The sequence below is a fragment of the Pseudophryne corroboree genome, chromosome 1 (assembly GCF_028390025.1).
Source record: "Pseudophryne corroboree isolate aPseCor3 chromosome 1, aPseCor3.hap2, whole genome shotgun sequence".
Taxonomy (NCBI): domain Eukaryota; kingdom Metazoa; phylum Chordata; class Amphibia; order Anura; family Myobatrachidae; genus Pseudophryne; species Pseudophryne corroboree.
In genome coordinates this window covers 563,128,461-563,272,639 of record NC_086444.1, presented here as the reverse complement: position 1 = coordinate 563,272,639, position 144,179 = coordinate 563,128,461, and positions in this window count along the sequence as shown.

Genomic DNA, 144,179 nt, shown 5'->3' with positions numbered 1-144,179 from the left:
GTAAATCCCTTCCTCTTGTAACCAAGCTCACGCAAACCACCCCACCAACTCCCTCAGTGTCAATTTCCTCCTTACCCAGGAATGCCAATAGTCCTGCAGGCCATGTCACTGGCAATTCTGACGAGTCCTCTCCTGCCTGGGATTCCTCCGATGCATCCTTGAGTGTAATGCCTACTGCTGCTGGCGCTGCTGTTGTTGCTGCTGGGAGTCGATCGTCATCCCAGAGGGGAAGTCGGAAGACCACTTGTACTACTTCCAGTAAGCAATTGACTGTCCAACAGTCCTTTGCGAGGAAGATGAAATATCACAGCAGTCATCCTGCTGCAAAGCGGATAACTGAGGCCTTGACAACTATGTTGGTGTTAGACGTGCGTCCGGTATCCGCCGTTAGTTCACAGGGAACTAGACAATTTATTGAGGCAGTGTGCCCCCGTTACCAAATACCATCTAGGTTCCACTTCTCTAGGCAGGCGATACCGAGAATGTACACGGACGTCAGAAAAAGACTCACCAGTGTCCTAAAAAATGCAGTTGTACCCAATGTCCACTTAACCACGGACATGTGGACAAGTGGAGCAGGGCAGGGTCAGGACTATATGACTGTGACAGCCCACTGGGTAGATGTATGGACTCCCGCCGCAAGAACAGCAGCGGCGGCACCAGTAGCAGCATCTCGCAAACGCCAACTCTTTCCTAGGCAGGCTACGCTTTGTATCACCGCTTTCCAGAATACGCACACAGCTGAAAACCTCTTACGGCAACTGAGGAAGATCATCGCGGAATGGCTTACCCCAATTGGACTCTCCTGTGGATTTGTGGCATCGGACAACACCAGCAATATTGTGTGTGCATTAAATATGGGCAAATTCCAGCACGTCCCATGTTTTGCACATACCTTGAATTTGGTGGTGCAGAATTTTTTAAAAAACGACAGGGGTGTGCAAGAGATGCTGTCGGTGGCCAGAAGAATTGCGGGACACTTTCGGCGTACAGGCACCACGTACAGAAGACTGGAGCACCACCAAAAACAACTGAACCTGCCCTGCCATCATCTGAAGCAAGAAGTGGTAACGAGGTGGAATTCAACCCTCTATATGCTTCAGAGGTTGGAGGAGCAGCAAAAGGCCATTCAAGCCTATACAATTCAGCACGATATAGGAGGTGGAATGCACCTGTCTCAAGCGCAGTGGAGAATGATTTCAACGTTGTGCAAGGTTCTGATGCCCTTTGAACTTGCCACACGTGAAGTCAGTTCAGACACTGCCAGCCTGAGTCAGGTCATTCCCCTCATCAGGCTTTTGCAGAAGAAGCTGGAGACATTGAAGGAGGAGCTAACACAGAGCGATTCCGCTAGGCATGTGGGACTTGTGAATGGAGCCCTTAATTCGCTTAACAAGGATTCACGGGTGGTCAATCTGTTGAAATCAGAGCACTACATTTTGGCCACCATGCTCGATCCTAGATTTAAAGCCTACCTTGGATCTCTCTTTCCGGCAGACACAAGTCTGCTGGGGTTCAAAGACCTGCTGGTGAGAAAATTGTCAAGTCAAGCGGAACGCGACCTGTCAACATCTCCTCCTTCACATTCTCCCGCAACTGGGGGTGCGAGGAAAAGGCTCAGAATTCCGAGCCCACCCGCTGGCGGTGATGCAGGGCAGTCTGGAGCGACTGCTGATGCTGACATCTGGTCCGGACTGAAGGACCTGACAACGATTACGGACATGTCGTCTACTGTCACTGCATATGATTCTCTCACCATTGAAAGAATGGTGGAGGATTATATGAGTGACCGCATCCAAGTAGGCACGTCACACAGTCCGTACTTATACTGGCAGGAAAAAGAGGCAATTTGGAGGCCCTTGCACAAACTGGCTTTATTCTACCTAAGTTGCCCTCCCACAAGTGTGTACTCCGAAAGAGTGTTTAGTGCCGCCGCTCACCTTGTCAGCAATCGGCGTACGAGGTTACATCCAGAAAATGTGGAGAAGATGATGTTCATTAAAATGAATTATAATCAATTCCTCCGTGGAGACATTGACCAGCAGCAATTGCCTCCACAAAGTACACAGGGAGCTGAGATGGTGGATTCCAGTGGGGACGAATTGATAATCTGTGAGGAGGGGGATGTACACGGTGATATATCGGAGGATGATGATGAGGTGGACATCTTGCCTCTGTAGAGCCAGTTTGTGCAAGGAGAGATTAATTGCTTCTTTTTAGGTTGGGGTCCAAACCAACCCGTCATTTCAGTCACAGTCGTGTGGCAGACCCTGTCACTGAAATGATGGGTTGGTTAAAGTGTGCATGTCCTGTTTATACAACATAAGGGTGGGTGGGAGGGCCCAAGGACAATTCCATCTTGCACCTCTTTTTTCTTTCATTTTTATTTGCGTCATGTGCTGTTTGGGGAGTGTTTTTTGGAAGGGCCATCCTGCGTGACACTGCAGTGCCACTCCTAGATGGGCCCGGTGTTTGTGTCGGCCACTAGGGTCGCTAAGCTTAGTCACACAGCTACCTCATTGCGCCTCTTTTTTTCTTTGCGTCATGTGCTGTTTGGGGAGGGTTTTTTGGAAGGGACATCCTGCGTGAGACACTGCAGTGCCACTCCTAGATGGGCCCGGTGTTTGTGTCGGCCACTAGGGTCGCTAAGCTTAGTCACACAGCTACCTCATTGCGCCTCTTTTTTTCTTTGCGTCATGTGCTGTTTGGGGAGGGTTTTTTGGAAGGGACATCCTGCGTGACACTGCAGTGCCACTCCTAGATGGGCCAGGTGTTTGTGTCGGCCACTAGGGTCGCTTATCTTACTCACACAGCTACCTCATTGCGCCTCTTTTTTTCTTTGCGTCATGTGCTGTTTGGGGAGGGTTTTTTGGAAGGGACATCCTGCGTGACACTGCAGTGCCACTCCTAGATGGGCCAGGTGTTTGTGTCGGCCACTAGGGTCGCTTAGCTTACTCACACAGCTACCTCATTGCGCCTCTTTTTTTCTTCTTTGCGTCATGTGCTGTTTGGGGAGGGTTTTTTGGAAGGGACATCCTGCGTGACACTGCAGTGCCACTCCTAGATGGGCCCGGTGTTTGTGTCGGCCACTAGGGTCGCTTATCTTACTCACAGCTACCTCATTGCGCCTCTTTTTTTCTTTGCGTCATGTGCTGTTTGGGGAGTGTTTTTTGGAAGGGACATCCTGCGTGACACTGCAGTGCCACTCCTAGATGGGCCAGGTGTTTGTGTTGGCCACTAGGGTCGCTTAGCTTAGTCATCCAGCGACCTCGGTGCAAATTTTAGGACTAAAAATAATATTGTGAGGTGTGAGGTATTCAGAATAGACTGAAAATGAGTGGAAATTATGGTTTTTGAGGTTAATAATACTTTGGGATCAAAATGACCCCCAAATTCTATGATTTAAGCTGTTTTTTAGTGTTTTTTGAAAAAAACACCCGAATCCAAAACACACCCGAATCCGACAAAAAAAATTCGGTGAGGTTTTGCCAAAACGCGGTCGAACCCAAAACACGGCCGCGGAACCGAACCCAAAACCAAAACACAAAACCCGAAAAATTTCAAGTGCACATCTCTAGTTTTTATACAGAGCCTAAGCTCTAAGAGTTCTAAGCTAGAACACAAGCAGTGGGACTGGGTGAGTGGGATCCCGTAGCACGCGCTGGCCGGAACTGGGTAACTTAGTTACGCGGCTGAGGAGAAACCTCAGTCGCGTGGGTTGCAGCGAGCAGGGCAGCCCTTCTCTTCTCTGGCAGGTGCCGCTGTGGGACTGGATGAGAATGGTTCCGCAGCGTGCGCGCAAGTTTTATCAACGCCGCTGTGGGACTGGATGTGACGGGTTTATGTACATTGGGGCTGATATTGCTTATATTAACAGGAGATATCTGAAGATTGCTACCGCATTGGACCCTAGATTCAAGGACCTCAAGTGTATACCCAGAGCTGAGAGGGGTGAGGTGTGGGCCTTAGTCACCAACTTACTAAAGGAACAGAGGTTTGTTGCAGAGAAACCTGTGGAAGCAACAACATCAGAGCCACCAAATAAAAAGTTAGCCCTATTGGCTGCTTCATCAGAGTCTGATTCTGAACAGGAGGAAGATTCAGTTGAGAACAGTGTGCGTCGATTCAGAGCGGAGCCCACCATCAGTACAGAGTCCTGTCCATTAGAGTGGTGGTCCAAACATGCAGGCTCACACAGCAGGCTGGCCTCCATTGCACAGAAGTACTTGGCCACACCTGCAACATCAGTACCCTGTGAAAGGTTGTTTTCTCTTGCTGGTCATATTGTACAGAAGAAGAGAGTTTCTTTATCATCTGAAAATGTAAATAACCTTGTGTGTCTTAGCAACTGGCTTGGTGCAGAGCAGTAAATAGGTTACACACCTAAAATATATATGTCCAATCTGGTGGGAAGAAAAATCTGGGTAAGAAAACAGATTTAGATTCTCAGAAAACATATTTTATTTTTTAATTTTAATTTTTAAAGTTTTTTAAATGCTACTGTGTTAAGGGAAAACTGCAAACCAAATGTTTTTGCTGTATAGTTCACATAGAACTACTAAAAGTGCGCAATACACTACTTTTGAATTCATTATTGTCTTTAGTCGGCTAACAATACGATTAATCGCTATTAATCGCATGAAATCCTGCGATTAATTGCGATTAAAAATTTTAATCGTTGCCCAGCACTAATATATATATATATATATATACAGTCACAGAAAGGACGCTCTGGGATGTCCAATATATGGGCCGGGGTGCCTTCCTAGAAAATAATAGACCAGTGCAGGTGTCCTTAAGAGCAAGGAACAGGCGGCACTCTTCCGGACTTTGTACAAAAGAAAGCTGGTGCTTTATTCAAACAACGTTTCAAGGCCCACTGGTCTTTTCATCAGGTGCAAAAGGCCAGTGGGCCTTGAAACGTCGTTTCAATAAAGCACCAGCTTTCTTTTGTACAAAGTCCGGAGGAGTGCCGCCTGTTCCTTGCTCTTAGGGACACCTGCATTGGTATATAAATATATATATATATATATATATATAGGAAGGTGAAGATTATAAGATTACCCTAGTTCAGTTTTAAAATAGACTGCTAGAATCGAGAGTGGTTGTGACAGTAGGGAAAAAGCAATGGTAATTCAGACAGGATTTACAGGAATATGTTAAAGCACAATGACATCGGTGCAGGTGCAAATGTTTTTGGTAAGCTAAAAAGATAAATTTCAGTAGTTGCAGATGAAGTGGAAAGGTCTTGCAGCGTTCCTAACACAAGTTTAGGTTATAACTGTCCAGGTTACTCAGACTGGAGTAGTTTGATGTGTTGAGTAAGTGGACTCACATTTGTTTGAAAGCAGTCCTTCAGTGTTCCAGATTGTTGGTAGATTGTTCTCCTTCTGTTTTCCTTCGGTTTAACATTGATGTAACGTTGTAATTATGCTTAAAATTGTAGCTATCCTTTGAATTAATGTATTTCGAATGAATGGACATCACAAGCCTCTATATCGGCACAACCCTACTTAATGTTCTTTAAATTATGAACCAAACAAGTGAATTCAATGATTACACCCAAACTCCAATGAACCCTCTCCCAGCAATGGCTAGCTATAAAACAGCTAACATACCAACCAACTAACGTTTAATAGAGTCATGCCCTCATGCCTATACTCAGTAGATAACATTCCAATTTATCAATAGCAACACATCATGTGCATAAGCAATATATAACAAAGCCGATGCCTTATGCCTATGGCAATGCTATAATTCTTATCACCCAATTAGCTAACTAGAATTTTTGGGTTTGATTTTGATACTACACTCCTGCGCCAAATGAATAAGCAGCCTGGATCTAGTGGTAAATAGTGCCACCCACACTAAAAAGTATATAGAAAAGAATAGGTTACCACACCAATACACGGGCGCTTCACAGAGTTTTTGATCTGATACTCTCACACAGAATCTAGTGTCGTGTCTACCTAGACAGAAAATACATGCATAGTGTATTATTGTTATAAATATACAACAGAGATTTTCTGGCGTGAACTCGTACCGAATGGATTGGTCACCGGTGAACGGTATCCTGGGTACACGTGGAGGACTCCCTTGCTGGCATCTTGACTTTCTGGGGACGCCTGTATGTTTTGAATGCTCATTTGTCTACTTGTTAGACCAACAAAATTGGTGAGAGTCCACCTGTACCATTTTTATTCTTCTGTATTAAATTGTTTTTATGGTATTGCACCATTGGATCCTCTTTTATTTTCATATGAAATTATCCTGAGTCCATGTGGAGGGAGACCTTATCTGATGTTGATTGGAGAGGGAGGATCTCTGGTTATGATCTGACGTCTGGACTTTGACACAGTGATTTTGTCTACTATATGTAGACCAATCCATTCGGTACGAGTTCACGCCAGAAAATCTCTGTTGTATATTTATAACAATAATACACTATGCATGTATTTTCTGTCTAGGTAGACACGACACTAGATTCTGTGTGAGAGTATCAGATCAAAAACTCTGTGAAGCGCCCGTGTATTGGTGTGGTAACCTATTCTTTTCAATTAGCTAACTAGTAGAGATGTGCACCGGACACTTTTTTCAGGTTTTGTGTTTTGGTTTTGGTTCTGGATCTCCGTCCATGTTTTGGATCTGAATTGGTTTTGCTTAAACCACCCTTTCGGGTTTTGATTTTGCATCTGGATTTAAAAAAACAAACAAAAAACCCCCCCAGCTAAAATCACAGAATTTGGGGGTTTGTTTGTTCCTACAGTATTATTAACCTCAATAACATTCATTTCCACTCATTTCCAGTCTATTCTGAACAACTCACAATATTGTTTTTAGGCCAAAAGGTTGCACCGAGGTAGCTTGATGACTAAGCTAAGTGACACAAGTGGTCGGCACAAACACGTGGCCCATCTATGAGTGGCACTGCCGTGGCAGACAGAATGGCAATTTAAAAACTAGGCCCCAAAGAGCACATAATGCAAAGAAAAAAAAGAGGTGCAAGATGAAATTGTCCTTGCCCCCCCACCAACCCTTATGTTGTATAAACACAGGGCTGTTTCTAGCCAATTTGGCTCCCAGTGCGAGATTTCAAAATGTGCCCCCCCACCCACCCATTGACATAAAATAAAAAATGCGCCCCCCCCCATAGATATAAATAGAAAACGCATTGCACTCCCGGCAAGGGGGCGGGGCTTCATTAAAATGGGCGTGTCCTCATCTGAAAATATTACCTTACACCCAAGTTTTTGACCTTGCACCAACAGATCACGGCCACTACAGGGAAAAATAAAATAAAATAAAAATATATATATATATATATATATTATGCCATACACCGCAATGCCCTTGATACATGAAATCCCCATTTTACACATTATGCAGGCAAGTGTCCCAATTTTACACATTAAAACAGGCAAGTGTCCCCATTTTACACATTACGGCAAGCAAGTCTCCCCATTTTACTCATTACGGCAGGCAAGTGTACCCATTTTACACATTGCGGCAGGCAAGAGTCCCCATTTTACACATTGCAGCAGGCAAAAGTCCCCATTTTACACATTGCGGCAGGCAAGAGTCCCCATTTTACACAGTACAGCAGGCAAGTGTCCCCATTTTAAACAGTATGACAGGCAAGAGTCCCCATTTTACACAGTACGGCAGGCAAGTGTCCCCATTTTAAACAGTATTGCAGGCAAGAGTCCCCATTTTACACATCGCGGCAGGCAAGAGTCCCAATTTTACACATCATGACAGGCAAGAGTCCCCATTTTACACAGTGCGGCAGGCAAGAGTCCCCATTTTACACGGTGTGGCAGGCAAGAGTCCCCATTTTACACAGTACGGCAGGCAAGTGTCCCCATTTTACACAGTATGGCAGGCAAGAATCCCCATTTTACACATTATGGCAGGCAAGAGTCCCCATTTTACCCAGTACGGCAGGCAAGAGTCCCCATTTTACACAGTACGGCAAGAAAGTGTCCCAATTTTACACATTACGCAGGCAAGAGTCCCCATTTTACACATTACAGCAGGCACGTGTCCCCATTTTACACATTAGGCAGACAAGTGTCAAGTGGGGGGGAGGAAGGGAGGGTGGGGAGAGAGAGAGAGAGACTACTTACATTTGAAGAGGTTCTTCCCGCTCTTTGGGCTGCCTCTCAATCCTCACGCCGGCCTCCTCCTCCTTCTAATAGCTTGGCTCCCCCTCCTCTTGTCACCAGTACTCCGCTCGGGGGGCAGAGTTTTGCGGATTGACGTGATTGCGTTGTGACGTCACGACGCAACCGCGTCATTCCACCGCAAAACTCCCCCCCCCCAAGCAGGAGTACTCGGGAAGTGGGAGAAGGGGGAAACAAGGACCCGCAAAGTGCCGCGGTGGGCGCCCCATGCGGTTGCACGGCTTGCCCGCCGCAAGAAATGGCACTGTATAAACAGGACATGCACACTTTAACAAACCAATCATTTCAGCAACAGGGTCTACCACACGACTGTGGCTGAAATGATTGGCTTGTATGGGCCCCCACCAAAAAAGAAGCAATTAATCTCTCCTTGCACAAACTGGCTCTACAGAGGCAAGATGTCGACCTCAACCTCCGACTCCTCACCCCTTTCAGTGTGTACATCCTTATCCTCACAGAGTATTAATTCCTGGTGTATGTCTACAATGACATCCTCAATCTCAATATCAGCAACCGGACTGGCGGTGCTCTTCCCAGAACTTGCAGAGGGCATGCATATGGTGGTAGGAGCCTCCTCTTCCCATACAGTCTTGGGAAGGTCAAACCTAGACATCGCAGCCGTGGACACACTTGGACTCTGCTTGGGGATTTGTGATATCTCTGAGTCTGAACGCACAGTTGTTTTTTCCTGTGCTTTAACAAACTTAATTTTTTTATTTTTTCGAGAGGGAGGAAGGCTTCCATCTTCATTAGAAGCTGAATCACTCCGTGTCGTGAATGGCATATTGGCAATTTTACGTTTCTCATCAGATAAAAAAATTTTTTTGTTATTTATTTTTGCTTCTTGTATTTTACATGCCCTTTATGGCATTGGGCATTGGCCTTAGCAGACGATGTTGATGGAATTGCTTCATCAATGTCATGACTGATGGCAGCAGCAGCTTCAGCAATAGTACTAGGAACTGGAAGTTGTTCCTGATCTTTCACATTTTTTTCCTTCAAATGTTTGTTCTCCATTTCACAGGACAGTGTCCCTTTATTATTACAGCACACAGAACAGTGCCCCTTTATTTTTACAGCACCCCTGTATGTTTACAGCATACAGGACAGGGCCAGTGTTCCATTATTTTAACAACATCCCTGTATTTTTACAACATATAGGACAGGGCCAGTGTACTTTTATTTTAACAACACCCCTGTATTTTTACAGCATACAAGAGAGGGACACAGCACCCCTTTATTTTCACAGCACCCCTGTATTTTAACAACACCCCTGTATTTTTACAGCATACAGGACAGGGCCAGTGTGCGTTTATTTTAGCAACACCCCTGTATTTTTACAGCACACAGGACAGGGCCAGTGTACCTTTATTTTAACAACACCCTTGTGTTTTTACAGCATACAGGGCTAGTGTACCTTTATTTTAACAACACCCCTGTATTTTTGCAGCATGCAAGACAGGGACACAGCACCCTTGTATTTTCACAGCACCCCTGTATTTTAACAACACCCTTGTATTTTTACAGCATACAGGACAGGGCCAGCACCCCTGTGTTTTAACAACACCCCTGTATATTTACAGTTTACAAGACAGGGACACAGGGGTGTAGTATGTTAGGCCGGCGGTCGTAATCCCAACGCCCAGCATACTGGTGCCGGGATCCTGACCGCTGGCAAGCCGGCAGCTGGGTGAGCGCAAATGAGCCCCTTGCGGGCTCGCTGCACTCGGCACTCTGAGCGCAAGGTGGCGCGCTACGCGTGTCATGCTATTTATTCTCCCTCCGTGTGGGTCGTCTACCCCCAAGAGATAGAATAGTTGTCGGTATGCCGGGTGTCGGGTTTCTGGTGCCGGTATACTGAGCGCTGGAAACCCAACAGCCAGCATACTGAATACCATCCGGACACAGCACGCCTGTACTTTCAGAGCACTTCTGTATTTTAACAACACCCCTGTATTTTTAAAGCATACAGGACAGGCCAGTGTAACTTTATTTTAACAACACCTCTGTATTTTTACAGTATACAGTACTGGGCCAGCATCCCTGTATTTTAACAACACCCCTGCATTTTTACAGCATACAAGACATACAAGTGTACCTTTATTTTTATTTCACCCCTGTATTTTTACAGCATACAGGACAGTGCCCCTGTACAGCACAGGACAGCATCACCCATGTACAGCACCCCTAGCAGCACAGAACACCACAAGACAGTACCCCTAACAGCACAGAGGACAGCACCCCTAAAGAGCACACACTGACCCCACCTGACGCCACCATCCACAGAGAGAGACAGAGGGTCTGTCTCCCTCACTCTCCAAGTCTGGAGTGAAAATGGAGGCGACGCGCTGCTCCTCATATGGAATCCAAAACCTGCGAGAATCCGACAGCGGGATGATGAGGTTTGCCTCGTTCTTGGATCCGAGTCTGGCAGGAAGACCCGAGACAGACTCGGTTCCCGGCACGGATCGCGAAGTTTGGGGGGGTTTGGATCTCTGAGATCCAAACCCGCTCATTTCCACTAACTAGTATTTCAGTGCAATCAGTAGTGATAATCTGCAGTACTCATTTTCAGTATACCTAAATTTATATATTTTCACAAAGCTGTCATTTGGTTGAAATGCTCTGCAGAAGAATAGTAGATAAATTTACCTAAACATATATGCAGATGGAGCCTTGCTGATCTAGCCTTCTCTGTTGAGCCTAGGTGCACCAAGTTTTATTAGCATAAGCCTTTAATTTATTGTTCTCAGCTGCAATACAATACAGAGAGAACAATACAGTAGGGGATTAAGTCTGACAGCACTGGCTCAATTAATCATATTAAAGGGATAGATGAGCAGGGCTCCATCTGTATTTTCACAAAGCAGTCATTCAGTAGGGTATGTGATGTGGATGTTCAATAAGGTCACATAATTTTGATAAGTGGTCAGATTGTTCTGCAATAACGCGTCACAGTTTTGATTTTTTTCCCCATAGAAAAATAATTGACTGGGGGGAGGGAGGGGGGAGGGGGGGGTTGCAGGCATTTTTCCTTTGGGCCGTAAATTGCAGCGAATCCCTTGCTAATTTTTTTCTGCCATAAATTCAGGTTATATAACGAATTCTTCCTAACACTTTCAGAATACAGTTACATTTCGAGATACAGTTAAATTTCAGGATACAGTAAAGATGGGATACAGTAAACTGTTGGGATCCAGTAGACTTTAGATGAATGCATCGTAGAACACACAATAAAACATTTTTTGCTTGATTTCGAGCAACATGGTTGACTAGTACACAAATAAATTCCAAACACACATAACCTCAAAGACAAAAAAGTATTAAAGGTAGTGATGAGCGGGTTCGGTTCCTCGGGATCCGAACCCCCTCCGAACTTCACCCATTTTACACGGTTCCGAGGCAGACTCAAATTTTCCCGCCTTGCTCGGTTAACCAGAGCGCGCCCGAACGTCATCATCCCGCTGTCGGATTCTCTGGAGATTCGTATTCTATATAAGGAGCCACGCATCACCGCCATTTTCACTCGTGCTTTGGAGATGATAGCGAGAGGACGTGGCTGCGTTCTCTCAGTTTCTGTGTTCAGTGTGCTGCAAATATCTGTGCTCAGTGTGCTGCAAATATCTGTGCTCAGTGTGCTTGCAAATATCTGTGCTCAGTGTGCTGAAAATATCTACGTTCTCTGCCTGAAAAACGCTCCATATCTGTGCTGCATTGTAGTATATAGTAGGAGGACAGTGCAGAATTTTGCTGTGACCACCAGTATATATATAGCAGTACGGTACAGTAGTCCATTGCTCTACCTCTGTGTCGTCAAGTATACTATGCATCCATACCTGTGCTGCATTTTAGTTGTGCGCAGTATATAGTAGGAGGACAGTGCAGAATTTTGCTGACCACCAGTATATATATAGCAGTACGGTACAGTAGTCCACTGCTCTACCTCTGTGTCGTCAAGTATACTATGCATCCATACCTGTGCTGCATTTTAGTTGTGCGCAGTATATAGTAGGAGGACAGTGCAGAATTTTGCTGACCACCAGTATATATATATAGCAGTACGGTACAGTAATCCACTGCTCTACCTCTCTGTCATCTAGTATACTACAAAAGTTCAGTAAAATGACCCAAAAATCAAAATTAAAAGCGTCTGATGAGAAGCGTAAACTTGCCAATATGCCATTTACGACACGGAGTGGCAAGGAACGACTGAGGCCCTGGCCTATGTTCATGGCTAGTGGTTCAGATTCACATGAGGATGGAAGCACTCATCCTTTTGCTAGAAAACTGCAGTGCCACTCCTAGATGGGCCAGGTGTTTGTGTCGGCCACTTGGGTCGCTTAGCTTATTCACACAGCTACCTCATTGCACTTCTTTTTTTTCTTTGCATCATGTGCTGTTTGTGGACTATTTTTTAAATCTGCCATTCTGTCTGACACTGCAGTGCCACTCCTAGATGGGCCAGGTGTTTGTGTCGGCCACTTGGGTCGCTTAGCTTAGCCATCCAGTGACCTTGGTGCACCTCTTTTTTTCTTTGCATTATGTGCTGTTTGGGGACTATTTTTTAAATCTGCCATCCTGTCTGACACTGCAGTGCCACTCCTAGATGGGCCAGGTGTTTGTGTCGGCCACTTGGGTCGCTTAGCTTAGCCATCCAGCGACCTCGGTGCAAATTTTAGGACTAAAAATAATATTGTGAGGTGTGAGTTGTTCAGAATAGACTGGAAATGAGTGGAAATTATGGTTATTGAGGTTAATAATTCTATGATGTAAGCTGTTTTTGAGGGTTTTTTGTAAAAAAAAACCCACCCGAATCCAAAACACACCCGAATCCGACAAAAAATTTTCAGGGAGGTTTTGCCAAAACGCGTCCGAATCCAAAACACGGCCGCGGAACCGAATCCAAAACCAAAACACAAAACCTGAAAAATTTCCGGTGCACATCACTAATTAAAGGAATATATCTTTATTTCCTAATTCCTAATTTTGAACTTTGTCCTTGTATAAGCTATGAACTCCTGACACACTTTCACACAAAATACAGGGACACTCAAACATTGCACAACAATAACTTCAAACTTTCATTAGCTTGCAACAATACTGTATATACAGTATATTTTCAAAAGCAATAATTCTCACTGTCTTCACTGCTTCTTGGATTGCAGCATAATCAAAATAAATCTCTGTCATGTTGCAAATTTTTTACACTATACAATGCATTTTGAAATAAACATTGTCTATATTTCGTAAAAGCTAAATCAGTAATATGATTTGAATTGCTTCTGCACACAGTAGCTCACCATTAATATAAAAAAACCATCAATTGTTTAATGTAAAAGGATAGACAATAGCAAAGCTGGCCGAGTTGGTGTTCTGATGTTCTGAGTGATGTTCACAGTGCTGAAGCTCAGTGAAAAATAGCCTTGGTTACAACCTAAATGATAACAATGACTTCAAACATGTATGATACTGTGATCGAAGATAAAAGAACTAGAATATGGGGTCGGATGTAGTGCAGCGTGAGACGGCCAGAGCTCTAAGATTCCGGCAGAACTCGTATGTTTTTTTTAAAGCAGCAAACATTTACAAGGCAAAATCAACCTGTTTTTTCCTTGTAAATGTTTTCTACTTTAAAAAAATGTACTAGTTAGGCCACACATACGCAGACCCACCGGTAGCCATCACAGCACAACATAGAGACAAACTCCTTTCGGAGCCACTGTCTTTATCTATGCCGCATGATACATCTGCACGATTCTATCGCATACTGCAATGCGATCCTGGGCAGTAAGATCAATGTGCTCCTAATTTAGCCACTTCTGCATTACAAGCACTCATACTGTGGCATACCTCCCAACTTTCGTAATCACTAATGCGAGACATGCCGCGCCAAAGGTGTGGCTGTGGCTGGAAAGGGGACGGGACCTCATGAGAGGGGGTGGGGTCTCGAGTGATGGGGCAGGGGCATCACGCTACGATCCCCGGGTTTTGCTGTTTTGGGGGCCTGTCCAACTGCTCAGGGGGTTAACCCTTACTCTCCTCCCTGCACTGTTCAGATGCCATGTGCATGCGTACGCCATCTAATCAGTGCTCACCGCCTGCTTTGCAAAGCAGAGCAGCAGTGTTCACTGGTTCCCCCAACTGCCCCCCACCCCACCTGCGGGACACTACGACCCGTGGGAGGGACAGCGGGACAGTGTCCGAATAGTGGGACTGTCCCGCTGAAATCAAGACAGTTGGGAGGTATGCTGTGGGCAGGATGCATTATCGCGAAAAATGCAGCCGAATGCAGTTTTCAGAGGTTTGGCCACTTACTGCATCTGCATCAAGCTTGGGAATGAGATACATTCCGGTGCTTAGAAGCAGTCAGCAATCTTTATGTAGCGTTACCCTTTAGAAGCCTCTATCGCATTGCCCCCTAAAAGGGATTTAATCAGATCCTTCCCGACACTCCCCATGGTATGTGCGGCACTCGATGCATGCGCATACGGACTCCTGGGGCCTAAATCCAGAAGTCCCCACACCGCAAACACAGCTCTCATCAGGAGACTTGGCCAGGGGTATGAAATTCTCTGCATGGTTTCCTTACATATGTGAAGTATTATTTTCTATTTTCCTTTGAATAGCTCATCTGCAGTTAAACTGTTTCATTATATGCCTGGATTTAAATTATTGGCCTTGCTAGGTTTTCTTTTGCAGGGTTCTTTCATGTGATTTGTTTTCCTCCTCCCCACTTTACTTCCTATTACCTTGTCTCAATTCTCATGGCTGCTCTCTGTCGGCTTCTTTGGGCCATCACATTAGTGCTCATCAGCAGGAGCTACTGTATGGCTCACATAAGATGCACAATATTCTCTCTGCTGTTACTGCTGTCTAAGGCTGCTGGGGCATGCTTGGCGCAAGTTTGTTATTCCACTCAGAACTAGAGAGAGCGGCAGCATCAGAACATGTAACTGAGTTACATGTCACCCTCGTGGAGAAACCAGGGGTCACCTAATGTTTGATCAGACACTGAAAATATTTGTTGGTCAGAGGGACGGCTGGGGCCCAGTAAAGGCAGTAAGAACATGAACACATCTCTAAATAGAAAAGCTTACAAATTTCAATGATGTAAATTTGACACTGAACACCTTGTTGATTGAAAAAAAAATCAAGATATGAGAAAGGGTTAATTAGTCTATTCTATTGACAAATATAATTCTTGTAAATTATGTGAAATAAATTGTATATAAATTAGTGATGAGCGGATTCGGTTTTACTCGGTTTTTACTCGGTTCTCAAAACCGAATCTTATTGGCTATACAAAACACGTGACATCAGTGAGCCAATAAGATTCGGTTTTGAGAACCGAGTAAAACCGAATCCGCTCATCACTAATATAAATTATAATTTTCCATTTATTGTTCACACAGTCCTTTAGATAAAGGCAAGGCTAAGTGATACACACAAACTGGCCTATTCTTTTTCTGTGATTTATTATTAATAATTTGAAAAAGCAATCTCTGATCCCTTTTGATGCCACATCTTTAGCTTTACTCACATCCTAAATGTTTTTCTTTTTTTTTCCTTTCAGAAAAAGAAAGAATGGGTTTTCTCCTTTTTAGCAAATCAGATAATCCAGGAACTAATCTAGAGTGCATTTTAGTTCAAATGTGTAATGTGATATATTTTCTTATGTTTGTGTACCGTTTTCTTTTTTTTAAATTCATCTGTATTTTCATATGCAAATGTATATTAATATGCTGCTCAAGGTCAAATGCTAATTGAAGTGGGTCATTGTATACGGTATATTTTCACACCAATGCAGTTTACTTAAATAATCCGTATAAATGTATTTTACTGCCTAAGGTAAATGTATGGAATTCACTTTTGATGGCAGATAATTACTGAGCACACTTTGCAAAATATTACTTTGAGCAAAGGTGTATGCGTTGCCTATGTAGAGTGTACTTGCCTGCTTCTCCTAATTTACTAGGGGGCAGATACTGTAGGAAGGTAATTCAGCAAAAGAGGAGGTGCGTGTGGCTGAACTATGTGATTCCAGTCATCAAGTGAACAGGGCAACCATGTAATAAAGACCCTTACACCTTAGTAAACTGTGTAGGGGTGCATACTTGCCGACCTTCCAGCTGCCAGGTCGGTATTGGTGGGAGGGGCTGTGCAGCATATGAGGGGCGTGCTGGCAGGTGCGATGACGCGAAGTTGGGGGAGTGGGATTACTGGCATTGTTTGGCAAGGGGCAGGGTCATGATGACACGATTCTACGCAAATCACGTCATCGACTCCTTCAGAGTGCGGGGAAGTTGTGTGCAGGTGCAAGGGGTGGCAGCAATCCAGGAGACTTGCCCACTCTTCTGAGGGTGCGGGACTTCCCCCGATTTTGTGAAGCCTCCCGGTCAAACAGGGAGAGTAGGTAAGTATGGTAGGGGTGTGACCATGGGCCAGAGATGTGCAGGGAGGTATTTGACTCCAGAGGAACTGGCTAGTACCAAAGCCATATTTACACACAAGCCCAAGGGTACATGTGGGCATTATACAAAGATTCAGCAGTATATACTTTATACTTATGTATATTTCCATGTATATTTTTCATATACTTTATATAGTCAAAACTCTGGCATATGCATTAATATGGCAGGAAATTACGCTACACAGTAGTAACCCTTATACACATTATGCCCACACAGTAGCAGTTCCCTTTACACATTATGCCCACACAGTAATTCTTATAACACGGAGGAGACATCAGCAGTGCCTGCGTAAACAAAGAAAATGGAAAAAACCACTTAACCAGCGCTTCTGTTCATTCAATAATTCACTCAATTCTCGTCAGATTATCGCCGTCAATTGTATATATAACAAAAAATATGGGATAGAGAATATAGTGTAACACAGTTTTTAATAAGCAAACAACATAACGATAAGTTAAAATCCAAAGGTCTGTGCAAATGGCATATTTTCGACAAGGTCAATTCCAGTCAATTTATATAATGGAGGTTTACCAGATAAGGTGGAACTGTGTTTTAGACAGTTCAAAAACAGCTTGTGTGATAAAGTGGGAATCCCGGGAGCGCCACTCACATCCGTCCTTGCCGCTGAATCCAACAGGTTTCTCCTCCAGAAGTGCCAAAACTGGAATGCCTCCTCCACCAACGCGTTTCCTCCCCCAACTGGGGTCTTTATCAGGACGGATGTGAGTGGCGCTAAACTAAACTAAACGTTTAAGTTTACCTTATGCAATAGTAGTGGAGTTGTGGCCCTGGTAGCGGAGGTAGGTGGAAAGCGCACATGCTTATACAACTTTTGATGCTGAGTTAAAAAATTGCTGCCTCAAGGCTTAAAAAAAAGGTACTTTTTTGACAGTATGAGGCCAAAAAATCTGTCAGGTAAATTTTATTCTAGAAATGAGCTGCTAATTAGTTAATTAGTTCCTGTGATAATATCATCTAAAATTGCTTTCACAAATCAAGCTCTATAATTTCTGCCATCTTTGAAGTCCAATAGCAAAAAAAAAAAAAGCATAAACGATTTTCTTGAAACAACATTCACTAAAAAGAGCAGACTTTAAACGACAACATATATATTTTTCTTGGTAGGAGTTTTGCCTCGGAAGGGAGAAAACAGGCTTTAAAGTTAGGCCACTTTCGGATTACGCATTACTTAATATTATGGACGAGGCATTTTTAAATGGTTCTCACTATAAGGGAATGAGCGTTTGAATCTTGTAATTAGGCACAGCTACAGTATACAACGTTTAGTGCTGGTTTAAAAAATATTTTTGGGACTAATGAACAATAATATTTTTAGCTAAATTGAAAGTTATCAAAAAAATCAGTCGGGACTACTTTGACAAGATTTAGTTTAAATTGTTAATTTGCATTAAAACTTTAGGCCCAAATGTATTAAGCCTTAGCAAGAAATAAAGGCCCAAATGTATTAAACAAGAGATAAAGTGAAGACAGATAAAGAGTGATAAATGACAAGCCAATCAGATACTTAAATGCCAGTTAGGAGCTGGTTGGCTGGACATTTATTACTCTTCATCCATCTCCACTTTATCTCTTGTTAAGTTTAATACATTTGGGCCTTTATCTCTTGTTAAGGCTTAATACAGGGTATGGGGTCATTATGTCGACCACACTTAGGTCGACAGTCATTAGGTCAACCACTATTGGTCGACATGGTCACTAGGTCGACATGGTCAATAGGTCAACATGCACTAGGTCGACATGGAAAAAGGTCAACATGAGTTTTTTGACTGTTTTTGGTGTCGTTTTCTTTGTAAAGTGACGGGGAACCCCAATTAGTACACCATATCCCCTCGCATGGCTCGTTTCGCTCACCATGCTTCGGGCGAGGTGCCTTGCTGCGCTCAGCACAGGTTACCTTTCCCAACTGTAGTCCACGTGGATCATAAAGTATGAAAAAGTTTAAAAAATTTTAAAAAAATTGAAAAATGCATGTCGATCTTTTTCCATGTCGACCTGTACATGTCGACCTATTGACCATGTTGACCTATTGACCATATCGACCTAATGCATGTCGACCAATAGTGGTCGACCTAATGACTGTCGATCTAAGTGCTGTCGACCTAATGAGCGTATCCTTTAATACATTTGGGCCTTAATGTTTTGCATTGGTCCATGGTGGCTTTGCCACTACCACTTCCCAAATAAATGGTAATCCCATCACCTAGGGGCAATGCCTGATAGCCATGCAACAGCAACAGGTGGGTCTCTTTTCACAGGTTCCCAAGCCTGAAATTGGGATTTTTTATTACAGATTCACAGGCCTGAACTGGGTTTCTTTACCACAGGATGTTTCTTTTTAGTTGCATCCAAAACCTAAAATTGGGTGTTTTTGCCAAAGATCCAAAGCCTTATTGTACCAGGTCTCCCTTGTTGCCACTACCTATCCACCTCCCTCACTGCACCAGGTCACCACCATCCACCTGCCTCCATCGTTGCACCAGGTCTCCCAAGTTAACCCCACCCTCCCACATTCCTCATCACAGCAGGTTTCCCCCGTCACCCCCACCCACCTCCCTTCTTGCATCCTCCCCACTCCCCACCCACCTTCCTTGTTGCCGGTCCACACACCTGCCTCCATCATTGCACAAGTTCTCCCTTGTCACCCCAACCCACTTAAATCCCTCGTCACACCAGGTCTCCCCAGTCACTCATACCCACCCGCCTCTCTCGTCGCTTTATAACTTCCCTGTCACCACCAGCCATCCGTCTCCCTCATCGCACCATGTCTCCACTAAACCAACTCCCGCGCCACAGCAGGTCTCTATCGACTCCATTAACCAGCCTCCCTCATCACACCAGATCTCTCCCATCCCCACCATCCAATCTCCTCTGTTGTCATACCAGGTCTCCACCATCGAGTCTAAAAACACACCTCCCTCAATACACCAGTTCTCCTCCATTGACTCCACTAACTCACCTCTCTTGTCACAGCAGGTCTTCTCCATCAAGTCTAAAAACCCACCTCCCTCATTACACCAGGGCACCAATGTTGACTCCACTAACCCTCCAACCATGTCACACCAGGTCTCCCCTGTTGACTCCACTTACTCTCCTTCCTCATCACACCAAGTCTCCCCTGGCGACTCTGCTAACCCACACCCCTTGTCACACCAGGTCTCCAAAAAGCCACCTCCCTCGTCTCACCAGGTCTCTCCCGTCGACTTCAAAAACTCTGCTACTTTGTCAAACCAGGTCTTTACAAACCCACCTCCTCATCACACCATATCACAACCCACCTCCCTCATCACACCAGGTCTCCCCTATTGACTCCACAAACCCAATTCCCTCGTCACACCAGGTCTACTCTGTCGACTCCACTTACTCCTCTCTTCACACCAGATCTCCACAAACCCAACTCTCTCATCACACCAGATCTCACCCGTCGACATTACAAACTCTCCTCCCTTGTCACACCAGGTCTCGACACCACTAAAACACTCCCCTGGTCATACCAGGTCTACATAAACCCACCTCTCTCATCACACCAGGTCTCCCCTGTCAATTCCACTAAGTCTCCTTCCTCATCACACCAGGGGCCAGATGCAATGAGTTGAGAGACAGCCAGAGCTCCGAGACTCTGGCCAAACTCATATGTTTTTTTTAAGCAGCAAATGTTTACAAGGCAAAACCAACCAGGTTTTGCCTTGTAAACGTTTGCTGCTTTAAAAAAAAGTATGAGTTCAGTCAGAGTCTCGGAGCTCCGGCCATCTTGCAAGCCATTACATCTGGCCCCATGTCTCCCGGGTCAACTCCACTAACCCACTCCCTCATACCAGGTCTCCACAAACCCACCTCTCTTGTTACACCAGGTCTCCCCTGTGAATGCCAGTAACCCACTCCCCTTGTGATTCCAGGTCTCCACAAACCCATATCCCTTGGCACACCAGGTCTCCCCTGTTGACTCCACTATCCCACTCCCCTCATCATACCAGGTCACCTCACTCATCACAGCAGGTCTTCCACTATAGGCTGCGCAAGATCTACTTCCTTGTCACACCAGGTCAACTCTGTCCAGTCCACTAACCCACACCCCTCATCACACCAGGTCTCCACAAACCCACCTCCCTTGTCACACCAGGTCTCTCCTGTCAACCTCACTAACCCACTCCAATCGGCACACCAGGACTCCACAAACTCACCTTCCTGGTCACATCAGGTCTCCCCTGTCGATCCACTAACCCACTCCCGTCAGCACATCAGTTATCCCCTGTTGATTCCACTAACCCACTCCCCTCATCATTCCAGGTCTCCACAAACCCAACTCGCTCATCACACCAGGTCTTTCCCATTGACTCCACAAAATCTACTCCCTCGTCACCCCAGGTCAACTCTGTCCAGTCCACTAACCCACAACCCTCATCACACCAGGTCTCCACAGATCCACCTCCCTTGTTACACCAGGTCTCCCTGTCAACTTCACTAACCCACTCCCCTCATCATACCAGGGCTCCAAAAACCCATCTACCTCATCACACCAGGTCTCCCCTGTTGACTCCACTAACCCACTTCCCTCGGCACTCCAATACTCCACAAATCCACCTCCCTCTCACACTTGGTCAACCCTATCAATGCCAATAACCCACTTCCATTGGAACACCAGGTCTCCACAAATCCACCTCCCTCATCACACCAGGTCTACCCTGTCGATGCCACTAACCCACTCCCTTCATCATACCAGGTCTCCACATACCCACCTCCCTTGTTACACCAGGTCTCCCCTGTCAACTTCACTAACCCACTCCAATTGGCACACCAGATTTCCTCCACAAACCCACCTCCCTGGTCACACCTGTTCTCACCTGGCAACACCACTAACCCACTCACTTTGTCAAACCAGGTCCTCACAAACCCACCTCCCTCATCACAGTAAGTCTACCCTGTTTACCACTAACCCACACCCCTCATCATACCAGGTCTCCAAAAACCCACCTACCTTGTCACACCAGGTCTCCTCTGTTGATTCCACCAACCCACTTCCCTCGGCACACCAAGACTCCACAAATCCACCTCCCTCATCACACCAGGTCTCCCCTATCAATGCCAGTAACCCACTTCCATTAGCACACTAGGTCTCCACAAACCCACCTCTCTCATCATACCAGGTCTCCCCTGTTGAGAGCACTAACCCACTCCCCTCATCATACCAGGTCTCCACATACCCACCTCCCTTGTCACACCAGGTCTTTCCCATTGACTCCACAAAATCTACTCCCTCGTAACCCCAGGTCAACTCTGTCCAGTCCACTAACCCACAACCCTCATCACACCAGGTCTCCACAGATCCACCTCCCTTGTTACACCAGGTCTCTCCGTCAACTCCACTAACCCACTCCCCTCATCATACCAGGTCTCCAAAAACCCATCTACCTCATCACACCAGGTCTCCCCAATCAATGCCAGTAACCCACTTCCATTAGCGCACTAGGTCTCCACAAACCCACCTCTCTCATCATACCAGGTCTCCCCTGTTGAGAGCACTAACCCACTCCCCTCATCATACCAGGTCTCCACATACCCACCTCCCTTGTCACACCAGGTCTCTCCTATAAACCTCACTAACCCACTCCAATTGGCACACCAGGTCTCCACAAACCTACCTCCCTTGTCACACCAGGTCTCCCCTGACGACGCCACTAACCCACTCCCCTTGTCAAGCCAGGTCTACACAAACCCACCTCCCTCATCACAGCATGTCTACCCTGTTGACCACTAGCCCATTCCTCTTATCACACCAGGACTCCACAAATCCACCTCCCTTGTCACACCAGGTCTCCCCTGTCAATGCCACTAACCCACTCCCCATGTCAAACCAGTTCTCCACAAACCCGCCTCTCTCATCACACCGAGCCTCCCCTGTTGACACCGCTAATCTACTCCCCTCATCACACCAGGTCTCCACAAACCCACCTCCCTCGTCACACCATGTCTTCCCTGTCAACGCCAATAACCTACTTCCATCAGCACACCAGGTCTCCACAAACCCACCTCCCTTGTCACACCAGGTCTCCCCTTTCAACGTCACTAACCCACTCCCCTCATAATACCAGGTCTCCACATACCCACCTCCCTTATCACACCAGGTTTCTCCTATCAACCTCATTAACCCATTCCAATTGGCACACCAGGTCTCCACAAACCCACCTCCCTGGTCACACCAGGTCTCCCCTGATGACGCCACTAACCCACTCCCCTTGTCATACCAGGACTACACTAACCCACCTCCCTCGTCATAGCAGGTCTACCCTGTTGACCATTAGCCCATTCCTCTTATCACACCAGGACTCCACAAATCCACCTCCCTCGTCACACCAGGTCTCCTCTGTCAACGCCACTAACCCACTCCCCTCGTCAAACCAGTTCTCAACAAATCCACCTCCCTCGTCACACCAGGCGTCCCCTGTTGAGTCCACTAACCCACTCCTTTCGTTACACCAGGGGGTTTATTTACTAATATTCGTGTGTTTGAGTCGGTTTGTGTAGAGTTTAAACTCATTTTCTCTTACGTCCTAGAGGATGCTGGGGACTCCGTAAGGACCATGGGGTATAGACAGGCTCCGCAGGAGACATGGGCACCTAAAAGAACTTTCTAGTATGGTGTGCATTGGCTCCTCCCTCTATGCCCCTCCTCCAGACCTCAGTTAGATCTTGTGCCCAGAGGAGATAGGGTGCATTACAGGGAGCTCTCCTGAGTTTTCTGTGAAAAGAATTTTGTTAGGTTTTTTATTTTCAGGGAGCTCTGCTGGCAACAGACTCCCTGCATCGTGGGACTGAGGGGAGAGAAGCAGACCCACTTCTTAAGAGTTTAAGGGCTCTGCTTCTTAGGCTACTGGACACCATTAGCTCCAGATGGAGTCGGAACACAGGTCTCACCCTGGAATTCGTCCCGGAGCCGCGCCGCCATCCTCCTCACAGATGCCGGAAAAAAGAAGCCGGGTGAGTATTAGAAAAGAAAAAAGACGTCAGGCGGCAGAAGACTTCAGATCTTCCTGAGGTAAGCGCGCAGCAGTAAGCTGCACGCCATTGCTCCCACATAACACACACACACATGGCACTGATGGGTGCAGGGCGCAGGGGGGGCGCCCTGGGCAGCAATAAACCTCGTTTTGGCACAAAAGGATGTTATTAGGCTGCTGAGGCAGTAAATAAGGATTCCCCGCCATTATTTTCAGCTACAGAACGGGACCGAAGCCCGCCGCTGGAGGAAGCGGAGCATGATCCCTCAGCACTAATCAGCGCCATTTTCTCCACAGAAGCTGCAGAGAACACTGGCTCCCCGGACTCTCCCCTGCTGAAGAGCTCAGAGGGCTGAAAAAAGAGAGGGGGTCACATAATTGGCGCAGTGAGTGGGGGAAATCAATTTATATATATATAAAAGCTCTGTCTGGGTTTTCCTGGGTCAGTTTGACGCTGGTGTGTGCTGGCATACTCTCTCTCTGTCTCTGCAAAGGGCCTTCTTTAGGGAATTGTCCCCTTATAGTTATATCCCAGTGTGTGTGGGGTGTCGGTACGTGTGTGTCGGCATGTCTGAAGCGGAAGGCTTATCCAAAGAGGAGGTGGAACAGATGAGTGGTGTGTCACAGTCGGCGGTGCCGACTCAGGATTGGATGGATATGTGGCATATGTTAAATGCAAGTGTAGCTTCACTACATAAAAGGCTGGACAAAGCAGAGTCCAGGGTGTCGACAGGTGTTCAATCTATGGATGGCACCGACTCACAGGATCCGTCGGGGTCTCAGAAACGTCCCTTCTCACAAATAGGGGACACAGATACCGACACGGACTCTGATTCCAGTGTCGACTATGAAGAAGCAAGATTGCACCCGAGGGTGACAAAAAGTATTCAGTGCATGATTATTGCAATAAAAGATGTTTTACATATCACTGATGAGCCCTCGGTGCCCGACACGAGGATACACATGTTTAAGGGAAGGAAACAGGTTATGAATTTTCCTCCTTCCCATGAACTAAATGAGTTAGGTGAAAAAGCTTGGGAAACTCCAGATAAGAAGCTGCAGATTCCCAAAAGGGTTCTTATGGCATACCCTTTCCCTACACAGGACAGGGTACGTTGGGAATCCTCTCTCACAGTGGACAAAGCCTTAACACGCCTTTCCAAGAGGCGCTACCTTCCCCTGACACAGCGGCCCTCAAGGACCCTGCGGACCGCAGGCAGGAGACTACATTAACGTCTATTTACACACATACTGGTACTTTGCTTAGACCGGCAATTGCGTTGGCATGGGTATGTAGTGCAGTAGCAGCGTGGACAGATACCATATCAGCTGACCTTGATACCCTTGATAGGGATACAATTATGTTAACATTAGCTCATATTAAGGACGCAGTCTTATATATGAGGGACGCTCAAAGAGACATTGGATTACTGGGTTCGAGAGCCAATGCTATGTCTATTTCGGCAAGAAGAGCCTTATGGATCCGCCAATGGACGGGGGATGCAGAATCAAAAAGGCATATGGAGGTTTTACCTTACAATGGTGATGTATTGTTTGGGGACGGCCTCGCGGACCTGGTCTCCACAGCTACCGCGGGTAAGTCTACCTTTTTACCTTTAGTTCCCCAACAGCAAAAGAAACCTCCACAATATCAGATGCAGTCCTTTCGGTCGCATAGATCCAGAAGAGGTCGGGGCTCCTCTTTCCTCGCCAGAGGTAAGGGTAGAGGCAAGAGGACACCTGCTGCGGCTAGTTCCCAAGAGCAGAAGTCCTCCCCGGCTTCTGCTAAGTCCACCGCATGACGCTGGGGCTCCCCTGCGGGAGTCCGCACAGGTGAGGGCACGCCTTCGACTATTCAGCCAAGTCTGGGTTCAGTCAGACGTGGACCCTTGGGTGATAGAAATAGTCTCCCAGGGTTACAAGCTGGAATTCGAAGAGGGGCCCCACGTCGATTTTTCAAGTCGGCCTTACCAGCTTCTACCCCAGAACGGGAAGTGCTGGCTGCAATTCAAATGCTGTGTCAACAGCGAGTGATTATCAGGGTTCCCCTGATCCAACAGGGAAAAGGGTATTACTCAACCCTATTTGTGGTCCCGAAGCCGGATGGTTCGGTCAGGCCCATTTTAAATCTAAAATCCCTAGACCTGTACTTGAAAAGATTCAAATTCAAGATGGAATCGCTCCGAGCGGTGATAGCCTGCCTGGAAGGGGGGGATTTTATGGTGTCACTGGACATAAAGGATGCTTACCTTCATGTCCCCATATATCCCTCTCATCAGGAGTACCTGAGATTCGCGGTACAGGATGGTCATTATCAGTTTCAGAAAATGATGGTGATCCTGCGCAAGCGAAGAGTCACGATTATCCCATACTTGGACGATCTCCTGATAAAGGCGAGGTCAAGACAAGTACTGGAGAACGTGTCACTCTCTCAGAGAGTGCTTCAGCAACAGAGTTGGTTCCGACAACTCGACTGACGTTCCTAGGCATGATACTGCACATGGAACAAAAGAAAGTTTTCCTCATGTGGGAAAAAGTCCAGGACCTCCAGAACATGGTCCGAGACCTGCTAAAGCCGAGAAGAGTGTCAGTTCATCAATGCACTCGGGTTCTGGGGAAAATGGTGGCAACTTACGAGGCCATTCCCTTCGGCAGGTTCAATGCAAAGGACGTTTCAATGGGATCTTCTGGACAAATAGTCCGGGTCCCATCTACAATTATCAAAAAATAACACTGTCCCCCAGGGCCAGGGTGTCTCTTCTATGGTGGCTGCAAAGTGCTCACCTTCTAGAGGGTCACAGGTTCGGCATTCAGGACTGGATCCTGGTAACCACGGACGCGAGCCTCCAAGGATGGGGAGCAGTAACCCTAGGAAGAAATTTTCAGGGACTGTGGTCAGACCAGGAGTCCTGTCTACACATCAACGTGTTGGAACTAAGGGCCATATACAATGGCCTTCGACAAGTGGAGGGTCTTCTTCGCAACCTACCGGTTCTGATTAAATCGGACAATGTCACAGCAGTGGCTCATGTGAACCGCCAAGGCGGGACAAAAAACACAGTCGCAATGGCGGAAGCCACCAGGATTCTTCGCTGGGTGGAAAATCACGTAAGTGCTCTGTCAGCAGTCTTCATTCCGGAGCAGACTTCCTCAGCAGACACGATCTCCATCCAGGAGAGTGAAGACTTCATCAAGAAGTCTTTGCAGAGATAACGAGTCTCGGGGGAGTTCCTCAAATAGACATGATGGCGTCACGCCTCAACAAGAAGCTACGGAGGTATTCTGCCAGGTCCCGGGACCCTCAGGCAATAGCAGTAGGCGCTCTGGTAATACCATGGGTATTCCAGTTGGTCTATGTGTTTCCTCCTCTTCCTCTCATCACAAAAGTGTTGAGGATTATAAGACGAAGAGTACAGACAATTCTCATTGTTCTAAGACTGGCCTCGAAGGGCCTGGTACTCAGATCTTCAGGAGATGCTCACAGAAGATCCTGGGCCTCTTCCACTGAGAGAGGGCCTGTTACAGCAGGGGCCCTGTCTGTTCTAAGACTTACCGCGGTTACGTTTGATGGCATAGCAGTTGAACGCCGGATCCTAGCTGAGAAGGGTATTCCGGAGGAGGTCATACCTACTCTAATAAAGGCTAGGAAGGAGGTGACGACAAAACATTATCACCGTATCTGGCGGAAATATGCCTCTTGGTGTGAAACCAAGAATGCTCCTACGGAAGATTTCCATCTGGGTTGTTTTTCTCCACTTCCTACAGACAGGAGTGGATATGGGCCTAAAGTTAGGATCTGTTAAAGTACAGATTTTGGCCCTGTCGATATTCTTTCAGAAGGAATTGGCTTCTCTTCCAGAAGTCCAGATTTTTGTAAAGGGAGTGCTACACATCCTGCCTCCTTTTGTGCCCCCAGGGGCACCATGGGACCTGAACTTGGTGTTACAGTTCCTTAAATCACACTGGTTTGAACCCCTTCATACGGTGGAGTTGAAGTTCTCACCTGGAAGGTGGTCATGTTGTTAGCCTTGGCATCTGCAAGGCGTGTGTCAGAATTGGCGGCCTTGTCTCACAAGAGCCCTCACTTGATTTTCATGTGGATAGAGCAGAAGTGAGGACTCGTCCTCAATTTTTACCTAAGGTGGTGTCTTCATTTCATATGAAACAACCTATAGTGGTGCCTGTGGCTACGAGTGACTTGGAGGATTCCAGGTCCCTGGATGTAGTCAGGGCCTTAAAGATTATGTAGCCAGGATGGCTAGAATTCTGAAAATAGAAGCATTGTTTGTCCTGTATGCTGCCAACAAGATTGGCACGCCTGCTTTGAAGTAGACTATTGCGCGCTGGATCTGTAACACGATTCAGCAGGCTTATGTTACGGCTGGATTGCCGTTACCGCATTCAGTAAAGGCCCATTCCACTAGGAAGGTGGGCTCTTCTTGGGCGGCTGCCCGTGACGTCTCGGCATTACAGCTTTGCCGAGCAGCGACTTGGTCGGGTTCAAACACTTTTTCTAAATTCTACATGTTTGATACCCTGGCTGATGAGGACCTAGCATTTGCTCAGTCGGTGCTTCAGAGTCATCCGCACTCTCCCGCCCGATTGGGAGCTTTGGTATAAACCCCATGGTCCTTACGGAGTCCCCAGCATCCTCTAGGACGTAAGAGAAAATAAGATTTTAAACCTACCGGTAAATATTTTTCTCCTAGTCCGTAGAGGATGCTGGGCGCCCGTCCCAGTGCGGAAAATCTGCAAGACTTGTATATAGTTATTGCTTACATAAGGGTTATGTTACAGTTAGAATCGGTCTTGGACCGATACTGTCGTTTGTTCATACTGTTAACTGGTTATGTGTATTCCAGGTTATATGGTATGATTGGTGTGGGCTGGTATGAATCTTGCCCTTAGATTAACAAAATCCTTTCCTCGTATTGTCCATCTCCTCTGGGCACAGTTCTCTAACTGAGGTCTGGAGGAGGGGCATAGAGGGAGGAGCCAGTGCACACCATATTAGAAAGTTCTTTTAGGTGCCCATGTCTCCTGCGGAGCCCATCTATACCCCATGGTCCTTACGGAGTCCCCAGCATCCTCTACGGACTAGGAGAAAAAGATTTACCGTTAGGTTTAAAATCTTATTTTTTATCAGGTGCATTTTCATGCAACTTTTTTAATCTATTTACGCTAATTTACGAAGCTGTTGCGTTATTTGTTTTTGTGTTTTCCGATGTCGATGCAGTTATATTTTTTTGGGCCATTTACGGACGTCATTGACGTTTGCGTTCGTGTTTTTGTTGTTATTACTTGATTATTTTCAGTGTTAACCGCGGCAGGGTTATTTACCAACCAAGGCCGCATTTTCACTTTTAGTTTCGATTTTCATCCACGTGCGTGATTGGTTGTGTTTCAGATGTAGGAGTGTCTTTGCGCAACCATATAAATACGCCCCAAACCGTCCCCACATCATGGATTTAGTTCGTGGTGAGGAGGGAAGTTGTGCTGTGGAGGTTGGTGAGTAGTTGGTTTGGTGAGGAGTTTTGTTAGCGATTTCTGAGTGTAGTATTGTGTTTGAAAGTAGTCTTGTCATTCTTGTAGTCTTGTTTTTTTTGGTTTTGTCCCATTTTTTGTCCAATTTTTTTGCTTTATAGTCCCTTCTCAGTGTGTGTGTGTGTGTGTGTGTGTGTGTGTGTGTGTGTGTGTGTGTGTGCGTGCAGTGGTAGTGGAGGAGTGTGAGTCAGACAATTATGTCTGACTCAGAGGTGGGTGAGGTGGCTGAGGTGAGTGAGGTGGAGGGTGTGAGTGAGGGGGAGGAGGTTGGTCAGGTGGAGGAGGTGAGTGAGAGTGAGGTTAGTGAGGTGGAGGAGATGGGTGAGGTTGCTGCAGCAGCCTCAAGTGACAGTGAAAGTGACAGTCAGACAGCTCCGCAGCCACGCACCACTACTAAGACTGGGCAGAATGTAAAGTTTAGTTATGCTGAAAATGTGGCATTAGTGCGGGAGCTGATGAAGTATCAGCGGCAGCTATTTGGGCCTGAGTCCGCCAAGGTGCCAACACGGAAGAAGACGGTGTTGTGGGTGAAAGTTGTTGCTGCTGTAAATAGTGAGGGGGTGGTCAAGCGGACGGAGGACACGTGCCGCAAACGGTACTATGACATAAAGCGACGTGTCAAGTCCAAAATGGCCAAGGAGGCGAAGTCGGTTCGCAAAACCGGTGCTGGACAGGCCTTTATTGCCAGATATCTGGACTATGAGGAACCCATGTGGAGTTTAATACCTCCTGAAGTAGTGTCTGCAACCCATGTCCAAGATTCTGATCGGCCCAGGAAGGATGGTGAGCATGTGTATTTGTCTTAACATTCTATTACATTACTTCTGTCTTAATGTTTTTTGTAAATGTGTGTCATGTGACGTTGCATATTACTCCCATCTTCAAGTGTGCATCAGCAAAGACATCGTTTTGGGTAATGTTTTCTACAAAAGCCATTGTCACATAGTACTTTATTGTATGTCATGTGGTATTTTCACAGTACATTTTCCATGTGTAGTTTGGACTTGGTGTGTCATTGAATTGTCCAGCAATAATGTTTTCCTTTAGCACATTTTACAGTTTGAAAGTAGGACTATGTTTTTTATTTCAGTTATCCATGTGCAATGTTTCCAAAACAGTGGTTGACATGTTAGAGGCTGGAGTAGTGCAAAGTCAATTTGAAGCCAGTTACATGTGTAATTTCATTAGTACTGAATGTAATCTTGTTTAAGACAAACCCACTATTTGTTGGTTCAGTTTGAGGCTGTATTTGTACCCTGACACAACACTGCAGACTTAGTTACCTTACTATTATGATGGTTTTTTTTTTTTTTTGTTTTTTGGTTTTTTTTGCTCATATTGTGCTAATGTGTGTTTGTAGTGCCACATCACAGAGCATTTTCTATATAGCATCTTTCATTAATTACATTACATTAGAAAATGAAGATGTGTGTGTTTTTGCTTGTTAGTGTATGTATTTGTAATTGTGTCCTATGTCTGTGTCCTGTACATTCTTTCCTGTGTTGCACTTTCCATAGTGAATATGGCTATTGGCCAATGTGTGTGTTTGTAATTTTTGTTGTTTTTTTTTGTGTGTAATTTTTATTTCATAAATAAAGAACCATTTTTGTAAGATGTAATGTTTATAAACAGAATGGGTGGATGTATCAACGATAGCATGAATAAATGAGTTATTTTATTTGTTTCATGATATACAGTGTTGAAAAAAAGCAGTACTGCTCATCCTACAGTCACTCCCATGACATCTGATGATGATGAAGCACCGGAAGCAGGTAAAGTGTCCATTGTAGTATAGGTTATGTTTGTAAAGGAATGGCCATAACAACATTACACTTTAAATACTAGGTCCATCAAAAGAAGTCTTGAGCAGCAGAAGGCGGACTCCTGTACCACACCAACAAATAATACATGTGCCAACAAAGAAAGCAAGGTCTGATGTCCAGTCCCAACCACAGCAGGCTACCCCGCCACGAAGATTGTCTACAGTTTCTTCAGTCCCACCACTCCAAATTTTGGACACACCTCCAAGACGCCAACCACACTCCCCTCATCTTGATTGTGAGTAAGAAACTGTAAAAATATAAAAAAATAGTAATCTCGTAATAATCCATCAATTATTTGATTCCAACAAATAATGTGTGTAATAATGGTATATGTTGAAAACTGTGTATTGACTTACAAATCTGCAAGTTTACTCCAGCAAACATAACTAAATAAATGTTTTTGGATGAGACTAAGTTTGTGTCACTTAAATCCGAGGGAGCATCACACATAGGGACACATGTATTCCTCAAGGATAACATATTATATGTTGAGAATTATTACATTAGGACGTAACACACATTACTAAATTAAATAACATTCAATTACTATCTGGATTATGTGTGTTTTAAATAAATTACAATTACAAGTTTTTGAACACTTATCCAGACTTCATGCATGTCACTCATAATCTGATGTTTAGTCAATTTAATTAAACACAATACACATGCTGCATTTGTTTTGCATAAAGCGAGGGTATGTTTGTATGTCTGAAGGAGACAGACACATTCTGAGTAATGGTTTTTAAGGGAAAAATTTACAAAATATATTTAGGCTTAGTCAACAAATGAAAGAAGCAAAACATACTTACCTTAAAAATAACTACTTAACTATTTTCTTGCCTAACCTGCCTCCCTACATCTGTACTCCAAGTGTCGCCAGATGTCTCTAATTCCTCTGCTTGCTGGCTGCTTTCTTCATCCTCCTCGTCATCATCAACATGTGGCAGATGTTGTTGCAAACACATATTATGAAGAAAGCAGCAGCAGAACACAATTTGAGTCACCTTCAAGGGACTATACAACAATAGGCCACCAGACTTATCCAGACACCGAAACCTAGATTTCAGCACACCAAAACATCTTTCTATCACATTCCACGTGGACTTATGTGCATTACTGTAATTGTGTTCAGCAGGGGTATCAGGTCGGGACAATGCAGTTAGAAGCCAAGAGAAACAGCCATATCCTCCATCACCTGAAAGACAGATATAATAACGTGTTTCATGTTAAGATACAGCAACACATAAGTAACACAGTGTTTTTTGCCGTAGTATACAAAGTCCTACACATATCTAATTACATACCCAGCAGCCATCCATCTGGAATTTGTCCGTCCTCAAACTTATCAAAGAGGGATGATTGACTGAGGATGAAGGAGTCATGGCAGCCCCAGGGTAACCAGCAGCAACACTCATTTTTTTGAGATTTGCATCACAAACCACCTGCACATTTGTGGAGTGGTCCAGATGTCGATTAGTATATATGTGCTGCCTGCCCCTAGGTGGTCTCAGCTGAATGTGTGTGTAATCTATGGCTCCCAGCACATTGGGCATGCCAGCAAGCTCATAGAAATCTACCCTGACGGCATGCCACCGAGACTCCTTGGTAGGGAAGCAGATTGAGGCATCGATGTGGGGCTGCAAAACATCCAACACCTGTGTGTATATTTTATAAAAAAATGAAATTGAGATTTTATGACATAACATCATCACTGGCCACTGAGAGTAATTAAAACAAACAAAAAACAGAGGAGGTAGTTAAGTATACATCACCTGTGTTAGTATTCTTGAAAAGGAGGACTGTGAGATTCCAATGACATCCCCAGACACAGCCTGAAAGCTCCCAGTAGCCATAAAGTGCAACACAGCCAGGAGTTTGTGCAGGCCTGAGACAGGGTGAGAGCGTGCTGTCTCAGGGTCTAGGCCCAGTTTGACAAGGTCATACAGACGGAAAATGTTGTTATGATTTAGACGGAACATCTGTATGACCCTGTCATCAGACAATGCGTTCAAGTTTAAACGCCCCCTAAAAAAACGAGTCCTGCGTAGCCTCCGCAGAACATGTACAACCTGCTGACCCTGTTCAGTTTCTTGGCCCTGGTTACTTACAGGCTGATGTCTGAGTCTGAGGAATCCCACAGCACACAAAATATCACTGCACCATAGTCCTGCAGCCATTTCTGAGTGTAGGTTGTTTGAAATGGGCCTAAGATCCTTTTATAGGCATCCAAATTTAGGTGTGAATGATTTGTAAGTAGCAACACATATAAACACGCCTGAAAAAAGCAGGTCTATTTTTTTGCTGCTTTTTTTAACGAATCGCAAAAAAATAAGACCGCAATTGACCATTCAGAGACTAACACCCAAATACAAATGAATAGTACATTCCTGTGTTGTATGAACAAACAGCCGCGTTTGACCGATTATTATTATTATTATTATCCTTTATTTATATGGTGCCACAAGGGTTCCGCAGCGCCCAATTACAGAGTACATAAACAAATAATCAAACAGGAAAACAGCAACTTACAGTTGACGACAATATAGTCTTTCGTATTTCTGAACTTTGCCGTCCATACCATTACGAATAGCCCAAATTCTGCCGAGATTTTTGCTTAGTACATTCCCGTGTTGCCACTTTGAAAAAAAACGATTATATAAAAAACAAATCTGGACAAATGTCACAGACTTGTTAATATCCGGCGCTAATGGTAAAAAATAATCAACTTAAATAAAAAGTGTTAATTGGCAGCTGAGTAAAAGCAACTTGCTAGGTTGCTTGTGATTAAAACTAATAAACAAGAAAAAAGATTACTCTGCGCCAAGAGACACTAAATCGAACCACAGTGTGCAGTCTGTTATGTGTAGTAATTGACTCAGTAAGACTTCTGATATATGTAACCACTTTTATATTTGATCTGTTAAAAATAACAAAATTGGACACACAAATAACATATACTTTGTAACAATTGGCTATTCTATATGAAAGCAATGTAAATAGTATACAATATGTTTAAAAATAACTTGTTGGCTCTGTTTGGTTGGAATTATATTACTTAACACTGGCGTCCCAGTGAATAGAAGAAAAGATAGATATACACACTCCAGCGCTAAGGAGAGTACCACATTCACAATTTATACTCAGAAAACTCCATGCAAAAACACTTATCACCAGTGTGGATAATAAGTTAATTGATAATACTTAACGTTAGGGAAGTAATCAACAAAAGAGTAGATTATTCTTAATCCGTAGATTTCCACAGTTTACCATGTAAAAAGACAAAAAATGTATAATAGTGCAGATTATTCAAAACAAGATTCAGATTTTATTCAAGAGATCCACTTACAAACACAAAGTTTGGATTGAGCCTGATATTATTCCCGTAATGGCCAATGCAGCATCTAGCGGGTGCATCAATTCCAGGTGTGCAATAGATCTTTCATGTAGACTCCATGGTGAGGCAAATGGCACCATAAAAAAGAAATATAGATAGTGCAAGTATGTAAAAACAACCAAAGTTTTAATACAAATATGCACTTACAAACACTTGACAAAACACAGTATAATGGGTTCCCCACTGGCAAAGCAGCATAGGTAAGTTCCTGATGTACGAGGAATTTCCAACACTCACTTCCGGAATGTGAGTGCTGTAACAAACCCACAATCTCCAGCCACGCAGGGTGTCCCTCCTGAAGCCACGCTAGACGCGTTTCAGACCAAAGTCCTTCCTCAGTAGCATGGCTTATGCTCTCCTTGTTATCCTTATATTGAGAGGGGACAGGTGCTCCCAATTCCCGCTGATCTGCGCCGTCCACGCGCCGAGCATACGCGTCACGACCGGAACCGGAAGTGACGTCGCAGTTTGCGTTCCACTCGGCCGGAAGTAGACCACATGCGTTCCACAGTCCGTTTCTATGCGCCGAGCATACGCGTCACGACCGGAAATGGAAGTGACGTTGCGGTTTGCGTTCCACTCAGCCGGAGGTAATCCACATTCCCAGTGTCAAATTGAGTGAAAAAGTCACGCAATGTAATAATGCAGTCTCTTGATAAATAGCTTACAGAAATTGCAGTGTATAATTACCCATGTGCTGGTTCCTGGAATAATTAAATGCAGGGTCCGTTTTGTAGAATAATGCACATGTGCAGGTAATCAGTATGGTATGGAATTACCATTCCAAAAGGCAAAGCACACACTGGTTGTTTAATTTATCAGGAAGCCTCTAGAGTTATTTCCACGTCGCGGGTATTAGACCTCACAGCGGAGGACAATGGCATATGCCCGATGTAAGCAGGTGGAATCCTGGATGTAATTGAGGCAACTGTAGGCAGCCGTGAGCGGTGATCAGCGGATGCCCGCCGGCTTTGATGACGGTAGAGAGCCGTAGACGCAGCGGGAGACCGCCGGCTGGAAACACCTGCAGGAAGCTGTAAGCGGTGATGTCAGCGGGTAGCCGCCAGCTGGAGCGCCTGGCGTGCAGCGTGTAGAGGTGTGCTGAGACTATAAGGAGCCATGAATAGGCTCGATGGGCAGGTTGGACCAAACAGAAAACCAACGTGGAGTGGGCGTCTCCTAGCAACCGGAGACTTCCTCAAGACGGATCTGCTGATCACCGCTCACGGCTGCCTACAGTGTGCATTATTCTACAAAATGGACCCTGCATTTAATTATTCCAGGAACCAGCACATGGGTAATTATACACTGCAATTTCTGTAAGCTATTTATCAAGAGACTGCGTTATTACATTGCGGGACTTTTTCACTCAATTTGACACTGGGACGCCAGTGTTAAGTAATATAATTCCAACCAAACAGATCCAACAAGTTAGTTTTAAACATATTGTATACTATTTACATTGCTTTCATATAGAATAGCCAATTGTTACAAAGTATATATATTATTTGTGTGTCCAATTTTGTTATTTTTAACAGATCAAATATAAAAGTGGTTACATATATCAGAAGTCTTACCGAGTCAATTACTACACATGACAGACTGCACACTGTGGTTCGATTTAGTGTCTCTTGGCGCAGAGTAATCTTTTTTCTTGTTTATTACTTTGAAAAAAAAAAACACAAATCGGACAAACTCGGATTTTTAGTAAATAAACCCCCAGGACTTTACAAATCAACCTCCCTTATCACACCAGGTCTCCCCTGTTGACGCCGTTAACCCACTCCTCTTGTCCCACCAGGTCTCCACAAACTCACCTCCCTTGTCACTCCAGGCCTCCCCTGTTGATGCCGCTAATCCACTCCCATCATCACACCAAGTCTCCACAAACCCATCTCCCTCGTCAATCCAGGTCTCCCCAAGAAAAGTCTGGGTCGCAGCTCCTCAGCTGCTAGAAGTAAAAGAGTGGCAAGACATGAGGAGATTTTAGAGGAAGTACAAGCTGGCTTTGCAGTCAACAGGATAGACAAGCAGCCACTCAAGAGATAGAATCGCTCAATGTAAGGCTAGCTTGCCAAGACAAACCCATCAGTCAGCCAATGCTGTACAAACTGTAGCCTCAACAGCCATGAAGTCTCAAACAGCAACATAAATTTGACAATCTGCTAATTCTGCAAGAACTGCAGTTCTCAGATTACAACCATGGTAAGACTGTAAACATGATGCATTTCACTATGATGCAAATATCCATTATGAGATGCACCCTAAAGTAAATATTGGTAAAATGTCCAATACATGCACTGCAGTGCTAAGACAAGGGCAGAGAAGCACCCAGTAGGTATTACTGTGGGAGCAAGGTGAAATTCCTCTTGGACCCACCTGAACCACTTAAATCTTTGCAATGCAAAATGAATCAAAAGTGCTTTACTCAGACATTTGAAAATATAACTCTGCTCTCAAAAAATAACATGCTTTGGAGCAACAGGTCCAGTGGATGATTTAACATACATGTATGGAATATTTAAAGTTCAGACTCAAGTCTACCATCAAGTAGGATCATTGCTGCCACTTCCCAATGAGAATCATAATTTCATTCAAATTTATTTAATTGGAGATGGGAACCGAGAAGCAAAACAACAATGTGAAAATATTCTTGCCATTGATTACCTCATAGTCTTTCAGTGGCAGAAATGTTTCATGCTACCAAAAGCTACAACAAGAACTTTAAGAATTCCTTAGAAAGCATACCATTAGATAATCTTACAGTAATCATCCATGCTGATAGGACACCTGCTGGTGAACATCGAGGTTGATTCAATGCACAAATGACCAATGAGGTAGAAACATTATTGTTGGTAAAGAGAATCAAATCAGGGACCATCGTACTCCAAAAGAGACCTGGGAGATGTCATTCAATAGTGGAAACCAAAAGCGCATTTGATGCACTGCAATATTTATTGCTATTTGGCAGGAAGAAAGAGGATACAATGTTAAGGTCATTGAAGGTCACAAGGTTACATCAATGCAATGTTATACTTTTAGGTTAATGACAAGATCAACAAGTTTTAACAATCTGTATCGATGTGGAACACTTTTCCATCAGTTTGTAGTTAATATGTGGGCCAAGATTGAAAGGGAAAGACTTAAATAACTCAAGTTACACCAAAAGACACTTGTGCAACAGAGTACATTCACTTATGTGATGCCATGAAGAATAATGAATATGCTGACAACATTGGTCAACCATTTATTTTGCCATCATCATTCACAGTCGGGCCACGTTATATACAAGAACAATACTATAAATATACTCAAGATGCGATGAATGTCAGGAATTGTGGAACACCAGATTTATTTATCACTTTCACCTGTAATCTAAACTGGGCAGGAGTCTTTTGGCAAAAGCTTATTGCACTCATGGATCTCATCAAGCATTCACATGGACTTTTCAAGATCAATGGAATGGGGTTATAGATGAGGACAATGTAAAAAACCGAAGGCTACAGATGTACTTGAAGGTCAATTCTTTAACCGGGTATGCCAGGCAGTAAAAAATAATTTTAAATAATCCAGAATCCATAAATAAGGAAATAATAATAATTAAAAAAAAAACCTCTTACCGGTGTCCTCAACCTAAAATTTCCATTTCCACCTTTGCGGCTATGTTTTCACAAATCTGTTTGTGATGTTGAAGCTTGTTTCATATCTCATCTAGGCTTTCATTTAAACCTATCTTAACAACAGCAGCACCCCTGAATTTTTAAAGCATACAAGGTCAGTGTAATATTTTACCAGCAGTACCCCTACATTTTTACAGCATACAGGACCAGTGTGCTTTTATTTTAACAACAGCAGTACCCCAAAATGTTTACAGCATACAAGACTGGGCCAGCACCCCTGTATTTTTACAGCATACAGGACCAGTGTACTTTTATTTTAACAGCAGCACCCCTGTATTTTTACAGCATACAGGGCCAGTGTACATTGATTTTCACTGCACCCCAGCATTTTTACAGCATACAAAACAGGGCCAGAGTACATTTGTTTTACTGCACCCCTGAATTTTTACAGCATACAAGACAGGGCCAGTGTACATTTATTTTACTGCACCCCTGAATTTTTACCGCATATAAGACAGGGCTAGTGTACATTTAATTTACAGCGCCCCATAATATTTACAGCATACAAGACAGGGCCAATGTACTTTTATTTTAACAACAGCACCCCTGTATTTTTACAGCATACAGATCCAGTGTACTTTTATTCTAACAACAGCTCCCCTGAATTTTTACAGCATACTGGGTCAGTGTAATATTATTTTAAAAGCAGCACCCCTGTATTTTTACAGCATACAGGACCAGTGTGCTTTTATTTTAACAACAGCAGCACCCATGAATTTTTACACCATACAGGCCCAGTGTAATATTTTAACAGTAGCATCCCTGATTTTTTACAGCATATAGGACCAGTGTACTTTTATTTTAACAATAGTAGCACCCCTGAATTTTTACAGCATACAAGACTGGGCCAGCACCCCTATATTTTCACATACAGGACCAGTGTACTTTTATTCTAACAACAGCTCCCCTGAATTTTTACAGCATACTGAGTCAGTGTAATATTATTTTAAAAGCAGCACCCCTGTATTTTTACAGCATACAGGACCAGTGTGCTTTTAATTTTAACAATAGCACCCCTGAATGTTTACAGCATACAGGGCCAGTGTAATATTTTAACAGCAGCACCCCTGTATTTTTACAGCATACAGGACCAGTGTGCTTTTATTTTAACAACTGCACCCCTGAATTTTTACAGCATACAGGGCCAGTGTAATATTATTTTAAAATCAGCACCCCTGTATTTTTACAGCATACAGTACTAGTGTGCTTTTATTTTAACAGAACCCCTGAAATTTTACAGCATACAGGGTCAGTGTAATATTTTAACAGCACCCCTTTATTTTTTTATAGCATACAGGACCAGTGTGCTCTTATTTAACAACTGCACCCCTGAATTTTTACAGCATACAGGGCCAGTGTAATATTTTAATAGCAGCACCCAGGAATTTTTACAGCATAGAAGATTGGGCCAGTACCCCTGTATTTTCACAGCATACAGGACCAGTGTGCTTTTATTTTAACAACAGCACCCCTGTATTTTTACAGCATACAGGACTAGTGTGCTTTTATTTTAACTGCACCCCTGAATTTTTACAGCATACAGGGCCAGTGTAATATTATTTTAAAATCAGCACCCCTGTATTTTTACAGCATACAGGACTAGTGTGCTTTTATTTTAACAGAACCCCTGAATTTTTACAGCATACAGGGTCAGTGTAATATTTTAACAGCACCCCTTTATTTTTTTATAGCATACAGGACCAGTGTGCTCTTATTTAACAACTGCACCCCTGAATTTTTACAGCATACAGGGCCAGTGTAATATTTTAATAGCAGCACCCCGGAATTTTTACAGCATAGAAGACTGGGCCAGTACCCCTGTATTTTCACAGCATACAGGAGGACAGTGCCTCTGACCCCTGTACAACACAGTGACAACCAGGACAGCAACAACACCCATGTACAGCTGCAACACCCCTAAAAACATATGAAACATCAGTGACAGCCAGGACAGCACCCCTAACAGCACAGGTACACCACAGTGACAGGAGCAGCACCACATACAGAGCACACACTGTCCCCACCCGATGCCACCACCCACAGAGAGACAGAGGTCTTTCTCCCTCACTCTCCAAGTCCGGAGTGAAAATGGCGGTGACACGCGGCTGTTTATATGGAATCCAAAAGCGCAAGAATCCGACAGTGGGATGATGATGTTTGCCTCATTCTGGTTTACGGGCCTGGTAGGAAGTCCCGAGCTGGTCTCGTATCCGGGCTCTGAGCGTGACGTTGGAGGGAAGGGGGTGGTGACGGTTTGGTTCTCTGAGGACTAAACCCGCTCATCTCTAAAATATACATATATAACATAATTTACAACAATGATATAAAAAGGAGTTGTAGTTTAAAAAAAAACAATTTAACCAGTTATTACACACTTATGCTGTATAATAACAAAAAACACTGGGAAATCATTCATTAAATATACAACAATCATAAAAACAACACAGCAGTAACATTGCCACATCTATCAGTGCTCTGGGCAGAGCTGGACTGCACAACTGGCACGTCTGTCAAATGCCAGAAGAGTTGATGGGCTGGTGGGCCGGGCCAATCATCAGAGAGCCAGGAAAAGCATGTGCAGAACAGCTTCTGGCTCTCTGGTTTGTCTCTCGCTGTTGCTGCCTGTAGTGCCCCGTTGCTAAGCAATATGGGGGTGTGCCATGAGTCCACACCTCTGACTCACATCACGCCCCCATTTGCAGTGTCCATGCACCCCTTTTAAGTTATATGCAGTGGTGCAAGTATGCGGGTACGCTCGGGTACGGAGTACCCTTAAGAATTTGGCAGCGGGTACTTAGTACCTGCCACACACTTTGCCATTACCACAATTATAATGTGCCACAAAGCAACAAGATCATGGTTCTTGGCAGCATGACGGCTCCTCCCACTTTGTCAGGGTTCTGGGAGTGCGACAGTGACTGTATTTTCCCGTTATAATGGAGGCATTACTATATATTGTTATTAAATTGGGGGCATTACTATATATTTCTATTATACTGAAGGCACTACTATATATATTTTAGCCTTGCCTACAGATTCCCCCCCAAAAAGGGGCTGTCGTGTGGCCACGCCGCTAGTGTCATGTAGCCACTCCCACTATCAGCATATGACCACGCGCCCTCACAACACATGACCACGCCCATTTTCGGCACTCAGTACCACTAAGAAAATATTTCTACTTGCACCACTGGTTATATGTGTCCCCTTTCACATGCACAAGCGCAGATGACAGGGCCAAAAAGAGGTCCCAGTCCGTTCCTGGCTCTGGGTTTCACATTTCACATCATCCTTGACTTAGAACCAGGGGCAAGAGAATGTTTTGTGGTTGGGGGGTGGCATACAAAAAATTTTTTTTTGCCATTCCTCTCTTCTCAAGGCCCCCCTCCCCTCATAGTTCACTCATATTAGTATTTTTGCAATAAATGGCACTTTGTCTAGAATAGCATACTTGTATAGATTGTAATCTTGTGAGCAGGCCTTCTTTCCTGTTTGTCTGTCTGTTATTACCCAGTCTTGCTTTATTACTGTTTGTCTACAAGTGTAAAGTGCTGAGGACGGAGTATGATGCCAGTATATAGCAAATGTTAATGAAGAAGTTACAGGTTGCTGGAATTTTGATTTTAAAGTAGAATCTTGGCGCCATTTTGCAGTTAGAAATTAATTATATAGGATTGGAATTGATTTGCTGGTCTTTGGGATGCATCCTGATGATTGGAATCCTGACAATGGAAGGTAAGTATGCTTACCAGGGACGTGCGGTGAGCCAGTGGCTTAGGAGCCACTGGCTAGCACCAGAGCCAGATTTACATGCAATATATGAGCCAAAGGGTACATCTGGGCATTATACACAGGTGCAGTAGTATAAACTCCTGGAAATTTGGTGAGATGTATGGAAAACATAGGCAGGTGTGGCACTGCCTCACCTGCCATAGACTTTTCACTCCAGAGTTTTGGCTATAAAAATTATTAGAATAATGCAAAGAAGATATTTCAAACAAATTCTTTGTATTTTCCATATACTTTATACAGTCAAAACATTGGCACAAACGTTAGTATGGCAGGAAAGGCTCTGCCTCACCTGCCTCACCCCACCGCACATCACTGATGCTTACCTTATCCCCCTGGCCCCTTAACCTGCCCTCCCCGCAGCCTAACCCTAACCCTCCCCGGTGGTGTCTAAACCTAGCCCACCCTCCGCACAGCCTAAACGCAAACCTGCCCCCCCCCCCCTTATTCCCGCATCCTAACCCTAACTCTCCCTAGTTATCTGTGATCTCGGCTGCTGTGATAGTGACCCTATTCAGGATGCCGGTGTCTGTATTCCGAAAAGTGTCGGGATTCTGACGTCGATATTCTGACTGACATGATCCCAACAACCGGGATCCTAACCAGATCCAGTTTATTATACAGGTTGAGTATCTTATATCCAAATATTCCGAAATACGGAATATTCCGAAATACGGACTTTTTTGAGTGAGACTGATATAGTGAAACCTTTGTTTTCTGATGGCTCAATGTACACAAACTTTGTTTAATACGCTAAGTTATTAAAAATATTGTATTAAATGCCCTTCAGGCTGTGTGTATAAGGTGTATATGAAACATAAATGAATTGTGTGAATGTACACACACTTTGTTTAATGCACAAAGTTATAAAAAATATTGGCTAAAACTACCTTCAGGCTGTGTGTATACGGTGTATATGAAAACATAAATGCATTCTGTGCTTAGATTTAGGTCCCATCACCATGATATCTCATTATGGTATGCAATTATTCCAAAATACGGAAAAATCCGATATCCAAAATACCTCTGGTCCCAAGCATTTTGGATAAGGGATACTCAACCTGTATACTATATGTTTTTAATGAAAACTGTTCGATGACTGGAAACTTGTAAAGAGTAAACAGAATGGGATAAGTAGTGACCTAATAACATCCTAAATTGAACAACCGGTCTAACACACATAGGGCAAGATTTATCAAAGCCATTTGGCAGTAAAATCTCCAAAAAATTGCAGCTTTCTGAAATTTTACTGCAACTACAGTGTATACACCACCATATGATGGGGAAGGAACTGCAACAGATATCGGAAATTCTATAGGGCTGCAATGTGCTTGTGTAAGGCAAGTTCTGGAAAGCGTAACTTTGGTTGCTCTTCGCCAATTCTGCAAAGCGGCCCAGAGAGGGATCCCAAAGATCCATCTTTAATAATGGTCACTAGTGCATGCGCAGGCCAATGGCAGCGCATGCACGTGACATCACCTGGGTCATAGACTTGGAAGTGATGACATTGCTGAGACAGCAGGGCATCACAGAGATGTCCCAAGAAGAAGATCACATTCCTGCAGGTAAGTAGGTGAAGATATCCGTTAATGATTACAATATAAATGCAATTACTAATACAGCTGACCTATGAAGATGAAAAAATAGAATTAAAATCCTTGACGCACAGCAGGAGATCAACTCTTCCTCTGACACAGCTGCTGTGGCAAAGATACGCATTAGGATAAGTACTTGCTGGTTTCTGACCAGCATGAGAACTCACTGCTAACCTTTGTGCTTATATGGTTTCTTGATCTTCTAATGCCATTCAAAGCTGGCCCATCAAGCTGCTTTTATTAAGGGCCTTATACCCTACACAGCGAAATCCATAAGCGGTCACACTCTCCAAAGGGCCAATTTATTCAGTTGCTACTTCAGGTATCCTGCAGCCACTGGGACCTGCTCACATCATCTGACTCCTTGACCCAGCCACCAGCTGCACTGGTCATATGAGTGCCGCACAGAGCCACTGTTTACAGCCCTCCTGGCAAATGTCATCTACATCAGTGGGCTCCACTGGCACACCTACAATTGCACCTTCTCCAAGGCATTTGCCTGCTGGCAATGCAGTGTGCACAGCCAGAGACGTCCCTAGGCATAGGCAAACTAGGTAAATGCCTAGGGCATTTGGAATGCCATGGGGCCAGCTCAGCTTGACAATGGGTAGCAGGGGAGTATTGGGCCATATCTGAGCTGCGGTAATCTGAGTGACAGCTGGGCCGTCAGTGAAGAAGCAGGTTATTTAGCAACTGTTTTGTTTTTAAAGAGGAATAACAAAAGAATAGTTGCAAATACATTTCTTAATACATTTTTTAATGGCCTTCTTCTGCACCACCGGCACCAACACTTAGGCTTTCTGTGGTGACATACAGGCCACCAGCATCATCATGGAGTTCTCCGAGGAGACGAACTGCATTCTTTCAGGCTTCTTGGTGAGTCTGTTGGCACATAGCATACACATGTTATCATTGCACCACACACACTTCCACAAAAAAGTAAGCAAAGTTGTGCAAAACACAGTACTACACAGCTGAAGTATGAATGTAGTGGGCAAAAAAAAAAACGCTTTAAAAGCAATGTAAAGTAATTTAGTTACATTTTTCTGAAGTACTGCTTTATTCCATAGCAAACAAAAAATAAAAATACAAAATTACATAATATAGCACTAACAATGAGGATTATATTCGGGAAGCAGTTACTTTCCCGGCTGTTGGTATCCCGGCGGTCAGGATATTGACGCCAAAATCCCGACAGCCAAGGGAATCCGAGCAGTCAGAATCCTGACCGGGGCCCTGAATCCCCACTCGATGGGGTGGTCCACGCCACCTCCCAAGGGGGAATAAATTAGTGTGGCGAGCACAGCTCCCCACTGGGCTGAAAAGGTGTGGTGAGCGCAGCAAGCCCTCTACGTGACATGCTGCACTCACCATCAGGATCCAACAGGATCCCGACAGTCAGGATACCATACTGAATCCCTATATTTTTTCTTTTTTGTTTATTGTGGAGTGCATTGACACCTGATAAATAGCAACAACATCACATAATAGTACTGTAAATGTGTAGTAAAATGTTTATTAAAAAAATACTTTTTTTTAAACATTTTTCATAGTTAGTTTTGGAGGAGGACACCTGGACAACCAGCAGCCTGCAACCATACATATTTATATTAAATTTGGGAGCCATCACCCAAAAATGTCCAACCCCACCATTGATGCAAACATTACCGCCACAAATGCTCAGTCAGACATCTATGCCACAACAGAATTCTGAGCAACTGTTTTGAGCAAGCTGGTCCCAACACCAAGGATAGCAGCTGGACTGCGTACAAAGGCAAGTCAAAGAAATAGCAGGCCAAACAAAAAGTGGATTCACCGCAATATCAGCTGCCTCACTACAATAATGACAAGCGTGGCCAACACCATAGTATAATATAGACTACCAGCAAGGTAGCACATCCCATTATATGAAGCTAGGGTGTGCAGTCCAGGCCCCCCTCTCTACATAGTCTATATTATGTGTGTGTATACACACCTGAGGGATTGGGACAGCCCTCATCTCTGGATTAGCACCTCACCCACTGGCTCTCAGGCTTTTAAACAGGGAACCAGCACATGCTGACTGCACAAAAGACATATGTAAGATCCTTTCAATTATATACAAAGTCAGTTTGGAGGTGACATTTTGGGGTGTGGAGCTCTCTGTATTGCTCTGGCTGGGCCACTTTGGGGCATCACCACCTTACATTTACTTTTAACACTTATATCACATTGCGTTTGTTTTATATTTATGTAGCATTTTTCACATATCTTTTACACTTATAACACTGCTCAGCTAAACTTCACATTCTAACACTCTGACACTTTACTGCTGTCCTCTTTTTTTCTTTTACATTCAGCAGCCTCTTTCATTTGCTTAACACTGATCTTTCACTCCTATCCTTTTTCTGTGTGGTGCCCTGGGGTGGTGTGGCTGGGGTGGTCTGGGGGTGCTCTGCGTCCCAGAGGTGAACCCCTATAGTGTTAGGGACCTGTCCGATGAGGTCACCGTGAAGCAGGTGGGCAGGCTCATATACTGCCCAATATATGCCAAGAACCTCAAATATTATATTATGGTTATAATAATTTTAATGGTGTATGGTGCATCTGCACCCTTTGTTCCTAAGTTGTAGTATTGCAGTACTTAGTCCCAGCAAGGTAGCACATCCCATTATAATAAGCCAGGGTGTGCAGTCCAGACCCCGATTCCATATAATCACTACAATAATGACAAGCGTGGCAAACACCTTAGACCAAATAAGAGCAGATAACAACAGATTCTATGACTCCTTCATGAGACTCATGGAGGATAATCAGAATTTTTACCAGGCCAAAATGCAGTTTGCCGGGACTTCAATTCCACCATTGGGCAATTAGACACACAACTGATTGGCCAATTACCTGACCCAAATACAAGCACCACAGGGGGAACAACCCCATAATCTACTCCTCTGAGGAATCCCGAAAGGTATGTTCTGAGCAGTCATGATGGGCGTGGGTCACAGCACAGAAGCTCCACATCTAGGGGTTGTTTGTGAGAAACAAAATTATTTATGTTTATTTGTTGCAGATAATATTTTGTAGCTGTTTATTTATATCATTACTTCACCTGTTACTGTATTTGTTTAATATTTTAAATAGTGATTTTCAGATGTGATCAGTGTTATTTGAACACATGTGAAAAAGCATCGGGCACACTATTTTCATAGCCAATTGGCACAGCCTAGATAAGATTCCACCATTTAAAATGTGATGATAGCATAGGCAGCTCCTATAAGACAATCTGGATGTCTACTTAACAATTATAAATAAACACATTGGTCCTAATGTGAATTTCTGAACATATATTACTTTAATAGATAAAAATATATATATGATATTCACAAGTAAAAATATATAGTATGCAATAATCTCTGGTATCAATTTTTTGATTGGCTGATACTTATAACCAAAATGCTCACATATATGCCAATATACTCTTTCCCGGGTACAAAGTTCAATCAGTTTTAATGTCAATTTGTAAATGTGGTTTAAAACCTAGAGCCGGCTGGTTGGTAATTGCCCCAAATATATCACCCTTGTTCACTGCTTATAAAGGTGTCCGTCCCGAAGTCCCTGGTAGGGCTCAAAGAGTCTCAGATTACCACTGTAGAGAGAGGATAGATGTTCCGGAGCCTCTAGCAAGGCTCGGACGCTCAGCTCACCGCTGTAAAACAAAAGCAGGTGTCATTCCTTTAGACGTCCGGCAGCGTCAATTGTAGCTTAGGAACATTAGTAGCGGCTGGCAGATCAAGTTAGATATCCATTCCAGGGACACTCGGGGTGAAGTTATTTAAATACCGGAGCAGGCAGTCACTGCAGTAATATCCCGATCACTTATCGGAGCAGAGTATCCGCATCAAAGAGGGGCACACATGGCTGTAGTATACCACAATGTCTGGAACAGAGTAGGCATAAAAGTGGTCTCTCTCTACACGTTTCTCCGCTGTATTCCTTAACGGTTTCCTCAGGAGATATATGCAGGTGTCTGTAACAGGTGTATATTTAAAGCCAGTCCAGCCAATTAAAAAAGTCCATATTTAATATAGAACACCTGTGTATAATTATCACAGCAGCCAGTTCATATGAACAGAGTTTGCAGAGATTATGCAAAACAGTTTAAAATACAATAAAACATCACATATAAAAAGATTATATCAACTTCAATCTAGGCATAACAGTATATAAAATAAGTGTATATACAAATACATAGATTTATCATAGATTTTTGGCATCACAGAGAAATTACAGATAGTTTTGAGTACTAGAGAGGTTATACAATAAATATTCTCACTGAAGTTGCTCTTTGTAGAAAGGCTTCTGTGGATCATGCACTAAACACCTGGACTGCAGTGCACACAGTCACAAGATCAAGTCACACCACAGCCTACAGTTATTCAGCCACCTTTATTTTTTATTATTATTTATTTATATACATAGTTCTATTTATTTGTATATATAGCTAGAACCAAGAAAATATACTTATTTATTAATAAAGAAGGGTTTCAATTACAGGTATTGGTTACTATATAGATGTCTTATCAATTATCTATATTAAAGAAAAGAATGCATTTAGAGAGTCCATAGGGAACTCAGTATAGGTCTTTTATTTTTAATTCATACAAATTAAGGCAATTTGGTAGTAACAATATGATCCACCAAAAGAATAGTATTAGCAAAGGAACAGAGGAGGCTATTTTTTATTATTTTACAGATAACCACTTACACACATGACTTATAATTGTCGGACTTATATACATGAAAATCATTTTATTAGAGAAGAGAGGACATTTCATCACATGTCCATGGGTGTATATATATATATATAAACAACATTAAATTAATGTTTAATAAAGGTTTAATGTGAACCATACACTTTCTGGTGAAGTGCTCATCAATGATCTGCTGTCTTACCTGCCTCCCACTTTCTGTGCTCAAGCTGTTGCCAGATGGATCAAACTCTCCTGCCTGCTCACTGTATCTTACATAATCATGTGACAGATGTTGATCCAAACATGTTATGTAAGAAACAACAGCTGAACACAATCTTAGTGATCTTTAACAACTACACAACAAAATGCCACCTGATTCATACAGAGAGCAAAACCAAGATTTAAGCACCCCAAATCAACTTTCTATCACTGATCGAGTGCCATTATGTGCGTCATTATATTTGTGTTCAGCAGGGGAATTTAGAAGTGACAATAGAGTCAGAAGCCAGGAGAAACAGCCATCCTCAGAATCACCGGAAACATGAACATAATAGAGTATAAACATTAGTAATGAACTACCATACTGGATTGTGTGTTTGCATTAAAGGGCCATTGATATTGCTACGTACCCAGCAGCAAAACCCTCTGGCATTTGTCCAGCCTCAAATTTATCATAGAGGGCTGACTGGCTGAGGATGAAGGAATCATGACATGTGCCAGGATAACCAACCACAGCACTATACAGAATAATCATGCAGCTCCCACGTAGTAACCTGGATTACTCTCACAAACTAGCTCAAATAGTTAATAATAGAGTCGCAAAAAGTACAATAGTAAATTTCTATAATGCTTTAATAAACTAAAAAAATATATAAAAATATATATAGACCAATCAAAAGAGCATCATTCAGTGGGTGCTATTACTTTGTAATAAACAAAAATTTCACCTTATATGTTCAAATCTGTGCAATTCTTGGTAAATAATTGTCCCTTTAAACACAGTTCATAGCAAATGATGGAAATAGTCCTTTATGAGATAATGGACAAAAAAGGAGTAAATTGTAGCAACAGGAATCTACACAGGAATGTCCACAAAGTGCTATGCTTGACCTCCCCTTTAAGAGTGGTAGTCTTGCTCACCGCTATCCGGATGTAGTACACTGTCCTCCATTGATGGGACAGCACTCCCAGTCGCGTCCTGCAATTGGGGTATGTACTGGAGTCAGCAGCAATGCGGCATTATCCCCACCGTCAGTGTTCAGCCATTCTGACATCAGAGAACTTGATGCAGGTGCTTAGTCCCTTTTTGTAGGCATCATAATTGAGTACTCAGTGATTTTTAAGTACACACACACATGTCAAACACTCTGGGGGAAAGGTGGTGTATTTCAAACTGCGATTTTGGGCTGAGTGTCTTCCTAGATGCTGAGCAAAACCCTTCCACCTCAGCTGCTGATTAGAGCCTACTAGTAAAAGAATAAACCAACAACACAATTCACAGTGCTAATGGTAACTTACTGTATAATCAAGTCCATGAGTACTGTTTGTCTTAAGCAATATTTTATATTATAGATTAAAATTATACACTCAAAAGTAAAAAAAATACACACATAAAGCACATCATAAATCACCAATCATTGATAAAAAAAAGGCCTACCAGCTATTGTAGATCAAAATAATGACGTTCACTGCATAAATCTTAAAAGAGTAATTCTATACAATGAGAGACTGTCATTGTTTAGTTTAGTTAAATACACTCTATTAGCAGAATCGCCTTGAGGCGGCAGGTGGCTTATATATTTGCTAATGCGTGCAAATGGGACTTTTGCATTTTACTTACATATGGTATATCAACTTTTATTATCTGATGCACAGCGGTAATAGAGATGAGCGCCTGAAATTTTTCGGGTTTTGTGTTTTGGTTTTGGGTTCGGTTCCGCGGCCGTGTTTTGGGTTCGAACGCGTTTTGGCAAAACCTCACCGAATTTTTTTTGTCGGATTCGGGTGTGTTTTGGATTCGGGTGTTTTTTTCAAAAAACACTAAAAAACAGCTTAAATCATAGAATTTGGGGGTCATTTTGATCCCAAAGTATTATTAACCTCAAAAACCATAATTTACACTCATTTTCAGTCTATTCTGAATACCTCACACCTCACAATATTATTTTTAGTCCTAAAATTTGCACCGAGGTCGCTGTGTGAGTAAGATAAGCGACCCTAGTGGCCGACACAAACACCGGGCCCATCTAGGAGTGGCACTGCAGTGTCACGCAGGATGTCCCTTCCAAAAAACCCTCCCCAAACAGCACATGACGCAAAGAAAAAAAGAGGCGCAATGAGGTAGCTGTGTGAGTAAGATTAGCGACCCTAGTGGCCGACACAAACACCGGGCCCATCTAGGAGTGGCACTGCAGTGTCACGCAGGATGTCCCTTCCAAAAAACCCTCCCCAAACAGCACATGACGCAAAGAAAAAAAGAGGCTTTTTACTGATATTTGGTGTTTTGGATTTGACATGCTCTGTACTATGACATTGGGCATCGGCCTTGGCAGACGACGTTGCTGGCATTTCATCGTCTCGGCCATGACTAGTGGCAGCAGCTTCAGCACGAGGTGGAAGTGGATCTTGATCTTTCCCTAATTTTGGAACCTCAACTTTTTTGTTCTCCATATTTTATAGGCAGAACTAAAAGGCACCTCAGGTAAACAATGGAGATGGATGGATTGGATACTAGTATACAATTATGGACGGACTGCCACGGTTAGGTGGTATAAAAAAACCACGGTTAGGTGGTATATAATACAATTATGGATGGACGGACTGCCTGCCGAGTGCCGACACAGAGGTAGCCACAGCCGTGAACTACCGCACTGTACACTGGTTGATAAAGAGATAGTAGTATACTCGTAACAACTAGTATGACGACGGTATAAAGAATGAAAAAAAAACCACGGTTAGGTGGTATATATTATAATACAATTATGGTTGGACGGACTGCCTGCCGAGTGCCGACACAGAGGTAGCCACAGCCGTGAACTACCGCACTGTACACTGGTTGATAAAGAGATAGTAGTATACTCGTAACAACTAGTATGACGACGGTATAAAGAATGAAAAAAAAACCACGGTTAGGTGGTATATATTATAATACAATTATGGTTGGACGGACTGCCTGCCGAGTGCCGACACAGAGGTAGCCACAGCCGTGAACTACCGCACTGTACACTGGTTGATAAAGAGATAGTAGTATACTCGTAACAACTAGTATGACGACGGTATAAAGAATGAAAAAAAAACCACGGTTAGGTGGTATATATTATAATACAATTATGGATGGACGGACTGCCTGCCGAGTGCCGACACAGAGGTAGCCACAGCCGTGAACTACCGCACTGTACACTGGTTGATAAAGAGATAGTAGTATACTCGTAACAACTAGTATGACGACGGTATAAAGAATGAAAAAAAAACCACGGTTAGGTGGTATATATTATAATACAATTATGGTTGGACGGACTGCCTGCCGAGTGCCGACACAGAGGTAGCCACAGCCGTGAACTACCGCACTGTACACTGGTTGATAAAGAGATAGTAGTATACTCGTAACAACTAGTATGACGACGGTATAAAGAATGAAAAAAAAACCACGGTTAGGTGGTATATATTATAATACAATTATGGATGGACGGACTGCCTGCCGAGTGCCGACACAGAGGTAGCCACAGCCGTGAACTACCGCACTGTACTGTGTCTGCTGCTAATATAGACTGGTTGATAAAGAGATAGTATACAATACTACTAATATACTGGTGGTCAGGCACTGGTCACCACTAGTCACACTGGCAGTGGCACTCCTGCAGCAAAAGTGTGCACTGTTTAATTTTAATATAATATTATTTATCATGTACTCCTGGCTCCTGCTATAACAACCTGCAGTGCTCCCCAGTCTCCCCCACAATTATAAGCTTTATATACAATACATTGATGTGCAGCACACTGGGCTGAGCAGTGCACACAGACTGAGTCACTGTGTGACTGTGTATCGTTTTTTTCAGGCAGAGAACGGATATATTAAATAAAACAAACAACTGCACTGTCTCTGGTGGTCACTGGTCACTGTGGTCGTCAGTCACTAAACTCTGTCTGCACTCTCTTCTAATCTACAGTATCACAGCAATCTCTCTCTCTCTCTCTCTTCTAAATCTAATCTAAATGGAGAGGACGCCAGCCACGTCCTCTCCCTATGAATCTCAATGCACGTGTGAAAATGGCGGCGACGCGCGGCTCCTTATATAGAATCCGAGTCTCGCGGGAATCCGACAGCGTCATGATGACGTTCGGGCGCGCTCGGGTTAACCGAGCAAGGCGGGAAGATCCGAGTCGCTCGGACCCGTGAAAAAAAAAGTGAAGTTCGTGCGGGTTCGGATTCAAAGAAACCGAACCCGCTCATCTCTAAGCGGTATGCTAGAGGGAATTTACTTTCTATTGCGTATTTACTAGATAGCACTGGCTTTTCTATAACCTCTGTGAGCTTATAAACGGAACTGCTCCCATTTCAAAAATGTTTATATTTAAAATATAATGAACTGTTTGCTTTACCATAGTAGGCCCATACAGTATATCAGACAGCTATCGGGGCAATTCCCTGTTCTAATGTTGCCATGTTGGAAATTCTCAATTTGCCAATTCTGACCAAAAAGATGAGGATCGACGAATCAGGAATTTTTAACATGCTGTATCTTTATGATTCTCAGATGGATTGTTAATCATCAGTGTCCACCGGCAGGGCCGTAACTACGTGTGTGCCAAGTGGGCTTGGCACACAGCGCAGTTGCCCTGAGGGCGCACGGCCAGCGGCATGTAATGAGTCAAATTGACACATTACATGCCGCCTCTGCTGTGTGCGCCATGCGCCGCGCTGTGGAGGGAGAAGAGACCAGCGCCGGGCAGCGGAGAAGGAGGAGGAGGTAGGGGGAGCAGGGAGCTGCAGCAGCGCTATTTCATTGGTAGTAAGCGCCGCTGCAGCATCCCCCTCTCCTTCTGTATTGGCTGCCTGGCGCTGCTGTGGATGCTGGGATACGGTTCCTCCATCCCAGCATCCACAGCAGCGCCGGGCAGCCAATACGGAAGGAGAGGGGGATGCTGCAGCGGCGCTTACTACCAATGACATAGCGCTGCTGCGGCTCCCTGCTCCCCCTCCCTCCTCCTCCTTCTCACCTCACTGCCTGCACCGAGGGAGCTGCACGAGGAGCCTGACTGCCAGCAGGGAGATGGTAAGTATCTCTCTCTCTCTCTCTCTCTCTCTCTCTCTCTCTCAGGGGGACACCGTCTGCCGCAATGTGTAAAAAGGGGGACTGGCTGCCGCAATGTGTAAAAAGGGGGCCTGGCTGCCGCAATGTGTAAAAAGGGGGCCTGGCTGCCGCAATGTGTAAAAAGGGGGACTGAAACTTCCGGTTCCGGTGCCTGCATGAGGAGACGCTGATCTTTACTGCTCTCCCGCACCTCTGAATAACGGGCCGCACAGAGCCTCCATCCTGCCGTGGACAGCGGCGGTTTTTGCAGTAAGCTGAAGGGGAGAGTGTGAGGCATCACATGGATAGATTTCTATCCGCATCTATGCCCCCCAAAGTGCACAAATCTAAGTCTGAACGCCGGCAGCCGGAATCCAAGATGGCCACCGCATCTGAAACTCAGGTGGGAGCACATGCTGCTAACATTGATAAACACTCACAGCATGCCTCACACCCTCCACAACCCACCCCAGACACCCCTATACCTGCCTCTGATAGCCCTGTTACATACACAGATGTTGTAAAGGCAGTACAGGTAGCTATGGGACCGATTATGGATGCACATTCAGCCAAACTGCAACAAGCCATACGTGATATGAAATCACAGGTGAAGCAGCTTTCTAGAACAGTGGTAATTAATGAGCAACGCATTGGGGAAAATTTCCAAGAGGTTACTGAGCTCAAAATAAAATATGAACAACTACAGAAATCCCATTACCAGCTACAAACAAAAGTCGACGCCCTTGAAAATAGGTCACGTCGATGCAACTTACGTGTCGTGGGGTTGCCTGAGTCGCTTAAAGGCCCTGAACTGTTTACTTTTTTACAATCTACCTTGCCTGATCTACTGGATATTGGAGAGGATTGCACGGGCTTGGTAGTAGAACGAGCACACCGCTTGGGTCCCCCGCGGTCCGGCCCGGACAGCAGACCCCGTGTCGTCATTTTCAAAACTCTTAGTTTTGTACACAAGGAGGCTATCTGGGCAGCGTCAAGACACAACAGAGTTCTTAAATGGATGGGCTCCCGATTGTTTATTTTTCAGGACTATTCTTCTGAAGTAATGAGAGCAAGGAAATTATTTTGCACCTCTTTGTACTAAGTTGGTGAAAGACAAAAGGAAATTTGCCTTGTTATTTCCAGCACATCTCCGTCTCTTTGAAGGCAGTGCATTTAAAGACTTCTCCACAGTCGGGGATGCGGAGGGATATTTACGTGAACTTACTCAGACAGATTACAGCCCCTCTGAAGACCCAGCTGATCTATAATGTGTCCTGAAATGTGAGATTCGTTGGTCCTATATATCCCTAAGGAGATACCCATGTGCAGTCTGACACTGACCTTTGTATATGCATATATACAGCCTCGGCCGGCAATTAATGACTGCCTTGCAGTCTCCTAGCTAACAATACATTTGCCTTTTTCTTTCTTTTTAATCTCTTGTTATTGTTACTAGATTGTCTCCTTCCGCTGGCTTAGACCACACTCACGGTCTCATTGCTCCTTTTGGTTTAAAATTTACATACTTGTCTTTTTGCAATCACTGTTCTGAATGCATTTGGCCATATATAGCTTTATAGCAATAATGATTAAGGGTATAGAAATTCACATGATATTTTAGGCAATGCTTATCCATGTGACCCTTATGTATCCCCTCTGGACGATGTTTTACTTTTGATCAATAATGGCTCTGTGCCTAACCCTCATATATACCAATCCATGAATCATTATGTTTTTATTATGGAGGTTAAGAGCACCTATCTTGTTATGCTTTATGCTCGTTAGAGTTTACCCGCGTACTAGTTTGACGCGGGAAGATTTAAACCCGGAAGTACACCTAGCTTGTGTGCGCAACATAGGAATATACTTCCTTATCGGAATATACTCACTATGTTTGTTCCCCCAGTTGTTTCTTCCCATCCCCCCTCTTCCCTTTTGCAACTCCGATTTGACTATATCCTTTATCTTATTATCATGTGAGAGGTTTTCAATGAGTGGGTTGGGAATATATTTTGCATGTTTACCTTTATACTGCTTCATATATGGCGAGTCTAACATTGGGTTCTCTTAATGTCGGTGGCTTTCATTCTCCAGTTAAGAGGAAGAAGATATTAATATACCTCAATAGAACAAAAATTTATATAGCATATTTACAAGAAACTCATTTGTTACCCCCTGAAATGTTAAAGTTGAACACACTACGCTGGAAAGTCCTTCTATCTGCCCCATTCACCTCTAAGGCCAGAGGAGTAGCAGTAATAGTGAGGACGTCATTAGCAATCGTTGTGCACTCCTCATTAATCAACCCTCAGGGTCGCTATATAATCGCCGATGTATCAGTCGACCAATCTAGATATATATTATGTAATGTGTATGCCCCAAATGTATATTCTAAGGTTTTTATTATGAAAATTGTAACAAAATTGTACGCTTATGGTACTGTCCCTATTCTCTTTGGGGGAGATTTAAATATAGTAGCATCTCCGCAGATGGATGTTTCCTCCTCTCCACACAACAAACGTCGGGCCCCACAGATAGACATACCGTATATTCTGCAACAACTTCAGTTAGTAGATGCGTGGAGAGCTGCTCATCCTTTGGAACGTGATTTCACTTGTCTGTCCGCAGCTCATAGCACTCTTTCCAGGATAGATTATATTTTTATGTCTGAGCATTTATTTCCACGCCTCCTGGATTCTAATATAGAACCTATTTGTGTGTCTGATCACGCTCTGTGTTGGATTAAATTTGCTCTGGTCACGGATAAAGGCCCATTTAAACAATGGCGTTTCCCCTCCCATTTATCTCACTCCTTAAAGTTTAGAGCTGCATTGGAAACCATATGGGTTAATTATCAATCTGATAATAAGGATACCGCCTCTTCTTCCCCCGCACTTTTTTGGTTAGCCTTTAAGCCTGTACTTAGAGGAGAGATTATTTCTTATTGTGCACATAAAGACAAATTGTTTCGTTCCTCATATGTGGAATTGCAAACCAACCTAACCACAGCCTATCAGACATTTAAAACTACACCTACCTCAGCCAATAAATTGGTATATTTGTCACAAAAGACAGCTTTTGATAACATGTTGTCCCAGGCGGAGTCTAAATATTCTTTTAACTCTGCCTGCAAATTCTATAAACATGGCAATAGGTCGGGGAAGCTTTTATCCAACCTACTCAGAGGCCAACTTACTTCTAGCATAATTAAGGCTCTTAAGGATGAGAATGGCAATACCACTTCTGGTGGCAAGGAAATCTCCAATATTTTACACGCCTTCTACTCAAAATTATATGCCTCATCGGAAACTAATGTTGAAGAGGCTGCTGCCTTTTGGGACAAGGTTACTCTCCCTCACATATCCCCAGATCAAGCCTCATCTTTAATACAGCCTATATCTATTGAGGAAATAAGACGTGCTATTAAGCAACTTAAAGCCAACAAAGCTCCTGGCCCAGATGGAATCTCTAATGACTTCTATAAGATTTTAGGCCCTAAAATAGAAGACGCCCTTCTGGTTTTCTTTAACATGCTTATATCAGGATCAGACCCCCCTCTATACTTTAATTCTGCCCTGTTGAAACTTTTACATAAACCTGGTCGTGACCCTCTCTTGCCCGGCTCCTATCGCCCAATTTCCCTCCTGAACACAGATTATAAACTATATACCAAAATTTTAGCTGATAGACTTAAACTTATTCTTCCAAATATCATACACGAAGACCAAACAGGGTTTATTATGGGTCGTCATTCAGTGGGGAATGTTCGGAAGGTCCTTGCAGTTATGCAATGGCTAGAATCCTCTAACTCCCAAAGTCCCAACGCAATTTTATCACTTGATGCAGAAAAAGCTTTTGATTTAGTGGCATGGGACCACTTATTTGATTGTATGCATAGATTTGGCGCCCCCACTGAATTTATTTTGATATTACAAAGATTATATAATGGCTCCTCTACGCAAATTTTAAGTAATAGTTATCTCTCTCACCCCTTTTCAATTTTACAGGGCACGAGACAGGGTTGCCCCCTCTCTCCCCTCCTCTTCGCTATGGCATTAGAACCATTGGCTGTAGCCCTTCGCTCAAATTCCCTATATACTGGCATTAAAATTAATGATGTAGAAGTCAAATTGAGCCTCTTCGCGGATGATATGCTGCTATTTATATCTCAGCCTTTGCAGTCGCTTACAGCTATTATTTCCATGATAGACAATTTTAGTGCGTTTTCAGGCTTTAAGGTGAACTATTCGAAATCACAGCTCCTCCCTATAATGACAGAAACTAATTATTTTCAATCACACCCCACATTAGCTAGGTTTACTATCTGTCGCACCCCTCTTAAATATCTAGGTATTCTTATTCCGACTACTCTAAGCTCACTTTATACGGTCAATTTCCCACCAATACTGACTTCAATTGCAAAATTAATCGACCATTGGATACACTTGCCACTCTCGCTATCCGGCAGAATTGCTGTCATAAAAAGTGTGTTGTTTCCCAAGCTTTCATATATACTGCAAATGCTCCCCCTTTGTCTTTCAAAACGAGATACCAAAGTTCTAAACGCCCAATTTACTAAATTTATATGGCAAGGTAAGAGACCACGCATTGCTTTTTCAAAATTGACCCTTCCAAAGGCGCAAGGAGGCTTCGCTGTGCCAGATGTAGCCACTTTTACTCAAGCAGCTCATTTTCGATATATATCGGACTGGTTAGGGCAAACCTCTGTATTTACCAATACTGCATTGGAAGATGCACTTTTTTTCCCCTTTTCCTCTAATGCACTATTACATTCTCCTAAATCACTGATCCCAGCACCCATTCTCTCCAATATATTATTTGCAGACGTTTATAGAAGCTGGTGTACCATTAATAAACGCTTACATAGGGACCATACTGACACCCCTTTTATTACCTTTTGGGGAAATCCTAGTTTTATTCCAGGTTTGGAGAATTCGCTGTATCTGAACTGGAAAGCGAAAGGGATAATAGCGATAAAAGATATCTTTGATCCAGGTGGCACCATATGTGCCTTTGATCACCTACGAGATACTTTTAGTCTTCAGAAGGGGTGGTTCTTTATGTACCTACAGGCTAGGCACTATGCTCAGTCCAAAACTGTGAAACCAACTGTGACCCAGCCCAGAGATGTGATTTTAGATACCATGGCTTTTATTAAAATCAAAACATACAAAATTCGGTATTTATATCCATTTTTATTGGAGACATCTATGGTAGCAGCTTGGTCTCGCTCCCTTGGGAGCTGGACTCGAGACATCCCATCTATTCAGTCGTCTGCAGTTTGGACGGAGCATTGTGAAATCACCCTTAAACGTATCCCTTCTGCTGCACTGCAGGAAACACATTTGCGGATTATACATAGGGCATACATCTCTCCAGCGCAAAGGAAATTTATGGTAGCGGAAGAAACAGGCAGATGCCCAAAATGCTCTACTAGTAGGGCCGATTTTTTTCATAACTTCTGGGAATGTAGAAAAATAAGACGATTTTAGGATAAAGTTGTCGCTTATGTTAATAAACTTTTTTCCCTTAGTCTTATTAAAGCCCCTATTCCCTGCCTTTTATTAAATTTTGATGAATGGGATTTAGGCTTATGTAAGTCCTCACTGTCTCCTACATTAACAGTTATTCTGACCATCGCCTGTAAACTTATTCTGAGACACTGGATTTCTAGATCCCCCCCTTTCTACATGAACTTCAATCATATATCTTAAAGATGCTTTATTATGAACGAAGTGCTGCTTTTCCAGAAATTGAGACAGGGGTAGTGAAGTTTTATAAAAAATGGGGTGACTATATAAATAGACTTCCTCAAGGTATACAGGATCAACTACAGAGAGTGTTCGAAGGCACAGACTGGTACCTAAGACAGAAACTAATGTAATTCCTATCGACTATGATAACTTATTTTTATATTTCGGAGTTACTACTACCTCTTCCCTCCTTCCCTCAGTTTTGTGTCCCTCCCTACCCTCTACTCCTTTTTTCTTTATTTTATCATGTTATATAAAAACTTTTTCTTTTTTTGAGGATATCCATTTAAACCTGGTACACTGGATTTGATTAGCGGGACTATTGTACTGTATTCTAACATTCTTTTGAATGCAACAATTGTTTTGTAAATCGTGACTCTTTACCCAAATTTTTTAGGCATTACTTGGCATTGATTGTCACTCTTTGATATCATACTTTAACGCCTTGAAGATGCCAATGTAATGATGTAACAATGTACCGATGTACCAATATTATTGTTATGGTATTGTTCTCTATATATATCAATGGAAAAATCTGTAAAAACCTAATAAATCGTTTATTCAAAAAAAAAGGGGGACTGGCTGCCGCAATGTGTAAAAAGGGGGCCTGGCTGCCGCAATGTGTAAAAAGGGGGCATGGCTGCCGCAATGTGTAAAAAGGGGGCCTGGCTGCCGCAATGTGTAAAAAGGGGGACTGGCTGCCGCAATGTGTAAAGAGGGGGCCTGGCTGCCGCAATGTGTAAAAAGGGGGACTGGCTGCCGCATGTGTAAAAAGGGGGACTGGCTGCCGCAATGTGTAAAGAGGGGGCCTGGCTGCCGCAATGTGTAAAAAGGGGGACTGGCTGCCGCAATGTGTAAAAAGGGGGCCTGGCTGCCGCAATGTGTAAAAAGGGGGACTGGCTGCCGCAATGTGTAAAAAGGGGGACTGTCTGCTGTAATGTGTAAAAAGGGGGACGCTGTCTGCTGTAATGTATAAAAGGGGCTCTACCTGGTGTAGTGGCGCTACTGTGCAGCGTAATTTGAATAATGTAAACTACTGTGCACCGTAGTATGAATTGCTATTATTTTGTGGCCACGCCCCTTCCCGTGAAGCCACGCCCCTATAAATTTTTCGCGCACCTACGGCGCGCTCTGCCCCTATCTTCCATGGGGGGGGGGGCGCCACTGTCGTTTCTTGCACACAGCGCTAAAATGCCTAGTTACGGCACTGTCCACCGGTCTTTATTTTTGATCAGAATTGGCAGAATATTGAATTGCATGATCTGATGTATGACTCACATAACTGTGTTTATTATATTAGGTTTTAATTTCAGTTTGTGAGCGGCCAGGGAGTAATTTCAGACATTAAGAGTGTCAGCTCATGAACTAAATCTTATTGGTGTCAAAACTGGGTGCTTAACAGTGAGTGTAAGTGAGATAGACATTGGGGGTATTTTAGGCATTTTTAGACAGACCAGGTTGTTTTGTTCTAATTGAGTCTTTAACAGTCACATGTCATATATGCCCATGTGAGTTTGGTTCCTTTCTATATTTTCTTTACTCATGTAATTGGAGTTATTCCTATATTTTACTCATTGAGCTGGATGTTTCCTGTGTAGATGGCGGTTCCTGCTTACTGTGTGCTGATGGCACCTAATTTGCATTCAACTGTCATGTTAGCTGTTTTCCCATTCACAATATTTTTCCTTCCTATTAACCTCTGTCTATGGTCACTTTGATACATGTTTTGGCAGCTGTTACTTTTGTGACTGTATGTTAAGGAATGTTTATATAGCTCGTATCTTCCTACGTTCTGCATTGTTTTTAATGGTGAGTCTTTTGCACTTATGTTGTAAAGTTGTTTCTGTATGAAACATTACAGGACACCGGAGCACTACAGAAACATATCTTTACTTGCTGAATGCATAACCAACATGGTCGACAGGTCTCATAATGAACACAGAGTGGATGATGTGATGCAACTTCAGTCAACTGCATAAGATATATGTACATCTATTATTATTATTATTATTATCCTTTATTTATATGGCGCCACAAGGGTTCTGCAGCGCCCAACTACAGAGTACATAAATAATCAAACAAACAGGAAAACAGCAACTTACAGTTGATGACAGTATAGGACAAGTACAGGGTAAATATACATAGTTACATCAGCAGATGACACTGGAATAAGTATCAGGTGGCAGAAGACTGCTGGAGTTGATGCAGTTGAAGATTATTAAAGTAAGAAAGGATAAGCACATGAGGGAAGAGGGCCCTGCTCGTGAGAGCTTACATTCTAAAGGGGAGGGGTAGACAGACAGGGGTGACACAGATGGGGTACATGAGAGTGTAGAACAGAGGGTTAGGATGAGATTTGGCTGAGTTTGGTGAAGAAGTGGGTCTTGAGAGCCCGTTTGAAGTTTTGTAGAGAGGTGGAGAGTCTGAGGGGGAGAGGTAGGGAATTCCAGAGAAGTGGTGCAGCACGTGAAAAATCTTGGAGGTAGGAGTGGGAGGAGGTGATCCGTAGGCAGGAAAGTCGTCGTGCATTAGCAGAGCGAAGAGGACGTGTGGGAATGTAAAGGGAGATAAGATCAGAGATGTAGATGGGAGAGGAGTGGGTGAGGGCTTTGTAAGCGAGTGTGAGAAGCTTGAAATGGATTCTGAAAGGGAAGGGGAGCCAGTGAAGGTCTAGTAAGAGAGGAGAGGTAGACGTAGTGCGTTTGGTGAGGAAAATGAGCTGGGCAGCAGCATTGAGAATAGATTGGAGTGGAGAGAGGTGTTTGTCAGGAATGCCAGTCAGGAGGAGATTACAGTAATCCAGTCTGGAGATGACCAGTGAGTGGATAAGAGTCTTAGTAGCATCCTGGGTCAGAAAGGGTCTGATCCTGGAAATATTTTTTAGATGAAAACGGCAGGTTTGTGAGAGGTGCTGAATGTGTGGTTTGAAGGAGAGGGAGGAGTCAAGGATTACTCCAAGACAGCGCACTTGGGGGCTAGAGGAGATAGTAGTGCCATCAATAGATAATGAGATTGTAGAAGGTGAGGTTATGCGGGAGGGAGGAAAGATGATCAGTGCGGTCTTAGACATGTTAAGTTTAAGAAAGCGCTGGGACATCCAGGAAGAGGTAGCAGAGAGACAGTTGGAGATACGAGTGAGGAGAGCAGGGGAGAGGTCTGGAGAGGAAAGATAGATTTGGGTGTCATCAGCATAGAGATGATATTGGAAACCAAAAGAACTAATGAGCTTACCTAGTGAGGACGTATAGAGAGAGAAGAGGAGAGGACCAAGGACAGAACCTTGGGGTACACCTACAGTTAGTGGAAGTGAGGGGGAGGTGGAGTCATGAGAAGAGACAGAGAATGAACGGTCAGAGAGGTAGGAAGACAGCCAAGATAGGGCAGTGTCGCGCAGACCAATGGAGTGAAGGATTTGCAGTAGGAGAGGATGGTCCACAGTGTCAAAAGCAGCAGAGAGATCAAGTAGAATAAGTAGAGAGTAGTGTCCCTTAGATTTAGCAGCATGGAGGTCATTGCATACTTTTGTAAGGGCAGTTTCAGTGGAGTGGAGAGGACGGAAGCCAGACTGGAATGGGTCAAGTAGTGAGTGTGAGGAAAGAAAGGAAGTAAGGCGGTTGTAGACAATACGCTCAAGGAGTTTGGAGGCAAAAGGGAGGAGAGAGATGGGTCAGTAGTTGGAGAGAGTGTTTGGATCACGGGTAGGTTTTTTAAAGAATAGGAGAGATGAGTGCATGCTTGAAGGCAGAGGGGACAGTGCCTGATGAGAGGGAGAGATTGAGAAGGTGGGAAAGGTGGAAACAAGCAGAAGGAGAGAGGTAGCGGAGGAGGCGGGAGGGGATAGGGTCAAGTGGGGAGGTGGTGAGGGGACAGGAGCGAATTAGGGCCATGACTTCCTCCCCAGTTGCATGGGAGAAAGAGGTTAGAGTAGGTGGGAGGGATGGGGAGGGGTGGTAAGGGATGGGGGAAAGCTGGCTACTGATGGTTTGGTGTGATGTGATGTCCTTACGTATGGAGTCAATTTTGGATGTGAAGTAAGTGGCAAAGTCAAGAGCAGAGAGTGAGGAAGGGAGACGAGGTGGAGGTGGGCAGAGGAGTGAGTTGAGAGTGGCAAAGAGGCGCCGGGGTTTGGAAGACTGGGAGGAGATAAGGTTCTTGAAGTATGACTGTTTAGCAAGAGAAAGGGCAGCACTGAAGGATGATAGCATAAGTTTGAAATGGAGGAAGTCTGCCTTAGAGCGTGATTTCCTCCAGTGTCACTCAGCAGTACGTGAGCATTTTTGCAGATATCTGGTGCATTTGGTGTGCCAGGGTTGAGGTGTTAATTTGCGAGGGTGAATAGTGGTTGGTGGAGCAACAGAGTCAAGAGCAGAAGTAAGGGATGCATTGTATATGGAAGGGGCTTGTTCAGGGCATGAGAGAGAGAGAATAGGAGAGAGAAGTGAGTCAAACAGGGAGGAAAGGAATGTGGTGTCAATAGCCTCAATGTTACGCTTAGTGATGGTAGCCTTGGGAGGTAGAGATGGGGAAGTCGAGAGAGATAGGTTAAAGGAGAGCAGGTGGTGGTCAGAGAGGGGAAATGGGGAGTTGGAAAAATCAGAAATATCACAGCCTTGAGTGAAGACCAGATCCAGTGAGCTCCCATTCACATGGGAGGGTGAGGAGGTCCACTGGGAGAGACCAAGTGAAGAGGTGAGGTTAAGGAGTTTAGAGGCAGGGGATTGTGTGGGGATGTCAATAGGGATGTTGAAATCGCCTAGGATAATGGAAGGAATGTCAGAAGAGAGGAAGTGAGGAAGCCAAGAAGCAAAGTTGTCGATGAATTTGGAAGCAACGCCAGGGGGGCGGTAAATGACAGCTACTCTAAAATGGACTGGTTGGAAGAGGCGTATAGTATGGACCTCAAATGTAGAGAATGTAAGGGATGGTACTGGTGGTATGAGTTGGTAGGAGTAACTAGAAGGTAAAAGGACCCCAACACCACCCCCATGGCGACCCCCAGGTCGGGGTGTGTGTGTGTATGTGAGGCCCCCAGCAGAGAGAGCAGCAGGAGAAGTAGTGTCAGAGGGCGTAATCCAAGTTTCAGTAATGGCTAGTAGGTGGAGGGAGTTGGAAATGAAAAGGTCATGAGTGGGGACCAGTTTGTTACAAACAGATCTGGCATTCCACAGGGCACAGGATAGGGGGTATGAGTTTGTGGGAGAGATGTGAATGAGATTATCAGGGTTGTTGTAGCGATGAGGAGAGATTAACTTTGAGGGCAGGGATGATGAGAGAGTAGTGATGGTGCGGGTGCCAGAGCTAGGAGGGGAAACTGCAGGAGGGGAAACTGCAGGAGGTGGGCAGGGAGGGAGGTCAGTGTGATGTGAATGGGGGTGTGGGGAGGTGACAGGGAAGGCAGAGAGGGAGCAGGGCTGAGTTGTGGGGTAGCAGGACCATGGGGTAGACATGAGTTAAAGTGGGGTAACAGGAAAGGAGGGGAAAGTATACAGAGAGATGGAGGGGAGACAGAGGAGGGGAGGGTGGAGGAGGTGTAGGAGACTAGGGGGGAAGGATAAATACACATGATTAGGTAGACACTGAGTAATGTGGGGAGTATAAGAAAGCCTTGACATAGTGTTTAGTAGGTAAATGGGTTCAGGGAAAGTGGAAGTAGGAGTGGAGGCTGTAAGGAATTCAGAGTTGAAGAATTGCAGAAATGCAGATTAGAAAAGCAGTGTCGGCTCAATGGGTGTAGATTTAGTATGAAATGAATCAGAAGCGTAGATAAAGTGGGTGTTGAGATGTATTTGGACCATATGTAATGAAAAGACTGTGAGGTTTAAGAAGCAATGGTGGTTCTGTAAGATTTTTTAGGTGTTTGTAGGTAAGATTGCATTGGTGCAGCTGTGCATTAAAAACAAAATTCCAGTAATATAGATACAAGCATTTGTTGGTAAAATGGATGGTTTATGAAATGTCCAAGTAAGGTAGTTCCGTGCTATTTAATCAGATGCAACAATCAGGAGGTGAGTGGTCTGAAGAGTAAGTGACTCACATTTGTTATTATACATCTACACTGCATCTGCATATGCACTTTGTAAGGCACTGCTGAGTCCTTGTAGCACCATGTAAATAAAAAATAAGATTTTACTTACCGATAAATCTATTTCTCGTAGTCCGTAGTGGATGCTGGGACTCCGTAAGGACCATGGGGAATAGCGGCTCCGCAGGAGACAGGGCACAAAATAAAAGCTTGAGATATCAGGTGGTGTGCACTGGCTCCTCCCCCTATGACCCTCCTCCAAGCCAGTTAGGATACTGTGCCCGGACGAGCGTACATAATAAGGAAGGATATTGAATCCCGGGTAAGACTCATACCAGCCACACCAATCACACCGTACAACTCGTGATCTGAACCCAGTTAACAGTATGATAAATTTAAAGGAGCCTCTGAAAGGATGGCTCAACAATAATAACCCGAATTTTTTGTAACAATAACTATATACAAGTATTGCAGACAATCCGCACTAGGGATGGGCGCCCAGCATCCACTACGGACTACGAGAAATAGATTTATCGGTAAGTAAAATCTTATTTTCTCTAACGTCCTAAGTGGATGCTGGGACTCCGTAAGGACCATGGGGATTATACCAAAGCTCCCAAACGGGCGGGAGAGTGCGGATGACTCTGCAGCACCGAATGAGAGAACTCCAGGTCCTCCTCAGCCAGGGTATCAAATTTGTAGAATTTAGCAAACGTGTTTGCCCCTGACCAAGTAGCTGCTCGGCAAAGTTGTAAAGCCGAGACCCCTCGGGCAGCCGCCCAAGATGAGCCCACTTTCCTTGTGGAATGGGCTTTTACTGATTTTGGCTGTGGCAATCCTGCCACGGAATGTGCAAGCTGAATTGTACTACAAATCCAACGAGCAATCGTCTGCTTTGAAGCAGGAGCACCCAGCTTGTTGGGTGCATACAGGATAAACAGCGAGTCAGTTTTCCTGACTCCAGCCGTCCTGGAAACATATATTTTCAAGGCCCTGACAACGTCCAGCAACTTAGAGTCCTCTAAGTCCCTAGTAGCCGCAGGTACCACAATAGGTTGGTTCATGTGAAATGCAGAAACCACCTTAGGTAGAAATTGAGGACGAGTCCTCAATTCCGCCCTGTCAGAATGAAAATTTAGGTAAGGGCTTTTACATGATAAAGCCGCCAATTCTGACACACGCCTAGCTGAAGCCAAGGCCAACAGCATCGACACCTTCCACGTGAGATATTTTAAATCTACCGTAGACAATGGTTCAAACCAGTGTGATTTTAGAAATCTCAACACAACATTGAGATCCCAAGGTGCCACTGGAGGCACAAAAGGAGGCTGTATGTGCAGCACCCCTTTCACAAATGTCTGAACTTCAGGTACTGAAGCCAGTTCTTTCTGGAAGAATATCGACAGGGCCGAAATTTGAACCTTAATGGACCCTAATTTTAGGCCCATAGACAGTCCTGTTTGCAGGAAATGCAAGAAACGACCCAGTTGAAATTCCTGTGTAGGGGCCTTCTTGGCCTCACACCACGCAACATATTTACGCCAAATGCGGTGATAATGTTTTGCGGTTACTTCCTTTCTTGCTTTTACCAGAGTAGGGATGACTTCTTCTGGAATGCCCTTGTCCTTCAGGATCCGGCGTTCAACCGCCATGCCGTCAAACGCAGCCGCGGTAAGTCTTGGAACAGACATGGCCCCTGCAGTAGCAGGTCCTGTCTTAGAGGTAGAGGCCACGGTTCGTCCGTGAGCATCTCTTGAAGTTCCGGGTACCAAGACCTTCTTGGCCAATCCGGAACCACGAGTATAGTTCTTACTCCTCTCCTTCTTATGATTCTCAATACTTTCGGTATGAGGGGCAGAGGAGGGAATACATACACTGACTGGTACACCCACGGCGTTACCAGAGCGTCCACTGCTATTGCCTGAGGGTCCCTTGACCTGGCGCAATATCTGTCCAGTTTTTTGTTTAGACGTGACGCTATCATGTCCACCTTTGGTCTTTCCCAACGGTTTACAATTTGGTGGAAGACTTCTGGGTGAAGTCCCCACTCTCCCGGGTGAAGGTCGTGTCTGCTGAGGAAGTCTGCTTCCCAGTTGTCCACTCCCGGAATGAACACTGCTGACAGTGCTATCACATGATTTTCCGCCCAGCGAAGAATCCTTGCAGTTTCTGCCATTGCCCTCCTGCTTCTCGTGCCGCCCTGTCTGTTTATGTGGGCGACTGACGTGATGTTGTCCGACTGGATCAACACCGCCTGACCCTGAAGCAGAGGTTTTGCTTGAATTAAGGCATTGTAAATGGCCCTTAGTTCTAGAATGTTTATATGAAGAGATGTTTCCATGCTTGACCACAAGCCCTGGAAATTCCTTCCCTGTGTGACTGCTCCCCAGCCTCTCAGGCTGGCATCCGTGGTTACCAGGATCCAATCCTGAATGCCAAATCTGCGGCCCTCTAGTAGATGAGCCCTCTGAAGCCACCACAGGAGAGACACCCTTGTCCTTGGCGACAGGGTTATCCGTTGATGCATCTGAAGATGCGATCCGGACCATTTTCCCAGTAGATCCCACTGAAAAGTTCTTGCATGGAATCTTCCGAATGGAATCGCTTCGTAAGAAGCCACCATTTTTCCCAGGACCCTTGTGCACTGATGCACTGAGACCTGTCCTGGTTTTAGGAGGTTCCTGACTAGCTCGGATAACTCCCTGGCCTTCTCCTCCGGGAGAAACACCTTCTTCTGGACTGTGTCCAGAATCATTCCTAAGAACAGTAGACGTGTCGTTGGAATCAGCTGCGATTTTGGAATATTTAGAATCCATCCGTGCTGACTTAGCACTACCTGAGATAGTGCCACTCCGACTTCTAACTGTTCCTTGGTTCTTGCCCTTATCAGGAGATCGTCCAAGTAAGGGATAATTAAGATGCCTTTTCTTCGTAGAAGAATCATCATTTCGGCCATTACCTTGGTAAAGACCCAAGGCGCCGTGGACAATCCAAACGGCAGCGTCTGAAACTGATAATGACAGTTTTGTACTACAAACCTGAGGTACCCTTGGTGAGAAGGATATATTGGGACGTGGAGATAAGCATCCTTGATGTCCAGCGACACCATATAGTCCCCCTCTTCCAGGTTCGCTATCACCGCTCTGAGTGACTCCATCTTGAATTTGAACCTTTTTATGTAAGTGTTCAAAGATTTTAGATTTAATATTGGTCTCACCGAGCCGTCCGGCTTCGGTACCACAAATAGTGTGGAATAATACCCCTTCCCTTGTTGTAAGAGGGGTACCTTGATTATCACCTGCTGGGAGTACAGCTTGTGAATGGCTTCCAGAACTGCCTCCCTGTCGGAGGGAGACTTTGGTAAAGCAGACTTCAGGAACCGATGAGGAGGAAACGCCTCGAATTCCAGTTTGTACCCCTGTGATACTACCTGTAGTATCCAGGGATCCACTTGCGAGTGAGCCCACTGCGCGTTGAAATACTTGAGACGGGCCCCCACCGTGTCTGAGTCTGCTTGTAAAGCCCCAGCGTCATGCTGAAGACTTGGCAGAAGCAGGGGAGGGCTTCTGCTCCTGGGAAGCGGCTGCATGGTGCTGCCTTTTTCCTCTTCCTCTGCCCTTGGGCAGAAAAGAGTGACCTTTTGCTCGCTTGTACTTATGGGAACGAAAGGACTGAGTTTGAAAAGACTGTGTCTTTTTCTGTTGATGTGAAGTAACCTGGGGTAAAAAGGTGGATTTTCCAGCCGTTGCCGTGGCCACCAGGTCTGTTAGACCAGCCCCAAATAACTCCTCCCCCTTATACGGCAATACTTCCATGTGCCGTTTGGAATCTGCGTCCCCTGACCACTGTCTGGTCCATAATGCTCTTCTGGCAGAGATGGACATTGCGCTTACTCTTGATGTCAGGGTACAAATATCCCTCTGCGCATCACGCATATATAGCAATGCATCCTTTAAATGTTCTATAGTTAACAGAATATTGTCCCTATCCAGGGTATCAATATTCTCAGTCAGGGAATCCGCCCATGCGACTCCAGCACTGCACATCCAGGCTGATGCGATTGCTGGTCGCAGTATAACACCAGTATGTGTGTATATACTTTTCAGGATATTTTCCAGCCTCCTATCAGCTGGTTCTTTGAGGGTGGCCGTATCAGGGGACGGTAACGCTACTTGTTTAGATAAACGTGTGAGCGCCTTATCTACCCTAGGGGGTGTTTCCCACCGTGCCCTAACCTCTGGCGGGAAAGGGTATAGTGCTAATAACTTATTAGAAATTAGCTGTTTTTTATCGGGGGAAACCCACGCTTTATCACACACCTCATTTATTTCCTCAGACTCAGGAAAAACTATTGGCAGTTTTTTCACACCCCACATAATACCCGCCTTTGAGGTATTTGTAGTGTCAGAAAGGTTCAATGCCTCTTTCATTGCCGTGATCATGTAACGTGTGGCCCTACTGGACATTACGTTTGTCTCGTCACCGTCGACACTAGATTCAGTATCTGTATCTGGATCCGTGTCGACCCACTGAGGTAGCGGCCGTTTTAGGGCCCCTGAGGGTGTCTGAGACGCCTGAACAGGCACTAATTGATTTGCCGGCTTTCTCATGTCGTCAACAGTTTTTTGTAAATTGCTGACATTATCACTTAATTGCTTAAACACAATCATCCAGTCAGGTGTCGACTCCCTAGGGGGTGACATCACTAACACAGGCAACTGCTCCGCCTCCACCTCATTTTCCTCCTCATACATGTCGACACACGCGTACCGACACACAGCACACACACCGGGAATGCTCTGATAGAGGACAGGACCCCACTTAGCCCTTTGGAGAGACAGAGGGAGAGTCTGCCAGCACACACCCAGCGCTATATATATACAGGGATAACCTTATATAAGTGTTAATCCCTTATAGCTGCTGTTAATCTAGTTATTTGCTGCCAAAATGCCCCCCCTTCTCTTTTTTACCCTGAATCAGATGCAGTACTGCAGGGGAGAATCAGGGAGCCGTCCTTCCAGCGGAGCTGTGAGGGAATAATGGCGCCAGTGTGCTGAGGAGATAGGCCCCGCCCCTTCACGACGTCCTTAACTCCCGCTTTTTTGTGTAAAATGGCAGGGGAAAAAATACATCCATATAGCCCTGGAGCTATATGTGATGTATTCCTTTTGCCAGCTAAGGTATATGTGTGTTATATTGCGTCTCAGGGCGCTCCCCCCCAGCGCCCTGCACCCTCAGTGACCGGAGTGTGAAGTGTGCTGAGAGCAATGGCGCACAGCTGCGGTGCTGTGCGCTACCTTAGTCTTGAAGACAGGATGTCTTCTGCCGCCGCTTTCACCGGACCTTCGTCTCTTCTGGCTCTGTAAGGGGGACGGCGGCGCGGCTCCGGTGACCCATCCAGGCTGAACCTGTGATCGTCCCTCTGGAGCTAACGTCCAGTAGCCTAAGAAGCCCAATCCACTCTGCACTCAGGTGAGTTCGCTTCTTCTCCCCTTAGTCCCACGATGCAGTGAGCCTGTTGCCAGCAGGACTCACTGAAAATAAAAAAACCTAACTAAACTTTTATTCTAAGCAGCTCTGGAGAGCTACCTAGTTTGCACCCTTCTCGGCCGGGCACAAAAATCTAACTGGCTTGGAGGAGGGTCATAGGGGGAGGAGCCAGTGCACACCACCTGATATCTCAAGCTTTTATTTTGTGCCCTGTCTCCTGCGGAGCCGCTATTCCCCATGGTCCTTACGGAGTCCCAGCATCCACTTAGGACGTTAGAGAAATGATAATAACATTGATAGAACATATACTCCAGTTTCACCCTAGTGGGCACATTTATCACAATCAACATTTCAAATGTGGATCTGTTCACGTATAGTACAGTAGACTGCCTTTTATGGATGTGAATTTAGACTGGCTTATTCTCCTTTGTATCTAGGAATAGGATGTGATAAATTCACCCAAATACACAAAGCGATTTTTTAATACATGGCAAGGATGTATTCAATATTGCATGCAAGGACAGAGCTTGTGAGAAAGCTCTGTCCCTGCGAATCCTCTTTCCGCAATTCTCAGGGTATTTTTATTGAAAAATACCCCGAGCGTGTGATTGTGCATGCAGTGATCTGGGAGGGCAGCCAGTCATCTGATACTGTGCTCTGCGGTGACCCACAGTGCTGTAAAATGAGATGGTCACAGCAGGAGCAGAGTGATCAGATGACTGGCAGCCCTCACTGGATCACCCATCACCAGTCACCAGTTGATATGACTCATGAGAGGACCACTTGCCTTATTGCCATGATGTGCATAGGATGAATTTGCATAAACAACCCCTTTTTGTACTGTATAGTATTATATTGCACATCCCTTCATTGTCCATTCTGCCTCTTTAAGGAGGAAGAATTGCAATACTGTATGTACCCGAATCTTCATAGTTATAGATGCACCAAAAAGTGTACTTATATCCATCTTTATTAGTCGTAACATGTGTATAAGTCTAGCTACAGTATGTTAAGAGATGGAAGTAAAGTGTTTATTATTGTAAACTTTTCATGGATGTATTAAGGAGGGGGTTATTTAAGAGCTAGTTTATAGAAACGTACCCATCCTTGACCACCTCGCCAAAACAATTTGTATAGTACAGTAGACTGCCTTTTATGGATGTGAATTTATACTGGCTTATTCTTCCTTTGTATCTAGGAAAGCCTATGATTCCAGCTTGAATGGTCATGTTAAGTAATGATAGACCTGTCATTCAGATTTGCCACTGATATTTCCAATATTTATCAATAAACGATTTTAGATGATTGATGAAAGCATCAACTTTGGAGAGATGCAATTGGTCACCAATTGTGATAGTAGGGACCTGAAGTTAGTGGGGCCCCATCTCCTTTGTCAGAACTGCATGCAGAAGCTGCATAATGCTGTCATCAAGAAGAAGTGTAAGTTACTTCCTATTGGCTACTATAACAGTAGCCAGGGACTGATCAGTAGGTTTGAGTAGGTGAGGAATCATCAGCTTCATCTATATGGAAGGGGTGGTTGTGGGGGTTGCTTTACAAACTTTTGTTACGGGGGCCCTATATGTCCAGTTACACCCCTACAGATATGCATACGTCTAGTGTCAGATTATTGAGGCTCTCATTTTCTCTGCCCCATAAAGATCTTTACTCATTTGTTGATTTATTTTATCCATGATTCTAATGGCACACATAATATGCAGAGAGGACATATCTGAATGACAGATTAATCATGCGGAACATGAAATCTAGCTGCAGGAGAAGAAAAAGTCAAGTGGAAGACATGTGACCTTACTTTCCCAAGGGAATCTCCGTTTATGTTTAACCAGGATCACATAAATGAAAAGTTTAGAAAATAAAGGAGCAAAGTAAAATCAGATAGAAGAGTCTTCTGAAACAGCCATAATTCTTAAAAAACCATCCCACTGATTAAATGGCAGACAGACTTGTTATGACACTTGACCTCTCGCATTTATATTCTCCCACTCTGAAAGAATGTAACATGATGGAATCACGTCAATTTCTGTGTATTTTCATTTCTACTCCTTAACAAAGAAAATAATATTTGAGGAGCAATTTCTCTTTGCCTGTGGCAATGTTTTAATAATAGTTCCCACTTGTGCTTTGAAGAATTGCCTTCTGGAAAAATGTAGAATCTGTAATAAAGCAAAGGTGTTCACAGTATAACATTTATCTTTATCACAATACCACATATTATCCTACAGATAAAACTGCATGTTCTAAAAAAAAGAAAAAGAAATGAACAACATAAAACATAGCAACAAATGACCTTTTTGTCACCTGTATATAGGTCTGTGCATATAACCTGTATACTGTACAACACAAACTAGAAATACCAATAGTGCACAAAGCTGCTAGAAGTGCAATATTTCTGTAAAGAGGCTCTTCCTGTCTCCAATTCAATTCATGGACAAAACATCCACAGAATACCCGTAGACCAGTGCTGTAGATCATGATTACTTATTGTTCAATATAATCCTTCCAGTCTCATATAATGTTCCTCAGTTCTGTATTCTCACAAGGTATTGGTTATTACACCTCAATGGTTACCGAGTAAGGAAACAATAGGAAGAAACATATCGTAAAACTGCAAAGGGTATTTAATACAATAAAACACACACAAGGGGATGTTAATAGACATACAAATGACAATGTTAAAATCTATAAATTAGCCACACTGTCATGGCATATAGAATGGAAGACATTCACAATGGACTGCACCCCCGAATGGTAACAATGGTGGCCAATTACCGGCTGTAGGGGAGAACTGGCCATGGTCAGTTCTTAAAGGCGTGTTAATCCAGTGTTCCTCCCAGCTGCAGCAAGAGGATCCCCTGGTAACCAAATCCTCCACACACTGCCATCTGCAATGAGTCAGTCTGAAGGGCATCCACACGGTCCAACTCTCCTCTGGTCTTTTTCAAGGTCAGCTCCTGTTGTGAACACTGGATTCATACGCAGGTGGAACAGTCCCAAAAAAATGGGACTGTCTCGTGAAAATTGGGACAGTTGGGAGGTATGTGAGACTGTAATCGTGATCTACAGTGCTGGTCAAGCGGTATTCTGTGTTTTGTTTGTCCATGTATACTGTACAATGTCATTACTCACAGATCAATCTCGTCAAGATGGAAATTAACACTAATTGAATTGCAGTGCAATGCATGTGATGCAGTACTACAGTACAATGCAGGACCACATACAGAACAATGAACCATGGCAGATTCAGTGAAGTTCCTCTGTAGCTTGTTGCAAAAATGGGTTGACTCAATGGTAAAGAGTTGTGGCTAATGGAGTTGCAAATGTTTAATATGTCTTCAAATTTCATCTCTGTTGTTGGATTGCCATTAAGCCAAAGGTCCATTGTGAAGCACTGTAGTAGCAGTCATTTATGGTCAATTTATGAGCATTAGTTGTTAATGTAAAGATTTGGCAGGCTGCAGAGGCCTGTACTGTACTGTAGTACTGTATAACATACAGGCACATAACTATTAGTACTCCTCCAAAGATGTCAATATATTTGAATGAGTCAAATGCAAAAAAAATAATGTTTAGTAAGGACAAAAGCAATAGAGGGACTTTTATTTTCCCTGCTATTTTCAGGCAAGTAACATGTTAATTAAAAGTAGAAATGGAAGTGTGACCCTGCTCCTTTCTGGGCTCCTATTAAGTTTTCCTACAGTATGTTGAACCAGATTTTCATCTACATAAACTAAAGCTTTGGCTAAAGAGTTACAGACTTTGAGAGATGTCACGTAAATTAAAGAAACTGACCAGAACTGTAACTAGATGTTTAAGTGCCCTGGGTGAGAGAGAGCAGCAGTATAAGCAATGCACATGGTCATATGTAGTGCCAGCCATTATTTAACCTGTAAGCAGTGTCTCATGTCATATGCATGTTAGTAGTGGAGTGCTCTGCCGCTCAGTCTCCAATAAAATGGCTCCTCAAGGGATGCTTCATTCCCTGACTAAGATGGCCACTGATAGAGTATCAGTGCACACGGGATCAGTATGAGATTCTGGCGGTCGGGATCCCGGCGGCAGGAGACTGATGCTGGGATCCCGACAGAAGGGATCTCAATGGTGAGCGATGTGTGTTCCCTCGTGGACTCGCTGTGCTCGCCATTCTTCTGGTCCAGTGGCGACTTTCAGACATCACATGGTTCTTTTCATCCTCGGGAGGTGGTAAGGACCACCACCCAAGTGGGGTTTTTGGTGTCGGGATTCCGGTGTCAGTATCCTGAAATCCGGGATCCGGACCGGCATTCAGTTGACTGCCTGAAGTACACGCGCGGAGCCATCTTGCCACTGTGTATGAGTGACACGGTGAGGATATCCTCCTCTTGGCTAAAGAGACCCACAACGTTACCTGCTACATTACCATGCTCTATTGAGTCCATCATCTGTTTTCCCTCACTGACCCAGAACAGGAGGAGGGCAGCTAAAGAGAGCCGGGCATTCAGCGCACATATAATCTATTGTGGCATGCGATCCAGTCCTGGGTGACAGCACCAGAAGCTCTGCCATCCCTACCACCCTGGAACTGACTGCCTTTGGCACAACTCAATACTTTTTTTCATGGTAGCTGTCTTTAACTTGCCTTTTAGGATTGCAGTAGTTCTCACATTGAACATTTTAGGACAATGCTGTTAGCATGATGGATAGCATTGCTGAGTTATAGAACCATGACCATAAACTCTAATCTTGATCATGGACCTATCAGTGTGGGGTTTTTATGTACTCCTTGCATTTGTATGGGTTTCCTACATGTACTTCGTTTCCTCCTACGCGCCAAAAACATTGTACATGTGTGTGTACATGTGTGTGTTATCATTTAGACTGGAAGCTTCAGAGGGGCAGGGACTGATGGGAATGACAAATAATATCTGTATAGACTTGCATACAGAGAGTTAAGCCAAACTCATTCACCAATTATACAGATGAACTAAATTTCCTATCATCTAATGCCAGCCTGCATTTCTACAGCAGATAGAGAAAAAACATACATACAACAACAAACAGAAGATTTCGTTCAACATTGAAAAAATGCTGAGTGACAACACTTGAATTGCAGCCATGAAAGCACAATGACTTTAAGGAGAACATTGTTGTGTAGTGCTATAGTGACTGTATGTGTCTGATGATAATAATGGTAGTCAGAGGAACAAGCTCCACTTGAAAGCCACTCCACACCAATTTTACATCAACAGACCTGTAAGTAAACCTACTAGAGGAGGTTATTCCAGATACTCCATTCTTTGGCCTCTGATGCACTCGCATTCTGTATGAATTAAACTTGGTTTCACAGACCTTTATGCTAAAAGCCTAGGATTGCGCCTAAACCCCTTAGAAAAATGATGTTGTGGCATAACAGACACACAGAAACATAACAGCAGATAAGAACCACTTGTCCCATGTATACTGTATTAACACTAAACAGACCTGTCCACCCTCAGTTCAAATGACTCTTTCACATATTTAGTTTGTCCCTGATTTGGCCTTTTCCATACTTATTTGAAAAGTGTCCAGTCACACCTCTGTGATTTCTAACTTCCAAGTCTAGTGTTGGAGAGGATTTGCACTCTGTCTCCTTGTAGATAAAACAAAACAAAATCACTAAGCTACATGTTGAAGTATGTTTCGTGTTAAGAACTTTGGAACTGTGTTCAGTGTTGGACTGGGGCATGAAGGGCCCACCGGGAGAATGCAGTGATAGGGGCCCATACTTAAGGGTGTGGCCAGCCTACAAAGGGGGCGTGGCGAGCCTCCACAGAGGCTTGAAATACACAATAGTCTTGTGCAGTGTAATGCAACATATCTACCATGTATAATACAAGTGCACAGTCTGGAACATGATCCCTAGAGGAAAGAGTGGGCACTCAGGCAGTGGGGCCTACCGGTGGTTTCCCTGGTACCCCTGTGGGCCAGTCCGACCCTGACTGTGTTAGACTATCTGATATGTGAAAACACATCCAGAGGACCTCTTATATTCTCTATGCATTTAAAAGAAGAGGATTATTTTGTGCTCTAACATTTGGTTTAAATTACAACATTTATAAGAACTACAGTATTATGCAGCATGTCTTGTCTATTGTTATACATAAAAACTAAATTTCCTATCATCTGATGTCAGCCTGCATTTCTACACCAGATGAATAGAGGGAAAAACATATACAGTATACAGTAAAGACAGAGATATATTAGCGGGTAAAGGGTCAGCTTTATTTATTAACTTAATGAATGCCCGTGCTTCGCTACGGAATTCCAAGTATTTCAGTGCGTATAACTTTAATTTTGAAGGACTTCCTGGTAAAGTAATTAGACTTACAACAGGACATGCTCCGCCCACCACTGCCAGTCTTTGTCAGGCCGCACCTCCAGGTGGTCCTTCCCCAGATTCATGCTGTCAAAAGGCTGGCACTGAGGAGAATAATCCTCCTCCTTCTCTGACCCGTCCCGCCTCTTATGTTTACCTGCTCAGTGCTGCGACTGCTGCTCCGCCCACTGTATGTTAAATATATATGGTTTGCAGGGATAGGCTGACTCTATTCCAAAGGGCCCTAAGTCGCCTTGCATAGCTTCTCGCTCTCCTTAGGGCTCCTCCTTTGAGGTAAAACGGTAAAGATTTTCGCACAACACTTAAGGTTACTGTGAGAAATGTTGGTACACTTTACACAGCAGTTAAGCAGTTGCTGACTATCAAGCTTTCCTTTAATGTATTTAAGAGTCAAAATAGGTTTGGCAATGTTTCATTCAAAATGCGATCAGCTTAGCGACCTCAAAAATTATGGATTTGACACTAATGTTGGTCATTTTAGACATTTTATTTTTCACCCCTTCTCACCACCCATGCTAATGGGGGCTTAAGTTAGACTTAAACGGCATCGGGAGTGTCACTATTCATATCAGTGACACCGAAAATTATGGATTTTTACATGTCACCCCCTTCCCACCCCACCCCTATGGGTGCTAGGGATGTCTTACCCCCACAGTATTTTTTTCCAGATTGTAAGTCATATGTGTACCAAGTTTGGTGTAAATCGCTCCAGGCATTCCATAGTTATGCTGGAACATACATACATACATACATACATACATACATTTTTATATCTATAGATATAGATAGAAGATATACAAAATGGAGGATAGCCCTACAGACACAATGCTGCATGTAATACTTATATATAAGATCATAGTGGGATGAAGGGCTTTATGTTCCAGCTCATGGACCATCTGGGGAGGCATAAAATACAGAATCTTAGGGTAACACCCTGTGGCTGGCCAGGGACCCGCCCACTACACCGAGGCTACCACCACGGTCGCAGCCCAGGAGAGAGAAATACAATGGGGTACGTACCGGGTTCAAACTCGGGGATCTGGGCCTGAAAGTCTGCTCCCACCCTCATGCCCACATCTGCAAAGGAAAACAGGAGATGACTATAGCGGAGAAGCCCGTCCGGACCCGGCCTCACACTCACACTCAGGCGGGAGAGGGGGGACGGGAGAGGCTCAGTCACTCAGTCCGAGACTACCACCATGCTCGTCGTCACTGCCGCTCTCCTCCGAGCAGGGTCCATTGGAGGTGCTAGATGGGCTCTTGGTGCCATTGGAGCGGCTCTTGGCCAGGAAGTCGGTGCTCCTGTCCATCATGCCCGGCATGGCGCTCCCACGGTAGTCGTTGGGAACTCCTAGGTAGTAGGTAGATGGAGGCTCTGGGCTGCTAACAGCGACCTCACACACAGCCTCAGCACTCCGCCAGGCGAGGAGTATCACTGTGCCGGCCAAGCGGGTCCTTCCTACACCTCACACGGGCGGCCCGGCATGATTGGAGGGGGGAGTGGGGTTACAGGAGGCGGTGAGTGTGACAGACAGAGATGCTGGCCGTACCTGGGCTTATTCATCTCTGCGACCCCGAAAACTATGGATCTTTACATGTCACCCCCTTTCCACCAAATCCCTAGGGTTGCTAGGGGTGTTTTACCCCCACAGTATTTTTTCCAGATTGTAAGTCATATGTGTACCAAGTTTGGTGTAAATTGCTCCAGGCATTCCAGAGTTATGCAGACATACATCCATTTTTATTTACAGTATATAGATTGAAAGGAGGGAAAAGGTATGGTGTTGAAGTATGAATCTATACATAGGATCACCATCTTGTCAAAATAATACAAAAAGGGTGTAGATAGGGGCAAACTGCCAGGCCATACCCAACAGCTCAAGGAACAGTTTTCAAACTCCGATGCCAGTGACAAACAAAAAGGTACAGATGGAGCCATCCTTATCTATCCCTGTAATAGGATTAATTGAGCCAGGGCAGTTGGACTTAATCCCCTGCTGTAATGACTTAATCCCCTGCTGTATTGTTCTCTCTGTATTGTATTGCAGCTGAGAACAATAGATGAAAGGCTTATGCTAATAAGCCATGGTGCACCAGGGCGCAGCAGAGAAGGCTAGATGAGCGAGGCTCCATCTGTACACCTGCACAATTGGAGTCGCTGAACCCAGTAGGGTAGAATCAGCCTAAACCTATGTATTGGCGGATTGAAGACATGAAGATCTATAGCCAGACAGACACTGTTTCTATTCCTTACCGCAATACAATAAAGAAGATAATCTTGAGAACCGAATCAGAGTGGTATGAACATCCAAAGAGGCAAGAGACTCCAAAACAGGAAAATCACTACAAAATTATAAACCAACAGAGCCATAACTAGGGGTTGGCAGGACGGCACTCACCAGGGGTGCTGGTCCAAAGAGGGCACCACCTGGTTAAACCTGCCAACCCCTAGGGGTCCAGTCTGCTATCCAGATGATCCATTCTAAAACATTATTATTCATTAAATTGAGCTTCATTTGTTCTCTTCAGCAGTGTCTGGATTATTGACAATCAGAGGGATGAAGCATCCCATGACTAGTAGCAGGTCCGGCTGCTGTACTAAGACAATACAACACAGCAGGGTCAGGCTTTGTCAATGATGAATGAATATGCACGGAATAATTAGAAGCAGCCCACAGCTTGTTATCTGGGAAATTGTCACCACGAGAACTGAACCGTGGACACCAGGTGCTGTGCCCTGCCACAACAGTGTGGTTGAAAGGGAGGCAGTCAATTTGCCGGCTGTCGGTATCCCGGTGGTCAGGATACTGACGCCGGATCCTGGTTGACATTCCTTACTGACCTTTTTGCACTGATATTGTTAGTAAAAAGTCATATCTTTCTGACTAACCCTTGCAGAACATCATACTGGGGGAGTCGAAAAAATGGCCTTGTCGACATTCATCATTTAGACAAAGATGAAATGTTGACATGTTAGAATATTAAGATATTGTCCCTGGTGGCTCAGCAGTAACTTAAAAAAGACGTTTCCAGCGCTTTCCTTATATTAATGAACTCATATATATTTCATACACACAAATGAGTATAAAAATAGTTAATACAATTTATTTAAGATAGCGATATTTAAATATGTATCACTAGTCATATTTCCATATCTATAAATAGTTCTATGTGATCACACATTTTTCCTTAGCTTCTACTAATAAGCTAATACCGGTATAATCAAAAAATAAAATTGTGACAAACACCAGACACCACAAACATAAACACAAGTAACATGTATATTTGTAAACGGACACAAAAGTTTCGTTTGAGCGGGAGTTGATACACCAACTGGCGTTTTACTCTCCTCCCTTCTAAATGAAATTGTAATCCATTCTTGTCAAAAGCAGGCAAAAGTGTATGAAAATCCTGTGTCTACAGGTTTCAGTCCCACAGGTAAATTTCATCTTTAGAGCTCTCTCCGCTGTCTGATATGGAGGGGTGTGTAAATCCCGTATTCACAGATTTCAATATCATAGGCAATTTTACCTTAAAGGATTTCCCCCGCTGCCTAGTTTGTTGTAATCACAGCTCCGGGATAGCTCGCAGGCTTTCCTTATAGTCCTGTGAGCTGCAGCTCTGTATTCTGGTTAGTCTGTCGGCAGATTTGGAACGCCGTTCTCCACGTCTTTCTCCTTCTTATCAGGATCTTCCATTCTCTGTGTCCGGCGAAAGGTAAGGATCGGGGCTGGCGGCAATCGAAGTTCTTTGCAATCTACGCATTTCGCCTTGCGGCTTCGTCAGGATGCTGAAGATAGTCGATTGCATTACGTGGCTGCTTTTTATCCTGTACGGACTTCATTCACATTACCGCCTCTGGCTTTTGCTATTAATTAATCACGTCCTTTGATTCTATTAATTAATTAATTAATCATGTCTTTAAGTGCACAAAACATATATGACAACACAGGACAGACAAAACAAAATAAAACCAATCCTATCTATTTATCTTCATTTTTTAAAACGGATTCCCTCATAAATAAGTGATTAGTATTTACAGTATGTATTATTCGGTGTATGATCCTACAAACTTCCTTTTTGGTTTCAAAAGTGGCTGTATAAAAAAGTGGTTATATAAAAATTATTTAAATATAATTTAGACTCCTTAACCTTTTTTTAAAAAAAATATATAAATATAATTTAAACTCTTTAATCTTTTAGAAAGGGTTTCAATTTAAAGTCTATGTTAAGACCTTTCGGACACAATGTTCCTAATTCATAAATTAGTTTTGTTTCTTCTTTTAGTAAAAGATCCTCCAGAGTGCCTCCTCTCCATGGTAATTTCACATGTTTAAGTCCCACAAATCGTAGTAGTGATGGATCACTTTCATGATATTTCTTAAAATGTGCTGGTACACTGTGATCTTCCTTCTTGTTCTTAATATTACACAGATGTTTGTTTATTCATGTAATAAGTCTCCTACATGTCTTTCCCATGTATTGGAAATTACATGTCTTTCCCATGTATTGGAAATTACAAGGGCATGATAATAGATAGACTACACCCTTTGTGTGACATGTTATTTTATCTTTTATTGTGTAATTTATACTATTTGATGTTGACGTGATTGTTGTTATTGCCTTATTTGATACATTATGAACTTTCTTACATGCCGCACACATTTTACAATGGTAGAAGCCTTTTCTGTTGTCATCCAACCAGGTGTTCTTCTTTTTTTCCTCCCGTTTATTAATATGACTTCTGACAAGATTTGTTCTTATAGTTAGGAGTCTTCTGTAAATCATCCTTGGTTTCTCTGGCAGGATATATTTAAGCTCTTCGTCCATCATAAGGATGTGCCAGTGTCTCTTCAGGATTATTTCTAAATCTTTACTCTGAGCTGAATATTCTCTAATGAAATTTAAATTCTGCTCAGCGTTAACCTGTACTTTTTGATTGTATTCCAAAAGTGAGTTCCTACTCAAAGTGTCAGTATAATTCTTATCTCTTTCAACCTTCTCCTTTTTATAATGACTATCCTCAAAATTTTTCATTAGAATTTCAGACTGTTTTTCATATTTCTTTACAACAATTCCTCTTGATCCATAGCAATTGACCCCTCAGAATATTCGCCAACCAGCTTGAATGATGATTGCTCATAGCATCCAGATAACTATTACAATCAACTGGCCTTATATATGTCTTTGTTTCTATACGTCCATTCTCAATATAAATTATAAGATCAAGTAAGTTGATGGTACTTTTACTAATTTCACTGGTAAATTCTAGAATCTCTTGATTATTGTTCAGGGTGTCAATAAAGTCTTCTAGATCTTTTCTCTCTCCATCCCAAACAATAATCACATCATCTATATAGCATGCCCAAAGGATTAAATTTTTCTCGTAAATGCTGTTATTCTATATCCTTTCTTTTTCCCATTGGAAAAGAAACAAATTTGCATAAGCCGGGCTAATTTCATTCCCATAGTCGCTCCTTTCTCTTATCTATAAAATTTTACTTCAAACCAAAAGTAATTGTGATTCAGAATACAATATATCCCAGAAATTATAAAGTCTATCTTTGCGGAATGTAATTCAGAGTCTTCCTCCAAATGTTTTTTTGTATTAGTGCATCCTTGGTGATGTTCAGTGCATGTATATAATGATTTTATATCACATGTTGGGACTGAAACCTGTAGACACAGGATTTTCATATACTTTTGCCTGCTTTTGACAAGAAAGAATTACAAATTCATTTAGAAGGGAGAAGAGTAAAACGCCAGTTGGTGTATCAACTCCCGCACAAACAAAACTTTTGTGTCCATTTACAAATATACATGTTACTTGTGTGTAGCCCCTAGGATGACGTTACCAGGATTGAAGGGTTATAACCTATGATTTATAGTATGCAATTAACCCCCCCAGTGACAGATATATATATATATATATATATATTATATGTGGGTAACTACTTTTATTGTATATGTTATACTATGATTGTGTGAATAACGGCATTATATTATCTGTACATGCATTTATGCCGTGGATGGTAAATATAAGTGTGCATTATTATATTGCCATTGCGTCTGTCCCTGGATATTGAACTGGTACGAGGGTACTGAGGGAAATTCTTCTGGAAGCCCCGTGCTGGGACAGGAGTTTCCGTTGGGGAAGAGAGGAGCGAGCCTGCCGCATGCAGGGAGAGAGAGAGGACGGTTACAAAAATGGTTGCCCTGGTAGTAGGAGTGATGGAGGAGAAACAGGAGCTGCTGCTGTGGGGAGAGGTGTTCCCTGAGCCGCCGGAGGCAGCGGGAGCTAACGCGGCTGAGTCTCGTTGTCGGTTCCGGAGATGACGGGTGCAGCTCCTTTTCCGCTGGTGACCTTTGGCAGAGTTAGGTAGCCGGAGGAAAGTTAGAGGCAGCGGCGCGGATCCCCTCTCCAAGGCGGAGAGTCCTTCATCCTGGGCCAGCCCTGCCCCATACTGAACTGACAAGGCAGAGAGCAAGGAGGAGTCGGGGGACTGTCCGCCGATGTGAGCCGCCCAGTATAGGGGTGAGTGAGGAGCAACACATCTAGTGACAGCAGGAGGAGTCGGGGGAGTGTCTGCTTATGGGAGCCGCCCCTTAGAGGTGTAAGTAAGTTACAACACACCTCCAGCCTGTCCCTTCCAACCCATATTGAGCAGCATAGAGGGGACAGAAGAAACAGATGGAGAGACAGGGCTATTAAGACGCCTATCACATTGTAAACCTGTCCGTTGATTGAGATTGCACTTATCTTCATAAAGAGCCTAGCATTTCCAGAGCAGGGACAGAGAGGCAAGGAGACATCTTAGAGTGAGGGCTGTATATTAGTCGCAAAGCGCAAGGTGAAGGACTAATCATCCAGGTATCTGCGCTGGGAGAGACATATCAGCTACTGGAATTTACATGCAATAATCTAACAGTAAATAATCAAATGACAGTATAATGAATGACCTTCGATAGAGTGCAGACTTCAATTGATATTGCATTATTATTACACTCCCTGTTACTGATAGGGCCATTTTACCTACTTTCGTGTCTAATACTGAAGGTGGTGAGGTCAGGAGGCCTAACTCGAGAAGCCTTTATAACGCAGAAGACAAAAGTCCGTCCCACCCTAACACTACCATCTATTATTACTAAGAAAGGTACCGAATATTTCACCTTACCAGCGGTTACAAGTGAGGGGACCCATCAGATTTCAGAACTCAGTACACTGCACCTGGGTATTAAGTAATAGTCTCTCAGGGAGGGACGGAGCTGGTCAAAGATTTTAATCAGACCTATTAATTATACCCGGGAACTTAAGAGTGACCTGGCATTGTTCAGCAGTTCCCTTCTACTTCTTGGGCCCCAACAGTGCACCAACGTAGTACATACTTAATTGCAGAGAAAAGTATAAACAATAGATAACTTGGCCAGTAATAGACCCCTAGGGTTGTCTTAAGACTGACTTATGTCAATATGTTTTTTGAGCTCATTTTTTTATGTGAACCGGTTGTTCTAAAAAAAAATTGTAATGCATGCATGGTAATGTGTATAGGATTGAGGAAATTGTAAGGTAATTACAAATTATTAGTTATTAGTAACTTTATAAAGAATATCGGTTAAAGTTTATGGTTATGACTGTGTTGTGTTTTACTGGGTATTAGCCTACTTACCTTAGCACCCACCGTCAAGTGTGGACTTCGGTTTGATACCTAGAAAGAAAGAAATCGAACAAGCCGGGTTAACCCTCGGTAAGTAAGGTGTAATCGCACATATATCTTTACTGGCTTTCCCAAGCAGGCCTAGAAATATTATAACGCTTGGGTGGAGGCACGCCTAGATAAACATTACAGCCCCTCCTAAAACCTGACATCTGCTAATTTGGGAGGTGCTACTGTGGAGGCACTGCTGAGATTCTGCATACGGTCATCTCCTGTTGGTAACAGCGCATAAATAATTATTACCATAATGGAGCTTGTCACAGAAAGTGATGTGGGTCGGTGGTGTAAAGAGAAAGGGGTGGATCCCTATTGTAGTTTTGGGATAGTAGAGAATATGGCGGCAGTAACGTAGGAAGGGGTGTTGAAAACCGTGGGAGCCCTATGTGGCATGCACCTACCCTGCATTGTGGATCGATGGAAAGGACCTTATGGGGATGTGTTTGCTATGCTTTGTGAAAATAAGAATACCTTGGATCGAACTCTCATCCCCAGTATGATATTACTTGAAGGGAACATGGGTAGAAAAGTGCAAATAGTGTGGCCAGAAGAGGGTAGAGATGGGGGAGAAGAGGCGGCCCAAGGGGGAAATCCTCGAGATCCTCGAGATCTAGGCAACGGGCATCGGTTTGAGAGAAGATCCGGATCCTCTTCTGAATAGTACTCCCGCAGAGACCCAGGTAGACAATATGGTGGACAAAGTAGTCAGTCATCTGGAAAGGTGGCACTACGAAGGAGGATATCGTAGGTTGCGAATATTCTCAGGAATAACCCCGGTTCCCACAGGAGAAGAAACCTACGAGTTGTGGAGGGAAGCCGCCGTTCAACACTCCGAGGAGTGGCAGTGTCCAGAGCACATCAGGAAACAGCGGATGGTGGAAAGTTTGAGGGGGCCTGCTATGGGGGTCATCCAAGCAACCCGCAGGAGTAACCCCACAGCTACCTTGAAAGACTATATTGAGGCGTTAGACTTCTCGTTCGGAACATTGGAAGATGTAGGGGATTTAATGGGCCACTTGAACAACACGTACCAAGACCATGGGGAGACTTTGACTCACTTTATTTATCGTGTAGACAGGTTGATCTACAAGATAGTGGACAAAGGAGGTCTGGATAAAGAGTTAGTGGATGAAAGACGATTAAAGCAAGTGCTGAAAGGGGCTCTTACCAACAGTCCCGTTGCTCAGCGATTGCGATGCACCCGGACTACGGCACATCCTCCCACTCTAAATGAATTGGTTAGAGAGGTAAAACTGGAAGAAGTGCAGATAGAAAATAGAGAAAAATGCTTAAGGAAAGTCAAGGTGGTGCTTCCTTCTCCATGCCCTCCTGCCGTGGATGACTTCCTTTTGAAGTTACTTGAAGAACAAAATAAAAAGATTTATCAATTGATTGCGTTACAGACCCGTCAAAGCCCTAGTCCGAACCCACCTTCAGGGCTAGGACGTGGGGTGACTCGAAGAAATGACAACCGGGCCCCCTTTGAGTGTTACAGCTGTGGACAGTTAGGGCACCGTTCCTTTGAATGTCCCATGACTGGGAATGAACCGAGGAGACGTAACAACAATTATCAAAGGAGAGCTTCCATGGGGAAAAACTCCAGCGGGAGTCCTGTGGACCCCTCACAGGCTCACCGATTATAAATGTACGAGCAATGGGGAGTGCACAGTGGTCTCATAGCATACCCGAGAGTCTACTGGGACAGGCGCCGTTAATTAGAGCCCTTATTAATGGACATGAATGTACAGTGTTGATGGACAGTGGCTCTCAAGTATCTATTGTATTTGAGTCTTGGTACCATTCTCACCTTTCGGAGATTCCTATTCATCCTCTCACGGGACTGACCATTTGGGGTCTGAGCGAGCAGCGGTATCCATATTTGGGGTACATAATTACCCAGATTACCTTGGAGCTGGGTCTGAGCTCCCCCAATGAGGCTGTACCATTAATAGCTCTTGTATGCCTGGACTCTCCTGGGGATAATGTGAACTTACCTGTTATTGTAGTCACGAATACCAACATGTATCGGAATCTTATTCGGTGGTGTGAGAAACAAAGACCGAGCCCTGGGAGGAAGGATACCCCGGAAAATAAGGATATGGTGGGAGATGGACTGTGTATGAAGCTAGAGGGACATCTTCATGAGCAGCTGCCAACCTCAAAGTTAAGCTTAGATTCCTGTTTCATTGGTAGTGATATCTAGGATGAGCATAAACTAACTTTGATGGAACAACTGAGGAGTAGAGAGACTGTTTTCTCCAAGAGCGAGTGGGACTTGGGCTCGGCTGTAGGAGTGGAGCATCGCATTAAATTAACTGATGATACCCCATTTAGGGAAAGATCCAGGAGACTTGCACCTGCTGACTTTGAAGATGTAAGGAATCATCTGAAGGGCCTGCTGGAAAACAATGTGATAGCTGATTCGGAAAGTCAGTATGCCTCTCCTATAGTTGTAGCTCGGAAGAAAAATGGAGAAATTAGGCTCTGTGTTGACTACCGCACCTTGAATAGTAGAACGGTCCCAGATCAATACACGGTCCCCAAGGTAGACGAAGCCTTAGATTGCTTGCAGGGAAGTAGGTGGTTTTCAGTGCTGGACCTTCGATGTGGGTACTACCAAATCCCAATGAGCAAATCTGACCGGCCTAAGACTGCTTTTATTTTCCCTATCGGGTTCTTTGAATTTCTGAAGATGCCACAAGGCATAACCGGAGCCCCAGCGACTTTTCAGAGAACCATGGAAAAAAACCATAGGGGACATGTGTTATCACGAGGTGTCGGTATACTTAGACGACATCAGTGTGTTTGGACGGACCCTTGAAGAGCATAATGAACGCTTGATTAAGGTGTTGGATCGATTGAAAGCCCGGGGACTGAAACTATCAGTGGAAAAGTGTAAGTTCTGCCGTTCCTCTGTAAAATACCTTGGACATATCGTGAGCCGACAAGGGGTCGCTACGGATCCGGAAAAGGTGGATACGGTAAAGAAGTGGCCCCAGCCAGATAATCTTAAAGATTTAAGATCATTCTTAGGATTTTGCGGCTATTATCGCAAATGTGTGCCACTGTACTCCCAGATTGCACGACCCTTAACAGAATTAACGCGAGGTTATCCAACAAAAAGGAATGCATCCAGAACAAGACAGAAGGACGACAGAGTCTACTTTAAACCAAGTGAGCCCTTTGGAAGCAGGTGGGATGTACATTGTGAGGAAGCTTTTGAAAAACTGAAGGAACGGTTAACCCACTCCCCTGTATTGGCATACGCGAACCCTGAGCTCCCCTATGAATTACACATTGACGCCTCCTTTGATGGGCTGGGAGGAGTTCTATATCAACTTCAGGAACAACAATTGAGACTCATCGCTTATGTCAGTCGGGGCCTATCCAGCAATGAGAGAAAGTATCCAGTCCATAAACTGGAATTTTTGGCTCTTAAGTGGGTGGTCACTGAAAAATGTCATGACTATCTCTATGGTGCAGAATTTGTGGTACAAACAGACAACAACCCTTTAACTTACATCCAGACTACAGCTAAGTTGAATGCCACAGGCCACCGGTGGCTTGCTGCATTGAGTAATTATAATTTTACTTTAAAGTATCGCCCCGGGTCCATTAATCAAGACGCGGACGCTCTGTCGTGAATGCCCCACCATGAAATTGAGGTGGATCCGGATGGGTGGATAGAAGTCCCTGCAGCCGCAGTACAAGGTCTATGTCACCAAGTCAAGGTTACAAAACATGTCATAGTGGCGGCCATTCAACTTACTGGAGCTTCGGATAAAGCTATACCCTCTATGTATTATCAATAAAATCCCTCCGTGGTGGATGGTTTAGCCGTAATTGGATCTGAGCAATTAGCTTGGGAACAGAGAAATGACGTAGACATATCACCTATCATACCAATTCTGGAGAAGCATCCGGCTACGGAGAGGATAGATAAGAATCTGTCTGGCAATACTAGAATATTACTGTGATAATTGAAGAGGCTGAGGATACAGCAAGGTGTTGTGCATAGGATCATTCGATGACCTGATGGCAGTGTTAAATCACAGATAGTACTACCAGCAAAGTACAAGCAATTAGTATTGTCAGAATTGCATGACTGTCATGGTCACCTAGGTTATGACAAAACCCAAAGTCTGATTGTGGATCGATTCTTCTGGCCTTATATGAACCGAGACATCGAACAGTTCTGTAGAACCCGTGGGAGTTGTATATTACGGAAAACCTTACCTACCAAAGTTGCTCCTCTAGTGAATATCCAAAGCTCGGGGCCATTAGATTTTATATGTATTGATTTTCTAACCCTGGAAGAACCCGAGAGCAAGGAAGGGAACATACTGGTGGTCACGGACCATTTTACTCGGAACGCGCAGGCCTATGTGACATCTAATCAAAAGGCGGTAACGGTTGCCAAGACTCTGTGGGAGAAGTTCTTTCAACACTATGGGCTGCCCGCTAGGATACATTCTGACCAAGGGCGGGATTTTGAAAGTCGACTCATTCGAGAACTCTGTTTCTGTTGTGGGATAAAGAAATCCAGAACGACCCCGTATCACCCACAAGGGCACCCTCAACCGGAGCGGTTTAACCGTACGTTATTAAACATGCTAGGTACATTAAGCCCCAAGCAGAAGCCCCAGTGGAAACAATATATCTCAACATTAGTACACGCTTACAATTGTACCAAGAATGGGTCTACGGGGTATACCCCCTATTTTCTTATGTTTGGGCGAGAAGCCCGGCTGCCCATTGATGTGTGCTTAGGGACTCAGTTCAACACTCCCACGGCCTCGTCGCACACTCAATATGTGCAGCGCCTGCGACAGCAGTTGAAGTAGGCTCATCAGTTAGCTCAAAAGGCTGCTAGACGATCTGGTGAAAGGAACAAAACCCAATATGACCGCCATGTGTGAGAACATCGTTTGCTTCCAGGAGATAGAGTGCTTGTTCATATATTGGGAGCGCCTAGACGGAGGAAACTCAATAATCGTTGGCGATCTAATCCCTACATCACAGTCAGGCAACTCCCAAACGTTCCAGTATATCAACTTGTACCTGAGAATGGACAGAGCCCTTCCCTTACCTATCACCGACAACATCTGTTGCATATAATGCCAGGCACCAGATGGAGGGATGATGATCCAGAGTCAGTGACAAATTGTGCGGATCTAGGCCAGTTGGAGCAGCACCCAAAAGAGCCCGTATATTCTGAGGAGGAAGGGATTGAGGACCACTATAGTGGAAGATATTATAAAAAAGCGGGAGATGATCACTTTGCGGGTCATGTAGAGGAATTTTCTGCCGGGGATAGTAGACTTAAGGAACCTATTGTATCTACAGATGAATGGGGAGGGGAGGTTAATGAGAGAGCTGATGAACCTAGTGATAAACCCGATAGAGTTCTGTCCTCTAGGAGTGGATCTCCAGAGGATATCGGAAGCGAGACAATTCTCACCCCTTTATCTCCCCGACCACAGAGAATCCATAAACCTCCTAGAATACTGACATATGAGCACTTGGGAACCCCTACTGAAGTTCCGTAGGTACTACACCCCCACCTAGTGATGTCTTGGCCTTATTTCGGGTATCCGGTTTCATATGGTGAAATAGGAAGTGAATAGCTTATTTGAGTAGGTGGTGATGTCCACTATAATCTTAAAGTGTCCTCACCAGGGGGAGAGTGTAGCCCTTAGGATGATGTTACCAGGATTGAAGGGTTATAACCTATGATTTATAGTATGCAATTAACCCCCCAGTGACAGATATATATATATATATATATATTATATGTGGGTAACTACTTTTATTGTATATGTTATACTATGATTGTGTGAATAACGGCATTATATTATCTGTACATGCATTTATGCCGTGGATGGTAAATATTAGTGTGCATTATTATATTGCCATTGCCTCTGTCCATGGATATTGAACTGGCATGAGGGGACTGAGGGAAATTCTTCTGGAAGCCCCCGTGCTGGGACAGGAGTTTCCGTTGGGGAAGAGAGGAGCGAGCCTGCCGCATGCAGGGAGAGAGAGAGAGGACGGTTACAAAAACGGTTGCCCTGGTAGTAGGAGTGATGGAGGAGAAACAGGAGCTGCTGCTGTGGGGAGAGGTGTTACCTGAGCCGCCGGAGGCAGCGGGAGCTAACGCGGCTGAGTCTCGTTGTCGGTTCCGGAGACGACGGGTGCAGCTCCTTTTCCGCTGGTGACCTTTGGCCGAGTTAGGTAGCCGGAGGAAAGTTAGAGGCAGCGGCGCGGATCCCCTCTCCAAGGCGGAGAGTCCTTCATCCTGGGCCAGCCCTGCCCCATACTGAACTGACAAGGCAGAGAGCAAGGAGGAGTCGGGGGAGTGTCCGCCGATGTGAGCCGCCCAGTATAGGGGTGAGTGAGGAGCAACACATCTAGTGACAGCAGGAGGAGTCGGGGGAGTGTCTGCTTATGGGAGCCGCCCCTTAGAGGTGTAAGTAAGTTACAACACACCTCCAGCCTGTCCCTTCCAACCCATATTGAGCAGCATAGAGGGGACAGAAGAAACAGATGGAGAGACAGGGCTATTAAGACGCCTATCACATTGTAACCCTGTCCGTTGATTGAGATTGCACTTATCCTCATAAAGAGCCTAGCATTTCCAGAGCAGGGACAGAGAGGCAAGGAGACATCTTAGAGTGACGGCTGTATATTAGTCGCAAAGCGCAAGGTGAAGGACTAATCATCCAGGTATCTGCGCTGGGAGAGACATATCAGCTACTGGAATTTACATGCAATAATCTAACAGTAAATAATCAAATGACAGTATAATGAATGACCTTCGATAGAGTGCAGACTTCAATTGATATTGCATTATTATTACACTCCCTGTTACTGATAGGGCCATTTTACCTGCTTTCGTGTCTAATACTGAAGGTGGTGAGGTCAGGAGGCCTAACTCGAGAAGCCTTTATAACGCAGAAGACAAAAGTCCGTCCCACCCTAACACTACCATCTATTATTACTAAGAAAGGTACCGAATATTTCCCCTTACCAGCGGTTACAAGTGAGGGGACCCATCAGATTTCAGAACTCAGTACACTGCACCTGGGTATTAAGTAATAGTCTCTCAGGGAGGGACGGAGCTGGTCAAAGATTTTAATCAGACCTATTAATTATACCCGGGAACTTAAGAGTGACCTGGCATTGTTCAACAGTTCCCTTCTACTTCTTGGGCCCCAACCGTGCCACAACGAATGGGCCCCAACAGTGCACCAACGTAGTACATACTTAATTGCAGAGAAAAGTATAAACAATAGATAACTTGGCCAGTAATAGACCCCTAGGGTTGTCTTAAGACTGACTTATGTCAATATGTTTTTTGAGCTCATTTTTTTATGTGAACCGGTTGTTCTAAAAAAAATTGTAATTCATGCATGGTAATGTGTATAGGATTGAGGAAATTGTAAGGTAATTACAAATTATTAGTTATTAGTAACTTTATAAAGAATATCGGTTAAAGTTTATGGTCATGACTGTGTTGTGTTTTACTGGGTATTCGCCTACTTACCTTAGCACCCACCGTCAAGTGTGGACTTCGGTTTGATACCTAGAAAGAAAGAAATCGAACAAGCCGGGTTAACCCTCGGTAAGTAAGGTGTAATCGCACATATATCTTTACTGGCTTTCCCAAGCAGGCCTAGAAATATTATAACGCTTGGGTGGAGGCACGCCTAGATAAACATTACAGCCCCTCCTAAAACCTGAATTCTGCTAATTTGGGAGGTGCTACTGTGGAGGCACTGCTGAGATTCTGCATACGGTCATCTCCTGTTGGTAACAGCGCATAAATAATTATTACTATAATGGAGCTTGTCACAGAAAGTGATGTGGGTCGGTGGTGTAAAGAGAAAGGGGTGGATCCCTATTGTAGTTTTGGGTTAGTAGAGAATATGGTGGCAGTAACGTAGGAAGGGGTGTTGAAAACCGTGGGAGCCCTATGTGGCATGCACCTACCCTGCATTGTGGATCGATGGAAAGGACCTTATGGGGATGTGTTTGCTATGCTTTGTGAAAATAAGAATACCTTGGATCGAACTCTCATCCCCAGTATGATATTACTTGAAGGGAACATGGGTAGAAAAGTGCAAATAGTGTGGCCAGAAGAGGGTAGAGATGGGGGAGAAGAGGCGGCCCAAGGGGGAAATCCTCGAGATCCTCGAGATCTAGGCAACGGGCATCGGTTTGAGAGAAGATCCGGATCCTCTTCTGAATAGTACTCCCGCAGAGACCCAGGTAGACAATATGGTGGACAAAGTAGTCAGTCATCTGGAAAGGTGGCACTACGAAGGAGGATATCGTAGATTGCGAATATTCTCAGGAATAACCCCGGTTCCCACAGGAGAAGAAACCTACGAGTTGTGGAGGGAAGCCGCCGTTCAACACTCCGAGGAGTGGCAGTGTCCAGAGCACATCAGGAAACAGCGGATGGTGGAAAGTTTGAGGGGACCTGCTATGGGGGTCATCCAAGCAACCCGCAGGAGTAACCCCACAGCTACCTTGAAAGACTATATTGAGGCGTTAGACTTCTTGTTCGGAACATTGGAAGATGTAGGGGATTTAATGGGCCACTTGAACAACACGTACCAAGACCATGGGGAGACTTTGACTCACTTTATTTATCGTGTAGACAGGTTGATCTACAAGATAGTGGACAAAGGAGGTCTGGATAAAGAGTTAGTGGATGAAAGACGATTAAAGCAAGTGCTGAAAGGGGCTCTTACCAACAGTCCCGTGGCTCAGCGATTGCGATGCACCCGGACTACGGCACATCCTCCCACTCTAAATGAATTGGTTAGAGAGGTAAAACTGGAAGAAGTGCAGATAGAAAATAGAGAAAAATGCTTAAGGAAAGTCAAGGTGGTGCTTCCTTCTCCATGCCCTCCTGCCGTGGATGACTTCCTTTTGAAGTTACTTGAAGAACAAAATAAAAAGATTTATCAATTGATTGCGTTACAGACCCGTCAAAGCCCTAGTCCGAACCCACCTTCAGGGCTAGGACGTGGGGTGACTCGAAGAAATGACAACCGGGCCCCCTTTGAGTGTTACAGCTGTGGACAGTTAGGGCACCGTTCCTTTGAATGTCCCATGACTGGGAATGAACCGAGGAGACGTAACAACAATTATCAAAGGAGAGCTTCCATGGGGAAAAACTCCAGCGGGAGTCCTGTGGACCCCTCACAGGCTCCCCGATTATAAATGTACGAGCAATGGGGAGTGCACAGTGGTCTCATAGCATACCCGAGAGTCTACTGGGACAGGCGCAGTTAATTAGAGCCCTTATTAATGGACATGAATGTACAGTGTTGATGGACAGTGGCTCTCAAGTATCTATTGTATTTGAGTCTTGGTACCATTCTCACCTTTCGGAGATTCCTATTCATCCTCTCACGGGACTGACCATCTGGGGTCTGAGCGAGCAGCGGTATCCATATTTGGGGTACATAATTACCCAGATTACCTTGGAGCCGGGTCTGAGCTCCCCCAATGAGGCTGTACCATTAATAGCTCTTGTATGCCTGGACTCTCCTGGGGATAATGGGAACTTACCTGTTATTGTAGGCACGAATACCAACATGTATCGGAATCTTATTCGGTGGTGTGAGAAACAGAGACCGAGCCCTGGGAGGAAGGATACCCCGGAAAATAAGGATATGGTGGGAGATGGACTGTGTATGAAGCTAGAGGGACATCTTCATGAGCAGCTGCCAACCTCAAAGTTAAGCTTAGATTCCTGTTTCATTGGTAGTGATATCTAGGATGAGCATAAACTAACTTTGATGGAACAACTGAGGAGTAGAGAGACTGTTTTCTCCAAGAGCGAGTGGGACTTGGGCTCGGCTGTAGGAGTGGAGCATCGCATTAAATTAACTGATGATACCCCATTTAGGGAAAGATCCAGGAGACTTGCACCTGCTGACTTTGAAGATGTAAGGAATCATCTGAAGGGCCTGCTGGAAAACAATGTGATAGCTGATTCGGAGAGTCAGTATGCCTCTCCTATAGTTGTAGCTCGGAAGAAAAATGGAGAAATTAGGCTCTGTGTTGACTACCACACCTTGAATAGTAGAACGGTCCCAGATCAATACACGGTCCCCAAGGTAGACGAAGCCTTAGATTGCTTGCAGGGAAGTAGGTGGTTTTCAGTGCTGGACCTTCGATGTGGGTACTACCAAATCCCAATGAGCAAATCTGACCGGCCTAAGACTGCTTTTATTTGCCCTATCGGGTTCTTTGAATTTCTGAAGATGTCACAAGGCATAACCGGAGCCCCAGCGACTTTTCAGAGAACCATGGAAAAAACCATAGGGGACATGTGTTATCGCGAGGTGTCGGTATACTTAGACGACATCAGTGTGTTTGGACGGACCCTTGAAGAGCATAATGAACGCTTGATTAAGGTGTTGGATCGATTGAAAGCCCGGGGACTGAAACGATCAGTGGAAAAGTGTAAGTTCTGCTGTTCCTCTGTAAAATACCTTGGACATATCGTGAGCCGACAAGGGGTCGCTACGGATCCGGAAAAGGTGGATACGGTAAAGAAGTGGCCCCAGCCAGATAATCTTAAAGATTTAAGATCATTCTTAGGATTCTGCGGCTATTATCGCAAATTTGTGCCACTGTACTCCCAGATTGCACGACCCTTAACAGAACGCGAGGTTATCCAACAAAAAGGAATGCATCCAGAACAAGACAGAAGGACGACAGAGTCTACTTTAAACCAAGTGAGCCCTTTGGAAGCAGGTGGGATGTACATTGTGAGGAAGCTTTTGAAAAACTGAAGGAACGGTTAACCCACTCCCCTGTATTGGCATACGCGAACCCTGAGCTCCCCTATGAATTACACATTGACGCCTCCTTTGATGGGCTGGGAGGAGTTCTATATCAACTTCAGGAACAACAATTGAGACCCATCGCTTATGTCAGTCGGGGCCTATCCAGCAATGAGAGAAAGTATCCAGTCCATAAACTGGAATTTTTGGCTCTTAAGTGGGTGGTCACTGAAAAATTTCATGACTATATCTATGGTGCAGAATTTGTGGTACAAACAGACAACAACCCTTTAACTTACATCCAGACTACAGCTAAGTTGGATGCCACAGGCCACCGGTGGCTTGCTGCATTGAGTAATTATAATTTTACTTTAAAGTATCGCCCCAGGTCCATTAATCAAGACGCGGACGCTCTGTCGTGAATACTCCACCATGAAATTGAGGTGGATCCGGATGGGTGGATAGAAGTCCCTGCAGCCGCAGTACAAGGTCTATGTCACCAAGTCAAGGTTACAAAACATGTCATAGTGGCAGCCATTCAACTTACTGGAGTTTCGGATAAAGCTATACCCTCTATGTATTATCAATAAAATCCCTCCGTGGTGGATGGTTTAGCCGTAATCGGATCTGAGCAATTAGCTTGGGAACAGAGAAATGACGTAGACATATCACCTATCATACCAATTCTGGAGAAGCATCCGGCTACGGAGAGGATAGATAAGAATCTGTCTGGCAATACTAGAATATTACTGTGATAATTGAAGAGGCTGAGGATACAGCAAGGTGTTGTGCATAGGATCATTCGATGACCTGATGGCAGTGTTAAATCACAGATAGTACTACCAGCAAAGTACAAGCAATTAGTATTGTCAGAATTGCATGACTGTCATGGTCACCTAGGTTATGACAAAACCCAAAGTCTGATTGTGGATCGATTCTTCTGGCCTTATATGAACCGAGACATCGAACAGTTCTGTAGAACCCGTGGGAGTTGTATATTACGGAAAACCTTACCTACCAAAGTTGCTCCTCTAGTGAATATCCAAAGCTCGGGGCCATTAGATTTTATATGTATTGATTTTCTAACCCTGGAAGAACCCGAGAGCAAGGAAGGGAACATACTGGTGGTCACGGACCATTTTACTCGGAACGCGCAGGCCTATGTGACATCTAATCAAAAGGCGGTAACGGTTGCCAAGACTCTGTGGGAGAAGTTCTTTCAACACTATGGGCTGCCCGCTAGGATACATTCTGACCAAGGGCGGGATTTTGAAAGTCGACTCATTCGAGAACTCTGTTTCTGTTGTGGGATAAAGAAATCCAGAACGACCCCGTATCACCCACAAGGGCACCCTCAACCGGAGCGGTTTAACCGTACGTTATTAAACATGCTAGGTACATTAAGCCCCAAGCAGAAGCCCCAGTGGAAACAATATATCTCAACATTAGTACACGCTTACAATTGTACCAAGAATGGGTCTACGGGGTATACCCCCTATTTTCTTATGTTTGGGCGAGAAGCCCGGCTGCCCATTGATGTGTGCTTAGGGACTCAGTTCAACACTCCCACGGCCTCGTCGCACACTCAATATGTGCAGCGCCTGCGACAGCAGTTGAAGTAGGCTCATCAGTTAGCTCAAAAGGCTGCTAGACGATCTGGTGAAAGGAACAAAACCCAATATGACCGCCATGTGTGAGAACATCGTTTGCTTCCAGGAGATAGAGTGCTTGTTCATATATTGGGAGCGCCTAGACAGAGGAAACTCAATAATCGTTGGCGATCTAATCCCTACATCACAGTCAGGCAACTCCCAAACGTTCCAGTATATCAACTTGTACCTGAGAATGGACAGAGCCCTTCCCTTACCTATCACCGACAACATCTGTTGCATATAATGCCAGGCACCAGATGGAGGGATGATGATCCAGAGTCAGTGACAAATTGTGCGGATCTAGGCCAGTTGGAGCAGCACCCAAAAGAGCCCGTATATTCTGAGGAGGAAGGGATTGAGGACCACTATAGTGGAAGATATTATAAAAAAGCGGGAGATGATCACTTTGCGGGTCATGTAGAGGAATTTTCTGCCGGGGATAGTAGACTTAAGGAACCTATTGTATCTACAGATGAATGGGGAGGGGAGGTTAATGAGAGAGCTGATGAACCTAGTGATAAACCCGATAGAGTTCTGTCCTCTAGGAGTGGATCTCCAGAGGATATCGGAAGCGAGACAATTCTCACCCCTTTATCTCCCCGACCACAGAGAATCCATAAACCTCCTAGAATACTGACATATGAGCACTTGGGAACCCCTACTGAAGTTCCGTAGGTACTACACCCCCACCTAGTGATGTCTTGGCCTTATTTCGGGTATCCGGTTTCATATGGTGAAATAGGAAGTGAATAGCTTATTTGAGTAGGTGGTGATGTCCACTATAATCTTAAAGTGTCCTCACCAGGGGGAGAGAGTAGCCCTTAGGATGATGTTACCAGGATTGAAGGGTTATAACCTATGATTTATAGTATGCAATTAACCCCCCAGTGACAGATATATATATTTATATATATATATATATATATATATATATATATATATATATATTATATGTGGGTAACTACTTTTATTGTATATGTTATACTATGATTGTGTGAATAACGGCATTATATTATCTGTACATGTATTTATGCCGTGGATGGTAAATATTAGTGTGCATTATTATATTGCCATTGCCTCTGTCCCTGGATATTGAACTGGCACGAGGGGACTGAGGGAAATTCTTCTGGAAGCCCCCGTGCTGGGACAGGAGTTTCCGTTGGGGAAGAGAGGAGCGAGCCTGCCGCATGCAGGGAGAGAGAGAGGACGGTTACAAAAATGGTTGCCCTGGTAGTAGGAGTGATGGAGGAGAAACAGGAGCTGCTGCTGTGGGGAGAGGTGTTACCTGAGCCGCCGGAGGCAGCGGGAGCTAATGCGGCTGAGTCTCGTTGTCGGTGCCGGAGACGACGGGTGCAGCTCCTTTTCCGCTGGTGACCTTTGGCAGAGTTAGGTAGCCGGAGGAAAGTTAGAGGCAGCGGCGCGGATCCCCTTTCCAAGGCGGAGAGTCCTTCATCCTGGGCCAGCCCTGCCCCATACTTAACTGACAAGGCAGAGAGCAAGGAGGAGTCGGGGGAGTGTCCGCCGATGTGAGCCGCCCAGTATAGGGGTGAGTGAGGAGCAACACATCTAGTGACAGCAGGAGGAGTCGGGGGAGTGTCTGCTTATGGGAGCCGCCCCTTAGAGGTGTAAGTAAGTTACAACACACCTCCAGCCTGTCCCTTACAACCCATATTGAGCAGCATAGAATGGACAGAAGAAACAGACAGAGAGACAGGGCTATTAAGACGCCTATCACATTGTAACCCTGTCCCTTGATTGAGATTGCACTTATCCTCATAAAGAGCCTAGCATTTCCAGAGCAGGGACAGAGAGGCAAGGAGACATCTTAGAGTGACGGCTGTATATTAGTCGCAAAGCGCAAGGTGAAGGACTAATCATCCAGGTATCTGCGCTGGGAGAGACATATCAGCTACTGGAATTTACATGCAATAATCTAACAGTAAATAATCAAATGACAGTATAATGAATGACCTTCGATAGAGTGCAGACTTCAATTGATATTGCATTATTATTACACTCCCTGTTACTGATAGGGCCATTTTACCTACTTTCGTGTCTAATACTGAAGGTGGTGAGGTCAGGAGGCCTAACTCAAGCTGCCTTTATAACGCAGAAGACAAAAGTCCGTCCCACCCTAACACTACCATCTATTATTACTAAGAAAGGTACCGAATATTTCACCTTACCAGTGGTTACAAGTGAGGGGACCCATCAGATTTCAGAACTCAGTACACTGCACCTGGGTATTAAGTAATAGTCTCTCAGGGAGGGACGGAGCTGGTCAAAGATTTTAATCAGACCTATTAATTATACCCGGGAACTTAGGAGTGACCTGGCATTGTTCAGCAGTTCCCTTCTACTTCTTGGGCCCCAACCGTGTCCCAACATATGGGCCCCAACAGTGCACCAACGTAGTACATACTTAATTGCAGAGAAAAGTATAAACAATAGATAACTTGGCCAGTAATAGACCCCTAGGGTTGTCTTAAGACTGACTTATGCCAATATGTTTTATGAGCTCATTTTTTTTATGTGAACCGGTTGTTCTAAAAAAAATTGTAATGCATGCATGGTAATGTGTATAGGATTGGGGAAATTGTAAGGTAATTACAAATTATTAGTTATTAGTAACTTTATAAAGAATATCGGTTAAAGTTTATGGTTATGACTGTGTTGTGTTTTACTGGGTATTAGCCTACTTACCTTAGCACCCACAGTCAAGTGTGGACTTCGGTTTGATATCTAGGAAGAAAGAAATCGAACAAGCCGGGTTAACCCTCGGTAAGTAAGGTGTAATCGCACATACATCTTTACTGGCTTTCCCAAGCAGGCCTAGAAATATTATAACGCTTGGGTGGAGGCACGCCTAGATAAACATTACAGCCCCTCCTAAAACCTGAATTCTGCTAATTTGGGAGGTGCTACATGTGTTTATGTTTGTGGTGTCTGGTGTTTGTCATATATTTTTTTTTTTATTATACCGGTATTAGCTTATTAGTAGAAGCTAAGGAAAAATTTGTGATCACATAGAACTATTTATAGATATGGAAATATATGAATATTGATACATATTTAAATATCGCTATCTTAAATACAATTTATTATATATTTTTATACTCATTTGTGTGTATGAAATATATATACGAGTTAATTAATATAAGGAAAGCGCTGGAAACGACTTTTTTGGGTTCTGTGTTTAATCGTTAGAGGAAGGAGTATCCCTAACCTCTAGTGTTCCAATAGCAGCTACCTTCTATTAATATTAGAAAAAGTAAAGCGTAGCCTACCACCAATTAAACCCAGCAGTAACTTGCCTACTCCTGGTGGCTGCAGCGACTCCAGTGACATCTTCTGGGTCCTGGCAGTCATGTTCATCACTTTTGGGTCAGGCCTCTGATCCCCTGACATTAAAGTAAGTGTATCTTCCCTATCCCTAATCCTAAATCTCCTTCTAGAGCCTAACCCTAACCTCCCCCGACTGCAGCCTTACTCCAACCTTACCCTGCGATCTAACCCTAACCCTCACTCCCGCTGCCTAACCCTAATGTCGACATTCTGACAATACCGACATTTCACCTGTCGACATTCTGATAATATCAAATCATTGCCTCGCGACATTTTAATAATTTTGACATCATAACTGTCGACATTGTGGTGTTGACATTATGAATGTTCACATTGTAATTGTCAACCTTTTTACTACATCCTCTACAAAGCAATACGGTGCATATTGCTTTGCAGGGAGATAACCATCCTCCTTTCAGATGTATATTATAATTCTCAGCTTTAAATAGCAATTCATAATCATTTTGATCTCAAAGAATCTGCTAAGATGTCCAGTACTACTACCTGGGATGACCAAAAGTGTGTACTTTGTGGGACGTTGACTCAATTATGCTCAAATCTTAAACAGCAAAACGAAGGACACAAACAGGTGCTATTACAAAAGCGGAATTCTCTTCACAAGAGGAATACAGTATCTGTGCTGGCAGCAATGAGGGCGGAACTCCATACCTTGGTTAATGACACAGTTAAGTGTGATTTCTGTCTCTTTATAACTTTGGATATAGAGCTGCAGCTTTCCACTAACATATTACGTTACATAATTTGACTGATCCCAAGTCTCTTACTCATATGACCAAACAAATATAATAAAGCGCTGTCCAGATCAGTTATAATTAAAGACATAAAACATTTAATCAAACACACAATACATAACCACACGGCCGGTGTATTAATAAATATGACAATTATAATTAAAACCACATGATTAACTTTATCTCTCAATTTAACACTGTAAAATCCCAATCACTTGAGCTTAAAAAGGCTTAGAATAATCAATATAATTTTTAGTAACCAAGCAGAAATGGTTAGTGACTGTAATTTGCGCCTAGTTCCAATTGAAATCAGATGGCTAGATGAAATCGTTAATGGCGTGTTTAGCGTCTGATTCCAGTTATGACCATGAACTACAAGCAAGAACTGGTTAGTAAAGCATTGATAACTGTTCCGTTAGCAAGCTGAAAAGATAAATCACAAGCTCAGTGACTGTTTCCAGTTGTATCAATATGTAGCAAGCGGAACCATTTGATGTATAATTGGTCACTAATTCCCATTCATAGAGAATGTTTCAAAGTATACTTATCAGTCCCGCGTGGCCACGCTTATTGAAAGTCTCACTCCAGCGTGTCTTCAGACCTTTGATTCCCGCATCTGAGGAGACGTCTCACCCTCAGTGCAGAAAGTATTGCCGCACAGTCCTCACGCTCAATAGCAGGGAGTGATGGTAGAACGGAGATCCCCAGCCGTGGGTCACACTCCTCTCTTACGCGTTTCTCTGCCTTTAGTGAACTCAGCAGCTTCCTCAGAAAGATGAATGATGAATGCACGGTCATTCATTAACTTTATTTAAAGCTTGGCGCTGTACTCCCCCTTCCGGTTTCGTCACTCGCGCAGGCGCATTGTGTGCGTTCCATTTCTGCGTTCCATTCATTACTCACACAGGCGCTCCACGTGTTTTCCATTTCTGCATTAACCTCACCATTTCTACATTAACCTCACAGTCAATGTGCACTCTAAACACTGCTTCTCCAGTGCATAACATGTTTTCCGTGCATTCATGGTATCACATATACTATTCTACTTAATTGCTACTCTAATATTATTTTTTGTATAGCAATGTATAACATGTAATTAATATTATGTCTCACAATAAAATATATATATATATCAATATATTGCAGGACCTTCAAATCATAATCAATATAAAGAAATAATTCCCATTCCTTTAATGGTCTTTATATCATCATAATCCATATACATCATTAAATATATGAATGAATAAAATCCATAAATGAATAAAAATTCATCACACCAAAAAAACTCTCTCAAAAGCTAACTACTTATATTGCATATATTATTTAATTCCACAGTATCATTTAGCCCTTGTGGTTTTAATGTGCATAATCTAAAGATCCAGAAGGCTTCCCTCTTACAGAGCATATTATAACGATCTCCCCCCCTGTAAGTGGTTTTAATTTGTTCAATACCAACAATTTTGATTTTGTCTAATGTGCCTTCTGGACAATTCGAAACATGATTCGAGAGGCAATGCATTTTATTATTTTTCATGATGTTACGTTTGTGCTCCATAAACCTAATATTTAACTTTCTCGTGGTGCGTCCTACGTATTGTCTACCGCACCCACAAGTTAGTACATAAATTACATATGAAGAATTACAATTAATGAATTCTCTAACCCTATAGCTATCTTTTGTTATAAATGATGTAATCTCCACGGTTTTCTTCTCCGTATGACTACAAGTCTCACATCTGTCCCTACCACACCTATGAAAACCATCAGGTATTGTATTCGACAGCCAATTCTGACCCTTAATTCCACCATTACTTTTCCTTCTATAGTGACTCGGTGCTAACTTGCCTTTAATATTATCCGCTTTCCGAAAAATCACTCCTTTTTCTGGTTTAACAAGATGACCCACATAATCGTCCATCTTTAATATCTCACTGTTATTTCTTATAATATTTCTGATTTCTGATGCATGTGAATTAAACTGAGTAATGAAGTTAGTGGTTCTATCATTATCTGGGGCAGTGTATGGTATAACCTTCTTAGTCCTAAGTAAAGATTCCCTATCTATATTCTGTACTTCTATATAAGCTTCCTCTACAACCTCACGCGGATACCCTTGTTCAATGAATGATGAGTAAAGTCTATGTGCTTGTTTCTCAAACCCCAATTGAGATGAGCAGTTCCTCTTCATACGAATGAACTGCCCCTTGGGGATGTTGTCATGCCATTTCCTTAGATGATTACTTCGATAATTGAGGAATTTGTGTTGATCCACATCTTTAACATAAGTTTCTGTAATGATTTCATCATTTATTACGGAGAGAGCAATATCCAAATACGTGATCTGTTCAAAACTCAATGTGCTAGTGAAAGTGAGACCAAATCTATTGGAATTAAAACTATTCAAAAAAGGTGCTAAAGGTGCTTGATTATGGTCCCAAATAAAAAATATATCATCTATAAATCGGCAATAGAGGACCAGGCCCACTCCGAGCTCACTCCCCCACACATGGTCCTCCTCAAATTTACCCATGTGTAGGTTCGCGAAACTCGGGGCGAACCTGGTCCCCATCGCTGTCCCATGTGTCTGTAAATAATAACGTGAATCAAAAACAAAATAATTGTGATGTAATATAAATTCAATCGATTTTAATACAAAGTCACGTAGATCTTTATCCAAAGAATCATCTTTTGATAAATAATAATTTATTACTTGTATTCCTTGGTCCTGTGGAATATTGGAATACAAAGATTCCACATCACATGTGACCAAACCATACCCACTCTTCCATCTCACATTTTTTAATAGATTCAAGAATTGTTGTATCTTTTATATATGACTTAAGGCTCTTAACGTGACCCTGTAAAAATGAATCAACATAATGTGACAAATTATTAGTTAATGACCCTACACCAGAAATAATAGGTCTTCCAGGAGGTGCTGTGAGGGACTTATGTACTTTCGGTAAATGATAATACGTGGGTGTGACTGGATGGGAAGTGAACAAAAAATTATAAGTGTCTTTCGATATTGCTCCCTCCGCAAGACCTCTTTGAAGCATCTTTTTTAATTTACAGTGAAATAATCCCGTGGGATTACCTCCCAAATTTCTGTAAGTATCCGTATTACTAAATTGTCTTACTGCTTCTTTTATATAGTCCTCAATATTCTGCACAACAATCCCCCCCACCTTATCAGCAGATTTAATAATTATATCCTGATTATTACACAACTCTTTCAGGGCAATCCTCTCACCGGAATTTAAGTTATCCTTCAGATGGTGTTTATCTGCATTATTACACATGATTCGAAAATCTTCCATAGTTTTTTTATAAAAACTTTCTTTAAAGGGTCCTCTATGTTGTAAAGGATAAAAATCCAATTTCTTCCGAAATCTAGGTTTCTGATTAACATCATAAACTTTCTCCTGGACTGTACCTATGAGACTAGTATCTTGTTCATCAGCTAATGTTTCTAAAATGGAGAGAGCTACTCTATCATTCTCATCCAGAATGATGGGAAAATCATTTGATTCAATTTTATTTAAATGCTTATTGGCGAAATAACGTTTCCTACTCAACGTCCTTATATATTTATTCAAGTCCACAAATAGTGTGAATATATTGGGTTTACAGGCAGGGGCAAAATTAAGACCCTTAGAAAGAAGTAATGATTCGTCCTCACTTAATATTTTAGATGATAAATTATAGATCCCTTTAGGCTTCAATTTAACCGGACATTTTTTTCTTTGTTTCCTCCATCCCCCTCTGCATCCTCTGGAAACTGCTCTCTTCTTCTTTTTATTCCCTCTCCTCTTAACCCCGCTGTCCTGTTCATTCTGGGTCGCTGATCTAAAAAATCATTATAACGTGGCGATTCCTCATTACTATCAGCCATACTATTCCATCTAGATCTAGTTGGTCCTTGTCTTCTCCACTTTGGTGTCATGGGGCTGGCTCTGATCTTATCTTCTATATCTAGCACATCATATCTATTTTGATGTGCAAAATTAACTTTTTCCCTTTTGATATTATATCTTGCATTAGACTGATTCAAAGTTTGAAAACCTCTCCCCTTTTTTTCAGCTTTGTGGTAATTCACAGGCATTCTAGATACTGGATACAGCTGATCCCTATGTAATCTATTAAAGGACCTGACATGACCTTGTGAGTAATCACCTCTATCCCTATTCAATTTCGCATCTTTCCTCTCAATTAGAGACAACTCAAACTCCTCCAATTTTTTATTTATCTTAATGTCTCTCTCTTTGAAGCCTACATCACCAGAAAAATCCTTCAAATTATCCTGAATTTTTTCTATTTCTGCTTTAATAGTATTCACCTTTGCCTCTCTAAACCGAATTAATAATTTCATTAAATTATTCGAACAATTATCTAAAAGTGAATTCCATTCACTTACAAATTTCTCATCATCCTTAAAGGTCGCAGTTTTTAAAATGCGTAAACCTCTTGGTATGAGATTATTGTCCAGGTATTTCTGTAATGTAATTTGGTCCCACCAATGTTTTGTCTCCAATATGCATAATTGCTCTAATTTATTGAATAATTGATGCATACCACTTTGTTCGTTAATTGATTCCTTACTCATACCTGGACCAATCTCTTTACCAGTTAAATATCCATTTCTCCTCTCTAACCTCTCAGATACACACTGTAGCAGTGTCATAACTAAACGATTTGTTTGTATGCTGCCCAAGTACCAGTGAAAATTCAAAATATAAAACAACAACCAAGAAAATTACTTGGGCGCTAACAATTAAGGTCCTGCAATATTCAATTATTACTGATCACACACTGCAGCTCTACCCAGAAGTCACTGTAACTTCACAAAGAGATAATACAACCAAACAAATATAATAAAGAGCTGTCCAGATCAGTTATAATTAAAGACATAAAGCATTTAATCAAACACACAATACATAACGACACGGCCGGTGTATTAATAAATATGACAATTATAATTAAAATCACATGATTAACTTTATCTCTCAATTTAACACTGTAAAATCCCAATCACTTGAGCTTAAAAAGGCTTAGAATAATCAATATAATTTTTAGTAGCCAAGCAGAAATGGTTAGTGACTGTAATTTGCGCCTAGTTCCAATTGAAATCAGAGGGTCAGATTAAATCGTTAATGGCGTGTTTAGCGTCTGATTCCAGTTATGACCATGAACTACAAGCAAGAACTGGTTAGTAAAGCATTGATAACTGTTCCGTTAGCAAGCTGAAAAGATAAATCACAAGCTCAGTGACTGTTTCCAGTTGTATCAATATGTAGCAAGCGGAACCATTTGATGTATAATTGGTCACTAATTCCCATTCATAGAGAATGTTTCAAAGTATACTTATCAGTCCCGCGTGGCCACGCTTATTGAAAGTCTCACTCCAGCGTGTCTTCAGACCTTTGATTCCCGCATCTGAGGAGACGTCTCACCCTCAGTGCAGAAAGTATTGCCACACAGTCCTCACGCTCAATAGCAGGGAGTGATGGTAGAACGGAGATCCCCAGCCGTGGGTCACACTCCTCTCTTACGCGTTTCTCTGCCTTTAGAGAACTCAGCAGCTTCCTCAGAAAGATGAATGATGAATGCATGGTCATTGATTAACTTTATTTAAAGCTTGGCGCTGTACTCCCCCTTCCGGTTTCGTCACTTGCGCAGGCGCATTGTGTGCGTTCCATTTCTGCGTTCCATTCATTACTCACACAGGCGCTCCACGTGTTTTCCATTTCTGCATTAACCTCACCATTTCTACATTAACCTCACAGTCAATGTGCCCTCTAAACACTGCTTCTCCAGCGCATAACATGTTTTCCGTGCATTCATGGTATCACATATACTTTTCTACTTAATTGCTACTCTAATATTAATTTTTGTATAGCAATGTATAACATGTAATTAATATTATGTCTCACAATAAAATATATATATCAATATATTTCAGGACCTTCAAATCGTATTCAATATAAAGAAATAATTCCCATTCCTTTAATGGTCTTTATATCATCATAATCCATATACATCATTAAATATATGAATGAATAAAATCCATAAATGAATAAAAATTAATCACACCAAAAAAACTCTCTCAAAAGCTAACTACTTATATTTCATATATTATTTAATTCCACAGTATCATTTAGCCCTTGTGGTTTTAATGTGCATAATCTAAAGATCCAGAAGGCTTCCCTCTTACAGAGCATATTATAACGATCTCCCCCCTGTAAGTGGTTTTAATTTGTTCAATACCAACAATTTTGATTTTGTCTAATGTGCCTTCTGGACAATTCGAAACATGATTCGAGAGGCAATGCATTTTATTATTTTTCATGATGTTACGTTTGTGCTCCATAAACCTAATATTTAACTTTCTCGTGGTGCGTCCTACGTATTGTCTACCGCACCCACAAGTTAGTACATAAATTACATATGAAGAATTACAATTAATGAATTCTCTAACCCTATAGCTATCTTTTGTTATAAATGATGTAATCTCCACGGTTTTCTTCTCCGTATGACTACAAGTCTCACATCTGTCCCTACCACACCTATGAAAACCATCAGGTATTGTATTCGACAGCCAATTCTGACCCTTAATTCCACCATTACTTTTCCTTCTATAGTGACTCGGTGCTAACTTGCCTTTAATATTATCCGCTTTCCGAAAAATCACTCCTTTTTCTGGTTTAACAAGATGACCCACATAATCGTCCATCTTTAATATCTCACTGTTATTTCTTATAATATTTCTGATTTCTGATGCATGTGAATTAAACTGAGTAATGAAGTTAGTGGTTCTATCATTATCTGGGGCAGTGTATGGTATAACCTTCTTAGTCCTAAGTAAATATTCCCTATCTATATTCTGTACTTCTATATAAGCTTCCTCTACAACCTCACGCGGATACCCTTGTTCAATGAATGATGAGTAAAGTCTATGTGCTTGTTTCTCAAACCCCAATTGAGATGAGCAGTTCCTATTCATACGAATAAACTGCCCCTTGGGGATGTTGTCACGCCATTTCCTTAGATGATTACTTCGATAATTGAGGAATTTGTGTTGATCCACATCTTTAACATAAGTTTCTGTAATGATTTCATCATTTATTACGGAGAGAGCAATATCCAAATACGTGATCTGTTCAAAACTCAATGTGCTAGTGAAAGTGAGACCAAATCTATTGGAATTAAAACTATTCAAAAAAGGTGCTAAAGGTGCTTGATTATGGTCCCAAATAAAAAATATATCATCTATAAATCGGCAATAGAGGACCAGGCCCACCTCGAGCTCACTCCCCCACACATGGTCCTCCTCAAATTTACCCATGTGTAGGTTCGCGAAACTCGGGGCGAACCTGGTCCCCATCGCTGTCCCATGTGTCTGTAAATAATAACGTGAATCAAAAACAAAATAATTGTGATGTAATATAAATTCAATCGATTTTAATACAAAGTCACGTAGATCCTTATCCAAAGAATCATCTTTTGATAAATAATAATTTATTACTTGTATTCCTTGGTCCTGTGGAATATTGGAATACAAAGATTCCACATCACATGTGACCAAACCATACCCACTCTTCCATCTCACATTTTTTAATAGATTCAAGAATTGTGTTGTATCTTTTATATATGACTTAAGGCTCTTAACGTGACCCTGTAAAAATGAATCAACATAATGTGACAAATTATTAGTTAATGACCCTACACCAGAAATAATAGGTCTTCCAGGAGGTGCTGTGAGGGACTTATGTACTTTCGGTAAATGATAATACGTGGGTGTGACTGGATGGGAAGTGAACAAAAAATTATAAGTGTCTTTCGATATTGCTCCCTCCGCAAGACCTCTTTGAAGCATCTTTTTTAATTTACAGTGAAATAATCCCGTGGGATTACCTCCCAAATTTCTGTAAGTATCCGTATTACTAAATTGTCTTACTGCTTCTTTTATATAGTCCTCAATATTCTGCACAACAATCCCCCACACCTTATCAGCAGATTTAATAATTATATCCTGATTATTACACAACTCTTTCAGGGCAATCCTCTCACCGGAATTTAAGTTATCCTTCAGATGGTGTTTATCTGCATTATTACACATGATTCGAAAATCTTCCATAGTTTTTTTATAAAAACTTTCTTTAAAGGGTCCTCTATGTTGTAAAGGATAAAAATCCAATTTCTTCCGAAATCTAGGTTTCTGATTAACATCATAAACTTTCTCCTGGACTGTACCTATGAGACTAGTATCTTGTTCATCAGCTAATGTTTCTAAAATGGAGAGAGCTACTCTATCATTCTCATCCAGAATGATGGGAAAATCATTTGATTCAATTTTATTTAAATGCTTATTGGCGAAATAACGTTTCCTACTCAACGTCCTTATATATTTATTCAAGTCCACAAATAGTGTGAATATATTGGGTTTACAGGCAGGGGCAAAATTAAGACCCTTAGAAAGAAGTAATGATTCGTCCTCACTTAATATTTTAGATGATAAATTATAGATCCCTTTAGGCTTCAATTTAACCGGACATTTTTTCCTTTGTTTCCTCCATCCCCCTCTGCATCCTCTGGAAACTGCTCTCTTCTTCTTTTTATTCCCTCTCCTCTTAACCCCGCTGTCCTGTTCATTCTGGGTCGCTGATCTAAAAAATCATTATAACGTGGCGATTCCTCATTACTATCAGCCATACTATTCCATCTAGATCTAGTTGGTCCTTGTCTTCTCCACTTTGGTGTCATGGGGCTGGCTCTGATCTCATCTTCTATATCTAGCACATCATATCTATTTTGATGTGCAAAATTAACTTTTTCCCTTTTGATATTATATCTTGCATTAGACTGATTAAAAGTTTGAAAACCTCTCCCCTTTTTTTCAGCTTTGTGGTAATTCACAGGCATTCTAGATACTGGATACAGCTGATCCCTATGTAATCTATTAAAGGACCTGACATGACCTTGTGAGTAATCACCTCTATCCCTATTCAATTTCGCATCTTTCCTCTCAATTAGAGACAACTCAAACTCCTCCAATTTTTTATTTATCTTAATGTCTCTCTCTTTGAAGCCTACATCACCAGAAAAATCCTTCAAATTATCCTGAATTTTTTCTATTTCTGCTTTAATAGTATTCACCTTTGCCTCTCTAAACCGAATTAATAATTTCATTAAATTATTCGAACAATTATCTAAAAGTGAATTCCATTCACTTACAAATTTCTCATCATCCTTAAAGGTCGCAGTTTTTAAAATGCGTAAACCTCTTGGTATGAGATTATTGTCCAGGTATTTCTGTAATGTAATTTGGTCCCACCAATGTTTTGTCTCCAATATGCATAATTGCTCTAATTTATTGAATAATTGATGCATACCACTTTGTTCGTTAATTGATTCCTTACTCATACCTGGACCAATCTCTTTACCAGTTAAATATCCATTTCTCCTCTCTAACCTCTCAGATACACACTGTAGCAGTGTCATAACTAAACGATTTGTTTGTATGCTGCCCAAGTACCAGTGAAAATTCAAAATATAAAACAACAACCAAGAAAATTACTTGGGCGCTAACAATTAAGGTCCTGCAATATTCAATTATTACTGATCACACACTGCAGCTCTACCCAGAAGTCACTGTAACTTCACAAAGAGATAATACAACCAAACAAATATAATAAAGAGCTGTCCAGATCAGTTATAATTAAAGACATAAAGCATTTAATCAAACACACAATACATAACCACACGGCCGGTGTATTAATAAATATGACAATTATAATTAAAATCACATGATTAACTTTATCTCTCAATTTAACACTGTAAAATCCCAATCACTTGAGCTTAAAAAGGCTTAGAATAATCAATATAATTTTTAGTAGCCAAGCAGAAATGGTTAGTGACTGTAATTTGCGCCTAGTTCCAATTGAAATCAGAGGGTCAGATGAAATCGTTAATGGCGTGTTTAGCGTCTGATTCCAGTTATGACCATGAACTACAAGCAAGAACTGGTTAGTAAAGCATTGATAACTGTTCCGTTAGCAAGCTGAAAAGATAAATCACAAGCTCAGTGACTGTTTCCAGTTGTATCAATATGTAGCAAGCGGAACCATTTGATGTATAATTGGTCACTAATTCCCATTCATAGAGAATGTTTCAAAGTATACTTATCAGTCCCGCGTGGCCACGCTTATTGAAAGTCTCACTCCAGCGTGTCTTCAGACCTTTGATTCCCGCATCTGAGGAGACGTCTCACCCTCAGTGCAGAAAGTATTGCCACACAGTCCTCACGCTCAATAGCAGGGAGTGATGGTAGAACGGAGATCCCCAGCCGTGGGTCACACTCCTCTCTTACGCGTTTCTCTGCCTTTAGAGAACTCAGCAGCTTCCTCAGAAAGATGAATGATGAATGCATGGTCATTCATTAACTTTATTTAAAGCTTGGCGCTGTACTCCCCCTTCCGGTTTCGTCACTCGCGCAGGCGCATTGTGTGCGTTCCATTTCTGCGTTCCATTCATTACTCACACAGGCGCTCCACGTGTTTTCCATTTCTGCATTAACCTCACCATTTCTACATTAACCTCACAGTCAATGTGCCCTCTAAACACTGCTTCTCCAGCGCATAACATGTTTTCCGTGCATTCATGGTATCACATATACTATTCTACTTAATTGCTACTCTAATATTAATTTTTGTATAGCAATGTATAACATGTAATTAATATTATGTCTCACAATAAAATATATATATCAATATATTTCAGGACCTTCAAATCGTAATCAATATAAAGAAATAATTCCCATTCCTTTAATGGTCTTTATATCATCATAATCCATATACATCATTAAATATATGAATGAATAAAATCCATAAATGAATAAAAATTCATCACACCAAAAAAACTCTCTCAAAAGCTAACTACTTATATTTCATATATTATTTAATTCCACAGTATCATTTAGCCCTTGTGGTTTTAATGTGCATAATCTAAAGATCCAGAAGGCTTCCCTCTTACAGAGCATATTATAACGATCTCCCCCCTGTAAGTGGTTTTAATTTGTTCAATACCAACAATTTTGATTTTGTCTAATGTGCCTTCTGGACAATTCGAAACATGATTCGAGAGGCAATGCATTTTATTATTTTTCATGATGTTACGTTTGTGCTCCATAAACCTAATATTTAACTTTCTCGTGGTGCGTCCTACGTATTGTCTACCGCACCCACAAGTTAGTACATAAATTATATATGAAGAATTACAATTAATGAATTCTCTAACCCTATAGCTATCTTTTGTTATAAATGATGTAATCTCCACGGTTTTCTTCTCCGTATGACTACAAGTCTCACATCTGTCCCTACCACACCTATGAAAACCATCAGGTATTGTATTCGACAGCCAATTCTGACCCTTAATTCCACCATTACTTTTCCTTCTATAGTGACTCGGTGCTAACTTGCCTTTAATATTATCCGCTTTCCGAAAAATCACTCCTTTTTCTGGTTTAACAAGATGACCCACATAATCGTCCATCTTTAATATCTCACTGTTATTTCTTATAATATTTCTGATTTCTGATGCATGTGAATTAAACTGAGTAATGAAGTTAGTGGTTCTATCATTATCTGGGGCAGTGTATGGTATAACCTTCTTAGTCCTAAGTAAAGATTCCCTATCTATATTCTGTACTTCTATATAAGCTTCCTCTACAACCTCACGCGGATACCCTTGTTCAATGAATGATGAGTAAAGTCTATGTGCTTGTTTCTCAAACCCCAATTGAGATGAGCAGTTCCTCTTCATACGAATGAACTGCCCCTTGGGGATGTTGTCACGCCATTTCCTTAGATGATTACTTCGATAATTGAGGAATTTGTGTTGATCCACATCTTTAACATACGTTTCTGTAATGATTTCATCGTTTATTACGGAGAGGGCAATATCCAAATACGTGATCTGTTCAAAACTCAATGTGCTAGTGAAAGTGAGACCAAATCTATTGGAATTAAAACTATTCAAAAAAGGTGCTAAAGGTGCTTGATTATGGTCCCAAATAAAAAATATATCATCTATAAATCGGCAGTAGAGGACCAGGCCCACCCCGAGCATTGATACAACTGGAAACAGTCACTGAGCTTGTGATTTATCTTTTCAGCTTGCTAATGCTTTACTAACCAGTTCTTGCTTGTTGTTCATGGTCATAACTGGAATCAGACGCTAAACAAGCCATTAACGATTTCATCTGACCCTCTGATTTCAATTGGAACTAGGCGCAAATTACAGTCACTAACCATTTCTGCTTGGCTACTAAAAATTATATTGATTATTCTAAGCCTTTTTAAGATCAAGTGATTGGGATTTTACAGTGTTAAATTGAGAGATAAAGTTAATTATGTTGTTTTTAATTATAATTGTCATATTTATTAATACACCGGCCGTGTGGTTATGTATTGTGTGTTTGATTAAATGTTTTATGTCTTTAATTATAACTGATCTGGACAGCGCTTTATTATATTTGTTTGGTTGTATTATCTCTTTGTGAAGTTACAGTGACTTCTGGGTAGAGCTGCAGTGTATGATCAGTAATAATTGAATATTGCAGGACCTTAATTGTAAGCGCCCGAGTAATTTTCTTGGTTGTTGCTTTATATTTTGAATTTTCACTGGTACTTGGGCAGCATACAAACAAATCGTTTAGTTATGACACTGTTACAGTGTGTATCTGAGAGGTTAGAGAGGAGAAATGGATATTTAACTGGTAAAGAGATTGGTCCAGGTATGAGTAAGGAATCAATTAACGAACAAAGTGGTATGCATCAATTATTCAATAAATTAGAGCAATTATGCATATTGGAGACAAAACATTGGTGGGACCAAATTACATTACAGAAATACCTGGACAATAATCTCATACCAAGAGGTTTACGCATTTTAAAAACTGCGACCTTTAAGGATGATGAGAAATTTGTAAGTGAATGGAATTCACTTTTAGATAATTGTTCGAATAATTTAATGAAATTATTAATTCGGTTTAGAGAGGCAAAGGTGAATACTATTAAAGCAGAAATAGAAAAAATTCAGGATAATTTGAAGGATTTTTCTGGTGATGTAGGCTTCAAAGAGAGAGACATTAAGATAAATAAAAAATTGGAGGAGTTTGAGTTGTCTCTAATTGAGAGGAAAGATGCGAAATTGAATAGGGATAGAGGTGATTACTCACAAGGTCATGTCAGGTCCTTTAATAGATTACATAGGGATCAGCTGTATCCAGTATCTAGAATGCCTGTGAATTACCACAAAGCTGAAAAAAAGGGGAGAGGTTTTCAAACTTTTAATCAGTCTAATGCAAGATATAATATCAAAAGGGAAAAAGTTTTTTTGCACATCAAAATAGATATGATATGCTAGATATAGAAGATGAGATCAGAGCCAGCCCCATGACACCAAAGTGGAGAAGACAAGGACCAACTAGATCTAGATGGAATAGTATGGCTGATAGTAATGAGGAATCGCCACGTTATAATGATTTTTTAGATCAGCGACCCAGAATGAACAGGACAGCGGGGTTAAGAGGAGAGGGAATAAAAAGAAGAAGAGAGCAGTTTCCAGAGGATGCAGAGGGGGATGGAGGAAACAAAGGAAAAAATGTCCGGTTAAATTGAAGCCTAAAGGGATCTATAAGTTATCATCTAAAATATTAAGTGAGGACGAATCATTACTTCTCTCTAAGGGTCTTAATTTTGCCCCTGCCTGTAAACCCAATATATTCACACTATTTGTGGACTTGAATAAATATATAAGGACGTTGAGTAGGAAACGTTATTTCGCCAATAAGCATTTAAATAAAATTGAATCAAATGATTTTCCCATCATTCTGGATGAGAATGATAGAGTAGCTCTCTCCATTTTAGAAACATTAGCTGATGAACAAGATACTAGTCTCATAGGTACAGTCCAGGAGAAAGTTTATGATGTTAATCAGAAACCTAGATTTCGGAAGAAATCGGATTTTTATCCTTTACAACATAGAGGACCCTTTATAGAAAGTTTTTATAAAAAAAACTATGGAAGATTTTCGAATCATGTGTAATAATGCAGATAAACACCATCTGAAGGATAACTTAAATTCCGGTGAGAGGATTGCCCTGAAAGAGTTGTGTAATAATCAGGATATAATTATTAAATCTGCTGATAAGGTAGGGGGGGGATTGTTGTGCAGAATATTGAGGACTATATAAAAGAAGCAGTAAGACAATTTAGTAATACGGATACTTACAGAAATTTGGGAGGTAATCCCACGGGATTATTTCCGTGTAAATTAAAAAAGATGCTTCAAAGAGGTCTTGCGGAGGGAGCAATATCCAAAGACACTCATAATTTTTTGTTCACTTCCCATCCAGTCACACCCACGTATTATCATTTACCGAAAATACATAAATCCCTCACAGCACCTCCTGGGAGACCTATTATTTCTGGTGTAGGGTCATTAACTAATAATTTGTCACATTATGTTGATTCATTTTTACAGGGTCACGTTAAGAGCCTTAAGTCATATATAAAAGATACAACACAATTCTTGAATCTATTAAAAAATGTGAGATGGAAGAGTGGGTATGGTTTGGTCACATGTGATGTGGAATCTTTGTATTCCAATATTCCACAGGACCAAGGAATACAAGTAATAAATTATTATTTATCAAAAGATGATTCTTTGGATAAGGATCTACGTGACTTTGTATTAAAATCGATTGAATTTATATTACATCACAATTATTTTGTTTTTGATTCACGTTATTATTTACAGACACATGGGACGGCGATGGGGACCAGGTTCGCCCCGAGTTTCGCAAATCTATACATGGGTAAATTTGAGGAGGACCATGTGTAGGGGAATGAGCTCGGGGTGGGCCTGGTCCTCTATTGCCGATTTATAGATGATATATTTTTTATTTGGGACCATAATCAAGCACCTTTAGCACCTTTTTTGAATAGTTTTAATTCCAATAGATTTGGTCTCACTTTCACTAGCACATTGAGTTTTGAACAGATCACGTATTTGGATATTGCTCTCTCCGTAATAAATGTTGAAATCATTACAGAAACTTATGTTAAAGATGTGGATCAACACAAATTCCTCAATTATCGAAGTAATCATCTAAGGAAATGGCGTGACAACATCCCCAAGGGGCAGTTTATTCGTATGAATAGGAACTGCTCATCTCAATTGGGGTTTGAGAAACAAGCACATAGACTTTACTCATCATTCATTGAACAAGGGTATCCGCGTGAGGTTGTAGAGGAAGTTTATATAGAAGTACAGAATATAGATAGGGAATCTTTACTTAGGACTAAGAAGGTTATACCATACACTGCACCAGATAATGATAGAACCACTAACTTCATTACTCAGTTTAATTCACATGCATCAGAAATCAGAAATATTATAAGAAATAACAGTGAGATATTAAAGATAGACGATTATGTGGGTCATCTTGTTAAACCAGAAAAAGGAGTGATTTTTCGGAAAGCGGATAATATTAAAGGCAAGTTAGCACCGAGTCACTATAGAAGGAAAAGTAATGGTGGAATTAAGGGTCAGAATTGGCTGTCGAATACAATACCTGATGGTTTTCATAGGTGTGGTAGGGACAGATGTGAGACTTGTTGTCATACGGAGAAGAAAACCGTGGAGATTACATCATTTATAACAAAAGATAGCTATAGGGTTAGAGAATTCATTAATTGTAATTCTTCATATGTAATTTATGTACTAACTTGTGGGTGCGGTAGACAATACGTAGGATGCACCACGAGAAAGTTAAATATTAGGTTTATGGAGCACAAACGTAACATCATGAAAAATAATAAAATGCATTGCCTCTCGAATCATGTTTCGAATTGTCCAGAAGGCACATTAGACAAAATCAAAATTGTTGGTATTGAACAAATGAAAACCACTTACAGGGGGGGAGATCGTTATAATATGCTCTGTAAGAGGGAAGCCTTCTGGATCTTTAGATTATGCACATTAAAACCACAAGGGCTAAATGATACTGTGGAATTAAATAATATATGAAATATAAGTAGTTAGCTTTTGAGAGAGTTTTTTTGGTGTGATGAATTTTTATTCATTTATGGATTTTATTCATTCATATATTTAATGATGTATATGGATTATGATGATATAAAGACCATTAAAGGAATGGGAATTATTTCTTTATATTGATTACGATTTGAAGGTCCTGAAATATATTGATATATATATTTTTTTTTTTTTAAATTGTTTATTTTAATTTTTAGGTTATGAATAACACTACAGCTCCCCACCACACGTGGGGTGAGCTGTCAACATGTAACAATTACAACCAAAAACAGAGATATAGCTCTAGGACATAAATCATGCGATTCCCATCTTATAACATGAAAGAAAGGAGGTAAAAGGAGAGGAATAGGATACCATGTGAATCGTTAATCATACATTTGTTGAAAAGAAAAACAGTTGTGGGATATACCTCTGGGTGAGAGTAAAGAAAAGACCCTACTGTCGGGTGGGAACCAGATGTTACGCATTTAGCATATAGCATTAGAAAGATGAATTCTAGGGAAAGAAAGAGAGAGCGAGAAGAGAGAGAAGAGGGAGCGGGATAAAACGGGAAGGGAATAAGATGGGGGAGGGGGGGGAGATCCGGGTTTGGGGGGGCCGCTAGTGCGCCTCCTCTATCCGCTGATCATGGGTAGGGCGTTAGTCTAAGAAGGTAAAAATGTTACCTGGGGAACACGAAGAGGTCCCATTTGGGGGCGGGTTTGTAACTACTTGTCAGGATAGGTGAACACCGAACTCAGAGCAGGAGAGCCAACGAGCTACCGGGTGAACGCAATCCACTTGTGGGAGCCTGTGAATCGAACCAAAGTTCCCAGCTCAGAAGAAACTGGAAAGATCTGTTATGGAGATATGCAGTGATTTTTTCCATGCTTGCGAGATACCATATCTTGTTGATGACCTGTCTAATAGGGGGGGGCTCCCTCTGTTTCCATTGAAGGGCAATTGAGCATCTAGCTGCGTTTAGGATCTGTGTCAGTAGTTTACCAGAGTTTGGGGGTGCGTTAGCAATGGGGAGTCCTAGTAGGAAGGACCAAGGGGTTTTTTGTACTTGAGTCTGGAGTACTGTACTCAGCAGGCGTGCGATTGCATCCCAAAATTTTGCGATTTTAGGGCACGTCCACCAAATATGGAGGAAAGAGCCATGCTCCCCGCATTCTCTCCAGCACATGGGTGATGAGGATGGGAACATTTTGTGGAGTCTTGAGGGGACAAGATACCACCTGTATAAGATTTTGTATGCGTTCTCCTTTACCAGGGTTGAGATAGAGGACTTCGCTACCGCAGTGAAGATGTCCGACCAATCGTAGTCATCAGGCACCGGCCCTAGGTCCCGTTCCCACTGGAGCACGAAGGCCGGAGGCGTCTTCTGATCCCGATTCTGGAGAAGGGAATATAGCAGAGAGATGATTCCTCGCTCGAGTGGTTTGTGATAACAGTAGGACTCCAGCGTGGTGAGAGGTTGGAACGGGGACATGTTTGATAAAGAGGTGATGAAATGTCTCAGCTGGAAATAGATGAAAGGATTTGCCTCCGGGAAGTCAGATTTCGTCATGATGTCCGATAGAGGGGCGCAATTTCCGTCGGTGAGCATGTCCAGAACAAAGCGTATGTTCCGATCCACCCATGGACCCGAGCGGGTCAATGACTGACCTGGTGCAAATGAGGGGTTGTCCCATAAGGGGGTAAGCGCCGAGGGAGATGACAGTAAGTGAAAGCGGCGTGTGCTATAGTCCCATATCTGGCAAGTGAACTCTAGCACCGGATGCAATTGTAGGTGGGGAGATCTGGATCTAGGGGGGGATAGGAGTATGATATATATATTTTGATTGTGAGACATAATATTAATAACATGTTATACATTGCTATACAAAAATGAATATTAGAGTAGCAATTAAGTAGAATAGTATATGTGATACCATGAATGCACGGAAAACATGTTATGCACTGGAGAAGCAGTGTTTAGAGCGCACATTGACTGTGAGGTTAATGTAGAAATGGTGAGGTTAATGCAGAAATGGAAAACACGTGGAGCGCCTGTGTGAGTAATGAATGGACCGCAGAAATGGAACGCACACAATGCTCCTGCGCGAGTGACGAAACCGGAAGGGGGAGTACAGCGCCAAGCTTTAAATAAAGTTAATGAATGACCGTGCATTCATCATTCATCTTTCTGAGGAAGCTGCTGAGTTCACTAAAGGCAGAGAAACGCGTAAGAGAGGAGTGTGACTCACGGCTGGGGATCTCCGTTCTACCATCACTCCCTGCTATTGAGCGTGAGGACTGTGCGGCAATACTTTCTGCACTGAGGGTGAGACGTCTCCTCAGATGCGGGAATCAAAGGTCTGAAGACACGCTGGAGTGAGACTTTCAATAAGCGTGGCCACGCGGGACTGATAAGTATACTTTGAAACATTCTCTATGAATGGGAATTAGTGACCAATTATACATCAAATGGTTCCGCTTGCTACATATTGATACAACTGGAAACAGTCACTGAGCTTGTGATTTATCTTTTCAGCTTGCTAACGGAACAGTTATCAATGCTTTACTAACCAGTTCTTGCTTGTAGTTCATGGTCATAACTGGAATCAGACGCTAAACACGCCATTAACGATATCATCTGACCATCTGATTTCAATTGGAACTAGGCGCAAATTACAGTCACTAACCATTTCTGCTTGGCTACTAAAAATTATATTGATTATTCTAAGCCTTTTTAAGCTCAAGTGATTGGGATTTTACAGTGTTAAATTGAGAGATAAAGTTAATCATGTGATTTTAATTATAATTGTCATATTTATTAATACACCGGCCGTGTGGTTATGTATTGTGTGTTTGATTAAATGTTTTATGTCTTTAATTATAACTGATCTGGACAGCGCATTATTAGATTTGTTTGGTTGTATTATCTCTTTGTGAAGTTACAGTGACTTCTGGGTAGAGCTGCAGTGTATGATCAGTAATAATTGAATATTGCAGGACCTTAATTGTAAGCGCCCGAGTAATTTTCTAGGTTGTTGTCTTACTCATATGGCCTTCCTCCTTCAGTATCTGAGGAACATGGCCTTCGTGGAGGAAAATAGGATTTAGCAGGATCACCCAATAACTATTGCTGATTTGGAGGACACTCTTTAGTCTACACCTACAGAGAAGAGTCCATGTCCTGATGGTTTTACAGAATGCCCTTCATGTTTAGTGAGATCTCTGTTAATAGGGGCTTCTCACACCAATCACCTGAGACACACATTACTGTTATTCACAAGGAGGTGAAGCACCCACCTACTGATTTCACTTCTCAACAATGATATTAAGCTATATTCTAAAAATTTAGCTAACAAGATTAAGACTTTGTTGCCTGAATTTGTCCATTGTGAGACCAGGAGGAAGTTTGTTCTTAGTCGTCAGGCTTGAGACAACACATATAAGGTAATTGATCTCATGCATTTGGCTTCCATGTACTGTACCTAAAAATGTTTACTATCAACTGATGCTGAAAAGGCCTTTGATAGGATAGATAGGCTCTTTATATGTATTGAAGAGACAGAAGGAGATGTGCTGGAGAGAAGGGCAATGGAACCAAGATACATAATAGGGATGATGCTAAAAGACACTAATGGTGGTGAAGCTGAAAGACACGATAGAGATGATGCTGAGAGACACTAGGGGGGGTTGTGTTGAGAGACACAAAAAGGAATTACCTGAGAGATACAGAGGGAAAAGAGACTGTGAGACACAAGGGTGATGAGACTGAAAGACATGGGAATGATCATTAGAGATACAGGGGGGTAAGGCTAAGAGACACAGGAGGTTGAGGCTTAGAGACACAGGTGATTGAGGCTGAGAGACACAGGTAAAATGAGGTTGAAAGACACATGGGGGGATTGAGGCTGAGTGACACAAGGGAGATAAGATTGAGAGACACAGGGGGGGTGATGAGCCAATGACTGGAAATGAAGAGATGCAGCAGGGAAGTTGTTGGAGAGACACAGCAAGGATGGTGCTGGTGAGATACAATAGTTGATCAAGCTGACTAGACACAAATGGGATGAAACTGGAGAGATATAGAAAAAGATGAGGCTGGAAAGACACAATCAAGGATGAGGCTGAAGAAACATGGTTTGGGGGAGAAAAGGCTGAGACACAGGCAAGGATAAGTCTGGAGAGATGGTAGGATGACGCTAGAGAAACACAGGCAGGATAAGCCATAGGAAGCATGGGGGAACCCTAAAATATGAATGTGCTGGGCCCCAAGATTTCTGTTACTGGCCCTGCCCACAGGGCTGCCCTTATTCCCAGCTTAACTTTGTGCTTTTTATGAAGGCTTTGGCCTGGCCTGCAATTGTTTGCCAACAATGTTTTGACCATCCTACCAAATTCGACTTTGTCTATTCCTAATTTTGTTGCTAAATGTAACAAATTTGGTATACTCTCTAATTTTAAGATAAACTATTTGAAATATGCAGCTGTTCATTTTATGGAACCTATTTATACTGTGAAGGGTTTGAAGAGTTATTTTGCATTCTCCTAGAATCCATCTAGCTTCGAATATTTAGGCATTGTTGCCAATGTTTAATGTATATGCATTAGGCATATGTTAAACATTGAAATATTTTGACTCTTTGCTGGCAACTTCTGGCCCCTGCAAAATAACCTTGATTCATAACTCAGGGACCAGCATGGTGAGTGCTTTTTGTGGGTGGGGAGGCTTAGTATTATAAAGATAAATGTGCTAACAGAAATCTTTTATTCTGCTCCAAACGCTCCCTTTACATATCCCTAAACAATGGTTCATCGACATCAATCGACTGGTGATAGATTTTGTGGTGGTCAGAGGCCCCACTTTATGCTTGTTATTCTCTTACATTGTACACACCTAGTGGGGTTACAACTTACACATTTTGCTATATATCATGAGGCTGCTGCTCTAGAACAGATACTGGAGTGGACAAGGTCGGAGTCACACAACTAAGGGGTTTTCGATTGAAGATTGCATGCTCCTCCTCTTTATGGTTTTTGCCATTTGATTGCCTAACCTATGCACGGCCGTAGATCTAGCTTTATACCAAATTTTGGATTGTTGCAGAGCAAATTCTGTGTCACAGCCTTATTATCCCCCTGACACCGATTTTGAAAACCCCAACTTCCCTCCAGGCTTTCCTATCAACCCATATATCTTATGGACACAAGCAGTATGTGCTTGGTGCCATTGTATTTTAATATAGTTTTAATAGCAAGAAATAACCAATGCAATATGAATATAAAAGTGTACATTTTATGTAGATGTAAAAGCATTGTAAGGGTACCCCCATATTTCCAGTAGCCAGCACCAGGCTCAACCAGTGGAAGGGGTAATGCCATAGCAGGAAGACGTCCTTCATGGGATCCTGCAGCCAAAACATTAATATGCTCATACTGTAAGTCCAGTGCCGGTTTTACTTTTGGGAGGGGTCCATGCATTTTTATTTTCTAATTTTGAACCAATTCTTTATACTGTAACACACAGAAGCACTGAACAGATAACACTGGTATGTGCGGGTTTCTACAGAACACACTGCTTACAGGTAGGTCTATTTGATTATTCTATTTTGGTCTGAGTTTGGTCCATGTTCCAGGGGCGTATCTATGGAGGAGGGGACCCGTGTGCAGTCTCAGCGTGTGGGCCCCCTCCTCCTCCGTAGCCGGCAGCGCAGTTAGTGCTCTGAGCACTAGAGAGACTCTGGCACAGTGCCAGAGGCAACAGCGCTTGCGCAGGTGTCTGGGAAAATGGCATGGCGGACGTTTTTCCGGAGACCTGCACAAGCGCTTTAGACTCTGGCACTGTGACAGAGTCTCCCTAGTGCTCAGAGCACTAACTGTGCTACCGGCTACGGAGGAGGAGGGGGTCCAAACGCGGAGACACTGATGGATGCCAGAAAGGTAAGTATTGATGAAATGGGTGCAGTGTGTGCGGTGTGGGCCCCCTCTGGAACCATGGGCCCGTGTGCACCGCACACACTGCACCCATTATAGATACACCACTGCCGTGTTCTATTGTGTTTTTAAAGAGATGTGCCTTGCCCCCCCCTCTGTGTTTTGGTTTAAGTTCTAATTCATCATCATGTTTTGTTTTGGTAAAATAGGCCTCAAGTGTTTGGGTTCGGATTCAGTTTTGGTTCGGTTAAAAATCTATGAAAAAATCAATAATCATTTATAGAAGTTGTCAAAAACAGTTAAAATCGTGTCATTATTGCTACCCAAAACCCAAAATTCAGATTTAAAATCCGAATTCTGAACCACGTTAAGATCTGAACTGGAACTTGTTTTGGGTCGGATCTCCTTTTGACATCCGGATTGGGTTTTACTTTGGTTCGAAACCACAACATTTTCAAACACGATTCTTAGTAAATATATGAGTTGCATTCCTGTCTATGCAAAATACTTGCAAGTTTGTTGGTCTATTGCAGGGGTGGGGAACCTTTTTTCTGCCGAGGGCCATTTGGATATTTATAAAATCCTTCGGGGGGCCGTACAAAAATTCTCAACTTAAAAAATTACCCTGCCCCCCAGTAGGTCTGCCCCTTAGAGGTACTGTGTGTGTGCGCCGGAGGCGCGCACGCGCCCAAAAAATGGGTGTGGCCAGTTAAAATGGGACGTGATACACATATGCCCCCAATAGTGCGGTGCCAGATCCACAATTGCCCCCACAGTGCCAGGTATACAAATGCCCCCACAGTGCCAGGTATACAAATGCCCCTCACAGTGCCAGGTATACAAATGCCCCTCACAGTGCCAGGTATACAGATGTCCCCACAGTGCCAGGTATACAGATGCCCCCACAGTGCCAGGTATACAAATGCCCCTCACAGTGCCAGGTATACAGATGTCCCCACAGTGCCAGGTATACAGATGCCCCCACAGTGCCAGGTATACAGATGTCCCCACAGTGCCAGGTATACAGATGCCCCCACAGTGCCAGGTATACAAATGCCCCTCACAGTGCCAGTTATACAGATGCCCCCACAGTGCCAGGTATACAAATGCCCCCCACAGTGCCAGGTATACAAATGCCCCTCACAGTGCCAGGTATGCAAATGCCCCTCACAGTGCCAGGTATACAGATGTCCCCACAGTGCCAGGTATACAGATGCCCCCACAGTGCCAGGTATACAAATGCCCCCCACAGTGCCAGGTATACAGATGCCCCCACAGTGCCAGGTATACAAATGCCCCCCACAGTGCCAGGTATACAAATGCCCCCCACAGTGCCAGGTATACAGATGCCCCCACAGTGCCAGGTATACAGATGCCCCCACAGTGCCAGGTATGCAAATGCCCCCCACAGTGCCAGGTATACAGATGCCCCCACAGTGCCAGGTATACAGATGCCCCCACAGTGCCAGGTATACAGATGCCCTCCCCCCTCCCCTCCGTGCTGCTTACCGTGGGACACGGAGGAGAGCGCGGCTGTCGGGTGGGAGCGGCGCCGTGTAGTACTTCAAACCAGCCGCCGGTTCGAGAGCCAATCAGAGCTCGCGGACCGGCAGCCGCGGCTCCTGATTGGCTGCCGGTCCGCGAGCTCTGATTGGCTCACGGACCGGCGGCTGGTTTGCAGTACTACACGCCTCCGCTCCCACTCGACAGCCGCGCTCTCCTCTCTGTCTCCCTGTTCTGACAGCTGAGACACGCTGCCTCCGGACTGAGCGGCAGCGTGTCTCACTGACACAAGCTGGTGGGCCGGACCAAACGGCTTCGCGGGCCGTATACGGCCCGCGGGCCGGAGGTTCCCCACCCCTGGTCTATTGAATTCTATTTGCATTTTTGGCAGTTTATTTCTATTCAGATCACCATGTTTAGCTTTAAGAAATCTCCCTAAGTTGCAAAAATAGGCTAAACTTGCACGAGAATGCAATCTTGAGCAAACACGATTCTTAGTATATTTACCCCAAGAAGTCAATAGTTCCAAATAGAATTTTAGGCCTCTTTCAAATTTAATCTACATCTGTAATCCAAATGAGAGACTTCTGAAGACTAAGGTTTATTAAAACTGAAATTTCTTACAAATGAACAAGCATTCCTTTTAGACAAATTCAAATACAATTTTTGCTATACTGGATTAATCTTACCCTTTTATCCTATAGACGCATTTATATCCCATTTAAAGCTGTGCATGACACACGATTCATTAAGTGTTGTCTTTACATGTCAACAGTGTCAAACAAGTACCTACTTAGCTTGTGGCTGATCTCACCACCATGCATCGTTGCCATTGTACTCTAACAGCCTGAAATAATACTTGCTATGCTCAACAGAAGCCCTTTTCATGTTGCCTGCCTTTTACTGATATGTGATTATTGCCTTACTTCTCAAGCCATGCAGCTCTTTTACAGAGTTAGTGACAGGATGTACAAATGCACGCTATTGTGTCAATAACATGCACAATGTATCAGATTTCAGGTTGACCTTCCTCAAACTTAGCAAGATGATGAAAGTGGATGCAGAGATGTATGGCACATTAAGCCTTTCCCACACTAAAGGCTCAAAGTTTTATAACACATGCTCACATCACCAACTTTTGGCATAGACAACATTTGGAATTATATGACCTAGAAAAAAAAAAACATTGAGAAGTATAATTTATTGAGGAAACTTGACTGTAGTTTGATGAGAGAAATTGAATCCTGGACTATGGCAGATAACTATTAATTCAAATCTATAGTTTATGCAGAGCATTTAACAAATAGTATATGTGTCATAGATAATACTTTATTTTTTGGCTTAGGGCTGTGGTTCCTACATATCCCAGTTTATTCAAGAACGATACATATTTGCCTGTGGAAATCTTTTGCAAGGAATAATTGTTTTTCCTCAAAAATTGATTGAGCATGAATGTATGATATATTTTATAGTTGCCAATTGTCTGGCTATGGGAGGGGACAGCCAGGTCAGCTCAGAAGGGGCAGTGCAGGAGGTGTGGCTTGATATAGGGGTGGTGTGGGGGCGTGATGCGGCTAAGGATGCTGTGCAAGGGCATGGCAATGTGATTGCACCATTGTGGCCACGCTCCCACTAAACAGTGCAGAGATTACCGGCACTGTAAGGCTGTGGACATTGCTATAATGAAGTGATTCAGCGTCAATCGCGTCATCACCCGCCAGGTTCGCTCACTTCTCTCGGCAAGTGGGCAGACTTGCCCACTATGCCGGGTGGCCAGGAGTGTCACCCAATTTTCGGAAGTCTCAAGGCCGTTCCAGGAGAGCGGGCAAGTATTGTATAATTGCAGCATAACGCAGCACGTGTAAATAAAGGTACTGAAGGTCATGCCGCATTATGCTTGCCCACTCCAGCTAAGTAATGCTGTTACTTGTGAGAAGCATTCAATCACACAGTCTCAACACTTAGGGAGTAATTCCATTGTTTTTGGGCTCCCGTCTGAGGTGACGACCAGACCTGCAAAAAGTACATCTTTTTGCACATTTTCCCTTTCCCGCCCAATAGTTTTGATTTGTTTCGCCGCTTTATGTGTATAAAACTGTTCTATTTGGAACAAAAATTTAATATCACTCCATCTAAAGTGACAGGTGATTGGGCGCAACTAGGTGCGCTAAAACAATTGAATTACCCTCTTAATTTTGAACCATTTCTCAAGTATTTTTACATGTACAGTACATGATTTCTGGTATAAAAACAACTAATCAAAGTTCAAAAAACTGTCGATAGAAAGGAAAGGACATTATCACTGCATCACAGTAATTATGCCAGCATGTATATGTTATCAAGTGCATACGTCTGCAGTCACTGTGCATGGTACTATCTAATTTAATCAGGCAGAGGAAACCAGGGTAAGTACAGTATGTGGAATGACATTTCGGCAAATTGTAAGCCATATATCATAACATAATATAATATACTGTAGATTAAGGTCCTCAGCCAGCATACTTGCAACATAAAAGTACAGTACTTCTTTAAATCTAATTTATTTTACAGTTTGAAATATAATATTATTACATGGACCAGTGTATAAAGTTTTTTCTTTTTCAAAGGATTTTCTGAAATTGCCTTGTTTCAAAAATGACACTTTCAGATGATAAATTGTTGCAGAAAGAAAGTTCAGTAAGCTGAACAGTAAATCTAACCTAAACCAGAAAATATTTTACACAAATTCACAATCAACTTTTAACTTTCAGAGCTATAGAAATAACCATTTGCAGTGAAATATGTTACATACAAATAGAGCTGGAAAGGCAGGGACATGGGGTTGGTTGAAGTGGAAAGATGTGCACACCTAAAGGAACTCCAGACTGGAGTATAGAGATTAGAAGAAATAGATAAAAATAAGCAAAGTGAACCAGTATAAGAATAATGTCACAGATCAGTGTCCAAGATCCATTACTGGGTCCAGTAGTGACATATCACAGCCATCCATGTTCCTCCTAGCTGAAATTGGTATACCTGAGGGCTGCACTTGCCAACCAGCATGTTTGCTGTGCATGGGCATCTCCATCTTGTATTCACTCACCTGACTGATCTGACCAACTGGATTCCAGCAACCATGGTCACATGTGCAACTCAGCCTATCAGCACCTAGAGTCCCCTATTTAAATCTAGACTTGCACTTTGTTCATTGCCAGAACAACTATCCATAGAGATCCTGGCTCTTGGTTCCGTTTGCATTCTGCACTTGATCCAGTCATCTGTCTCCTGTGCCGCTATTCAGCTTTCTGCATCTTGCCCAGTCATCAGTGTACTACAGCCTGCTTCATTGTGCAACACCACTCAGCTTCTAACATTACCCGCAGGCTGCTTCCACTGTGCACAGCTCTCAGGGCCTGAGCCAAAGATGTACGCATGCTCCTTTTTATTGCAATTACTTGCGGTTTTTCCATGTGTCTAATTTACACTGCACATGTGTTGCGATAGTTTTGCAATGGTAGTCACAGAGAGGATTTATTCATAGTCAGATACCGTTTGTTAAGGTAACAGGGAGTGTTGGCATAAACACAGGCATGTCGCAACCATTTTGGGAACATGTTTTAAATATCGACTGAGATCCTGTATGAGCAATGTCTCCGGCATCTTGCTTCCTGTGTCAATGCTGCGCGACCGTAGGGCTATTCAGAACTTTGATAATCCACTGTTCAGCTAACAATGCTGCATCTTTGTATGCATCCGCTGGGATTTGCAAAGATGCCGGTGGGTATGTCAGTGCCAATCCAGGTGGCTGTGGCATTTTTCTTTTTTTGCACAGTTGCTGTGTACAAATTTGCACTTGTGAATGCATTTGCATCTAACTCTGTATCAGGCCCTCACTTCCAAAACCATCTGCAGTCTGCCTCCAGGGTGCATAGTAGCACTCTGTTTCAACATCACCTGCTGCAGACTGACTTTGTTGTGCTTCCAGCACCCACTCCAGTGTTACTCAGTGTGCTGCTACAGGTTATCTCCATAGTATACCAAACTCTGCTCAGTATTCTACATGTCATATATGTTACAGTGCCCTGCGTAAAGAGAAGTGTTATCAGGCCCTCAAGCCTCATATACGCTCCTACAAGTGACGTTGGCCCTAGGTGTCCCAATACAGATCAATGAAACCCCAGTGACATGACAGTTATGCTGCAGTAATGTTTTCAAAGGCATTTCTCTAGAGCTAAGAGCTTTCATTATACTATTTAAATGACCTAAATATAAATGATCTTGGTCATGCAGATTATAGATTTTACTTGGCCATGCTTGTGAAGTTCTAGGCCAAAGATGACAAATGTCAGCAAAAATAAAATCTGTTATGAAGATCCAACCTATGACCTGTTGAACCTATGAACCTGTTGAATGACCTGTTGAATGGTATAATGATGGTATACATTATACCATCCAGTTTAAATGCTTCTTTTATAGCTATGATACCTTCACCTCTCTATTTTCTATTAAAAACAGATATCTCGAAGTGATGGGGAATGCAGAGTTTCCCCAATTTTACACATATCTGGTGGTAATAACATTTCTGTTGTAAAAACCTCTTACTGATTTGCAGTTCAGCTTTATATTTGTCCTTAAATAGCACATTAGGAATTATTCAAGCAAGAATTGATAATCATGACAAATAGAACAAGGCAGTCCTCAAGAATAGAGCAAATCATTTTCTATGAATTTATTAGTAAAACAGTATTGGTCTAGGAAACAATTTGAAGCATATGAGAACAAGGCTTCCCGCATAAACCTATGCCAGCGTAACCCTAGTGGAACATTTATATATGTCAGATGTGCTTAGGCTAGTAGGTAGCAATGCAATTAAATGGTAGCATAGGAAAGATAGCACTTAATTTTGACAGTGAAATCCAAAGTGAGATATTCAGCTAGAGGCAATAGTCCAGTGGTATCTCAACCTGAGTTATCATCACTGCTGCAAAATTACACTTGTGAAGGGATTATAGATCAGAAAGGATGCAGATTCCCAAGTATTTCAACTACAGTGCAAATTACAGAAGACAGAGGCACCATATTTAAGACTATTTATTTTGTAGCCCGTAAAAATAATAGAGGTGTTAACAGTATTTAAAATGGAAGGGGTTAACATTTCAGGTTTGAATACTCACAATGGCATATCATCTGTGAATAACGCCAGTTTGGATGCGCATTTAACTACAGATACCTTATACTGTATATAAGATGTATCTTCTCGTAAAGTTATAGCTAGAGGGTCAAAGGTTAATGACATAATAATGGATACAAGGAATAACCTTTTCTGGCACAAGAAAAGTTATAGAAATATGCCCATTAGCCTCTTTATGTGCGGATGGGCTATTGTACCACATTCATTATAATTTAATAAAGACGTTGAGAAATTCAAATCTTTGTAATGTCTCAAACACATGGTCTTGGGTCACCAGGTCAGCATCAAGAGAGATAACCAGATGTTGACCAGCAGCAGTAGAGTTACTCAGTGATGGGATCACTGTCCATAACTTCCTGACATTAGTCACAGAGTTTCTATTCCATATGAACCCAGTTTCTTTTTTATGAATAATAGTTGGGAGGATTAACTTCATCTTTTCAGCAAACATTTTAGTGAAGATTTTGTAGTGTAATAAAGCTATTGGGCAGTATGAGGCTAGGTCCTCGGGGTCCCTATCCTCTTTGAGTAAAACTTTGATCACAGCATTATTAAAAGGAGCCAATTTTAATTATGGTATGAAATAAGTAGGCTGATAGTAACACAATATGCTTTTGGAGAATCTTATAAAGATCCGTATTTAAAGCTTTTAGCAATTTAGTCACTTCAAGTACATCTTCCGAGTTAGGTGCTACCAATGTGGCAAGGTGTGACCTTGTTGAATGAGTTTTAGGTATAGAATTTCTTGAAGAATTCCATTATATATCTCGGATGTCCGTTGCTTCATACAGTATTTTAATTTCACCTGGATGATTTTTAAACCAGCTGTGTTAACATTAGCCCTATCTTAGCTAAGTAGTTGAAGAGCAGGTTATCAAACATTTTCCTATGCCTGCATATCTCTCTCTCTATCTCTCTCTCTCTCTCTCTCTTTTAGGCAGGTGAGGATAAAATGCTACAAATTAAGAATGCTTTCAAAATAGAAGTGTTAACAGTTTATTTTAATCAATTAACAAAATGCAAAGTGAATGTACAGAGGATAAATCTAAATCAAATCAATATTTGGTGTGATCACCCTTTACCTTCAAAACAGCATCAATTCTTCTAGGTACACTTGCACACAGTTTTTTAAGGAACTTGCCAGGAAGGTTGTTACAAACATCTTGGAGAACTAACTACAGATCTTCTGTGGATGTAGGCTTGCTCATATCCTTCTGTCTTTTCATGTAATTCCAGGCAGACTGGATGATGTTGAGTGGGGACCATATCATCACTTTCAGAACTCCTTGTTCTTCTTTATACTGAAGATAGTTCTTACCGACATTTGCTGTATGTTTGGGGTCGTTGTCCTGATGCAGAACAAATTTGGAGCAAATCAGACACCGCCCTGATGATATTGCATGATGGATAAAATACCTGCCTGTATGTCTCAGCATTAAGGACACCATTATTCCGGACCAAATCCCCAACTCCATTTGGTGAAATGCAGCCCCTAACTTGCAAGAAACCTAAAGGAACTTTCATTCTAGGCACATAGAGTATTCAGTCTGACTGGCAAGTTCCACACGTTGTGTATCCCGCCCAAGAAAGAACCATCCGATGCAGCCATGTGGGGCACACTACATAGGTTTCATCTGGCAGGGTGTGTGCAATTAACAGAAGTATAACATTCAGGTGGTGGGGGAAGGAGAAAAAAAATAACAGAATGGCAGGTAACAGCAGTATTAAAACAATGGTGACAGCACCATAAAAAATATGGTTAAGTTAACGGAAAACTAGCAATAATGGAGTAAACTGCAACAAGCCTAGCCCTTGCTCCGATGTCCAGTCTTGTCGCATCCAGCAGTTTGTTGAGAGCAACTGGAAATCCCTTCTCTAAAGTACATGGTGACAACAGTATAAAACCCAAGACAACATAAGTAACCATGAGTGGGGACATATTGGGGGGGGGGGGGGGGGGAATACCACATAGTGATCCTGAGCTGCAGCATTTGAAACATTTTTATATTTGAGATTCTAGTGTAGTCCAAAGTTAAAATCCAGTTCAATTCTTTTTATAACTCTGCATCCTTGGAATGACTTACTTAGAATCCAGCCTTCGCAAATGCAGGCTAAGGCCTAATTGCATGTCTTGAAAATAATTATCTTAAATACTACACACTATGTCAGCTGGCACAGGGGAGGTGTGGATCAGTATGGTAAGCCTTCTAACATGGGATAGATACTGATATCTATAGATAGATAGATAGATAGATAGATAGATAGATAGATAGATAGATAGATAGATCGATCGATCTATCTCTGTCATCAGCTAGGTGGTGTTAATTATTGGTCTTAAGGATGGTATTCTGGAAAAAGTCCTATGGTTCTAATTCAGGTTGGATCGCAAATCGTGATCCAACCGGAATTTTTACAATCGGCCCTCGGGCGCATGCTCAGTGCCTGTCCTGCTCATGCACCCGCACTTTTCTGCAGGGTGCCAGCAGAAAATGCGATCGCCTCTGCCTGTCAATCAGGCGGAGGCGGTCGCGGGGCGTGCAATGCTCCGTTTCCAGGGAGGAGATGGAGTGTTGTGGGGGCGGGGTGGGGCGGCCGAACGGGGACCTATCGGGGGCATGATTACGGATGCTGCGATCAAGATTGTGGCGGCGGGACTCCTGCAGGTGCACCTAAGCTGTGCCGGCAGGAGCCGTCCTCTGTTTCTGCTAACAAGCAGAAATTGCGATATGATGCTGGGTGGCTGGAAAAGGATTGCAAATTTTGCTAATTAGCAGAATTTACTATCCTTACTGAATTAGGCCCTAATATACGGTAGTCACTATGAGTCTGCATTAAAAAAACAATGGTCACTTTTAAAATAAGAGTATGGACAGAGGGAAAACCAATGGTCTGCAAATAGTTATTTATCTTTCTGATGTATTACAGAGGTCACATTACAGAGGTCACAAATTCCTTTTGTTTGAAATCCATTTATAACTATATACGAGACCCATTTTTCCCCACTATGTCAAACAAAACCCACAGACATTTAAACAACATGCTGTGTCCATCAGTAGGTGACAATCATTTCTCCTTATTTGTATTTCAGCTGAAATGAAGCAGCTGGTACCAGCCGGAGATTACTTTCATCTACAAATACATCTGAGAAAAATTCAGCTCCTTATCTTTCTGCAACAAATTTGGATAACCTGTTAACATTTAACATTAAAGACCCAAAACATGTTTAGTTCAAGGTAAAATATAAGTGCACAGCAGATGCTGTAGAGATCCTTTCAACCATGAAATAGTGTTAGTTTTGGGGGTTTTAGCTGTTTTCAAAAATATACTTTTATTATTATTAGATGTATTTTATGTGTTATGTTATAAAATGTCTCTCTTTGGGGTAGATTTAGAGCTTTATGGAAGTTGTCCGCAATTGCACATGCGTTAAGTTAATTTTAAATATTCCAAGTCATACACATCTATGCAACTAAACCGTCCACATGCACCAGCCCTATGCATGGCGTAAGCCATCCGTCGGAAATAGATATGTGCATATGTCCACTAGCCTGCAATTCTGACTACGTGTCCTTAATACGCCTTATGTTAATTTAGCCTACATACGAATGCCACTTTGATACTCACAGTTTAAGGTGCCGGACCATCTGGGAGATTCCCAAATCTCGTCTGGCTCTCTCAGATGTCCAGAATAGAAGAAATGTCTCCCGGATGGCAGCCCAACATTGCGAAGCAGCTTGGTGTCCTGATTTGCGCTAAATTTCATTATACCGGACCATCCTCCACTTTACAATAATAATTGGGTAATCAAAGGCTATAGGTTCCTAATAATAGATATCCTTGATAGAATATTAGAAGGAATGGTTTGGGTTGGCCTTAAGGAAAGTTGCACTATAAACTGCTACATAAAGTCTTCTACACCTAAAACTTCTCTTTAGAAAAATATGTCCCTAACCCAAGCTTTTTCATCAATAGTGTCAACACGTCATGTATCATACCTGTGCTCTCATTCTAGGTTACGGTGTGAATGTGTCTAGTGTGGTCTATGCTCTGATTACACTCATGAGACGAGATGCTATTGGGCCTCATTCAGGTCCAGCTGTTGTGGCTACTTATGCTGCAAAAATAAGAATTTACTTACCGATAATTCTATTTCTCATAGTCCGTAGTGGATGCTGGGGACTCCGTAAGGACCATGGGGAATAGCGGCTCCGCAGGAGACTGGGCACATCTAAAGAAAGCTTTAGGACTAACTGGTGTGCACTGGCTCCTCCCCCTATGACCCTCCTCCAAGCCTCAGTTAGGATACTGTGCCCGGACGAGCGTACACAATAAGGAAGGATTTTGAATCCCGGGTAAGACTCATACCAGCCACACCAATCACACCGTATAACTTGTGATCTGAACCCAGTTAACAGTATGATAACAGAGGAGCCTCTGAAAAGATGGCTCCCAACAATAATAACCCGATTTTTGTAACAATAACTATGTACAAGTATTGCAGACAATCCGCACTTGGGATGGGCGCCCAGCATCCACTACGGACTATGAGAAATAGAATTATCGGTAAGTAAATTCTTATTTTCTCTAACGTCCTAAGTGGATGCTGGGGACTCCGTAAGGACCATGGGGATTATACCAAAGCTCCCAAACGGGCGGGAGAGTGCGGATGACTCTGCAGCACCGAATGAGAGAACTCCAGGTCCTCCTCAGCCAGGGTATCAAATTTGTAGAATTTAGCAAACGTGTTTGCCCCTGACCAAGTAGCTGCTCGGCAAAGTTGTAAAGCCGAGACCCCTCGGGCAGCCGCCCAAGATGAGCCCACTTTCCTTGTGGAACGGGCTTTTACAGATTTTAGCTGTGGCAGGCCTGCCACAGAATGTGCAAGCTGAATTGTACTACAAATCCAACGAGCAATAGTCTGCTTAGAAGCAGGAGCACCCAGCATGTTGGGTGCATACAGGATAAACAGCGAGTCAGATTTCCTGACTCCAGCCGTCCTGGAAACATATTTTCAGGGCCCTGACAACATACAGCAACTTGGATTCCTCCAAGTCCCTAGTAGCCGCAGGCACCACAATAGGTTGGTTCAGGTGAAAACGCTGGAACGACCTTAGGGAGAAACTGAGGACGAGTCCTCAATTCCGCCCTGTCCGAATGGAAAATCAGATAAGGGCTTTTACAGGATAAAGCCGCCAATTCTGACACGCGCCTGGCCCAGGCCAGGGCTAACAGCATGACCACTTTCCATGTGAGATATTTTAACTCCACAGATTTAAGTGGTTAATACCAATGTGACTTTTGGAACCCAAACTACATTGAGATCCCAAATTGCCACTGGAGGCACAACAGTAGGCTGTATATGCAGTACCCCTTTTACAAACGTCTAAACTTCAGGGACTGAAGCTAGTTCTTTTTTGGAAGAAAATTTACAGGGCCGAAATCTGAACCTTAATGGACCCCAATTTCAGGCCCATAGACACTCCTGTTTGCAGGAATGTAGGAATCGACCCAGTTGAATTTCCTCCGTCGGGCCTTACTGGCCTCGCACTACGCAACATATTTTCGCCAATTTTGGTGATAATGTTTTTGCGGTTACATCCTTCCTGGCTTTTGATCAGGATAGGGATGACTTCATCCGGAATGTTTTTTTTTTTTTCTTTCAGGATCCGGTGTTCAACCGCCATGCCGTCAAACGCAGCCGCGGTAAGTCTTGGAACAGACAGGGTCCTTGCTGGAGCAGGTCCCTTTTTAGAGGTAGAGGCCACGGATCCTCCGTGAGCCTCTCTTGAAGTTCCGGTTACCAAGTCCTTCTTGGCCAATCCGGAGCCACGAATATAGTGCTTTCTCCTCTCCATCTTATCAATCTCAGTACCTTGGGTATGAGAGGCAGAGGAGGGAACACATACACTGACTGGTACACCCACGGTGTTACCAGAGCGTCTACAACTATTGCCTGAGGGTCTCTTGACCTGGCGCAATACCTGTCGAGTTTTTTAAACATGTGGACGACTTCTGGGTGAAGTCCCCACTCTCCCGGGTGGAGGTCGTGCTGAGGAAGTCTGCTTCCCAGTTGTCCACTCCCGGAATGAATACTGTTGACAGTGCTATCACATGATTTTCCGCCCAGCGAAGAATCCTTGCAGCTTCTGCCATTGCCCTCCTGCTTCTTGTGCCACCCTGTCTGTTTACGTGGGTGACTGCCATGATGTTGTCCGACTGGATCAACACCGGCTGACCTTGAAGCAGAGGTCTCGCTAAGCTTAGAGCATTGTAAATGGCCCTTAGCTTCAGGATATTTATGTGAAGTGATGTATCCAGGCTTGACCCTAAGCCCTGGATATTCCTTCCCTGTGTGACTGCTCCCCAGCCTCGCAGGCTGGCATCCGTGGTCATCAGGACCCAGTCCTGAATGCCGAATCTGCGGCCCTCTAGAAGATGAGCACTCTGCAACCACCACAGGATGGATACCCTTGTCCTTGGTGACAGGGTTATCCGCTGATGCATCTGAAAATGCGACCCGGACCATTTGTCCAGTAGGTTCCACTGGAAAGTTCTTGCGTGGAATCTAACGAATGGGATTGCTTCGTAGGAAGCCACCATTTTTACCCAGAACCCTTGTGCATTGATGCACTGAGACTTGGTTCGGTTTTAGGAGGTTCCTGATTAGCTCGGATAACTCCCTGGCTTTCTCTTCCGGGAGAAACACCTTTTTTCTGGACTGTGTCCAGGATCATCCCTAGGAAACAGAAGACAAGTCGTCGGAACCAGCTGCGATTTTGGAATATTGAGAATCCAATCGTGCTGCCGCAACACTACCTGAGATAGTGCTACACCGACCTCCAACTGTTCCCTGGATCTTACCCTTATCAGGGAATTGTCCAAGTAAGGGATAACTAAAATTCCCTTCCTTCGAAGGGATATCATTTCGGCCATTACCTTGGTAAAGACCCGGGGTGCCGTGGACCATCCCTACGGCAGCGTCTGAACTGATAGTGACAGTTCTGTACCATAACCTGAGGTACCCTTGGTGAGAAGGGTAAATTTTGACATGAAGGTAAGCATCCTTGATGTCCCGAGACATCATGTAGTCCCCTTCTTCCAGGTTCGCAATCACTGCTCTGAGTGACTCAATCTTGAATTTGAACCTCTGTATGTAAGTGTTCAAAGATTTTAGATTTTAGATTTAGAATCGGTCTCACCGAGCCGTCTGGCTTCGGTACCACAATAGTGTGGAATAATACCCCGTTCCCTGTTGCAGGAGGGGTACCTTGATTATCACCTGCTGGGAATACAGCTTGTGAATGGCTTCCAAAACTGCCTCCCTGTCAGAGGGAGACGTCGGTAAAGCCGACTTTTGGAAACGGCGAGGGGGAGACGTCTCGAATTCCAATATGTACCCCTGAGATATTACCTGAAGGATTCAGGGGTCTACTTGCGAGTGAGCCCACTGCGCACTGAAATTCATTGAGAACGGGCCCCCACCGTGCCTGAGCTTGTAAAGCCCTAGCGTCATACTGAGGGCTTGGCAGAGGCGGGAAAGGGTTTCTGTTCCTGGGAACTGGCCGATCTCTGCAGCCTTTTTCCTCTCCCTCTGTCACGAGCAGAAAAGAGGAACCTTTTGTCCGCTTGCCAACAAAGGACTGCGCCTGATAATACGGCGTCTTATTTTGAGAGGCGACCTGGGGTACAAACGTGGATTTCCCAGCTGTTGCCGTGGCCACCAGGTCTAAAAGACCGACCCCAAATGTCCCCTTTCAAAGGCAATACTTCCAAATGCCGTTTGGAATCCGCATCACCTGACCATTTTACTGGTAGAATTGGACAACGCACTTATACTTGATGCCAGTCGGCAATTATTCCGCTGTGCATCATGCATATATAGAAATGCATCTTTTAAATGCTCTATAGGCAATAATATACTATCCTAATATTTCCAGTCAGGGAATCCGACCATGCCCACCCAGCACTGCACCTCCAGGCTGAGGCGATAGCTGGTCGCAGTATAACACCAGTATGTGTGTAAATACCTTTTTGGATACCCTCCTGCTTTCTATCAGCAGGATCCTTAAGGGCGGCCATCTCATGAGAGGGTAGAGCCCTTGTTCTTACAAGCGTGTGAGCGCCTTATCCCCCCTAGGGGGTGTTTCCCATCGCACCCTAACCTCTGGCGGGAAAGGGTATGCAGCCAATACTTTTTAAGAAATTATCAATTGTTATCGGGGGGAAACCCACGCATCATCACACACCTCATTTTATTTCTCAGATTCAGGAAAACTACAGGTAGTTTTTCCCTCACCGAACATAATACCCCTTTTTGGTGGTACTCGTATTATCAGAAATGTATAAAAACATTTTCCATTGTCACAATCATGTAACGTGTGGCCCTACTGGAAATCACGGTTGTCTCTTCACCGTCGACACAGGAGTCAGTATCCGTGTCGGCGTCTGTATCTGCCATCTGAGGTAACGGCCGCTTTAGAGCCCCTGACGGCCTATGAGACGTCTGGACAGGCACAAGCTGAGTAGCCGGCTGTCTCATGTCAACCACTGTTTTTTTATATAGAGCTGACACTGTCACGTAATTTTCAACAGTACATCCACTCAGGTGTCGACCCCCTAGGGGGTGACATCACTGTTACAGACACTCTGCTCCGTCTCCACATCATTTTTCTCCTCATACATGTCGACACAAACGTACCGACACACAGCACACACACAGGGAATGCTCTGATAGAGGACAGGACCCCACTAGCCCTTTGGGGAGACAGAGGGAGAGTATGCCAGCACACACCAGAGCGCTATATATATACAGGGATAACCTTATATAAGTGTTTTTTCCCTTATAGCTGCTGTATGTTTTAATGCTGCGCCTAAATAGTGCCGCCCTCTCTTTTTTTTAACCCTTTCTGTAGTGCAGGGAAGAGCCAGGGAGCTTCCCTCCAACTGAGCTGTGAGGGAAAATGGCGCCAGTGTGCTGAGGAGATAGGCTCCGCCCCCTTTTCGGCGGCCTTATCTCCCGGTTTTTTGTATATTCTGGCAGGGGTTAAATGCATCCATATAGCCCAGGAGCTATATGTGATGCATTTTTTGCCATGTAAGGTATTTCTGTCATGTTTTATTGCGTCTCAGGGCGCCCCCCCCCAGCGCCCTGCACCCTCAGTGACCGGAGTATGAAGTGTGCTGAGAGCAATGGCGCACAGCTGCAGTGCTGTGCGCTACCTTATTGAAGACAGGAACGTCTTCTGCCGCCGATTTTTCCGGACCTCTTCGCTCTTCTGGCTCTGTAAGGGGGCCGGCGGCGCGGCTCCGGGACCCATCCAGGCTGGACCTGTGATCGTCCCTCTGGAGCTAATGTCCAGTAGCCAAGAAGCCCAATCCACTCTGCACGCAGGTGAGTTCGCTTCTTCTCCCCTTAGTCCCTCGATGCAGTGAGCCTGTTGCCAGCAGGTCTCACTGAAAATAACAAACCTAAACTAAAACTTTCACTAAGAAGCTCAGGAGAGCCCCTAGTGTGCACCCTTCTCGTCGGGCACAGAAATCTAACTGAGGCTTGGAGGAGGGTCATAGGGGGAGGAGCCAGTGCACACCAGTTAGTCCTAAAGCTTTCTTTAGATGTGCCCAGTCTCCTGCGGAGCCGCTATTCCCCATGGTCCTTACGGAGTCCCCAGCATCCACTTAGGACGTTAGAGAAATACAGATTATTGGTACTTTACGATTGCACAGGACTCGTTCTGCGTGTGCGCAAACAGGACCTGCGATGTAGGGAGCAGTATGGCAGCAGACTGAGAGTGATTGACAGCCTGCTGCCGTTTGTGGGGTGGGGATGGGGCAGCGACAACCTGTTTCTCAAAACAGAGGCATGTTGTCGCCGTTTAGGGGGGAGGGAATAGGCCAGCCTCCTTCTGCATTACCATACATTATCACTGCTGCTTCCAAGGATAGCAACTCCAATCATATCTGAATCAGGCCCATTGTGCTGCTATTAATCTTTTATGTGTTTTTTTATTGTTACTTTGCACTTAGCTTACTTACACTATTTCCCCTTATGTATCCTCACCCCTTCTCCTTGAGTATTGTTCCTGCCATCCCCGTACCTTTTTTTCTATTGCAAAACTTCAATAAAAGGTTGTTTATTAAAAAGAAAACAAAAACGTATTCTAGGATTTGCTGATCTGGCAACAGTGTAAACAGAATCTGATACACTTACTTTTGAAATGTACCAATATTCAAATATGAACTATGATAGGGTCTTATTCAGTATGGTCGCATAGTGACAAGTTTATGCCTATTGCACACTCACAGGAGCCATACTGCGCGTGCAGTGAGATGTGATTGCATCTCACTAATACTAGAGATGAGCGGGTTCGGTTTCTCTGAAACCGAACCCGCACGAACTTCATGTTTTTTTCACGGGTCCGAGCAGACTCGGATCCTCCCGCCTTGCTCGGTTAACCCGAGCGCGCCCGAACGTCATCATGACGCTGTCGGATTCTCGCGAGACTCGGATTCTATATAAGGAGCCGCGCGTCGCCGCCATTTTCACACGTGCATTGAGATTGATAGGGAGAGGACGTGGCTGGCGTCCTCTCCATTAGAAATTAGATTAGAAGAGAGAGAGAGATTGTGCAGAGTCAGACAGAGTTTACCACAGTGACCAGTGCAGTTGTTGTTAGTTAACTTTTATTTATTTTAATATATATCCGTTCTCTGCTATATCCGTTCTCTGCCTGAAAAAAAACGATACACAGCAGCAGCCAGTCACACAGTGTGACTCAGTCTGTGTGCACTCAGCTCAGCCCAGTGTGCTGCACATCAATGTATAAAAGGCAAAGCTTATAATAATTGTGGGGGAGACTGGGGAGCACTGCAGGTTGTTATAGCAGGAGCCCCCAGGAGTACATAATATTATATTAATTTAAAATTAAACAGTGCACACTTTTGCTGCAGGAGTGCCACTGCCAGTGTGACTAGTGGTGACCAGTGCCTGACCACCAGTATAGTAGTATATTCATTGTTGTATGTATTGTATACTATCTCTTTATCAACCAGTCTATATTAGCAGCAGACACAGTACAGTGCGGTAGTTCACGGCTGTGGCTACCTCTGTGTCGGCAGTCGGAACTCGGCAGGCAGTCCGTCCATCCATAATTGTATTACAATATATACCACCTAACCGTGGTATTTTTTTTTCTTTCTTTATACCGTCATAGTGTCATACTAGTTGTTACGAGTATACTACTATCTCTTTATCAACCAGTGTACAGTGCGGTAGTTCACGGCTGTGGCTACCTCTGTGTCGGCAGTCGGCAGGCAGTCCGTCCATCCATAATTGTATTATTATTATAATATATACCACCTAACCGTGGTTTTTTTTCCATTCTTTATACCGTCGTCATAGTGTCATACTAGTTGTTACGAGTATACTACTATCTCTTTATCAACCAGTGTACAGTGCGGTAGTTCACGGCTGTGGCTACCTCTGTGTCGGCAGTCGGCAGGCAGTCCGTCCATCCATAATTGTATTATTATTATAATATATACCACCTAACCGTGGTTTTTTTTCCATTCTTTATACCGTCGTCATAGTGTCATACTAGTTGTTACGAGTATACTACTATCTCTTTATCAACCAGTGTACAGTGCGGTAGTTCACGGCTGTGGCTACCTCTGTGTCGGCAGTCGGCAGGCAGTCCGTCCATCCATAATTGTATTATTATTATAATATATACCACCTAACCGTGGTTTTTTTTCCATTCTTTATACCGTCGTCATAGTGTCATACTAGTTGTTACGAGTATACTACTATCTCTTTATCAACCAGTGTACAGTGCGGTAGTTCACGGCTGTGGCTACCTCTGTGTCGGCAGTCGGCAGGCAGTCCGTCCATCCATAATTGTATTATTATTATAATATATACCACCTAACCGTGGTTTTTTTTCCATTCTTTATACCGTCGTCATAGTGTCATACTAGTTGTTACGAGTATACTACTATCTCTTTATCAACCAGTGTACAGTGCGGTAGTTCACGGCTGTGGCTACCTCTGTGTCGGCAGTCGGCAGGCAGTCCGTCCATCCATAATTGTATTATTATTATAATATATACCACCTAACCGTGGTTTTTTTTCCATTCTTTATACCGTCGTCATAGTGTCATACTAGTTGTTACGAGTATACTACTATCTCTTTATCAACCAGTGTACAGTGCGGTAGTTCACGGCTGTGGCTACCTCTGTGTCGGCAGTCGGCAGGCAGTCCGTCCATCCATAATTGTATTATTATTATAATATATACCACCTAACCGTGGTTTTTTTTCCATTCTTTATACCGTCGTCATAGTGTCATACTAGTTGTTACGAGTATACTACTATCTCTTTATCAACCAGTGTACAGTGCGGTAGTTCACGGCTGTGGCTACCTCTGTGTCGGCAGTCGGCAGGCAGTCCGTCCATCCATAATTGTATTATTATTATAATATATACCACCTAACCGTGGTTTTTTTTCCATTCTTTATACCGTCGTCATAGTGTCATACTAGTTGTTACGAGTATACTACTATCTCTTTATCAACCAGTGTACAGTGCGGTAGTTCACGGCTGTGGCTACCTCTGTGTCGGCAGTCAGCAGGCAGTCCGTCCATCCATAATTGTATTATTATTATAATATATACCACCTAACCGTGGTTTTTTTTCCATTCTTTATACCGTCGTCATAGTGTCATACTAGTTGTTACGAGTATACTACTATCTCTTTATCAACCAGTGTACAGTGCGGTAGTTCACGGCTGTGGCTACCTCTGTGTCGGCAGTCGGCAGGCAGTCCGTCCATCCATAATTGTATTATTATTATAATATATACCACCTAACCGTGGTTTTTTTTCCATTCTTTATACCGTCGTCATAGTGTCATACTAGTTGTTACGAGTATACTACTATCTCTTTATCAACCAGTGTACAGTGCGGTAGTTCACGGCTGTGGCTACCTCTGTGTCGGCAGTCGGCAGGCAGTCCGTCCATCCATAATTGTATTATTATTATAATATATACCACCTAACCGTGGTTTTTTTTCCATTCTTTATACCGTCGTCATAGTGTCATACTAGTTGTTACGAGTATACTACTATCTCTTTATCAACCAGTGTACAGTGCGGTAGTTCACGGCTGTGGCTACCTCTGTGTCGGCAGTCGGCAGGCAGTCCGTCCATCCATAATTGTATTATTATTATAATATATACCACCTAACCGTGGTTTTTTTTCCATTCTTTATACCGTCGTCATAGTGTCATACTAGTTGTTACGAGTATACTACTATCTCTTTATCAACCAGTGTACAGTGCGGTAGTTCACGGCTGTGGCTACCTCTGTGTCGGCAGTCGGCAGGCAGTCCGTCCATCCATAATTGTATTATTATTATAATATATACCACCTAACCGTGGTTTTTTTATACCACCTAACCGTGGCAGTCCGTCCATAATTGTATACTAGTAAACTATCCAATCCATCCATCTCCATTGTTTACCTGAGGTGCCTTTTAGTTCTGCCTATAAAATATGGAGAACAAAAAAGTTGAGGTTCCAAAATTAGGGAAAGATCAAGATCCACTTCCACCTCGTGCTGAAGCTGCTGCCACTAGTCATGGCCGAGACGATGAAATGCCAGCAACGTCGTCTGCCAAGGCCGATGCCCAATGTCATAGTACAGAGCATGTCAAATCCAAAACACCAAATATCAGAAAAAAAAGGACTCCAAAACCTAAAATAAAATTGTCGGAGGAGAAGCGTAAACTTGCCAATATGCCATTTACCACACGGAGTGGCAAGGAACGGCTGAGGCCCTGGCCTATGTTCATGGCTAGTGGTTCAGCTTCACATGAGGATGGAAGCACTCAGCCTCTCGCTAGAAAACTGAAAAGACTCAAGCTGGCAAAAGCACCGCAAAGAACTGTGCGTTCTTTGAAATCCCAAATCCACAAGGAGAGTCCAATTGTGTCGTTTGCGATGCCTGACCTTCCCAACACTGGACGTGAAGAGCATGCGCCTT